This window comes from Cupressus sempervirens, chromosome 2, assembly GCF_028749045.1.
Source record: "Cupressus sempervirens isolate cs-2001-9-10 chromosome 2, ASM2874904v1, whole genome shotgun sequence".
Classification (NCBI taxonomy): Eukaryota; Viridiplantae; Streptophyta; class Pinopsida; order Cupressales; family Cupressaceae; genus Cupressus; species Cupressus sempervirens.
In genome coordinates this window covers 706,975,716-707,099,853 of record NC_143119.1, presented here as the reverse complement: position 1 = coordinate 707,099,853, position 124,138 = coordinate 706,975,716, and the positions used below count along the sequence as shown (strand labels likewise).

Here is a 124,138-nt window from a genome sequence, read left to right as displayed (position 1 = left end):
GAGGCTCTCTCCTCACTCTCTCATATAATATTCTCTTCTTTTTATTGTTATGTTGTCACTTTGCTTCTTGGAATCTTATTGTATCTCGGTGACTTTGGCATCTTAGGAGCTCTCATCTTGCATTTTGCATCCATGGTAGATCATCTTGATTTATGATATGGTGATATTGTTACTTTCTCATTTGATTTCTTAACAGTTGAAATCTTGCATTATCATTTAGCTTATATTTCTTTATCTTGCATCTCATCTTAGATTACTTTGCATTGCATCTTCATTTGAATCTCTCATTCTATGGTGCTCCTTGCAAGGGTATCCTATCTTAGTTTCATTTGAGAGCCACCATCACACTACTTAGTTTTTTGTACATCATGGATAGAGATCTATAAGTCACCATTGAAGACTTCATTTCCCTTGGATATTTTGTATATAAGGGTTTATAGAGTGTGTCACATTTTTGGCATACAACTAGACCACCTTTAATACCACCCAACCTTTTTGGTTTTCTCTAAACCTTTTGTTCCCATGTCTCTTATCAAAATTCCACAAAAAGGGTATGTACTTCACGCCCTCAATCTTTACCAAGCCACTCTTCTTATTGCCCAAATTTATTCCTAATCCTAGGAGGGATTTCTCTAAGATTTCACCAAAACCTCCTAAAGACTCCATGGGGGCAATGGTTTCAATGATAAACCTTATAATGGATTTACCTTCACCCAGTTACAATGGCCATGGAATAATCATGAAGTAATGTTTGTGTTGGTTATGTGTCAATTTTCTAGTTAGTGGAAGATTTCCCCCAGTAGAACCAAGATGCTCTCCATAAGCTTGTTGTCCACAAAATTGAACACTTTAGCAATCCTTATCCTTTTGCCCTGCTCGTAATGAGCTTTTTGTTGCTTAGTGCTAGCAAGGGTGAAGGAGATGTCCATCTCTTCACGAGTTGCAAAGAACTTCACCAAGAATAAAAGCTCACAACCAAATTTATTAGAGGCATTGAAATTGAATAGTCTTTTTCTTCATCATTTTGATCGCCAGTGGTTACTCGCTATTCACACCATAGACCTCACATCAAATAAATGGTTGTTATTCAAGGCCAAAAGAGGGATAAAATGATTACGATAGATTTCCCACATCCATCCTTAAAATTTAGAAATCCTCTAGGATGATTTCATGTGTGTTAAGAGTTAAAGCCTAATTTGACAATTCGTCAACCTCCTTATTACCTTGCCTACGCATATGTGTTATTATGAAATCCTCTAGTGTAGCTAGTTTTACAATAATTTGATCTATGTAGTTTTGCAGGTACCAAGCATCCACACCACATCTAATTATTGTATTGATAATAAATTTTGAGTCTCCTTCTACATGTAGTTTCTTGACACCTAACTTCTTAGCTACCCATATTGTAAGTAAAGCTACTTTTGATAAAGAACATTGTAAATTCCATCTAGTAAGCATTTGCCCCCAAAACCTCGAATAATAAATCCTGCACTTGAAGGTCTAGGGTTACCCTTTGAAGCACCATGAAAATTGCACTTCCATTGCCCTTTAATAGTTCTTTCCCAGACAACAACATGAACCACATCAACTGCTAAATTAGCCCATCCAACCCATTCACAAACATAATGATTTGTATCAATAGAAGTTTATAAAGTCTCATTTATAAATAATCTTAAATTCAAACCATTTAGGAATAATGATTTATAACTTGCTTACATTGGGATTAATGGGTTTGACTAAGTTTTCCCAGGACGAAATGCAACAATTACAAGTAGTAACTACTCAAACTGTATAATCAAAAGAATACTACTTCTGTCATTGTAATTTATAAATAACATTCCTCTTGAGGCGTATCTAATTATTTAAAAAAAGTGCCCCATTGAAATTATTTTCTCATGCACCTAGGTTGTAATTTACAAATCCACTTAAAGGATCTCTTTAGTTTTAGTCCATCATAAAAGTCAACATAGAAAGATATTAGTGATAAATAAATTAGATTTTAGTTGCCTAATTAAGATTTCTTTTAAAGAGATTAGATTTCCACAATCCATAATTAATAATCTAATGTGCTTTTGGATTCAAGTGTGCACAATTTTTTACAGTCGTCAATGGTAAGAAATCACTTAGAGTGGAACCCATAAGCAAAATAGATGATTAAAGTTAGTTTTTTTCTTACAATAAAATTTAAAATATTTCTCTTCAATTGTTAAGGCTCAAGGTATTTTGTAGGTACATCCTTCATAAATATAAAAATGATTTGAAGTACATGCAAATTCAATAGAGAACAACTACTAAATGATTAAGATATTTTATTTATTTTGTATTTTGGTTAATTTTTTATTTATCCACATTTAGAGTTGTGGTTGACACAAACCTACTTGTTATGACCATAAATGATCCACTAAGCTTTCATATCTTAAAAATAATAATTTATGAATAAATCGTGGTGATTTTCTCAGGGTTAAGAAGTATTCAAAATTTCAAAATGTTCCCACAACCCAATACTAGTCTTGTTCAAACAAGCATAATCATATAATTTTCCTTATAATTAAACGTGTCTCACTTGCTATTCTATGTATTAAACTTTCACAAAATTGTGCCTTAGAATTATCCAAACAAAAAATCTTTTTAAAATCGAATAAACATAAGCAAACTCTCATAAATCACTAGATATAAAATATAGATTAATTTTGAACAAATATCATATAATCATTAATTAAAAGAGGAAAATACAGACTTATCTAGCACAAAATTGACCTAGTTGAACTTTTTGCAAATAAACTTATTGAAAATTTTAAATTTATTGATAAATTGCCCAAAAAAAAAGGGTTGATTCTATTGGATATCCATTTACCAATCTTATGGCACATGCGTGTACAGCTATTCCTAAGGTGATGGTAAATAAATTATAAGGGATACGCATTGACATTGTTGTGTAACCTCCCGTTTAACCTAACTCGATCTGATGGAAAAAAATACAGACAAATTTGCTAGTCCAGTTGCAAAATTCCTTTCATTGAATTCAACCCAACAAAAAGCGGAGCTTCTGTTGACCAATTTGGATTCTTGCAAACTATTGCAATGATTTCTTCGCCTGCAACAGGTTCAAAGATAAAATGATTCAAAATCTCATGTTTTACCGCCTATTCCTGTACGATGAGATGGTCTGGGTCCGTAACCCTATTCCTGTAAATCCTGATCGTAACCCTTGATCAGCAGCGTGATGATGTTCAGGTAGCCATACGATGATCTAGGGGCTGAATGGACCTCTGTATGTTACAATTTAGGAGAGTGGGCTGGAAACTGCTATGGCTTATTCACAAATGTCCTTTAAGGACAGATTATTATCGAATGGCCTCATTGGTGGCTGCGGAGGCTTGGATTCCTTGGAGGCCTAACAGGTTTCTACTCACATTTGCAGGAGGCTAGCTAGAAATCACAAGAAATCGGTGTAGGTACCTTATTTGGGTTCCCAAAATTGTACGTGAATTAACGGAAATTTGAATTTTTGTCAGTGAACGGATCTTTAGTGCTTGATGTTTGATGGCAATGGGAGGAGGATCAGACGATGGGACAGTTGACGATAGCATCGGAAGTATAGTTTGGGTTAGGAGGAGAAACGGGTCTTGGTGGCCCGGAAGGATTTTGGCTGCCACTGAGCTCTCCCTTTCACATCTGATGTCTCCTCGATCTGGAACGCCTGTCAAGCTTCTTGGTAGAGAAGATGCCAGCGTGTGAGTATTCACCCTACCTGGTTGCGAGATAGCACGTCATGATGTATTCTTGGTTAAATTATTTGTTAGGATCAGTTGGTTCTAAACTGATGTAATATTGAGGGGTTTGGTCACTTGAGCTGCATTTTACATGATCCAAGTCTTTGGATTTTTGTGAAGTGAAAAACAATCTTAGAAAGAAGACGAGTATTACGTGTATGCAGTCTAATATTAAAATAAAGCTCTTTTTCATCCTTTCGTTCATGTGCATGAACTGAAGAAATTGACAGAAAAAGATAGTTTTCTCATATTCTTGTTTCATGTTATGGATAGTTAGTCTTATAGAAGTAATGTTGAGGGTAATTACCATCTTAAACAGTTATAATTTTTTTGATTCAATAATCAAGTCTTACATTATGAATATACACATTACATCTACTCTTGTATTCAGTTATGTGCTTAGCTCAAATTTTCTTATCCAAACTGTCATCTATTTAAAAATGTAAGTTAGCTCTTGTTATTGGAGCAATAAATGGTCAAAGTATACAATCTCATCTTAATTTTTTGTCTCTCGAGATGTCTTCCGAGTGCATCGAAATTTAAATGCACAGAAGATAATAAAACTCTCAAATCTAAAGACCTTGATCTCAAACAGTCCGTTGATCATTCATTATAACCATCCATCCGGCGCACACAAACTATTTCTATAACCTTTTTCTAGTACATATTTTATCTGCGGCAAAGCATATTTCAGTCTTTAGACAATAGCAATTATGAGATAATTTACCATCATATCAAACATATGGCTTTTTAAGAAACTCCAGTGAGCTCCTGCAGAAAAAGTAGTTGCACCAGATAACAAACAATGTAGCCTCTGGGAAGTGTAAGGTCAAAATCTGTCATTGCGACAAGGTATGGTCTCGGTTAGAGTTATTAATGCATGATAGGGACAATGTTGCCTCTGGCAAGAGGAAAGAAGCACTTGCCATGGTGGCATCATGTCTTGCATTTACCCCCATTGTTTCTTATGATAGTTAAAAGAAAGCAATGACATATTATTTATCATAACTTCCTTCTCTTTTTGTATATATTATTTGGAATTAATCTGTTCTCTGATTGCACCCAAGGGTTTTCTCCGTTCCCTCCAAACTTTATCAACTTACATACATTTGCAACTAATATGCAAATAAGCATTTATGATGCATGTAACTAAATCTTTAAATTATCTTTTTTACTCCAAATTTATTTTGGTCTTTTGGTTGGTCACGCTCTTAAATTTTTCCATATCCTAAGTCTTGGCTATTGCAATTGGGTCTACTGTCAACTCTCATTTACCTATTTTAACTAATTGTGGATATTATAATTAATATTTTCTTTTATTAATGTGCATGTTCTGTAATATATTTTTATTCTCCTCTAGTTTGTTTAGAGACCATAAGCTCAGAAACACCTTGTAGAGGCTTCTTTCATTCTGCTGTAGAACATGTTCTCACCAGAGTCATCTTTGCTTTACATTCTAAATCATAAACTTTAACAGACTATCCATTCTGGTTTGCAATATCCAATTTGTATTACTTGTTGATTGCTTCTTGGGTGCATGGATTTTCCTGTTCTAATTTTAAGTTGATCCTTTCCATATACCTTCCAGTCTAGCCCTCTTCCTGCAAGGTCCTATATCATGTCTTGAAACTGAACTACATCTGTATCAGACTTCGTGAAACATATGCTTTGCTGAATCTCTAGAATCCAACTTTTGGCAGAATCTGTCAACCATAGTTAGTGCATTTTCTGTACTTGATTATTTCTACAGGCAGTAAATTATATCTATTTTTTTGAAGTCTATACATCATGTTTCTAGTCCTCTCAGATAACAATAAAATCATATCTGATTATTGCAACAATAAAATCATATCTAACTATTGCAACAACTTTTAAATTGTCATGCAAGATGGCTTTTTCTGAACGGTTATAATTGTTTGTTTTAAACATTTTTATTTTCATTTCTGACTGCTCACTTATCTTCCGTTATGAAAATTTCTTATTTTCAATTGCAATATGCAACTTGGTTGCCATTGCTATTTGCTTAACTGTGCAAGAATTATATATCAGAATACTCAACATTTTGTAGATCTGTTATGTCTTGTCAATGGCTTCTGCATGTGCTTTAATTTACCAGTGGTGATAGCTGGAACTCTATTTGTTCTTGTACGGGAGTCAACATTGACTAGAAAGGATCCCTTTCTTGCATTATCACCTTAAAGATATGCACTTTTTTTATTCCCGTCCTCTCGTCCACTCACCCTGCCCCCCACCCTAATAATCCATCCATTTTTTTGTAACTGCAGTTGTCTGTGGAATCCCAAGTGAGGTAAGACGATATATTTCTGTTTTTGTGAATGTTTTGGTTTTTAAGATTTGATACATGTCAAATTGAAAAATACCTTTGGATTTGTTTTGTTTGTTTGACGTTGTTTGTGGAAATAAGCTCTTTGTTTGTGTCTTCAGTTGGTTTTCATGTATTGTCCATTTTTTCTCTCTGACTCTTTCCTCTAAACTCGGCATTGTCTGCTCTTTACTTCTGATTTTTTTGTGGAACCAGTTCTATATTTAATTTGTCTTTCCTTTTCTTTAAGTGGCCACTTCATTTGCTTCTTCATCGTTGACAAAAATATTGGGCCTCTTGTTATCATTTGTTTGGCGAAATTATGCTCATACGATAAGGACATTCTTGATATATGATTGCCAAGGCTGTGGAGAGGTTTGGACTGAAAAGTCTTTGTCCGAAACTCGATAGATTCATTCAGTCATGAGATTGTGATTTGGAGTCTGGTGTGGTAGTGGAATCGCCAAAATATGGCATTTGACTGCATTTGGCATAATCTTTTTGTTAAGACCAGTTGGAAACAATGAATGTCTTGATGCTGTTTGTATCTTAGCATAGTTTGTAATTATGGCTATATTTCTCTTTGGTAGTTCCTTGTTTTTTTCCCCCTTAAAATAGTCCCTCATTGTGACCTCTTTTAACTTATTTAGTGCCTTGGTTGCTCCCCTGCCTTCTACCCTGCCTTAGCTGGTCTAGATCTTGCTTGCACTTTAGAGCTTTGCAGACATTTTCAAACCTTGTGAAGCCCCTTTAGCAGAAGTTGACGCCTTGTTTGTTAGTTCCATGGTTTATGGAAGATCATACTTCAGAGCAATATCATCTTGCACCTGGACTATATTTGGAGATTACTTTCACTTTTGCTTAACGGAGTTTAATTTTTTATTTTTCTAACTGAGGTTAGGTTCTCTCTAGTGGTGGTTGACATATGTATTCAACCTTGGATAGTACCAGTGGAATTAGCTCTTGAGATTTTAGTCTCCTTGTCTTGTCCTTTCCTTGCCACTGGATCTCTTTAGGTCTTTGCAAAAAGTAATAACCTTCTGTTTTCAAGACCATCTTGAAGTTATTGGGTGCCTTGTTGGTCCGACCACAGAGGTGGTAGTCCAAAAGTGATTTTAATTCAACAGCATCATCATAGGCGAATCTCGATTTTATCTCAGATTAAACTGTTCAGTCACAGTGCCTTGCTATCTCTCTATGTGCAGAAACTAATATCTTTGGTATATATGGAATGAAAAAATCTCTGCACTTTATGTTTTGTTGTATGTAATGTTATAAACACACAGCTGAATGTGTAAGGCATACACCACATTTCTCTGGCATTTTTGCCAAAATTGTTCCACCATTGTGGTGCATGAAAAACAGATTTTATCAAGATTGATCATGTGCAATTTGGTCAGAATTTCATATCTAGGATTCTAGAGTGATCTTATATGTAACGTAGAGAATTTGGCAAAACACTTTGGACCCACATAGTTCAAAGGTGGATTTATTTGTGAAAAATCCTTCTTCTTGCTTGTCTATAAGCAGCTCTCCTGTTACTGTATGAAGCTTCTTCAGAGTGGGAAATAATTTGTCTATGCATGGAAATAGACCCAAAGTGACCTCTATAGCAGCTCCAAAGTAGGTGCTACAGAACAGTGATGGATTCAAAAAGTATCTAGCGACATGGAGGGGAATGCATTTTTTGATCCATTTGTTGTTGATTATATTCCACAATGGCATGCACTTGCCCTTGTTTTGTGTCTCTTCCCCAACCAGCAAAAAAAGTCTTCCATAATTGTACTACCTATTTGACTTGCAAGGTATACTCCATCCACATTTGTTTTAAATTCATTTTTTGTTGGCAAGGAGTCTGCAATTCAAGGAAGTGATCACTTGCCCAATACCTTTGCTAGTGATGTGATAGAAATGTGCATTAGCTCTAGTAATGTTGCCTTGTATTTTAAGCTCACAGAAATGTTATTCCATAGCTAAGTACCCTGTGAAGAAGTACAGTCGTTTGATATGATTTTTGTAGCAAATTGCTATTAAGGGACCTTATTAAAGTGACCTTTCACAATTTCTCTCAACAATTTGAAAGGCAACTGAATGAAATTGGTAGTACTCCCAACTGAGCTGTTATGCCCTCCATCTATGTTTCAATTTGAATTTGAATTTGATTTTCTAGATTCCCAGCATCCTCATCTTCACAAATGCTATGAGAAGTTGTTGTTAGAAAAGGTGCCTAGACCTGCCTCCTAATGTTCAGTATATGAACAATGCAATTGTTGGACTATGAAACACAAAAGCTCAATTTCTGGGCTAGGAACTTTGTTTTTAAGCAAAATAAAAATTCAAGGTGGTTTGGCATTACTTCTGGGGATGCCTATTGCACAGATCTTTTTGAGCTCTACATTAAAAAAGGGGCCCCAGCAGCCTCCCAGATCAAAAGTCAAAAGTTATGGTCTATGGAAGTTTGGCCTCCTAAACTGGAAATGTAAAATAATATTTAACTTGGAAAAGAGCTTAGACTTGTTGACCAAGTTATGATGTGCATTACACCACATTATAACTATAAGGATGGAGACAATGAAGCCAAAATGGAATGCCCAAGGAGTGGATTCTTTGTATTATCCCTTTATAAAGTTTTCTTATTTTGGCCCTAAATAAATATCCCGTACTCATGTTTAATTGTAACTATTATTTTATCCTTGTACTATAATTCTGATATATATTTCAGATTGACAATTTATTTTGAAAATATTAAAATTATTTTCCTCAATATCTGCTGTGTTCCTTTTACAGCTCGCAGCTATTTGGGAAGTTTGGCCTCCTAAATTAGAAATGTAAAATAATATTGTATGTGTGAAAGAGCTATAGGGGAGCTACACTTGTTGATCAACTTATGATGTGTGTTGCGGGACATCATAAGACATCTTTGAATGGACATAATGAAGCCAAAATGGAATGCCCAAGTTGGTGAGTGGATTGTGTGTAATATCCCTTTTAAGAATTTCCTGTTAAATAGATCTCCCATACTTATATTTAATCACAAATATTATTCTATCCCTGTACTATAATTTTTTTTAGATTGGTAATGGGCTGAAGCTGATATCAACACGGGGTTCGAGTCCTTCCAGATGAGAGGCTTGCAACTTATCATTGTGCTGTGAGGTGTTCACCCCGTGTGCTATAATTTTGATTTATTTTTCAGATTGACAATTTATTTTGAAAATGTAAAAATTGTTTTCTTGGATATCTACTGTTATGGAGATATTTTTTTCTACAAATGTCTTGAAATGTTTTCTGCTAAAGTTAGTAGTTTTTATCCTCGAGATTTCCGAATCTTTAATTCATATTTGATGTTGGAAACATAAGATAAATATATTGGCTGAGTTGCTCTTCTTCCTCTTGTTATATCCTCTTATATGCCCCTTTTCTTCAAGGGTCATAACCCTTTGGAATGCTCTTTGACTTTAGTCAATGATTATTTACTCTTTGTTTGAAATAAATCACAGATGCTAAGAGTAAGGGCACCACATTGCAAGGCAGTCATCTGTTTTAACAAAATTGTTTTATATTTTGAAAGAAATTACCATTTTTTGAGAGTTGGCTGCTATTGGTGGAGGGAGGTGTTAAGTATGTAACCAGATAATCTACAGGGCTGAATGTGCAGACTGCACTTGATCTTCTCACCTTAAATATCATACATATGGCATTAAGTTATATGCTCCTCTTGTGAGCCGGCGACTTCTTAAGGAGTTGTTTAATATTCATTACTAATCTAACACATTGTGTGTGTTAGTGATTAATGTTATTTGTCTTGCAGATCGCCGATTTCTAGGAGAGGTTATAGGCCGACTTAGGAAGGGACATGTCCCTTTGAGGGACATGTCATTTAGTGATGATATTTAGGGAGTTATTGTTGTAGTTTTGAGGACACACAAATACATTTCTAGTCTGCTCCCTCAAGCAACAATATCCAGTGAATATATTGCAGAGATACAACCATTTTCAGATCAGAATAAAGGTTGATCATTCCTCCATACATTATAGTTTAAGAAGTTCATTTTTCACCAACAAAGGATTGTATACAAGTCTGATTAAAAGGACGGAATTAACAGAAACTTTACATGGTATCAGAGCTCTGGTAGTCGAACCTAGGCTCTGCAAAATTCAGTAATCAGACTTTATATATATCTAGCAACTATCTCCTATCTTCAATGACATACACAATCAGACCCAAGGACAGTTTTGAGGGAAATAACACTTTGATGCCTGGAAATTCAGAATCATGATGATTCTTGAAGAGAATGATGTAAAACAATTTGTTGATAAAGCTTCCAAACAACCGCCAGCTGAACCTCATAAATCCATCTGGAGCAAAGGAAATAGGAAAGCAATTCAAATCATATTAGATGTAGTAAAGAATGACATTATACTTATGCTAACTAAACATCAAACTGCATTTGATATGATGAATGCATTACGAAATGCATATGAGGTCAACAATGCAACTAGGGTTCTAGCACTGAAAAGACAACCGAATCACATTCATATAAAGAAAGGAGAATCTATAAATTCTTACTTCCAAAGAGTTGTTGGCATTAGAGATGAATTCTCAAGTGTAGGAACCATTATTAGTGACACAAAATTAACACTAGTGGCTATAGATGGATTACCAAATTCATGGGAGACTTTTGCGCAAGGAATAAGTGCCAAAGATAATCTTCCTGACTTCAACAGACTTAAGAATGATTGTCTTCAAGAAGAATCCAAAAAATTAAAGAAAGGAGGGAAACTGAAAACAGAAGATGAAGAACTTCATGTTCTTAATACAAACTCCTATAAGGGCAAGAAGAAGCATTTGAAGAAGAAAAAAGACAAATCAAAAGAATGTCAAACCCAAGAAAGATCTATCCAAAATAAAGTGTTTCAAATACGAAAAGTTTGGACACTACAAATCTAATTGTCTTAAGAATTCTAAACAACAATCAAACTGTACAATTATTACTAGGGAAGAAGATACCTATCATCCTGAGAATTATGTATTGTACTCATCACTATCAAATGGGATTTCAAGTAAAGCATGGGTGATTGATAGTGGACCTTCTAGACATATAACGGGATACAAAGAAACACTAGACTCTTTATCAGAAAAGGTTAATGGTGAAGTTACCATTGGTGATAATTTAGTACATTCCGTTGAAGGAATTGGAAATTGCACCTTGAAACTAAAACCAGGAAATTCTCTTCTTCTCAAAGGTGTACTCACGTACCAGGAATAAAAAGAAATCTAATCTCAATTACAACACTTGAAGATGTTGGGCATAATGTTGCATTCGTGGACAACAAAGTATTAACTTGGGCAAAGAACTCCTCAATCAAGAAAGCAAAGTTGATTGGTCAAAGAAAAGGATATTTGTATAAATTGAATACAGAATCTAGTCGACCTATTCAAGCCTTAATTCGTGAAGCTATAGACATAAATGAAATATGGCACAGAAGATTAGGGCATCTAAATTTCAAAACCTTATCAACTATGGAGAAGATGGTTACTGGGTTACCTAAGCTAAATAAAGACCAGTCAAGCATATGCAAAGGGTGCGCTTTGGATAAGAACACCAGAAGTCCATTTCATGATAGCACTAGAAAAACAAATAATGTTTTAGAATTAATTAATTCAGATTTATGTGGACCTATGTTTGTTCCTTCTCTTGGAGGATTTTGGTATTATATTTTGTTCATAGATGACTTCTCTAGGAAAACATGGATTCACTTCTTAAAATGCAAAGAATCAGAAGAAATCCTAAAGAGATTTAAAGAATTCAAAACATTAACTGAAAACTTATTAGGACATAAACTTAAAACCCTTAGAATTGATAACTGAGGGGAATATACCTTAGACTTGTTTAAAAGGTTTTGTAAAGAATCAAGGATTAAGAGGGAGTACACCGTTCCTCATAATCCAGAACAAAACGGGGTAGTACACCATTCCTTATAATCCAGAACAAAACGGGGTAGTAGAAAGAAAGAATAGAACAATTATAGACGTTGCTAGAGCTATGATTTTTGATCAAAATCTAGAATATTATCTTTGGGCAGAAGCCTCTTGTACTGCTATCTATATTCAAAACAGAAGCTCTCACTCTTACCTTAGAGATAAAACTTCTGAAGAAGTATTTACTAAGGTTAAACCCAATATAAGTCATCTTAGGATTTTTGGGTGCTCCATATATATCCATATTCCAAAAGAAAAGAGAACCAAGTTGGAACCCTCTGGGAGGAAAGGTATTTTTGTAGGTTATAGCGAAACATCTAAGGCATATAGGATTTTCATATCTGTACAGAAAAGTATTGAACTTAGTAGGGATGTAATTTTAAAAAAAGATCTAACATTCAAAAGAGCTCTAAGTTCTGAAGAACCTTCTCCTTTATCTGGTTCTGAAAGAAATAGTGAATTTGGGTCCCAGAGGGAGAACTTAGAAGAAATTGAAGATGAAATTCAAAATCTAAATCTTGAAGAAACTCAAAATTCAAAGAAAAGACCACTTTCGCCCATTAAAATAGTTAAGGTAGCTCAAGACTTTGCTGCACCTTCAAGAACAGTCAGAGAAAGCAAAAGACCTAAAAGATTCTCTAGTTATACAACAAACATGAGTGATTTAGAACCAACAAATCCTTCTGATGCTACTAAACATACAACTTGGAAAGAAGCTATGACAGAAGAATACCAATCTATTATGAAGAATGATGTTTGGGAAATTGTTCCAAGACCTAAAGGAAAATCTGTTGTTTCTTCCAAGTGGATATTTAAAATAAAACATGCTGCTGACGGTAGCATTGAGAAGTATAAAGCTAGATTTGTAGCTAGAGGATTTTCTCAGAAAGAAGGGATTGATTATGAAGAGACCTTTGCTCCTGTTGCCAGATATACCTCCGTTAGAGCAGTCTTAGCAATTGCCGCATTGAAGGGATGGAAAGTATTCAGATGGATGTAAAAACAACATTCCTAAATGGAAATATTACAGAAGAAGCATATTTGGAGCAACCTGAAGGATTTGAAAGTCATGATCCTAACATTTTTGTTTGCAGGCTCAAGAGAGCTCTCTATGGGCTTAAACAGGCTCCAAGGGCTTGGTATGAAAGAATTGATAAGTATCTCATCGGCTTAGGATTCTCCAAGAATGAAGCCGATCCAAATTTATATTATGAAAGAGATAAAGATGATATGGTAATTTTGATACTGTATGTTGATGATTTATTAATAACAGATGATGATCATCTTATAGATCAATGCAAGAAAGATCTAATTAGAGAATTCGAGATGAAAGACTTGGGACTCCTTCATTACTTTTTAGGGTTAGAAGTACGACATAGTTCTGACAGTATCATACTTAATCAAGGGAAGTATACATCAGACATTTTGAAGAGATTTGCAATGTGGAATTGCAAATTTATGTCTTCTCCAATGGAGACTAATTTACACAAACTTAAAGAAGCAGCTGCAGAATCACCTTCTATAGATTCTACTCTCTACAAACACATGATTGGGTCCCTTATGTACTTAGTGAATACAAGACTTGATATTTGCTATGGTGTTAATGCCTTAAGCCAGTTTATGTGTGAGCCAAAGGAGATTCACCTAGTTGTAGTTAAACATATTATGAGATACTTACAAGGCACTCTTAATTTTGGACTTAAATACGAGAAGGTTGGCTTAGACTTACATGGATTCACTGATTTAGATTGGGGTGGAAGTGTTAAAGACAGGAAAAGTACTTTAGGATGCTGTTTCAGTTTAGGACCAGCAATGATATCTTGGATATGTAGAAAGCAATCTTCAGTAGCTCAAAGCTCCATAGAAGCCGAATACATTGCAGCTGCAATGGCCTCTCGAGAAACAATCTGGCTAAGGAAGTTACTTGTGGGATTATTTGGGCAAGCCATAAATCCTATGATTATTCATTGTGATAATCAGAGTTCCATCAAACTTTCAGTGAATCCGGTTTTTCATGATAGGTCCAGGCATATTCAAATTCCTTACCATTATGTAAGAGATATGGTAGACAGGAATTTTGTAAAATTAGAATACATTTGCACTGCAGATCAAACAACAGACATTCTCACCAAACCTCTATCTAGAGTAAAGATAGACCACTTCAGGAGAAGACTTGGTATGGTTGAATTGTAATCCATTTATATTCTTCAAATTATTAATAAAATAATTTTTTTGTTTGGCTATTGACTGTTATGGGCTTCACCATTTGTATTCATTATTTAAGAGGTGACGATCTCTGAGATAATGAACACTTGTATAAAGGGCATTATGAGAGATGACGATCTCTTAGATAATGTGCTAAATAGTAGAGTTCTACTGTAAGATCTAGATGAGTTCAAGATCATATTGTGATGTAGACATCGCTATGTCTATGAGTCACAATTTGGATAAAGGAAGAATTTTAGTATTCTCCAGGTTTATCCTGTTTTCTGGTAGATCTTAAACTCAGGATCATGTTGTGATATAGAAATACCAGTATCTATGAGTCACAACCTGGATAAATGAAGAAATTAAATTACTCTTCAGATTTATCCTGTATCTTATCACTAGTAGCAGTGATTTGTCATATCACAGGTTTAGTAATATGACATTGTATCATGTGTTCTATGATACCACATGCTAAGAAGATTCAGACAGATATAGAGTATTAATTCTCACTTATTCATCTTTATTGATGTTGCTAGATATGATATCTCTTTGTATGATTATCTAGTTAAGAGGGAGTGTTAAGTATGTAACCAAATAATCTACAGGTCTGAATGTGCAGACCGCACTTGATTTTCTCACCTTAAATATCATACATATGGCATTAAGTTATATACTCCTCTTGTGAGCCGACGACTTCTTAAGGAGTTGTTTAATATTCATTACTAATCTAACACATTGTGTTTGTTAGTGATTAATGTTATTTATCTTGCAGATTGCCGATTTCTAGGAGAGGTTATAGGTGCCGACTTAGGAAGGGACATGTCCCTTAAGAGGGACATGTCCTTTAGTGATGATATTTAGGAAGGTTATTGTTGTAGTTTTGAGGACACACAAATACATTTCCAGTCTGCTCCCTCAAGCAACAATATCCAGCGAATATATTACAAGGATACAACCATTTTCAGATCAGAATAAAGGTTGATCATTGCTCCATACATCAGAGTTTAAGAAGTTCATTTTTCACCAACAAAGGATTTTATACAAGTCTGATTAAAAGGACAGAATTAGCAGAAACTTTACAGGGGGGTGAGGTCAGCTGTCCTATTAATATGTCTTTCTGTTGGATACAATACTTTGAATTTGGGATATCTTAGGCAGGGGCATTACAGTCCACCCTTTCCAACCAAGATTTCCTGTTTTCAAGCAATAGGAGGTTAAGATGCCCAGAAAAAATTGTATCTTCCTAGAAGTATAATTCTAGTGCAATTAATTTCTGTTCATCATCTTGACTAAGGTTATCAGGATCACAAATCAATCTTGGAAATAAATTAAATCCTTTCAACGTTGTAGCATATTTTATTAACTATCTATCTATTTGTTTCTAAAACTAGCTAAACAGCTTTGCCTTTCTTGTCTTCAGATAGCCTTGCATGATGATTCATTTCTTGCAAGACTTATTGAATCATATCTGAGTCTACTGATCATTCTTTCCTTGCACTACTTGCATTCCTGAGAGTTTGTTCTTTATGAAGATCCATTTCATAATTGTGCTGCTCTGGTATTTTTACAAGTTGCAAAACTTGAACCAGGATATGTTTCTATCTTTGATTTAGGAGCGAATTATCCCAATAATTCTCAACAACATAACCCAGAGTTGGAATTTGCAAGGTCCAATGTTTAGGATTTCTCTCATCCTCAGAGAGAAGAAACAAAATGACATTACACAATATTATAATATGAAACCAAGTAAAGGAAACATCAATCCGAAGATCAATTTCTTTTTTGACACCAACTGTATCTGCAAAGAACTGATTTGGTTGGCCCAATCTTTGCACAGTTCCATGTTTATCTTTGAGTCACAGCAGGAGAGTGAGCTTTCCATATATTAAGCCGAAGCTAGATGCATGACACACATCTATGACCTTAAATGCAATGAACTTTTCTGGAATGGTTTTGTATTCTTTTCGTCCACAATTGAGGCTCTCACATTCTGTAACTAGTCCATTAAAAGAGTTTCCAGCAATGTCACTAAATTGGTCTTTCATTTTATGTGACAACTCAAGATAAACTATAACAATCATTGCTTGTTCTAGCAATCTTATTTGTTGTATTCTTGGATAATAAATATTGTTCTTTGAAACAATTTATTAATTACCCTGAGTTTCTGAAGTTGAGCCATCCTTTCCATCAGTCAACGTGTGAAGGGTCTCACCTCCATCAAATTCAGATTTTATACCGAACTGAACAGAGATTTTTCTATTGGGCTTTCAGCATTTGTATAGGCGTTAAATTGTATGCAAGATTTGATTCCCTTTCCCTAATTTCTCTTTGCATCTTTATGTATAGATATTGAATAGTATGACATTTGATGATTTATGATAAGATTAGTCTGAAGTATAGATTCCATTTGATTTTTATTGTCCCATATATATTTGGCATTTGATTTTTACCATCTCTAGCAACCTTGTAGGTGAATTTCAGATCAGCTATTGGGACTCTTCTGTGTAAAAATCAATTTGACGTCTTCTGCCAATGCTTGCCTTCCTTCCACTTATCCAAAATATAAACATATGAGCTTTACAGTTATGCACTTAGATGGTACTAGCTGTCTTGGAATAGCGGTGAAGACAATTTCTTCTTCTTCATTACCAATGATAATAGGAAGATTTCCACTCTGCAGTAGACTCTCTTCATAGATAGGTTGTAGGATATACTTCCCCTCCTCAGCAGAGTATATATAATCTGAAACAACCAACAAAAAAATGTCTTATTCAGAAGACATCGCAATATTTGAAGGCAGTGATTCCATCATTAAAACAGTGAGTGATTTTGTAATAAGTCCGAACGGCAATCCTAAGGTAGGGATGATAATAAGATTTAATTAAGGCAGCAATTTTAAAGAGTTAAGAATTAATTAAAGAACAACAATTAATTAAGTGAAGAGGCATGTGGATTAGACACAATTCCTTAGAGAGAAGGGTAACTGCCAAAGAGTCACAACTCTAACAAGATTGAGGTATATTTAAGAGGAAGAAAGGCATCAACCAAGGTCATCGAATTATCAACAAAACAATCGATCCATCGAAGAAGCATTGAACATCATAAACTGATTTTAGAATTAAATAACAGAAACTAGAAAACTTTAATAATTGCAAGGTGCTTGGAATACTTGTGTATATATAATGCATACTTACATGTACACACACACACATGTTGCTATATATTGCTGTTATTAAATGTGTGATTCTTGTTATTATGTTTCCGCTATAGATGCATAATCAGTTATATTAATAATGACCCTTTTAACACTTTGATCCCCCCAACCATCCCATTATGTGAAGGAATTCATTAAGAAGACAACAATGCTGGCATCCCCATCAAGTACATTAACTCCCAATGGTGGGGCTAGGAGGCCATTTGACTAAATGCTCATTCCGTGTTCTTGCTCTTGATTAGGAAGGATAAGCTCCAGGTGTCTTATATGATTCTTGGAGGGAATCCATAGTGCAGATTGGTTGGTAGAAAAATCCTTTAATTGAAAGTGGATAAACATGGATTGGCTTGTAGATACAAGCATGCCACTAGGTACACCAATTCATGATGTATGCCCAATGTGCTTGCCATTTGGGGCCAAGAGCGATGGTGTATCCTCTCTTGGGCTTAATGTAAAGGTTTCTCTGGGCGATCCTACCATGCTCCTTCATTCAAAATCTATTATATATGTGTATGCATGAATGTATGTATACGTATATATACCTCTATATATATATATATGTATACATACACACACACACACACACACACGTGTGTGTGTGTGTGTGTGTATAAGGGGAGTTTTAAATGGTAGAGTTTAACTATCTTTCATCTCTTGTTTGAATGAAATTTGTGATTTTGGGGCATGATTTAGCGTAATTCTAGAAGGGGACATTACAATTGGTAATAGAGCACTATTCTGCTAACCTCAAGGACAGAAGATAGTTGATTCAACTTAGTCAAAGAGCTCAAAGGGCCTTGGGAAGAGAAAGGAAGAAACCTGCATACTTCTTTAGCTCCACGCAAAACAATAAAATAAGTAAACAAATGGAAAAGTAATTGAGGACCTTTATGGAGCAAACAATTCAATCTCTCATAGAGCTAATGAGAGAATGACTGATCTACTTCTCTAAGCTATTCAAAATATGAACCACATAATCTGCGACCCAACCAAACCAATGGGAGGGATGCCAACTCTTATCATTCAAGAAATAACACCATTCCACCAAGGGTATCAAACCTTAGGCCAACATGATTGTCATTCATACCTAGGGAAGACCACATGGTAGAGGAAGAAACAAATAATCCACCTCTTGATAATTCGAAGCATACTCAAGACTAGATCCCAAAGTGAGGAGAAATATCTCCTTTTTAGATTGTTGTAATTCTAAAACTTGAACTATATAGAAAGGAGACAATTGTTGTTGGAAAAGTTTGCACCCATGCTTAGGGTATGATCCCCAAGCAACCTTGTGAAACATTGAGATAACCTCCCAAGTGTGGGACTTGCACATTCAAGGCTGAATCTCTAGAGAAAGTTGACTTCCTTCCACTTAGGGTGCACCTAAAACTAGCACATTGAGGGAAAGGGGAAGAAGGATTGTAGAAAGGAAAAGTGATGCACTAGATTGAAACTGTCGTTGCTCTCTGCCTGTGACTGCACAAAACATAAATAATGACCTCAACTTACACCGTTCTTAGTCCGATCGTACCTCAAGGACTTAACATGAGGGTTACACTAATGAGATACTGTAAGGAAAATTACTTGTCACAATACAACAACTACAAGAAGATTAAACACATCATACAAGCTGGAACAAAGAACAACATCCAATGCAAGGCAAGAAGCTTGCACAAGATAGCCAAATGGAAAGAAAAGGTAACAAAAGACAAAGTTAAGTTGCAGAACAAAGATTTCTAGAAAAGAACCAAAAGAAGAACCTAGAATATGTACACATGTTATAAAGAGATCAAGCATAACTTTGGTTACATCTTTAAGGTTTAAACCCAGAACTAACTCGAGTTAGGTCATAGAACAACAAGTTAATGCAAGTCAGATAAAATCTGATTTCTGTGTGTACATCTTGATCATGAAGTGACAAGAAACATGTAAAGGAAAATGCATCTGCAACAAGAAAGATGTTTTTGACGGAAGACAACCACTTGCAAATCACAAAAAGGCATGGGCTAGCAAGTGGGTGATGTGTACACAAGGATGGTGAAGTTATTAGCATTGAATTCAGTTGCTAAACATCAAATTGAGTTGTGAGTAAAAAATCCCGTCGGGTGTGAAAAAATACAACATTTTCAGCCAAAAAACATATGCTGAGAGATAGCAAAATGTTTTGCCAATAGCAAAAAACACAACATATTTGCAACTCTGCACATCCGCACAAGTTTTCTGAATTTTACCATGTCACGTGGGAATGTGATGTGCAAAAATACACTATGTTTTCACCAAACAAGCAACGCTCCAATGATTTCCTGTGTGCCTGCACAGTAATTTAAGCACAGTAATTTACGCCTTTCGTGAAAACACCACGGAGATGTGATATGCATAAAAGGCTCATTGTTTTCACCCTATCATGACCATTCCCTGCACATCCGTACACAAAGTTATGGCTTCTGCGAAAGCACTGCAAGAATGTGGGGGGCAGAAAACACACAATTTTTTCCACCAGCCTATCAAAACTAACATAAAAAACAATGCAACCATCTATGTGGAAAACATACTAAACTTACCACATAATAAGTATGAAGATCAAATTTCTGTGATGGGGCTAATGGTGGCCTTCAACATTCTATTGGGCATGGAGTCACCAACATTAAAACTATGGTGCATTTCTCACAAATGCGGACATGTTGAATTCACCATCATGTAATTAGATGAAAATTCTGCAACTCTGTAACCTGGGAAACATTAAGATTTTGCTATCTTTAGGAGGGAAATAGCTTGTGCTTGTGCATTTCTTGGAAAGTAAAAGAATCTAGTCTACTATGTACAAGGAATTATAAGGGAAAAGATCAAATAAAGCCATGAACTGGCTTGCCGAAGTACCTGCCTTTCTTAACTAGCTCCTTGTTCCTTTAATGCATATGGGAAACCAGCCGGGGCAGCAAGCATTACTGACATTTCTCATACTGCTGAATTGCCCTCCAAGTATCAAGAACAAACAATCTCTCCAACCAGCGTCCTTCACTGCAAGTCATATCTTTCACCTTTTCTACACGTTTAGAGTACTCTTTATGATGACAATAATGCTAAAAGGATATAATGAAAAGTAGATCCACACTATTTTCATCCTTTTCATGCTTTAAAGTGTATTTATAGGAATGACTTCAACACTTCTCTGCATCAATCATCAAATACCTTAATATAACTATCTCCATTTGTTCTTCGAGTATGTTGGGATCCATTGGCCTATGGTGTCCATGTTGGGGTCTCCTAGATTTGTTATGTTATGTGTGAACCTGACGTCTCTTTCTCATGAGTAAACTAACCCATCAATGAGTACACTGTTATCAGAGTTTTCTTGATAATCTTGCACTTCCTCCTCATGGGGGTCACTTTCAATTGAATCATATTTTACAATGGCATCAAATAGACCTATGTTTTTCATACATTGTTCAATTATTTCCGTATTAGAAAATTAGGTGAATGTTGTGCATTATCTACAATTATGGATGTATCTTCAACACTTAGTATCGGCTCTTCTTGTTCCTAGGATTTAGCAACTTCCCATAGTTCTGATTCTGATTTCTCTTCTGCTGTAATTAATGACTTTTTTGTAGCTTGCTCCCTGATCTCTTCAACTTTTTTTTGTCATGTATTCATGCAAACCTTGTTTGTCGGGATACTCATATTGAGTGCTTTCAAATACTCATTAGAGAGGATACACGCTTATAATTTTTTGACAGTTTGGGTGTTTTTCAATGATTATGAAGGTCTTAATTTTGTCCAATAACTCTTGAAGAGAATCCATGCTCTCTTTCTTTTGTAGACATTCAAAACTCTTTGAGTGGAAGGCATCCAGAATGTTAGTTGGGAGGATCACAACTCTGATACCATGTAATGTCCCTTTTTAAAATATCCTTATTTTTGCCATGAGTAAGTATCTGCCACTCAATTAATTATGAATAATGTCTAATCATTGTACTAAACTTGATATACATTTTAGATTTTTTACAATTTATAAAATTCTTCTGAAATTATAATAGTTATTATCTTGGATATCTGCTGTATTCTTTTTACAGTATGTAGCTATATCATTGTACAAATGTCTTGAAATTTTTCTTCATACAATTTGATATCTGAGTTGCTTTTTTTCCTCTTGATAAATCTCGTGTATCCTTTTTCTTCAAGGGTCATAGCCCTTCGGGATGCCCTTTGGCCTTTTGTTAATCATTATTTATTCTTTGTTTGAAAAAAACCACAGGTGTTAAAGAGTAAGGGCACTACATTATAAAAGGGTCGACTGTTTGAAGGAAACTCTATTTATTTGAAGAAAATTACTATTTTGGAGGGTTGCTTTCTTTGGGAGCTAGGCTGTACCACTAATATGTTCTGCCTGCAGCCACCTATTGATATGATGAGCAAAAATTGATGGATACAATATTTTAAATTTGAAATATCTTAGGTAGGGCTCAGGGGTATTGCATCTTATGCAATAATGATAGGTTGAAGGAATATGCTGTTTTTATCCTGTGAACCCATCTTTGGATTTTGTTTCTAACTAGGTATTTGGGTGCCACTTGTTTGGTGGTTTTAGCTCATGGTGTTGGATATAACATTTGATGGTCTTGTGTACTACTATTTATAGGATGCTTGAGATCTAGGTAGAGTATATTGAGTTTGTAGGTAGTGTTATGCTTGCGAAACCATTCATGATCTCTAGTTCTTGATACTCTTTTAAAGGTTAGCATTGCTAAGTATGTTGTAACTTTGTTTAACTAACTGAAGTTTACTGAACAATACATTGGGCTACTTTGGAGTTGGAGGTTTTCCTCCTGAAATGATTTTCCCCATGTAAATTGGTATAGTTTTATTTATATTTTATATGTATTTCTCTTTTTTGTAATTCCAAAGATCTCAACATTTGCACTATACGCTCCTCTAAGATTATTTTAGGAAGCATATCCATAGCTTTCTCTTCCTTTTAGCTATAACAACTCAAAATTTAGATTATAGTTTGACTTTACTACATATATTGCAAGGACTCAGGACAAAGGGGTTTCCTTATCTTTTTCTTACTTGATTGCATAATCTACAAAAGCAAAGGATACACAAAAAATTCTATTTTCATTCTTTCAACCTTGAGTTGTTTGTTTGATAACTGATTAGCTCAATAGAAAAATTTAAAAATAAATAAATTAATCAACTAGTTCTTCAAACAACTCTTTCATTTTTTTTCTTACTTTAGATTGAATGAAATACAATGTCAAAGGATACACAAAATATCCAATCCTTATTTGACTCTTTTAGTTGCAAAATAGAACAAAAAATTAAAACGTTTAAAAATTAAAAAACAAAAAGAAAAATCCAATAGGGGAGTTTATTTCTATTCTTATTTCAGATTGCATGATGTACAAAAGTAGAGGATAAACAAAGTTAACCTAGCTATGTATTTTCAAGTTATACAAGTAAACATTGAATTCTTTAAAAGACCTTAAAGTGACATGTATAAATTTGAAACTTTGAACCAATTTTTTTTCAAAAAACTCTGGAAATAGAAGAAGGGGTACATGAATTGTTCATTCTATATAATATATTTAAGTTATGTTTATTTGAATATTCTAATCTTCAACATAAAACTATGACTTCCATTTTTGGGAGCTTTGAGTGTGATGTTTAGTTTTGAATTTCCTTTGATGAATGATGATTGACGAAGACAATCAAAGTGGATGGCGACTCTTTACCTCTTCCTCTTGCTCAATGCAAATGCCAAATTGTTGTTGCCATTTTCAATTGAGGTTGGATTATCCTAATTTTGGGGTGTGCAACCTTGGTGGGCCTCCGTCATATGTTAAGGTGAGGGTTTGTACTTAAGAAAAATGGACTTTATTTGGGGCATGGGGACTTTGTTCCATCCTTGAGATAGTTGAGGGACATAGATGTATCCTACTAGGGAGAATTGTTCATGGGGAAGCCCTTGCAGGATGTCATGGTATAATTCCCTCCAACAAGTAGTGGTGGAGGAATGGTGACAAGGCATCTTTTCCTTTGTGGAAAATCCTAGGTAGGCTCCCCTCTGAAATACTCTAGTTTTTTGTTGGGGAGCAGGGGAACTGGACATGTCCCATGGAACTATAGATTATTTAGTGACCAAAAGCACTACGTTCAGATCTGCTTTGGCTTAAATTGTCATGTAATGAAATAAAATAATTAAAAGGTCATGAAAATGTGCATGAAACATACATTGATTATCAATGAATGCTTTGCGATTTGTGGCCAAAATACTTCTTGATTGTCTGCCTGAAACGGATGATGTTTCTGGATCTTTTGATATGTTCTAGCTGTATGAATCATAAAATTGTATAGGTCAATGAGATTTTTAAGCTTATAGTGTAGCCAGCTTGCAAATTTGGGCCTGTAAGACCCCTCTTGTTTGGTACAAATTTTTTCACCCAACCTTGTATTATATTGAATAAAGTTTGTATTCAGTGGCTTCAATTTTATGATAAAGTGTAACGCCCTGCGAAGGGATCCAAAAGAACTAACCTAAAGTTTTACTAAAAAAAAGGTTTGTCAAACTTAGTAGAACTTTAGGTTAGTTCTTTTGGATCCCTTGGTGGGGCATTACATAAAGCTCAGTACTAAGTCAGGCCTTGCCAATCAAAGAATATAAAGCAATTCTGGGATAGGCACTTTCAAATGTTTCTGTGAGCTATGAAACAACTCTAAAGAAACCTATGTTTAGCAATAGTGATACAGGATAGGGATATGTGCTTAACGTCCATGGTCGAGTAAAGTTTTCTATCATTCAAATGCATGAATCATGAATAATCTAAATCACAGAAATAAATCTTAACATGGCCCATGTTGACAAAACACCTGAAGGTCAAGCAAATACCTTGAAATATAGCTATTCAAGAATGACACAGAAGAATGCTAGACTTGTTGGATTCTCTGACATCTTTACTTTGTGGGGAAAGCTAGGTACAATTTCTATTGTCTTTGGCATGTTTATATAACATTAAGGCATGATTTGCCCACTGTCTAGATTTTTTTTGTCTAATTGTGTAATCGACCATGAATCTTAGTTTTTAAGGATTTAAACAAATTTCTAATACTACCTTCATCTTCTTGATAGTATTAATTGCATGCCAATCACTTTTACAATGCTGCATGGAACATTCAATTTCTGAGGTTTTTACTCTTTCAGGGATTGGTACAATTTGGAGAAGTCCAAGCGAGTAAAAGCTTTTCGTTGTGGGGAGTTCAATGACTGCATCATAAAGGCAGAATCTTGTGCTGGTGCTCCAACAAAGAAGAGAGAAAAATATGCTCGTCGTGAAGATGCTATTCTTCATGCCCTTGAACTCGAGAAACAGCAAGTTGAGAGAAGAAAAGGAGCCACATGTCCTGAAGTGGTTAGCTTAGATGAAAAGGAATGTGGTACTTTAGCTGAGCAATCAAAACATTGTGTTTTTGATCATAACAATGATAAGAGTCAGTATGCTTCTAATGATTGCATTTGCAGTGATTTTCTGGATGCTGAGAATTCTGGTCTATCAGGTGAGAACACAATTACAGAGTTTGGTTCTAGACAATTGTCCATCGAAAAAGTAAGACAGGGAAATGATATAAATGGGGAAGAAAAAGTAAGACAGGGAAATGAGATAAATGGGGAAGAAAAAGTAAGACAGGGGAATGAGATAAATGGGGAAGATGATGGAATTGAAGCCATGCCTAGAATGAGGGGGTTGCAGGACTTTGGATTGAGAATTGCCCAGACAAGGAAGAAGCCTGTTATAGCCATGGTTTCTGATGTTATGGAAAAAGTAGTCCCTGCTGAAAACTGTGCTTGTAGTGCTTCTTACATTGCTAGTTCCACAGAAAATGAGAGCTTTATGAGCAACAATAAAGGGCCCTTAAGCTATAAGAGGAAAAGATCTCATGTGGGGCATACAGAAGAGTTCATCAAGAGACGCCATCGACGCCGGCCACTTATGCAGGTTTTACAAAGTAGTCCAAAGTTACCAGTATCTTGTTCCTCTGATTGTGGTTGCAGTATGGATGAATTAGCTCAACAAGAGGGAAAGCAGAGAGGAATGCATCTTTTGCCACCAAAGCATGTCAATAACTCAAGCTTTTCTTCACTTCCTTATAATAATCCAGATTGCACAGAAATCTCTCCACAGATTTCATTTCAGGTTTCTCAATGTGTATCTCAAATCAAGGAGGAGCCTTCTAAATTTCACTCTTTGATGGCTGATAACAATTATGGTAATTTGCCAGAGCAGCACAATTCCATCTTTAGTGAAAAAAGTGATCTACATTCAGTTCATGAAGAGGGTGACACCACATTTACAGGTGAATGTTTGCTACATCTTTTTTGTCTGGCCTGTTTGAACATTTTTAGTTTTTTAGTTCAGTGCATGCAACGTTTATACAGCATTGGAAAAAGATTATCTGTTTTGTTCACTTACAATTTCTATTCGTTTACTGGAACTTTCTATGAGATATGATCAAAACTGTAAATATGTGTAATGTTTTTGGAGGGCCTCTTAATTATGGATAGATGTGTTCGGATTCAGAGTTTCGAATAAGGTTATTGCAATTTTATTGGTACAGTATGTTATATTCATCATATGGCAATAATTTAAAGGAACATAGATTGCAACAGAGTCTAATTCTGTAAAAATAAGTTCTGGTTTCTGGACAGTGATCCAGCTACTATCAGGAATTTAGCCCTTAACATGTTCATAATTGGCAGAAAAAGATATTGAAGAAGTAGAATTTTGATATTCTGAGAATGCAAGTGCTTTTACATTTTCAATTTCCAGCGACCAGGAAAGTTGGATGGGATTAGATTGTTCAGAGAAACTTGTTTGTGATGTAGGGAGTCTCTCCCTCTAAAACCACAGAAATTGCAAGCCCCTCAAATAACTTGACTTAAATCTGAAATTATCTCAGAAATAGGAAATTTGATTCTTACTTCCTTTGAAACTCCTGAAATTTGTTTACATAGCCAATCTGAAATCGTTTTACAACATTTCAGGCATGAATAACAATCTGAAATCTTGTATAAAATTGTTATAAATCAGTAAATATGCAAACAAGAACCACCAAGAAAATTATCTAACTTCACCCTGTCTTCTGTTACAATTTAGCTTCCCAAAGCTTCAGTCATTGTTTTTGTTCTGAATCAGATGAGTCCATGGGTTTCCTACAAACATCTCCAATCTGACATGAATCAGGAAAACGATTCTGAAATCAGTAAAATAGGCTAGAATGAACTAAAATGAATTCATTTAGAATTTGAGCTGCTGAACTTCAATCTCTGTCCTTCAACCTGCAAAACTGAACCTGCAACTATCAAACTGAATACTTTAACTCCTACCTTGAGTTCTTTGAAATGTGATGCTAGGAATAACCCCCTATTGTCACCATAGCCCCTCGTTTTCAACCCAACCAAATCCCATGCAGGAGTGAAATTCCCTCCAAAAGTCATTCAAATTTTGTATTATATGCTGTCACAATGCTACACAAGCCCAGCTCAATTTCCACCATGAAAATAAACATAAACTATCAATGTAAAATCAAATTCTCCAAATCCCACACCCAGATAAGGAGGCTACAAGAAAATAATGAAAAAGATATAGAATGCTCCATTTATGTTGCACATGGTCACCTCCATTAATAGCCAATTAAAAAGTTTAAACTCTGATAGCTCCATTGCTCCACAAGAATCTCTAGCTCAACTTCCACCTTTGAAAGTAAACCTAAACTATCAATGTCAGATCAAATTCTCCAAATCTCACACCCAGATAAGGAGGCCACAAGAGAATAATGAATAAGATATAAAATGTTGCATATATATTGCACACGGTCACCTCCATTAATAGCCAATTAAAAAGTTCAACTATGATAGCTTGATTGCTCCAAGTCCACAAGAATCTCCTCCATTAATAGACAATTAAAAAGTTCAACTATATAGCTCGATTGCTCCAAGTCCACAAGAATCTCTAGTATGACATGCATTGCCAAGTGTCCCTTGGGAGCCCACTTGTAAAGACATGCACTTATAAATGATAAATGTAATATTTAAAAAATATTTGCTATCTTGTAACCACCAGCACTCCCAACCAAAGTGGAAGATTCCAAGAATGTGTCACCACCGACATATATTAGTCTCGTATGCAAGCTAAAATCTTGGGGCTTGGTCAAATAACTCATAAACTAGTTAGGCCCCAAATACATCAAATTTTTCATCAGAATATTATTCAAGATATATGCATCTAAACTACAGGAAAATTAAATTAAATATTTTTGGTCGATTCATGATTGCTCTCACATTTCCGAATACTTTTGCATTGTGGTAGGAAAACTTTTGTGAATATGGATTTACAAAACGAAGTCGAGTGTCAGTACCACCCACTGTAAACTCCATCAGTGAAATTGGTATCTTTGATAATTTCTTCTGTCTTCTATTCTAGCACCTAACTGGAACATGCATTATTCTTTTACAACTCTGTTCTGAACCCAACTTTCTCATTGTGGAATCAACTCCACCATAAACTGAACACTTCCTCTAAATGCAATTCTCACTCTCCTCTAATCTTGTGGTATTCAACCCACAATAGTCTGAGCACTCCCACCAAAATGTATCTGAACTAAACTCTGCAATACCATACAAATTGGTCTTTGCACACCTATCATCTCTAGTAAAATCTATCTGAACCATCTCATCTGAATTCTGTAAATCATCCATCTCAACATGAAAATCATCATTAAGAATAAATTGCCTTCTCATCACTTGCTGCTACTCCCACTTTGTTCTCCTCTTTCATGCTTTTTGACAAGCAATGCAACTGTATCATGTCTTTGACCTGCATTCAATGTACTCCACTTAACTTCTACTGTTGCAATCCTTATTAGTAACTTATCTTTCTCAATTTCTTCTATTTCCTCTAAATAAATCTCTTTTTCTGCAACCTCACTATGCTCATATCCATTTTTATAGCAAGACTCAATTTTTTTTTTTAAAACCTTAGTATCAAATTTATCGACTTCTTCATATTCATCCTCTTCCTTTTTCAGTGCACATCCATGATACTCTACTGCATCTTATTTCTTTCTTGCAATCAGAACATCATTTGTAAAATTACCATCACCTCTTTTCTTTTTTACTTTTCTCTTTTTAATCTCTTCTCTCATTTCATCTATCTGCTGCTGTGTCTTTATGATTCCAATTCTGATTAACTCGCTTTCTCTTTCTCAAGTCTAGGAATCCTACGAATTCATCCAATGATAATGTCTTTTTCGCCTTTCACTTTCCCATCATCAAGGCTTCACAAAGCTTCAACAGAAACCTTTAAACCCTCATGTTCTGCACATGTAAACTGCCTTGTTTGGGGATTTGTTTATAAATCCTCTTAGCACATTCTCAGGTGCTATTACAAACTGCTTCTTGATAATCTGTTCACAACCTCGGGAACCTCACCTTCAAATCCTGTAAATAGTTTCTCTTGCAACTTGCGCATTCATCAGGAAGCAAAATTCACACATATTCCACCCTCTTGTCCCAGTGCTCATATATTAGCCTCACCTTGGGGGTCAGTTCACAAACTTACAAACACCTGCTCTGATACCAATGATGTAGGAAATCTCTCCCTCTTAAACCACACACATTGCAAGAAACTTAAATGACTTGACTTAAATCTAAAATTAGTGCAGACACAACAATGAAATTTCAAACAGGAAACTTGATTCTTACTTCCTATAAAAAAATGCCAAAGAGAAATTACATACCCAATCTGAAATTACAATGTATTACAGCATCATAGGTCTGAATAAAAATCCAAAATCTGATATCGACCTGATATAATTCTATGCATATGCCAATGTGACATCCCCTATCTGAAATAAGAATTTTGATGAATAAATATATAAATAAATTTCATTATCTATCAAAGAAAATAAATGTATTAAATATTGATCATTCATATTTTATAAATGAATTGTGCTATGAGTAAACATAACAAATACATTTGTGAATAAATAAATAAATTATGCTCATTAAAATAAACAAAAAAACATTTAATGAAATATTATATTAATAAGTAATCCACAATAATAAAAAAAGAGAAGAAGTTATCTCTAAATAGTCTGTGGCTAACTTCAAACGATTGACAAAGTCAATAAACACAAATATGACCGGGCAGGTATCGTGGATTAATATCCACAGTGGCAACTTAATTTATTAAACCAACTATATTCGGGCATTCCAGCTGTGTGCTGACTCAACACTATCCCATGAAATGCCACAACTCCATCATCGTGTCTCAAGGACTAGGGAAGGCAGGTATAAGGCTGGGAACGATGCGGGTTCATGAGGACATCGAAGAACATGAATAATACTTAGTACTTACAGTATTGACTGCAAGGGCATGCCCAGCCATTAATAGCAGAAGCAGATTATTATATTGATAAAGCACTAAGCAAGGTTATCGTTACCACAGGAGTAACAGTTCTGACTACAGAATAATATAAATATTTCCCTGGCCTGTAATTCATACACTATAGTTGGGACCACCCTTAATTAAATCCATATATTTCAACTGGTTATCAATTCTTAGCTAGTAAAGGATAAGTCAGAATGCAATAAGGGAGAGGCCAATTACCTTGGATGATGCGATAGAAACAACCCTGAATGTGGAAATATCAGCCTCTAACAACAAAAGCTCAAACGGTCATGTTAAATCATTCCAAAAGACAGACCACACCCCCTACAAGGCAACCCCATCATGGATGAATTAAAGAAGAAAAATTCATGTTTTAAATGCCAAGAGCCATTGGAAAGGGGTCATCAATCCCACAAGAAAGGGGTCAACCCATGTCGTAGATGCAAGGAAAGATGGCAGCCCAGCAACAAATGTAAAATTTAAGGCGACACAATTGAAGAAACTTCCAATGATGGGAATGAGGAAAAACCCAAAAAGAAAGCTAAGTATGAGGAGGAGGATGAAGATTAAGTGACCATAGCCACTATCACTTCTCAGAAGGCTAAATACCATCCTTCTTGTATGAAGGGCACCCTTAAAGGACAAAAAGTTATCACCTTCGTAGATAGTGGGGCCTCTCACAATTTTATAAGTGAATCCTTGGTGGCAAAATGGAAATTAGAAACTAAAGAGATCAAAGGATTTTCAGCTGCAACAACAATAGGAGCCCTAGTTAAATGTGTAAGGAAGGTTCCACAATTTGAAATGCTAATAGGAACACATCCTATTAGAGAAAAATATTATGTGGTACCATTGGATACATACATAATATTGGGTACCCCTTGGATATACTCATTGGGACGCTTTTTGTTTGACCCAACCTCTATTCATTTTCAACATAAAAGGAAGTAGCATTAAAAGGACTACCCAATGGGCCTTCGAAGGTAGTCCCTTGTAAGAAGATGGAAAAAATTATTAGAAAAGATCAAGGGGATCAGGCAGCACAATGCATGATCTTTGACAAATCCATCTCTTGAGGGAAATCAATTCACATCGATATAGAACCAATCCTAAGGAAGCATAAAAGGTTTTTGATGATATCCCTCTAGGACTACCACCCAAATGAGGATTTGAGCACATCGTAGAATTAGAAAAACGAACACAAGCAGTAATCACCACCCCCTATCGGCATCGAATTTCTTTTAAAGAGGATATTGAAAAAACCATAAATGACTATTGGAGATGGTCACATTCAACCAAGTTCTAGCCCATTTGCATCATCAGTTGTACCAATCAAGGAGGACGGGACTTGTAATGTTATAGCTTCAGTTGGATTGAATTGACCTAGAGATAATCCTTCTATGGTTATTGGTTAATCATCAATTAGACAAACCCTATATATATATATATATATATATATATATATATATATATATATATATATGTATATATATATATATATATATATATATATATATATGTATGTATGTATGTATGTAATATGTTAATGTTAATATTGTCTAATTGATGTTTAATTTATAAATTTTCATAGAGACATGCCTCTTCTATGCATATTTATATAACATTCAAATCTGCATTTGGAACACACAGAAATAATGACAGTGTTATTACATTTGTAGAAAGTAATCTTACAAAATTATCATGGTATCAGAGCGAGGCTGCAAATATAAGAAATGATTAAAAAGGACGGGAGTTGAACGGAAGGAGGATGGAGAACCGTATATTCCTCTGCTATTTAGTTATCAAGCATCTGACTCAGCAAGGAGAAAAGAATACGGTGATATAGTTTGGGGAAATATTTTCGTGCATAGCTCGAGGAACAAAACAGAGAATGTAATATATCTCCTCCAGAACACATGATTGCTCATTTTCATTACGTTCTATTGTTTTTGTGAAAGGGGTATAAAGCGAAAGATTCTACAGGCGTTAATCTGATCATTGACATCTCTCTGCAACTTCTCCAACTTCTTCATATGGTTTAAGACTAAATTGATTTGGATCAAGTGATGATGGAAATATATTTAGAACTCTTCTAAGATAATAGGGAATGATCAAATATAAAATGTATTCTTCTTCTATGACAACATTGTTAAGTAAATACTAACAGATGAATTATTTAAAATACTGGGAGCATTAAAGATTAGTGTTGTAGTGCCCCTCCTAGCTGGAAACATTATAGTAGAGGAAATTCAAATTCAACCATTATAGATGTTTATACTTGACAGGCCGTCAACAACAAACATCTGGTATTCAACATTCTAAAAATAAACAATTATCTAGTAAGAATTGTCTTCATCTCTGATGTGCCAAGACTGGGGAAAGTTCTACAAGTTCATTACATTCACTCAAATTACTATGGAATCAGACAAGTATAAGTGTGAACAAGAATCTGCTCCCATGAACAATGTTGTAATCATTGAATGAATAATCATATGCCTATGATGACAGGACCTATTACAATAGATTCCACTCTAATACATTCCGAAATACAATTACTCATCCAAATTGAAGTGTTGTTGCAAAAGGAATCGAGAGAGTATGCTCAGTTCTATGCACAATTTGGAACACAATGGACTAGATCCTAGTCCAATACTTTAATTAAGTATCTACAGGATGAATCAAGTGATTTGGAATAAGATCAAGAAGGAAGTTTGTACACTCTCAGAAGCAGCAACAAAGAAGGATGATTCGCTTGTCAATGGAGTCATTAGAGATAATTCGAACATATCATTACAAGGTAAGCATGTATTTGACCCTGATCATCGTCATATAAGTAGAGTGGATGATCATGTTGTTGCACTTGCAGTTGTTCCATAATTTCTTTAGACACTTTGGACTGATTGATATTTGAGGTTTAAATCGTTTGATTGTCGCTATAAATATGATCATGTTGTTGCACTTGCAGTTGTTCCATAATTTCTTTAGACACTTTGGACTGATTGATATTTGAGGTTTAAATCGTTTGATTGTCGCTTCAAATATAGAGGTTGATGACTTACAGAGTTAGAGGTTGATATCATTCATGCATGATTGTCTCTCATTTTGGCTTGACTGAAAACTCTATAAACAATGGAATAAGTGGGAATTTACATTGTGGGGGGAAGGAGGAATAGTAATAAATGTTCCATTCCCACTTGAACTATCTTTAGAAAGGAGATGTTCCATTCTCAAATGGTTATGGATTTTCATATGCAAATAAGTATTCTTATCTTTGACATTTATGTACTCATTGTAGTCTCTATACATACTATTAGAGCTATTTTCCTTGAGCTTTTCCTTTATGTTTGAGGATGTTCTTGTAGGAAAAGAAGGTTGGTACTTTACACATGCTACAAAATATTGTGTAGACTCAATCTTATGATAGTAGCTCCAAAGAAGCTGTGATCTAGAATTAATTAGTCATCTGATGATTAGGGTGGATAGAGTGAGGCTCTTGAAGCGAATATACTTGATGATTGATATTATGAGTATCCTTCTATAGAAAGAGGGAGTCTGACACTTAATCAGAGGCAACCTTGTATGAGGAGGTCAAAAAGTTGATATCAGATTAAGAGGGAGTTTGACATTCCATCTGAAGCAACCTTGAATGGAAAAAGTCAACAAATTGAGAGGGAGAAGTTTGAGGTGAAAGCCCTTGTTCCACCCTCTTGGAGCATCTAATCCACCCTCTGACTTGGTTCATGGTGGATATCATGAGAGTTACTATTTTGCATATGTGGATAAATGTCATGAAAGGTGACGATCTTAACAATGGCTTGACCTGTTATCATGAAGGACTACATTAAGTTGCTGTGCTGGAATGAGCTGGAGATCTTGATTGTTATGCGATAGATTACATTTAGTTGCTGTCCTAGAATGAGCCAAAGATCAGATAACACATATCCTTCTAGGAATAACATATTCACTTGGTAGGCATCATGAACTTGATGTCAATGCACATACCAAGAGAATATAATCATGATGAATATCATATGATTGATATTTCTTGTTGAATCATACTTCGGATGATATCGAAAGATAACATCTAATTTGATGCATATATATTGATATCCTTAAATATGCCATTCCAAGAATATCATATTGAGATAATATCTCTCTATATGCTTTGAAGCATAATGTGTTCTATAACTATTCTCCTTAGCTAAGAGGGAGTGTTAATGTTATAGCTTCAGTTGGATTGAATTGACCTAGAGATAATCCCTCTATGGTTATTGGTTAATCATCAATTAGACAAACCCTAATATATCTATATATATATACATATACATATACATATATATACATACATATATATATATATATATATATATATATATATATATATATATATATATATATATATATATATGTTGTTATTGTATAATTGATGATTAATTTATAAATTACCATAGAGACATGTCTCGTGCATAATATTTTGAAAATATTTGTGAAATTCTGCCCTACTCTAGCACATAACTCTATTTTAACCTAATTTTGCCTTCTGGTTAGCCCGCTCTTTGTTTTTGCCTAAGTTTTTAACCCTTGGTGAGTTACTTTTAGTATCATTGATCAGATTAAGATCGACGATTGTCGCTTTCTCTTTTTCTGAAGTTGCATGGAGTTTAGCAAAACATGTCTCTTCTATGCATATTTATATAACATTCAAATCTGCATTTGGAACACACAGAAATAATCGCAGTGTTACTACATTTGTAGAAAATGAACCTACAAAATGAACAAGGGCAATGAGAATGTGCATTGATTATAGAGCTTTGAATAAGAAAACAATATTAAATCGATAACCTATCCCTTGGGTGGATGAACTTATTGATGAACTCCATGGAGGTAAATATTTTTCAAAAATTGACCTAAGGTCTGGGTATCATCAAATAAGAACGAGAGAGGACATTCCAAAAATAATGTTTTGATGCCACTATGGGCATTTTGAATCATGCATGAATCATAGTTTAAGGAAGCAACTCAGAAAATTTTTATTCATAATTTTTGATGGTATCCTCATATACAATAACCTTAAGCTCATTGATAAAATATTGGAAATTCTTGAGCAAGAGTCACTATACGCCAAAGCTTCAAAACGTGAATTTGGTTTGAAAGAAATCTTATACTTGGGCCACAAAATCAGCGAGCAAGGAAAAGTGTTGATGAGGAAAAGATCAAAGCTATTAAGGAATGGCCTAGACCCAAAATGTTGACCCAACGAAGGGCCCTTGTTGGACTTTGCAGCTATTATCTAAGGGTCGTGAAAGGATTATCAAAACTAGAAGCACCCCTTACAGATTTGACCATGAAGGGAGTTTTTGGATGGAATGAACATGCTCAACAAGCTTTTGAAGACCTCAAAAAGATCATGAGTTCATGTCCTGTACTAGCATTCTTGATTTTTCTCAACCCTTAGAACTACAGTGTGATGCAGTAGGAGAAGGCATTGGTGCATTGCTCATGCAAAATAAACACCCAATTGCCTTTGAAAGAAGGAAACTCCATCCCACCAAAAGATCTTATTCGATCTATGACAAGGAGATGCTGGCAATCATGCATGCATTGGCAAATTCAGGCAATACTTGGTTTGTGGGTTTTTTGGTCAAAACAGATCATGACGGTCTACAGTTCTTCTTAAAGAAAAAAGATCATAATGGCTGTCAACAGAAATGGGTAAGCAAATTACAAGCTTACAATTTTGACATAGAATATGTGAAGGGCAAAAATAATATTGTAGCTTATCCAAAAGACGCCACTAACTTGCCGCACAATAGTATAGAAGCACTCCATCATCGCAGAATATACTAAAGACTCTCATGCAATGATATCATGGAAGAAAATATACAATCCGAAGATTAGTGGAAGGAATCATCTTATATAAAAATCAAATATATCTTACCCCTAGTTTGAAAATGAAAATATCAATTATCAAAGAGTTTCATGATAGCTTCCTATCAAGACATCAAGGGTATTACAAAAGATACAGACAAGTAAGAGCAAAGTATTCCTGGAAAGGACTCAAAAAGGACACTCAAGAACGTTCAGGAATGTATGGCATGCCAAAGAAATAAAGCAAAACAAGCACATTCATCAAGGCTACTCCAAACGCTATACCCCTATTGATACTCGACCAAATATGGGAAAGTATCTCCATGGATTTTATAGCAGGTCTCCTTAAAGTACAAGGGAAGGACTGTATATATGTGATGTTGGACCGATTGACCAAATATGCACACTTCATGGCCATATCTATTGAATATAGAGCACCAAGTTGTAGAAGTTTTCTTTAAAGAAGTATTTAGGCTACATGGAATACCTAAAAACATTGATAGCGAGGACAAGCAAATTTAGGAGGGGTGGACTGTGACATCCCCCATCTGAAATAAGAATTTTGATGAATAAGTAAATAAATAAATTTTATTATTTGTCAATTAAAATAAATTTATTGAATATTGATCATTCATATTTAATAAATAAATTAGTAAAAGCATGAGTGCTAATTGGCTTTGGGGCCTAGCTTGATTGGCGAGAGTTTCATATGGTAAAGCACAAGGTTATGAGGTATAGTCACCCCCCAGTCTATGTGGTACTGGAGGATGTATTGCGCCAGTGTCACTGGTGATATTACAAAGTTTACCCCGCACACTGCAGTTTATAGGGGGTGCTATCCCTGATTCCTGCAGTCTAAAAATGCATGACTGTGACTGCATAATATGCACTCAATTTTTGATATATATATAAAGTGCGAGTTGTGGTAGTTTAAAAAAAATCTTCTCCCTTTATCCTATTTCATTTCCCTACGGAGTGTTATATCCCAGGCTCATAAAAAACTCGGGAACCCAAAATCTTAACTTGGACTCGAGCTTAGCAAAAATCAACATACTAAATCTTGTTCAAATTCATAAAATAAGTAACACAGCAAATACTGTTAAAAGCAAGTAAAACTACATTAGAATGTATTTTTATATTTGCTCTTTTATTTCTAAATTTCTAGACCAAAAAGGAGTACCATGCACATTCTAAAAATTTATGTCATGATGATTGATCATCATCATAGAAAACTACAAAACCAGATAATATTTTCCATATTTGTCCTCAAATAGAAGCTCCATGTTGACTGCAGTTTTGAATTGGATGATGAAGATTCATTAATAAGAACAAAGTCATCTTTTAAGCTTGTCCCATCTAATACTGCCCAAAATTAATCATCTACAGAATAAACATGGTTGTTGCTTCCTCGGCAAGCCAAATATGGGTAGGTGTCGTCCAAGTCAATCACATCAGGAATCTCCTCTCCCTCCACTTTTTTTTGGCACAAATACAAAGTTGTAATGCAAAAAATGAATTCATTATGGTGCTTTTGGGTCAACCAGTTGTGCTTCAGTTCATGTGAATGACTAAAAAATGCTCCAGTTGTGCTTGCAAAGAGAAGCATTATAGGACCGACACAGTGTAGATTGCTAGGATTTGAAGATTTAGTTTTTTTGCACAATAGTCTTCCCATGGAAAATTCGCTAAGATGGCCTTTATATCTTTATTAAGAAAACTAGACTTAACACTTATCAAAGAAATTTAGTATTATGTGAAGCTTTGATTGAACTTTTGAAGGACTGAATTTTTTTTGCATAGCGGTGAAGAAACAGCCTTCTTCCACACCTTTGTACATCTTTAACCTGTCAAGAATAGTTGATAACGTCAAGTTCCTAATTGTTAAGTGAAAAGTTACCTTGAGGATATTGTATGTGCTTTTGGTGGTTACAGCATCAAAAAGAGTCTTCACAACCGTTAGTGAGGCTACAGTGTAATAATGTGGTGGGTGGCATTGTGCAACTCCTAATGGTCAAGCTCCTTTGATGGGATCAATCCCAAAGGAAAACTGGGGATAAAGAACAACGGGTGATCGAGTTCAATTGTTTGTGGAATTAATTATTGACTCCAGAGTAATGATAATATGGAGAAGACTTAATTGTCTTGAGCAGAAATAATTAAGGTAAAGGAACCCTTGTTCTGAAGTGAAAGACAAGTAACTCCCATTTGATTTGATGTTCAAAGGTAGATTTGAAGCTGAACAGTGACAAATATTTTTTTTCCCCTAAAAAATGTAAATTTATATTTCAAATGCCTCCCACATTATCCGGAAGATGTGAAAGCATTAACATAATTTGATAAAGTCACCCACTCATTGGGACTTATTTAATGATGCTTCTTGCTTCTTCAATCATGGTATTCACCCATCCCAGTGTGCCCATGTCCTCAATTAGGGATAAATGCAATGAGCAGGAGAAAGGTTCAAAAAAATGGTGGAGTGCTTTTTTGCCAAGAAGCCTTCCTATTACTACTTGTGTTCCTACATTGTCAATCTCAACTTGGATGACATTCTTATCACTAACTTCTTTGGTCATTTTCTCTGAAATATTGCACAAAGTCTTTAACATTTTTAGTTTTATTGGAGGCTTCTACGAACTTAAAATACTGGTGTGATGTCCCTTCTCGAAATATAATATAATAATAAATAAAATAAAACAAAATGAATGAATAAAAAATAATTGAACAGAACGTGTTTATTACATAATATATCTGAATTCTGCATCTTGTATTCAACACCCTGAAATTTACATATACACCCATGAGCCAAAGAAAGATTAATACAAAAACTAGTTAAGTTTACAAAATAATAAAGACCTCATAAAAGGTGCAAAACGGTGATAAGGGGTAAAGCAATGATACAATTATCATAACCAGGGGCATCCACTAATATGAGTGCCACATTAATCTTTACCAAATTAGTAAGTGGGATATCGTTTCTGGAAAATAACTCAGGAACTGTTTCAACAAGGATACATGGATAAGGAATCGACTAATTGTTCAATCAATCAATTGATGATGTGAAAGAAACTCAGAACAGTATGATAATTATGCCCACAGTGATGAAGAATGTAAGTTGTAGAGTATTCCGATGAGGACAATCTATGCGTGACCAAGTAACAACTATAAATATGATGCTTGCGAATTGTGGCAGCCATAACTAGTTATTAATGACAATTAGAAAATGCTGAGAATAATAACTAAGTCATAAAGAATATAAAGAGATTGTAGGCATTAGTAAGTGTGACTCTGGATTATTAGTGCACCAGCATAGAAGCAATATCAAGTAGTTATACAGCAATTATTAGTGTAGACAGCAGCTACTCAGCGATCAAGTAAATGGGCAATTGCAATACAGAAAAGATGCTATTAAACTCATAACAATATACAAAAGCTTGGTGAAGTGTATTTCGAGAGGGGTAGGGGAGAATATATAGAACAAATTGGTAAATGGAATCCTTATATATGGCTGGCAACAGTCAACTAGCTGATGCCAATGATGATATTATACTAGAATGATATAAATGGCTAATATATACGGTTAGCATATATATATATTTGTGTAGTAATATCAGTCATAATGATAAGATCATAAATGTGGCAGGATTTGGAGACATTATCTCTTCGGGACATAGTTTATAACTTTATTGTGAAGACAAACGTCTCCTCAACTTATTTCAAGTCTCAGGCTAAGTTAAGACCGGAGCAAGCCGGGTGGCAGGAGTTCCTGACAAAATTTGACTTTGAGATCCTTTACAATCCAAAAAAGAAAAATGTGGTGGCAGATGCTCTAAGTTGAAAAGGTCAGTTAGTTGTAGTGGAAGAGGATTGCTGGGCTTAGCAAGCGGTGAGTTAATTGACATTATCCAATCAAGTTTTGGAGGCGATCAAAGAAGGATATTAGATGGGTCCTCAGGTAGGGAAATTGTTTAAGCAAGCATTAGAGGGTAGAACTTGCAAGTTCAGTATCAAGGATGGGTTGCTGGTCTTCACCCAGGATCATAAATGTCTCAGGGCTTGGAGACATTATCTCTTGGGGACATAGTTTATTTGTGAAGACAAACGTCTCAACATATTTCAAGACTCGAGCTAAGTTAAGATCAAAGCATGCTAGGTGGCAGGAGTTCCTAGCAGAACTTGACTTTGAGATCCTTTACAATCCAAGAAAGAAAAATGTGGTGGCAAATGCAAAGTTGAAAGGGTTGGTTAGTTGCAGTGGAAGAGGATCGCTAGGCTTAGCAAGGGGTGGAATGATTGACATTATCCAATCAAGTCCTAGAGGCGACCAAAGAAGGATATTAGACGGGTCCTCAGGCAATGAAACTGTTTAAACAAGCATCAAAGGGTAGAACTTGCAAGTTAACTATCAAGTATGGGTTGTTGGTCTTCACCCAAGATTGTGTCTACCTTCCAAAGTGGTGGAATGTGAGGAAGGAAGTTCTCCATGAATGTCATCATACTGTCAAGAGTTCTCACCATTTGAGTTGGCAACATGCCAACAACTATGGACTCATATTGTTTTGAGTGGATACATGGGAGAATGTCTAGATGCAAGGAAAAGGTTGCAATAGTGACATGACCAAGTTGATCTTGCGAGGCATAACTTGGTTAAGGTTGTAGATCGAAGGAAGCACTATGCAGACTAAGGGAGAAGTAATATGGAATTCAAATTTGGTGACATGGTCTTTTTGAAGATGGATCCGATTCAGTTCAAACCACCTATGGGGATGAGTGCAGCATTGGGTCGTCGCTTCGAAGGTCCATTCTTAGTGACTGAAAAGATTGGGAAAGTTGCATACAAGCTGAAATTACCAACCCACATGAGAGTTCACAATGTGTTCCATGTTAGCCAACTTTGTCCATATCATGAGGTTAAGGGGGACGACAATAGGAATGTCCTAACTTGCGGACCTGCATTTGTCAAGGACAAACTAGGTTTGGAGGTGGAAGAGGTGATTGTTGCTAGAGATCAAGGATATGGTAATAGAAAGTGGAGGGAATTCTTAGTTCAATGGCAAGGGCATACGAGGGCAAAAGTGTCATGAGAGCAAGCTAAGAACATGTGGAAGTATTTAGTCAAGGTTTTGGAGTTCTTGGGGACTCTACTCAACCTCTTTAAACATCTAGTGGGGCGCTGGGTACCTTGGCAACATTGTATGCTCAATGTTGCCAACATCAAGAACATTGCTTGTTTTAGAGTGGGGGAGGATGTAAGGGGTTGCTGATCCGTAAAGGGGGAGGCTACACCCGGACTCAATATCTGGGCTCAAGATGCGAGGATTGAGCATTTAAGGAGGATGTCAAGTACTGGTTGCTTTCTTTTGTAGTCTCAGATTCATGCCAAAAACTACTATGGGTGAATAAGAGTAACCCAATCATTCAAAGATGAACGTTCTACATTGTTTCTTTTGTTCACAGGCGAAGTGTCATGGTGGAGAAAAACTCCGTCTAGCAGAGGCTTGTGAGTTAGCTTATTATGGGGTCTTGTAGGCTGATAGGGTTGGATAGAGACCCAATATGGTTATACAGTGTTGGGATTTTGGTGTTCTGGCACTTGTTGTTCAGTTTGGAGACGTTCCTTGTTTTAAGGAGGCAATTCCTAAAATTATGGGGGTTATTCCTACTTTTTAGGAGGGATGATCATGCCCAGGGTTGGACCTCCATGAGATGATTTCTTGAGTTCAGTTTCAGAGGAATAGGTTTTGAATCCTAAGTTTTAGGAGCATCCCTAGATTTTAGGGATGAGATTGCTAGTGGATCCTTGATTTCCGACTTCAGTCACAGATAGGTGACAGGATGATTTCATGGTTTGTGATGTCATTGGGGCATTTTGTACTTGGGTTATATTTTTAATATTTCCTAAGTTAGCATTTAATAATTAAATAAGGCTAAGTTATAGCCATTTTGGAGTAATAAGGGGTTTTTTGGCCTCATTTGATGCATATGCCTTGGCGTAATAGCTTGTTGGAAAGGTCTTGAACTTTTCTAAATATTTCTCTTTTGGCTCAGAGCATTTCGGTGAATGGATTTCTTTCTATTGGGAAAAGGTCATTTTCTGGATACTTGACCACTTAAAAAATGAGAAATATATTATTTTATAACCAAACACCACATGGAGACACTTTTAGGGTTCGAGTTTAGTATGATGGGTTATAAGGAGGTAAAGACAAAGCTCTAAGGCAATATTGACATATTATATCTTGGATTTGTGATTTGGGCTCTAATTGAGCTTTCAGCACTTGGGACGCCAACCCCACTTGCTTTGCCTGTTTGGGATGTAGCCCCCAAAACAGTGGTTTGGATTTGTTGCAGTTAGAAGCATCTTGGAGATTGTGCATTGTTTCTTCTGGGGAACGCAGTATTGAGTCTAAGTTTTAGTTGGGGTTTGGACATTCTATCCATGTGTGGGCACTTGCAGCTGTACGGCAGCACTTGGCAGCCATATTCTTTCCCACGTGCAACATTTGAGAGCCGGAATCTGGCCGTAGCTTCCTTCTGGGCTCATATTTTTCCTTCATGCCTTCACGTTGGGTTTATCCTTGGTTGTAATCATTTGGATATTGTTGTAAATCTTCATCTGGTTACAAAATAGGTTTTATATTCAAAAATCTGCTTGAAGAGGAATTGCTTTGGTTGTATTTGGAATACATTTTCAGAAAGGTTCATGTTATTGTACTTTTGTTATTACTTATTGCAAAATCACCAAAAACATAAAATAATCAAACCCTTCTGCAACTTCCGTCTAGCTCTGCAAGAAAATTTTAATAAACAAGGAAAACAAATTTAAAATAAATAAAATTATAGTAGATCAGCAAAAGAGATCCATCAGGGATCTTTCAGTGGCATCAGAGTCTTGCTTCTTCCCAACTTGTTGGGTTAAACAGATTTTATTTCTATGCATTTGGGAAGAGCTGATGTAAACAGATTTTATACACGCAGAGGAGCTTAGAACGAGCGTGAGTTTGGAATAGACCAGGAACCTATTATGGCAGAAGAATAGGTGGACGGTAGAGGGAATTAGGATGATGAAGAGAGAGAGATGGTGCGGACCCTAATCACTACTCAATCCAAGATCGCCCAGGCTTTAGACAGATAGCAAGATACCTTGGAGCATTTGAAGATGGGTGGACATAGAGGCAGGCGAAGTAGATCAGTTTCAGTGGTTGGTAGTCAGCGTAGCCATCAGTCCCATTCTTTAGTTGGGAGCTCCCTTCATTCCTCTAGGCAGCATCACCATCGTACACCTACTACAAATAGACCATTGCTTCCTCAGTTCATACCAGGTGAATAGCCAACGCAGGTGGAACCACTAGAGATGGGGTTCCAGGAGTCAGTTTCGGAAACCACAGCTGAGTGGAGAGCTCTACCCCTTGAGGTTAGGGACGTCTTCCCTCTTCCCCAGTATTGTGCACAACATAGAGGTACAACTAGGTTTAGGGGAGATCGTGGTTATAGACCACCACAACAACAACAGAACTATGACCTCAATTGAGCTACTGGGAAGATCACATTGACTACATATAATGGCTCAAGAGATACGAGTGCACGAGCTTGGGTTCACAAGTTGGACATATCTTTCATTGCGGCCCATGCCTGAGCGTGAGACTATTTAGTTTGCTGTGTTGCATCTAGAGGGGATTGCTTATGATTGGTGGCACCATGGATTGGTCACCCAGGATCACGCCTTAGTGCATTCCTATGTTGAGTTCACTGAGCGACTCATTACACGGTTTGATCGTGAGGATATAGAACTTTACTATAGAGAGTTGGCTCATCTGAGACAAATTGGTCATGCAGAAGATTATATTAATGAGTTCCAGCATATTGCGGTTATGGTACTTGATATGCCCCAAAAGCGTAGTGTAATGCTATTCATCGAGGGATTGCAGGACAGGGTTAAGGGATTGGTTTGTGCTTTCTAGCCGGCCACTCTTAAGGATGCTATTGATGTGACATTGAGATTGGACACCACTCCTACTTATCCATCGGATAAAAGGCCATTCAGAGATTCACGACCTCCACAGAAGGCCAACACCTCACAACTTAGGGATGGTCAGTTAGCTAGACCTCCTAGGATGGACCCAGAGACACAAAATGATTTGAGGAGGAAGAAACTATGCTTCTCATGCAAAGAACCTTGGGAGCCAGGGCACTGTTGCATGGGTAAAGGAAAGGTTCATTTGATTGAGGTGACTTTTGAGTTAGGAGATGAGGATGTTATCGACATTGATGTTGAGGATAGTACGAAGGATGTTGAGCAGGTACAGACACAATTGGAGTTAGATACCCTTGAGCCCATGGCATCAGCCAAAGTAGCTATGGCTAACCTCTCTAGCTATCCTAAGTTTCATGCCTTCGGGTTGAGAGGTACACTAAAGGGCGAGCGGGTCACAAGCTTGGTAGACACAGGTGCTACGCATAACTTTATTGATCAGAAGTTGGTTGAGAGGCGTGGGTTATAATATGAGGAGTTTGGTGGTTTCGGAGTGAAGGTGGTAGATGGTGCAGTTTTGGGTTGCACCAAACGGATTCCATAGCTTAGTATTTTGATTGGGGATTATACTCTAACCGATGATTTTTATGTGCTTCCTATAGAGGATTATGATGTGGTTTTGTGCATGCAGTGGTTATAGGGGATTGGGCGTTACATTAATGATCACCACCATATGCAGTTAGAGTTCCTTTCTAGGGGGAAGAAGATTATTTTGAGGGCAGCTTTAGATGGTGGACCTAGAGAGGTGACTTCTCGTAGGATGGAGACTATCCTTAGACATAATGATGTGCTTTGGGCTATGCATTGTTTGGTTAAGTCTAAAACACCCACACCTCAGGATGATCGTGTATTTCATGTTGACATTCAGTCAGTTATGGATCGTCATAGGAGAGTTTTCAGTGACATACCTCCTGGAGTGCCTCCAGATAGAGGTTTTGAGCATGGTATAGAGTTGGAGGATGGAGCAAAGCCAGTAATGACTACACCATATTGTCATCCTAGAGCCTATAAGGATGAAATTGAGAAGACTATTCATGAATTGTTGGATATGGGTTTCATTTGACCAAGTTCTAGCTCCTTTGCTTCTTCAGTAGTGCTTGTTAAGAAGAAGGATGGGACTCTACGAGTGTGTGTAGATTATAGAGCGTTGAACAAAAGGACAATCAAGAACAGATATCCTATTCCACGCATTGATGAGTTGTTTGATGAGCTTTATGGAGCTATTTACTTCTTTAAGATTGATCTTTGCTTAGGGTACCATTAGATATGTGTACGAGCAGAGGATGTACACAAGACTGCCTTCCTTTGTCACTATGGACACTACGAGTTTTTGGTAATGCCCTTTGGCCTTACCAACGCACCAACTACTTTCCAGTCCTGTATGAGGCATATCTTCAACAAGCAGTTGAGGAAGTCAGTTCTAGTATTTTTTGACGACATATTGATTTACAGTCATACTTGGGAGCATCATATCGGACATGTTGAGGAGGTACTTAGCATAATGGAGAGTCAATCTCTATTTGCTAAGCTATCCAAATGTGAGTTTGGATTGAGGTAGGTATTATATTTGGGCCATGTGACCAGTGCTGATGGGGTGAAGCTGCATGAGGAGAAGATTCAGGTGATTCAGAATTGGCCAAGCCCTCATAACATTACTGAGTTACGTGGATTCCTTGGTTTGTGTGCTTATTACAGAAGATTTGTGAAAGGTTCTCTCAGTTGGCAACACCTTTGACAGATCTCACAAAGAAAGGGGTGTTCAGATGGACAGAACTAGCACAGGGGGTTTTTGATAGACGCAAGGAGGTTGAGTACTTGTCCCGTTTTGGCACTACCTGATTTCTCGCAGCCATTTGTCCTAGAGTGTGATGCTTCGGGCTTGGGTATAGGAGCAGTGTTGATGCATAATAGACACCCCATTGCCTATGAGAGTAGGAAGTTGCAAAACAATGAAAAGTTGTACTCTACCAATGATAAGGAAATGTTGGCTATTATGCATGCGTTAGCCAAGTTTAGACAGTATCTCATTGACAACAAATTTGTGGTAAGAACTAACCATAATAGTCTGAAATATTTCCTAAATAAAACTGAGCTCAATGATCGACAACAAAAATGGGTTAGCAAAATTCAGGCTTATGACTTCAATATCGAATTCATAAAGGGGAAGAATAATACTGTGGCTGATGCACTCTCTAGGAAACCCTCATTGGCTGCCTTATGTTCATTGAGCAAGATTTCAGCAGATTGGAAGGCTCAACTTTTAGTTGAGTACTCCAAGAATCAACATGCTTGTGAGATCATGGAGGGTTTGATAGTGGATAACAGCTATAGTGTGGTAGATCATATTATCTACTAGAAGGGCAGGGTTTATCTTGTTCTGGGTTCTCAGTTGAAGGAACAAATTTTGCATACTCTCCATGATACTCCTACAGCAGGACATCTAGGATATGGTAAGACTTATAGGGAGGTTTGTGAGAGATTCTCTTGGAAGGGTCTCAAAGACGATGTTTTACGCCATGTTTGTGAGTGTATGACTTGTCAGCACAACAAGTTGGAGCATACCTACCCAGCGAGTTTATTACAACCCTTACCTATACCAGAACAGAAGTGGATAGGGATCTCTATGGATTTCATTACAGGTCTTTCTCAGGTTTAGGGGAAAGATTGTATTTATGTTGTTGTGGATAGGCTAACCAAGTATGCCCACTTCTTTCCCATTGCATTAAATTTTACAGCATCACAGGTGGCTGAGTTATTTTTTAGGGAGGTGTTTAGACTCCATGGTCTTCTCAAGACCATTGTGAGTGACATGGACAATAGGTTCATGAGTTCCTTTTGGCAGGAACTTCTTAGGCTAACAGGCACTGCGTTGACACCTAGTACTAGTTACCACGGTCAAACTGATGGATAGACCGAAATAGGCAACAAGTGGGTTGAGGGATATTTGCATAACTATGTGTCAAGGCAGCAAAAAGCATGGGTACGTTGGTTGTATTTGGGTGAGTATTGTTATAATACCACGCACCATATGTCCATTGGCATGATGCCTTTTAGAGCTCTCTATGGATATGAGGCATTATCTTTTATTGATTTGGCACTTAGTGACAGTAGATTACCCTTGGCTCAAGCTTGGTTATAGAAGAACCAGGATATCATGAGATATCTTAGGGAGAATTTACAGCAAGCTCAAAATCAGCAAAAGATATACGCTAACAGACATAGGATTGAGGTGGATGATATGGTCTTTTTGCGCTTACAACCATATCGACAAAGCACCCTGAAAAGGGGGAGAGCTGAAAAGCTCCAACCATGTTTTTATGGTTCATATCGGGTCATCAGGCGAGTGGGGGAGGTTGCATATAAGGTTGAGTTACCTCCTGGCAATAGAATTCATAATGTATTCCATGTATCTTGCCTGAAAAAGGCCCTTGGACCACATATTACAGTTTCACCTGAGTTACCTCCCATGGATGAGGAAGGTAAATTGATTTTGGTTCCTAATGAGATTCTGGAGGTAAGGGACCGACGGTTGAGAAGCAGGGTGATTCGAGAGTATTTGGTACGATGGAGAGATCTTCCCCTAGAGGATGCCACTTGGGAGGGTGAGAGCATTTTACAGCATCCAACATTACAATTGCTTGTGGGCAAGCATCTCCGAGAGGGGAGGACTGTCGTGTCCCCTCTTTAACTCCATCTAGCAGAGACTTGTGAGTCAACTTATTATGGGGTCTTGTAGGTTGACAGGGTTGGATAGAGATCGAGTATGGTTATACAATGTTGGGAATTTGGTGTTCTGGCAGTTGTTCAGTTTTGAGACGTTTCTTGTTTTTAGGAGGCAGTTCTTAAAATTATGGGATTATTCCTACTTTTAGGAGGGATGATCATGCCTAGGGTTGAACCTCCATCAGATGATTCCTTGAGTTCAGTTTTAGAGGAACAGGGTTTGTTTCTTGAGTTTTAGGAGCATCTCTAGATTTTAGGGATGAGATTGCTAGTGGATCCTTGATTTCAGACTTCAGTCACAGACAGGTGACAAGATGATTTCATGGCTTATAGTGTCATTGGGGCATTTTGTAGCTACTTGGGTTATATTTTTAATATTTCCTAAGTTAGCGTTTAATAATTAAATAAGACTAAGTTATAGCCATTTTGGAGTAATAAGGGGTTTTTTTTGCCTCATCTGGATGCATATCCATTGGTGTAATAGCTTGTTGGAAAGGTCTTGAACTTTTCTAAATATTTCTCTTTTGGCTCAGAGCATTTCGGTGAACGAATTTCTTTCTATTGGGAAAAAGGTCATTTTTTGGATACTCGACCACTTAAAAAAGAAGAAATATATTATTTTATAACCCAACACCACATGGAGACACTTTTAGGGTTTGAGCTAAGTATGATGGGTTATAAGGAGGTAAAGACAAAGTTCCAAGGCATTATTGACATATTACATCTTGAATTTGTGATTTGGGCTTTGATTGAGCTTTCAGCACTTGGGACGCCAACCCCACTTGCTTTGCCTGTTTGGGATGTAGCCCCCAAAACAGTGGTTTGGATTCATTGCAGTTAGAAGCATTTTGGAGATTGTGCATTGTTTCTTCTGGGGAATACAGTATTGAGTAAGAGTTTTAGCTGGGGTTTGGGCATTCTATCCATGTGTGGGCACTTGTAGTTGTACGGCAGCACCTGGCAGCCATATTCTTTCCCATGCGCAGCATTTGAGAGCTGGAATCTGACCGTAGCTTCCTTTTGGGCTCATATTTCTCCTTCATGCCTTCAGGTTGGGTTTATCCTTGGTTGTAATCATTTGGATATTGTTGTAAATCTTCACCTGGTTACAAAATAGGTTTTATATTCAAAAATCTGTTTAAAGCGAAATTGCTTTGGTTGTATTTGGAATACATTTTCAGAATTGGTTCATGTTATTGTACTTCTATTATTACTTATTGCAAAATCACCAAAAACATAAAATAATCAAACCCTTCTACAACTTCGTCTAGCTTTGCAAGAAAATTTTAATAAACAGGGAAAACAAATTTAAAAATAATAAAATTACAGCAGATCAGCAGAAGAGATCCATCAGGGATCTTTCAAGAAATCCAAGGAGGCACAAAACAACATTCAACGAGCAGGGAGTTCAGAGTAGTGCAAAGCAATGCGAAGTGGAGCAGCAGTAGTGATTGTGGAGGTGTGAAGCAATGTGACTCGAAGTCCCTGATCAGGGAGGGGGACTAGGTCTTGTCTGAGTAAGACAACTCAACTCCAGAGAGTTGGAGTTGCGCTGATGAGTTCCAACAACATAGAGTGTTGGGGTTGTGGAATCTACGTGTTGAGCTACAACCAAGGGGGTGAAGTGTAGTTGGTGTGTTGGTGTTCTAAGAGCGCATGCATATCCAGGGGTGGGACCTTGTACAGAGTGCTTGGGTAGTGATCAACAACATAGTTGAAAGTGATGTAACCGGGCTAGGGGCCATCTGTTGAAATCAATAAAGCTACTTATTTGCCCCAATTATTGTGTTCATTGTTGTGTTGAATTGTTCCATTGTACAAAGAAGATATTGTGATTGCATTAACAAGTGTGCAAGTGTTTGAGCTTGGATCTCTAGTGGAAGGCATAGTATGGGATCGTTCGGTGCTGCACGGGGGTAAAATGATATTATAGTAGTAATATCAGTTATAATGATAAGATCATATGTGTAAATACACAGACACATATATATTAATATTCCATATAATTATTAATAATAATAAAACCAAAAAATATATGTATGTATGTAATACATAAGATAGTACCATAATCACTCAACTAATAAGGATTATAATCAAACTTATATATATATATATATATATATATATATATATATATATATATATAAGGATTATAATATTCCATATAATTATTAATAATAATAAAACCAAAAAATATATGTATGTATGTAATACATAAGATAGTACCATAATCACTCAACTAATAAGGATTATAATCAAACTTATATATATATATATGGAGAGAGAGAGGGGGGGAGGGGGGAGGGATGGTAATGATAAGATCTTTGTTGTTACTTTAGTGATTAAGAAGGAAGGCTGAAGCAACTCAAGGAATGGTGGTCGAAATCCCAAAATGATAGTTCCCAAGATAGGGTGGGGATCAACAACCCTCTAATCCTTGAGGGCAAAAGTCCTAAGGGACGGCTTGGATCTGTGTAAAATTTTAGGGAATCTATCAAGTGGTCTCTAAGCACCTTGGATTATTATCAGACCTCTTTCCATAAACAAAGTAATAGAGGATCAAGCTTAGCAACATGAAATATAGATAGCATATGAAATTAAATTACTTATGTAATACAATGGATGATTTAAAAGGAACAAAGAAGCCCTCTGAATGCAACGGGATACAACCCTTCCCATTCGATGTGCCCCACATGTGTTGGGCCTACTTGAATAAGGGGGAGAATTTATTGCAGTTTCAGTTGTCCATACTGTAATTATTTTCTATATTTTTCTCCTCGCTAAAGAAATTAATATGTGGTCATGGATAGTGAAGCCAGATCTGTTATTGGTACTCTCTATTTTTCTTGGAACTAAAATTTCTATGAATCCACTTTCTCCATCTCTCAGGTATGATGGTGAAGATATCTAGGAATTTTCCATTGTTTGAGGTCAGTGAATATATTATATAGTTTCATGTTTTTTTTCTCTGAAAATCTCAGTGAAGAATTGAATGATAAACAATACTTTGATATCTTTTTGGAAGATTATATTAACCTGTTAATTAATTTCATCATGACTATGAATAGATGTGGGCACATAGTATCTTCTAGCCTTAGCCCACAATAACAAGAAAGAATTCTCAGTCATGCCTTATGGAGCAATAGTTTAGTTAAGAGTGAAAAGACAAGTGTTGCTCCTGCTGTTTTCAGGATCAGTAACCAGCTGTATCTGTTAAAGCCTTGATATGACAAGTTTGATAATGATCTGTTTTTTCTTGCTTCTATGAAGAGTGGCTTATCTCTTGCATGACAATGGTGTCATCTGTTAACCTTTGCTGAATCACAAATTCAGATTGATGCAAGACAATGCCAGGCAAAAGTGAAAGAAACTATCATGCTATGAGCTTTAAACTGTTTTGATAAGTTATGTTGCACAGATTGGTCTGTAATGAGTTATGGTTGGATATTATTGTTGATTTTGGATTTAGTACTGATCTAAGATCTCAAAGTATAGTGCTTAGCGTTCCCTGTTACTTCTTATAGCCATTGCCTAGTTTGATTCGTTGAATTGGGTTTATTATTATAATATTATAAACCTGATTGAGAATTGATTTGCTGAATAATTCTGTTGATGAATCTATTTTTTGATCCAGATTATTGCATCGTAGTGGTGATGCCAAAAGCATTCTTCTCTTCCATGCAACTGTGAAAGGTCGGCAAGGACAGCCTATTATTGGGCTGCTTTTGAGCTGGGAAATCTTGGCTCATGGATTCGGAGGAAAATATTCCTAAATCCTTGCCTATTCCACTCAATTTTTATTTTCAGATGCTGTAATTTTTCCATGAAGTTAAACATGGCATAGATTTCTAAAATCCTCCAGTTCCCTCATTTATATAAAAATGTGTTTGTGGCAATCACACATTTTCAATTGAGGTACAGTCTCACATCATCTGCTTTCTGTATACATGCAAACTGCTTTCTGTATACAAGCAAATTCAATGTACTTCATTCAAACCACATCCCTAGAGAAAGTATATGAGAAAGACTTATCAGCTTGTAAACCTCATACCTGCATGTAGAGACATCTTTTTTGGACAGGCATACAAGATAAATTTCTTTTCATGAGAGGAAATTTTCAGTTGCCTTTGCTTAACTTGGTCCTTTCTTTATTTCAACCATACAGATAAACCGTAAAACACCCACAGATAAGTATACTTCATAATAATTTTTTTAAAGAAGAATACATTTTAGAATAAACATCGCTGTCTTATGCATGGAAATGTCTGGAGCGTAGGATCAAGTGCTTCTATTGGTTTAGTAGGTATCTTCAGAAGAAACTCATTTTGCTAGAGCAGCTTGATTTTCCATTTCTAAAAATTGCAATTACAAGTATCTTGCCCTTCTCACTTGTCATTTGAGGCATAATTAAAGCTAATTCCTTTACATGAATCGCAGTTGCGTTGCACTATTTTTAAAGATTGAAAAATCTTTTCTGTATATATTTGAATGTTTATGTCCATTCAAACAATATCACATTTTAGGAACTATTTATTTGTTTTGTATGCCAAGTAAAGAGCTTTAAACCCATCGGGGAAGACTGGAAATGAGTTCAACATTGGGATAGGGTCGAAATGTGATTTTTAACAGAGATGGATGTTTTGTTGGATTTGTAACACAAAATCCTTTTTTCCCAAAATTTGTATGGTATATATGCCTAAGGAAACCATTAGCTTAATTTCTTGACAGCATAGTCATCTAGAGATGTAGGGGTATCTGCACAGGGAAACTGTTGCAGATGATTTTATATAGATATAAATATGTTCACTAGAAGGTTTGGTGCACAGCTATGGATATAGTTCTCGTCCTACACTGAAGTCCTGATGAGTAGACTTTGATGGTTTGGTCACAATTCCAATCATGTGATATAATAACTTAAATGCATAGAGATCTTCAGATTAGTTTGTGAATTTTATCTGGCAAGATTTTCTCCAGAATGTTATGCTGCTGTCAAAGGAAATAACCAAAACATTTGTCAGCTGCACTTAATAGTTTGGCTCAGAACTGGCGTGCATGTCTCAAATGCTTAGAATTTTTTACTATAGTTGTGGGTGCATGTAAGGAATATAACAATTTTCAAGTTTAACATAAAATCAACATCTATGGTCTCTCCTTGTGACAAATAGGAGCTAAGGTAAATTTAAGGCCATTGTGCTATTTTTCTTCAAGTCATCCCCAAATATCTAAATTGTTTCTTTGTTAATACTTGTTTTCTCAGATTCTCGGGTTCTATCTATTCCAATATCAAGGAATCTTGCACATGAGCTAGATGGAAGGCATTACGATGATCCCATTGAAGGCCATACAAGTATGATTAACAAAATTGAACTTGATCAGGCCGATTTCTCTAGTTCTTTTCCAAGGCATAAGTCTGCTGAGAAGAATATATGTGCTATTGCTGATGCGGGTGTTTCCAAGTGGCAGTTGAAAGGAAAACGTAATGCAAGACATGTGAATAAGAGGAAATCATATAATACCAGCGAGAGGACTTCGGTTGAGGTGGACAATAAATGCACAGTGGTTATTTCTGCAAAATCTTCTGAAGACAAACTTTTTGTAAATGGGGAACCTAAAACAGAGACTGTCGCTGGGACTGCTAAAGTGGAACCGGAAGCCTCCTCTAAGATTGAGAGGCAGTTGGGCAATTTTTCTATTCCTGAATGCCATCAAATATATGATTCTGCTAAAAGCGATAGTATGGACCTTGCTGATGAAAGACAACAAAGAACACGAAGTTCACCAACAAGGAAAAAGGCAGAGGTGAAGAGTCTTTTAAGTCAAGAAAATTTTAAAGATCCTACTCAGGAAACAAAATCTTTAGGCATTTCACATCAAAATTCTCAATTTCTTTTGCCACCATCATGGGAAATTAGAAAACAGGAGTGTTTACATTTTGATGAATTGCTGCAAAACCAGCAGCTACATCAGACAGGCAGCACACAGACTCTCTGGGAAACAAATTTAGAAGACTCTGATTCTAAAACTTTTCCAAGGCCATTGTGTGAAGCACTTAAATCTCTAGATCAAATACAATTCAGACAATCTGATTCCTTAGGGGTCCCCAGGTTCTGGCAATTATCAGAACAGATTTCTACAAAATCCAGTTTGTTTGATGTGCAGATTGATGTGCGAGCAAGCTATAAAGGGGAACATGTTCCTTTAGTTTCTTTCATGAGTAAATTAAATGGGAAGGCCATTATAGGGCATCCTGTTGCAGTGGAGACTCTGGAAGATGGTTACTCTGATTTGATTCTTGCAGAGGATGGCTACTTAAACCATTCTTTTTCCAAGTTCCGACCAGATGGTGTTGATAAAGTTAAAGGTGGAGCACTTCAACCCGTGTGGCGAACTGCCAGAAGAACTTCAATGCAGCGTAACCGTCGACCTTGTTCCTTGCTGAATGACAATTCCAATTCATCACAGTATCTAACCCATGGAAATAGACAGCCACTGGGGAAAGTTTATCCAGGCATTCTTAAACATAAAATTCGATATATCAGGAAGAAAATGCATTATTCTACATTAGATAAGAAACTACCAAAGAGATTCTTGAAAAATGTTGATTTGCCATCACGGAAGACGAGAACATTGTCTTCTATAACTGTTGAACATAATTTAACAAATGAGACTAATGGATCAGCCCACCCAATTAAAATGCCTGAAGTTTCTCCAGTTAGTTGTATTCCAATTAAGCTTGTATTTAGTAGGATAAAGGAAGTAGTTGGCAGTACGTCAAAATCAGGGAGTCATAGGTTGTCATGCACCAGTTTAGCTGTAGAGAAACCAAAATAGTCACTTTGGTTAGAGAAGTATAAGATGAACCAATTTATTGTGAGACCCCGGTGCCTTATTTTTGCAGCTTTCAGATAGATTATATTCTATGCGGGGTAAGTGGGAAGCATCTCACTCTAATTGTACCAGATAGTCAAGAAAACATGTTATTCTGTCTACTTTGATAGTAGATGTGAAAAAACAGCTCTATCAGTTCTAGATTCATACAATTGCATGAATGGATTTGATTTGCATAAAAATGAGATCCGTAGTCTAGAAAATTCTATTTCCATTATATCAATGTGAAATTATGAAGATTGCACAGGCTTCATCCTGCATTTTATGTTGCAGTCTGATGGTATGCTCGATCTTATGAATGTAACTTTCTGTATGATATTGAGATCTTCTATTTCTTGTTGCATCAAATGATTGCATCTCAATGTATCTTTTCATCATGCATTGAGATTTAAAAGTAGTAGCATGACATCATCAGTTGGCTACAAAGACATTTAAGCGTAATTTTCCTGTAACTAAGAAAATGATATGGTGGAATACATATTCTGTTCAGTGCTTTAATTGTCAACAAATAAATAAATTTGTCAGAGAACTCATTAACTCACTCAATTCAGTTGATGGAACTTAATATGTACACAGCGACTCTTTCTTTCTTGATGGGAGATTATACGCAATATGAACAGTTCGAATATGCAAGCACTTTTATGATGCCTTCATTTGGTCAATTGGTTGGTTTGTATTTTATTTTGAATATCGAAGTACCAAATAGTCAATCATTGTGAGTTCTTTACGTTCACTGTATTTACTCATTGGTTGCAAGAACATTTTTTGTTTCAGTGTTGCACAATATGTACAGTGGTATCATAAGATTGAGCATCATTTTTTGTTCTAGTATGATAGTTTGAGGTGTTAATTTATCTGAATGCTTTTTAATTGCTGAAATCTAGTTGTTTAGAACTGTGCACATGTGCCCTTTAAACTCTGGTTGATTGAGTTTTCTGTGATGATCCTGTTTGGAATGTTCTATCACAAGAAAGATAGTGCATCCTTGACTTGCAAAGCAGGAAAAAAAACAAATCACATTTCTACTTAGATGACATTCCAGGGTTCAATTTATCCATAGTTTATCTAGAATTTTTTTGCACATCAAGTCCATTCCTTATGCAACATAACCATGGCATAAAAACCAATTTTATAGGATACAGAACAAAGAGATGAGATGTTTTGATTGTCTAATCTTATCTTTAAAGCACTATTAGTGTACATTGAACTGAGATGATTCTCAAAGATATTTGAAGCATAGGTTAATTTGATTGCAGTCAAATTATAAACCATTTATTTAATGAAGGCAATTCAGAATCCCAGAGGGCACTGCACTTTCAAACCCATCATATTCAGTCACAATTACCATCTTTAAGATGTAGTCATATGCAGTATACAGTCAAATGGCGAGAATGATGATTTTTGGGTTTCTAATAATCTGAAAACTGTGGTCAACTGCATGAGAACCGATTCTATTGGCATGTATGATTTGGATGAAGCCAAATGTGGTCTCTGTCGAGTACATGAAATTGTGTGCATAAAGATTCCTTTTCCACTATGTTCAGTTCTCCAGTTGGAGGCCCACTGCTTGCTCCAAAATGGCTCAGGAGGGGGAGTAACAACAAGAGTGCTTTAGGAGTACCTCAGGCATTGCCATAGGTGCCAACATGTCATGGGCACAAAAGCAATAAAATAAAAATTAAAAAATAGAAACCCTAAAATGCAAGATATAATTAAACTTCAGCCCTTTTCAACTTCTTTTCTCCAACACAACTGATTCTAGTATTAAGTGACAAAATTGTGAAAAAGGAATGTGTTGTTCACAATAGAGGGGTGTTGGCCCTCAATCCCCTTAAAAGATCTCCACTCCTAGTACCCCTTGGTTATTGGGATCTCTTGTCACTTATAAACCTTTTACACTGAGGATGTATTGTTGTGAAGACCGAAATTAACAGCTTATACATAATCTGTATGACTATTGGAAGCATCTAACTATGAAAGATCAAACGAAGCATGCATGCGTTCTCTCTCTCTATCACACACACCCATAACTAGTTGCATGCGCTCTCCCTCTCACACACATAACTAGTTACATGCTCTCTCTCCCCCTCTCTCTCTCTCACACACACCCAGTTAGTTGTACCCACCAACAGCAAGGAATAATTTCTTTTTGCATACTTGACCCGGTACTAGATTCAACAACTTAATTTATTCATAAGCTGAAATTGAATGTGCTAGTGGCATCATCATAATTGAGCTATAGTTCAACCTTTTTTAATGCAAAGCAACTATACCCCTTCTGAATTTTTTAACATCCTAGAGCAAATATTTTGTAATATCTAATCATGTTTAATTATTAATTTCCATGTAATAATTTGTACTTCGTAAACAATATATTTTTTCAATTATTATTTGTTAATTAGTCAAATTTGCACAATTAAATATCTCCTTAAAAGATAACAATCAGATTGTTGGCTTTTGACCCTCTCTTCTTGATCTATATTGTTGGGTGTCTATTTCTTCGAGACCTTTGATCTTAGGTAACATCAAGCTATTCCCCTTTGCTAAGGATTCTTTTATTGTTGTTTTTACTTCTTCTAATGAATGTGATTTGGTGTTGAGCAAGTTGTGGGTGTGGGGGAATCATTCCCTCTTGACTAAACCTTGGATAACCTCCTTTAACCCTCTTATTGAATTGCTTAGTGTGTGTCCTATGTGGGTAGGTCTTCCTAATCTCCCATACATTTTTGGGAAAATGCTTGCTTCAAGGCCATTGGTAATTTTCTTCGGTGTTTTAAAAGGTGGATGAGGCTACGATTCCAATGGGCATCTATCTTTTCTTGCATTCTAGTTGACATTTGCATCTGTACACGCCTTCTTGGGGAGGTAGTTCTCATGATAGAAGATTGGCCAAGCCCAACCAGTGGATTACAAGGGCCTCCCTTTTTAGTGTCAGTGGTGCTTCTTTATTGATCATTGGCTACGAATTGTTCTCTTGCATGTCAAAGAGGTACAACTTGGTGGAGGGACACAATTGATGATCATTTGACTATCTGTGCATTTGACTCTTCCTTTGATGACTCTTCACAAGTTAATGATGATTCCCCATAGGGTGATGCTTGTAGTGAGATAGCCCCCTTTGATCTAGTGGATCCAACCCCAACTCTATTGTGGATGCAACCCCCTCCGGCCATGTAGAGCCTTTTTGACTATTGTTACTCCTATCTCACACCAATTGTTGGTTTTTGAGTTGGAACATTGTCAATACTCTATTCTTCTTGTTGATCCTATTTAAAGAGGGTTCCACTACTTTCCCCTTGTGGTGGAAATGACCTTACAAAAAGTATTGCTTGGATGGTTGTCCGTAGGCAAAGAAAAAACACTGCTAACTTTCACTCTCCTCCTTAGGTGGTGTACAAGTTGTCTTTCCATTGTTAAGATGATTTATAAGTTGTTTTGCTAGTCTACTATTAAAGGTCTTTTTTGACCTTTTTGTAAATATTTGTTTTGGACAACCCTTGGGTCATATATAGAAAGGGTCAACCCCCATACTAGGTTGCTTAAATAACAAAAAGCAATCAATTTAACTCATAAATAAGACTAACTTGGAATTGTAATATTGTTCACTAAAACATTGATCAACTTAGCACGATGGCGGTTTCTATGTGAAATCATTCCTGGCAAATTGTGGATTTTCGTCTTATTCTTCTCATGTGGGTTCTGGCTTCAATTTAAGCATGGCAGTTCCATTCTTCAAAGGAGTAATAACCATATAATAAAAGATGTATTCATCATATGGTGGTAACTTACCCTTATTTGATGTCTCTTATATATCTTTTTCCTTTGATAGCCATAATCTTTCACATCCCTCTTGAACTTTGAGAAATTAAACGCACACACACACTTGGAGAAAATTAAATGCATGCACACACTTTGAGAAAATCAGATGCATGCGTGCTTCACATTTGATTAGGTTATTGTGCAAGACTATGTCCATGTTATATAACAAGATATTGATAATAACCAATAAAAAATGTTTTTTTTTCTATGTTGGGTGTCTCGACTTTATATTAGCACAATGGTTGATTATTGGGATTAACTAATTATCTATACCCTTCAAAAATATTTTAGAAGACCAAAATGAAATTACAACATTTTTACTAACATCAAAGATTGGCAAGATGGAATGCAACCAATAGAGTTGTAATAAGATTCTTATTCTCCTTTTTTGTCATTTCTATAGATGGTGTTGATCTATTAGTGAGATTTATCTAATTTAAATTTGGGGCTAGCAAAACATGTGCCCAAACATCAACACACATATAAAGTTTAGAAGCAAATTAACTCTTATATTTAAGAAGAATTTAGGGCTACGAACTAAATGGATAATCTTCTAGATATTTTGGTTCCAAAAGTAGAGGCATATATCATAATAAATTGTTGTGATGTGGAGCCTAATTAGATTTTGAGGTTTATTCAACGCAAATTTCTCCCCATATTATTTCTACAGGGGTTTGGGGGTAGCGCCTCCAAGATGGGGTCAAGGGGTAGCACCCTTGTGGGGTCCTGGAGTAGCGCCCTAGGTGCGCTTCCTATTGCAGTATAGGGTGGGGTCAAGGGACCCTTGAAGCCAAAAAATGACCTTATATTGTAAAAGGTGTCAGCTACTATTTTTCTATTATTCTAGCCCTAATTTTGTAAGCGGCAAAAAGCTTGTATAAAAAGGCTTAGGGTTAGGGATTTTCATTATGTGTGATGTGAAAATTGGTTCTTGTGGTGGTATTGAGTTGTAATGGATTGTGGATTGTAATCAGGTTGTAATCACTGGATAATAATCATATTGGACTTGCTTTTGGTGGATGTAGCTCAGGGATTGGGTGAACCACATTAAATCTTGGTGTCTTGTAATCTCTTTTATGCGATCTATTATTTTTCGATATTGGTTATATTTGTATGTAACTCTTATTTCTGTCTGAGGTTAATCCTAACAAGTGGTATTAAAGGCAGATGATCACCATTTTTTTTAGCCATACCGTTGTCCTTCTTTTAGCGATCCTTTACAAGAAGGTCTCACAGTTGAGTGGGAGTGACGACAGATGAGGGTAAGTTGAGGGTTGACAAGTTTAATGGGTAGAACTTTCAGTTATGAAAGATGCAAATGGAGGACTATCTCTATCTGAAGGATTTATGGAAGTCGTTGGAAGGAAAAACTAAAAACTAAGGAATTGTGGCAAATGAGGAATGAGAGATTTTAGATAGAAAGACACTTGGAAGTATTTGATTATGCTTGGCACCATTAGTGGCATTTAACATTACAAAAGCGAAGACGACGAAAGAGCTGATGGAAACCCTAGCGAAATTGTATGAAAAGCCCTTTGCTTCAAATAAGGTATTTCTCATGAAGCATTTATTTAATATGAAAATGACACAAGGTGGACCTATTGCAGATCATTTAAAGGAGTTGAATACTATTACTAGTTAGTTATCTTTTGTGGGTATTAATTTTGATGAAGAAATTAGGCCTCTCTTGATTTTGTGTTCTTTGCCTAAAAGCTGGTATGGCTTGATAATGACTATGAGTAATTTTGTTTCTGGATCTAATACCCTAAAATATGATGATGTGATTAGTGTCATTTTGAGTGAGGAAACTCGTAGGAAAACCTCAGGTGGATCTACATCAGGAAGTGCATTGAACACACAAAGCAGAGGCAGAACAACTGAGAGTAAATAATTCTGAAAATCATGGGAAATCAAGAGGAAAGTCAAAGGGGAAGAGGTCTCCATCCAAAGGACTGAGAGATTGCTGGTATTGTGGTAAAACATGGCATAAGAACAAAGATTGCTGGATTGGAAAGAACAATGAAGGAGATAAACTCGAAAGGAACAAGGAGGCAAATGTGGTAACAAATTTGAAGAGGATGCTTTGCTTTTGTCTTTAGAAAGTGTTGATGATTCACGGGCTTTAGATTCTGGTGCTTCATTTCATGTTACATCTCATAGAGGTTATTTTACCGATTATGTCCAAAGGGATTTTGAGCTTGTTTATTTGGGGGATAATGATCCCTATCAGATTGTTGGAAAGGGAAAAGTTAAGATTAAGTTGCAGAATGAGAATCATTGGCTAATACATGAGGTAAGACATGTTCCAAGGCTGAGTAGGAATTTAATTTCAGTAGGGCAACTCGGTGATGAGGGTTGTGTAGTTAATTTTAATTATAAAAATTGGAAGGTTTCAAAAGATTCCCTTGTAGTAGCAAAAGGTGTGAAAGTAGGCAACTTATATTTTTGTACTGGTCATAGTGTTCCTTCTACTTTGATTGTTTCAAAGAGAAAATGAATGTTCAGGAACAATTGTTGTAGTTGAGCAGGGAGAACAAATAACTGTTGTAGATTCTGGTATAGCACTTTGACACAACAAACTTGGGCACATGAGTGAGAAAGGTATGAAAGTACTTCATTCAAAGCGAGTTTTACCAGGTCTGAAATGTGTCAATATGAATTTTTGTGAAAGTTGTGTGTATGAAAAACAAAAAGAGAGTGAGTTTCGTGAAGACTAGGAAGGAAAATAAAAGCGAGAAATTAGAGCTTGTGCATATAGATGTATGAGGACCAACCCAGGTATCTTCCCTTGGTGGCTTTCATTATTATCTTACATTTATTGATGATGCAACTAGGAAAGTATGGGTTTATTTCCTTAGACAGAAATATGATGTATCTCAAACTTTTAAGAAATGAAAATGCTTGGTTAAAAATGAGACTGGTAAGAAATTAAAATATCTTAGATCTGATAATGGTGGTGAGTGTTGCAACCATGAATTTGAAGATTATTGCTCCACTAATGGTATTCGTAGACAGGAAATTGTTCAAATGACTCCACAGGAAAATGGAGTGGCTGAATGCATGAACAAGACATTAATGGAGTGTGCAAGAAGCATGAGGTTGCATGTAGGGTTGCCCTTAAACATGTGAGCGAAGGCTGTTAATACTATTGTATATTTGATTAATAGAGGTCCCTCTACTCCTTTGGGTTGTGGTATTCTAGAGGAAGCATGGGTTGGTAAGAAGGTGAGTTATTCTTTTCTCGAAACCTTCGATTATGAAACATTTTCTCGTATAGGTTTTGAAAAATAGAACCAAGCTGGAAGCTAAGTCAAATAAATGTGTATTTGTTGGATATGACATTAATGAATTTGGTTATAGGCTTAGAAATTTTGAAAATCATAAAATTGTAAGAAACAAGGATGTCATATTTAACGAGAAAGTGTTGTACAAAGATCTGTTGTAGCAATATGAGAAGAAAAAAGATCATTATGTAGTGCTGGATGATACTCCAAAAGTTGATGTTCCAATAATTCCTCATGATCCACAACAACTGCAACAACAAATGCCGCACACCCCAGTGAATGTTAGACAATCTACAAGGCTAAGTAGACCTCCACAAATATTTCCTCCTTCTTTGTATTCTATTTTACTTATTGATGTTGATGAACCTGAAGGTTATGATGAAGCTATGCAGGTGGATACAAAGATTCAATAAGACTCTATAATGAAATAAGAAATGGACTCTTTGCTAAAAAATAAGACATGAGATTTATGCAAGTTGCCTGTAGGTAAAAAGGCTTTACAGAATAAATGAGTTTACAGGTTAAAAGAAGAGGATGTAGGTAAGAAAAGATTTAAAGTCAGGTTAGTTGTAAAAGGATTTGCACAGAAAAAAGACATTGATTTTGATGAGATATTCTCTCTTGTTGTTAAAATGACTTCTATTCGCACTGCTTTAAGTATTGTGGCTATTGAAGATTTGCATTTGGAGCAACTTGATGTTAAAACAACCTTCATTTATGGTGATTTTAATGAGGAGATATATATGGCACAACCATAAGGATTTGAGGTTAAAGGTAAGGAGAATTACGTGTGCAGATTGAAAAAAAGTTTATATGGTTTGAAGCAAGCACTTCGACAATGGTATCTAAAATTTGACAGGTTTATGCATGAGCACAGATATAGTAGGTGTCGTTCAGATCATTGTGTTTATTTTAGGAGGTGAGATGATGACAACTACATTATTTTATGTTTATATGTTGATGATATGCTTACAACCATGTCTAACATGGATCACATTAAGGGGCTGAAACACTAGTTAGCACATGCATTTGCTATGAAGGATTTGGGGGCAACAAAACAAATCTTTGGTATGAAGATTTGCAGAGATAGGAAGAACAAGAAATTAACATTATCTTAGGTTGATTATATTGCGAAGGTGTTGCAACATTTCTCTATGGAGAATGCTAAATCTGTCAGCACAACTTTACCTAGTCATTTGAAATTGACTAAGGAGATATGTCCCAAGACACAAGAAGAGGAGGATAAGATGTCTAAGGTTCCTTATGATTCAGCTGTAGGAAGCTTGATGTATGTTATGGTATGTACGATTCCAAATATTGCACATGTAGTGGGAGTCGTTAGCAGGTATATGAGTCATCCAGGAATTGAGCATTGGAATGCAGTCAAATGGATTCTTAGATATTTGAGTGGAACATCCGGTAAGTGTTTATTCTTTGGGGGCTCTACTACTAATTTATAGGGATAAGTTGACTCAGATTTGGTAGGGGATATTGATACCAGAAAAAGTACTACAAGTTATGTATTCACTATTGGTGGGGCTGTCATGAGCTGGGTTTCTAGGTTACATAAGGTTAATGATTTATCCACTACAAAGGCAGAGTATGTTGCTCCTATAGAGGTAACCAAGGAGATAATATGACTTCAATTCTTCATGGAAGAGTTGGGACATCCACAGATGGATAATTATTTGTTCATAGATAGATAGAGTGCTATTCATCTTGCAAAGAATTCAGCTTTGCATTCAAAGACTAAGCACATATAGTTGTAGTACCATTTCATTTGATCAATTTTGGATGATGAATAGTTAAAGATGGAGAAGATACATACAGATGACAATCCAACAGATATGTTTACCAAGGTAGTCATAAGGGAGAAGTTGAACTCTTCTTCAGCTTCAGTTGGTTTTCTAAATTGAACAAAATAAAAGAACAACATAGTCCAGGGTGGTTTGATACTCCAATAGGAGCTACATGTTTACCAGTTCTCTGATTAGTCTCCAAGTGGGAGGTTATTGTTGTGGAGCTTGATTAGTCTCCAAGTGGGAGATTGTTGTGATGTGGAGCCTAATAAGATTTGGAGGTTTATTCAGTGTAGTTTTCTCCCCATATTATTTCTATGGGAGTTTGGGTGCAGTGCCCCTGTGGGGTCCAGGTGTGCTCCCTATCGCAGTACAGGGTGGGATCGAGGGGCAACACCCTCGTAGGGGTTTTCAAGGCAGCATCCTTGAAGCCAAAAATGACCTTATATTGTAAAAGGTATCAGCTGCTATTTTTCTATTATTCTAGCCCTAGTTTTGTAAGCGAAAAAAAACTTGTATAAAAAGGCTTAGGGTTAGGGATTTTCATTATGTGTGATGCAAAAATTGGTTCTTGTAGCGGTATTTAGCTGTAAGGGATTTCAGATTGTAACCAGGTTGTAATCACTGGATAATAATAAGATTGAACTTGTTGTTGGTGGATGTAGCCCAGGGATTGGATGAACCACGTTAAATCTTTGTGTCTTGTGTTCTCTTTTATGCGATCTATTATTTTCTAATACTGGTTATATTTGCATGTAACTGTTATTTCTGTCTGAAGTTAATCCTAACATATATATAAACAATTTAGATTGAGTGTTGTTTCTATAGTGTATCAAATCATGTAATATTTTATCATATTTAATTGTAGAGTTTTTAAACAATTTTTATGTATCACATTTCATAGTCAGAGGTTGCATCATATATCTACCAAAAGTGTTAATTGGATTATTTATGATTAGAGGGTTATCTTAAACCATCATTCATAAAATATGGGTTAACAACTATTGACTAAAAAATTAGACAATAATTCTCAATAAAATATCATATAATCATAAATTGTAGAAGTTTTGGTCGAGCACTAGGAGAAACAAGCCATTTGCTGCTGACATACGCATAATTGCCATGTTAACTATTACCTTTACCCCCCATTGACCACCCTAAAAAACTCCCGATACCTACACACAAACATGCCAAAAGAAATCAACATGACACCAATGCCCGTTACATTTTGCACTAATACATACTCACTAAACATTTGCAATTATTGATACAAACATGTTTAAAATTAGCACATCGTTGCACAAAAAAAGTGTCATTTGTATTAATAAAAAATATATTGTTGCATATAAAGGTATATTTACATGATTGGTTTCAAAATACAAAGTGATTGTATATATGTTCACTTTGGATTGCATTCAAGTGCACACATGCATAGTTATAGGTACATTAGAAATTTTGTTACATACAAATATGCACAACTATTGGTGTATAACCAATTATTTTTACATTCCCTTCTCCACTTCGACCAAAAAAAATGTGACAACTTCTTGCATTTAACCCAACTTCAATTGGTACCTGCATGCACACCTAATGGTGCAAAGCTCACTAGTTCAATTAAATTAAACAAATGCAAGGACAAAAAAGTAAATTAATTAAACAAATGGATGCATAAAAAAGAAGAAGACATAAATAATATAAATTTGAATCCCAGAAGCCATTGCATGAAGCGAACACTAAATGCAACTCATTGTATGAAATGACCGATCACTTCCCACCACAATTCAAAATTTAAAACAACAAACCATTCCTTCTATGACAAAATTCCTATAAGAAAAATGAAATGCCACATTAATAACTTTGTAAATTCCTTGTATGAGCGCTCATGATTTATTCTTTGCAGTCTGCAAATTCTTTGTGCTTGTTCAGGTTGCTAACACATTGTTCAATTCATGTTTATTTGCTACTTTAGTGGTTCAAATGCACTTTAATTAGTAGTTTTATTTCCTATTTGTGTGTTTTGAATGCACGTTGAGTTTCATTTCCTATTATAGTGGTTGGAATGCACGTTTTTTTATAGTTTAAGAAACATTGTTCAATTCATTTTTTATTTCTTTTTTTAATGGTTGGAATGGACTTTAATTACAAGTTTTATTTCCTATTTGTGTGTTTCGAATGCACATTGTTTTCCAAGTTCTATTTCCTATTAAAGTCATTGGAATGCACATTTTTTTCCATGCCTTAGTGCTTGTTTTGCATCATTTCTAACAATTTTGATTGCTTCAAAATCACTTTTTAATCTACATTTACTGGCAAATTGACCGTGTAACTCTCCACTAGGACCCAAAAGAAATTAACCTAAAGTTTCACTAAGTTTGTCAATTTTTTTTTGAAAGATGATAACATCAACAGATAATATAGCGGAAGCAATAACTCACATACATACAACCATCATAAATAGATTACATCTCTTAAGGGTTCCATGGCATTGAATCACATTTAAGTTTATTAATATTAAATCAAACACATACCCAAAATCCACATCATGGAATAATCACAAGTACAGATCCATTTAAATAATATACAATTATAAGATGCCATTTGGCAATAATCAAAATGCATAATCATCTACTATACAAGTCATAGGGTATGAAAAACTTAAAGAATATAAATCATCAATAAAATACATCATCTCATAAGATCTCTGATAATAATGCAAGATTAGAAAGAAAGGATCATCTTCACAAGGACATCCAACTATCGGATATCAATGTCATAAGAAACGTGCACTACCACCCAACCTCGTGGAATCTAAATGGCCCACTCCCGCCATGCTGAGGAGATAGTCTCAAGTCCCAAACAGATAAAAAAACACAAGTCATTACCAACATCTAGGTCAAAGAAATCCTAATAGCAATCTATCTCAAAGGTACTAAGACACAAGTAACATCTAATCCCATAGGCAACAAAGAAATGTAGAAAATCTACTATGTAAGTGGACAAGTGTCATTGCATGAGCCAACTCTAAGGTTACCCTGGTAGTCTCTCTAGACTCTAGCCCTTAGTATCTCTATACAGCACCAATATCGTTTCATACATAAAAGACATACTAATGAAGCAAGGTCACAACCAAGCATGCTCTCTACTCCCATCCTAGCCTGTACTAGCACTCAAGGCATGGGTGAGAAAAAAAAAATGAATCTTATTAATTCATTTTACTCTCATTTAATGAAATGTTATCACTTATTAAGACTACTTACAATGGGTTACCCATGCAACCACTTAGGGCACCAACCTCCATTGTAAGCCACTTCCCAACATACACATAGATTACCTACCCTAGGATCATAAAAAGTATAAATCATAGAATCACATTTTTCACCTCAGTTGTTTGTAAGCAACTAGAAAACACCTATAGATAAAACACAATATTCACCTCAATCCTTTACAAGCAACTGGAAAACACCTAAAGACCAATCTCAATCACCTCAGTCCTATACAAGCAATTGGAAAGCACCAAGACAAAACACAATAATCATCTAAATATTATACAAGCAACTGGAAAGCATCAAAAGATAACTGATTGAAGGCTCAAAGGTTATACTAGAAAAGTCACACTATTCACCTCATTTCTACACAAGAAACTAAAAAGCATCACAAACATTTGAACAAACTCATCATAGAAAATAAATGACTATATCACAATGGTCGGGTACAAAAGATTGTGACCAAAATACTAACCATAACATCATCATAGAACAAAAACCCCCAAGCCTCTGGTAACATCTTGATTTGGTCAAAGAACTAAGTCAAACTTGAACTCCAATACAAAAGAAAACATACATCATAGTAGTATAGGTTCATAGATTTTTGTTTAGTTTTGAAAAACAAATTATTTTGATTAAACAACAAGGTTAAAGTTTTGTACTCCATGTAAAATGCATCCCTAAAAGTTCATAATGTTCATTTAGATAAATCAACATTAGATTCAAAATACATAGTTCAATTATACCCGGTTGATTTAACACTAAAAACCCCATATTCTGAAACTTGTAATTCATTAAATAAAAATATTTTAATTAAATATGATTATTAATTAAATAACAACTTGGATTAATATTAATAATTATTAAATATTAAACATAATAATGAACATTTAATATCAAATTTATTAATAAATACCTAATAATAAATATATTGTAAAAAAATAATTAATAAAAATAATTAATATTAAAAATAATGAAAAAGAACAAAATCCATATACCGTTTTAGGTCCGCGACTTTGTTGCCTTTGAGCAGCACTCCTACTTAGGTAGACTTGGCTGTCATAGTGGTTGTGGCTATTGCTGGTAGCCCTAGCTGCCTTTGCAGTTGACGATCGAAGGTTTACGCGAAGGTGGGATGGGGAAGTCGCGACCCTGATCCCTAAAAAACATGAAAACAATTGCCCCACCCATAAAAGCAAATATGATTTCCAACAAATAATATGTGATAAAAATTATCACAGTAAATTATTTACTATGGTAATTTTTATTAACATATTTTTTAAATATATATTTTGTAATAGATTTGATAGGGAAACACGAACAACCAATCAAATTTTGCATATCAAATTTTGATATCTTTTCCAAACCCTACATGAATCAATAGTACGAATCTCTAAACTTACAAAACAAGGGTTTGAAATCTTCAATTCATTTACTGAGGTTTCCGAATGAGGAACAATTAAATTCACAAACAAGGGTTTGAACCCAATTAAATTATGAAAACCATTCCATTCAAACATGAAGAAGACATATATTTTCGATGAAAGAACTATTGTACAAAACTCACAAGATCCTACCTAGATTTGATGCTAAATAATGGATACATGGAGCTCACAAGCAAATTCTTTTTCTTTTGAAAACCCTCTTCTCTGAAATTGGCTCCTCCAAACTTGTGTGCGAAGAAACGAGCTCTAATTCCTTAATAAATAGCTTTCTCCAATTAGGGCTTTGGTTTTGCAATCATACGAAACATTTTTCTTAATTATTTTGTTATATTTTAATTTTTATGTGCAACCTTTTTGCAAGTTAATATAAATAACTTTATTAAATCAATTCTCTCTCTCTCTCTCTCTCTCTCTCTCATTAATTCATGAGACGTTTTTAATAAAATATTTATTAATCTAACTAATAATAATATTTAGAGTTTATTATAAAAATGAAACTCCTAAACATATTATTATTAAATTAAATAAATATGATTACACCAAATTTAGAATTTTAATTATATCTTTAAATTTAATTATTTTCTCAATTAATTAAATAAAAATAAATCAATGTTTCTTTATAAAAATTTCATTAAATTAAATCATTAAATTATCTTTTAATTTGATTTAATTATAATTGAAAATCACAACATACCCACAAAACTAAAATTAAATTAAATCATTAAATTATCTTTTAATTCGATTTAATTATAATTGAAAATCACAACATACCCACAAAACTAAACATGAAAACCCATAATAAAGTACAAAATACTAGATCAAACTCAGTGGTCAAAATCACAAATTCACATCACTAGATGAATTCAGAAGGGTAAGCAACTTAGATACTTGTCATACTTTCTAGGACAATTGGCTTAGGGTTAGAATTTGGACTCAAGAATTATCTCCCCTCTTTTGCCATTGAGATACTGCGTAGGGCACACTCATCCTAGCAATTCAGGGAAGTTGATGCTTGGTACCTACAATCTGCATAAAATCCAAGCATGTACATACACATAATCTAAACTAAACATGTGATGGCAAAGAGTGGCACATCGTGTAGATCCCGACTAGCAAGTGACTACAAGTGACTACAACCCCCTCCCTTAACTACATCAGAAACATCAATCATAAAGTAAAACATACAAATACACCATACACATGCAAGTATGCAATACATAACCATAGAAATTGCATATAAATCATCTATCTAGCTATCATCATGAAATAATTGAAATTACTATATGAACATATATGTATCATAATCAGAAGAATAATCATGAACACCTGAAGTAACCATGTTTCAAGTAGCTCATCAAATATCTCAACTAAATATGAAATAACATCTAATCAAATATGGTAACCAAGTGCTGCTAATCATAAAAAATATTCATAAAAGTGGCCTAAAAGAATTTGACAATCCAACATCAAAAGTAAACTAGGGGTATGCATTAGATCCACCCCTAGACTTAGGCTTACTCCTAGAAGCCTACAAGAAATATAAAGAATCTAGCACTCAATGTGTGGGTCCCATTGAACCCTTTCCCCTTGTAGGAGGATAAGACTCCCCTCAAAACACCCTCTGCGATCTAATCATATCCCCAACCATGGGTTATGATGCTGTAGGTCTCCATCGAAACTCCTCTGTAGTCTAGGTGCAATAGATTGTTGAAAACTATCCCTACTAGCATAAGGAGTACTCTGCAATAGTCTCTGCAATAGTTGGTGATACTGGTTGTGCTTATTGCATTGAGAGTATTGAGAATCCCTAAACTGTGATCCACTGCCACCACTTTGTGTTGGTGGATAAGATCCTCCCTACTACTACTGATTACCTCAAGAAGAAGAAGGCTTCCTAGTACTACCTGCTCCCTAATTACCTTTGGACCTTAATGTTGCAGGTGCTCCCACAAAACCACCATGTCTCAAGGTGATGTTTTTCTCTACAAGGATAGCCTGATGTACCACATCCTTGAGGGTTTTAGGTTGGAAAACCTTTACACTCCCAATGAGAAGGTTGTTCAAACCCCAAATGAAGTGCTGAACCATTAGTGGTGAACTGCCACTGGTTCCTGCATAAGGCATGAGCTCATATAATTTCCGCTCATACTCTACCATGGTCATGGTACACTACCTTAGACTATGAAACTCATTGAACCTCTACTAGTGCCATTCCTCTGGTAGGAAGCATTCACGATGGTTCTCAAGGAATAACTCCCATGTAACAGTGTTCATGTTCACACCCAATTTCTTCTCCTCACTATTCCACCATGTAGCCCCAAAGAGCTTTACGTGGGTGATGGAAAACCTTGCTTTGACATTAGAGTCAAAGTCCTACATCACAAAACATCTATCTAAAGAAATTTATCACTGCTCTACCACATATCCTATACCAACCCTATTGAAGGGTTTGATCTTGGACCTCTATAGGTCCTTCACTTGAGCAACGTTAACTGACCTCTATTTGTCACCATGAAGGTCTCTCTGAGGACTCCTAGACCTATGCCTCTTCTCATTCCTTACATGATGTGACCCCTTGTGATCAAAACCCCAAAAAGGAGGTAGGCCCCCCATAATGGTCCTCATCATATTCCTCAGGTCAACCTCTCGTGAATCATCCCATTGCTCTCCATGGTGTTCCTCCATGTTCCCCTCTTGAACATGACTCTCATGGCCAAACTCATGTACATTGATGTCCCTACCTTGCCCATGACCTCAACCATGGCTTGAGCTGCAACCTCTCATTGAAGATCTCATGCTAGATACTATCCTCCTACAACACTCAAGTAAGAACAAAAAAATGCTTACAAAGTCAACAAAGGCATACCACCTTAAGGCACAATCATAAGAAAATATGTTTGAAATCCAACTCAAGAGTAATTCAAGTTTTGCCCTTTCTTTTTTAATGTTTCAAGTATTCAAGTTTGAAGTTTTCCAAGTGTTCAACTTGTAATAGATACATATAAAAATTTAAGTTTTATTTCATTTAACTAGTTGACAACTAGTGGCATTACAATATACCCAGAGCTCCTAATGTAGAAACTAGGGCTCTGATACCAAATATAACACCCCACCAGGGAACCCAAAAGAAATTAACCTAAAGTTTCACTAAGTTTTTCAAATAGTTTTTTTTGAAAGATAAGAACATCAACATATAATATAGCGGAAGCAATAACTCACATACATACAACCATCATAAACAAATTACATCTCTTAAGGGTTCCATAACGTTGAATCACATTTAAGTTTATTAATATTAAATTGAACACATAACCAAAATACATATCATGGAATAATCACAAGTACAAATCCATTTAAATAATATATAATGGCAAGATGTCATTTGGCAATAATCAGAATGCATAATGATTTGCTGTGCAAGTCACATGGTATGAAAAGCTCAAAGAATATACATCATCAATAAAATACATCATCTCATAAGATCTCTAGTAATCAAGTAAAGTACAATAGAATAATACTATCCAACAGAATACAAGATCAGAAAGAAAGGATCATATGTACAAGGACATCCAACAACGACATCCACCTGTTGGATCTCAATGTTATAAGGAAAGTGCACTACCACCCGATGTCATGGAAACTAAATGGCCTACTCCCACCATGATGAGAAGTTAGTCTCAAGTCAAGGAAATCCTGATGACAATCTATCTCAAAGGTACCAAGACACAAATAACATCTAATCCTAGAGGCAACAAAGACACTTAGGAAATCTACTATGTAAGTGGGCAAGTGTCATCACATGAGCCAAATCTAAGGTTACCCTGGCAACCTCTCTAGACTCCGAACCTCTAGTGTCTCTATGCAACATTAGTATCCTTTCGTACAAACAAGACATACTAATGAAGTAAGGTTACAACCAAGCATCCTTTCTACTCCCACCCTAGCCTATATTAGCACTCAAGGAATGGGCAAAGATAAAAATGACTCTTATTACTTCATAATACTCTCACTTAATGAAATGTTATGACTTATTAAAACTACTTACAATTGGGTTACCAGGCAACCACTTAGGACTTCGACCTCCATTGCAAGCCACTTTCCAACGTACACATAGATTACCTACCCTAGGCTCATAAAAAGTATAAATCATAGAATCAAAATTTTCACCCTAGTCCTTTGCAAGAAATTGAAAAGCACCTATAGATAAAACACAATATTCATCTCAGTCCTTTACAAGCAACTATAAAGCACCTAAAGACCAATCTCAATATCACCTCAGTCCTATACAAGCAACTAGAAAGCAACAAAAGACAAAACACAATAATTACCTCATTCCTAAATAAGCAACTGGAAAGTATCAAAATAAAACTAATTGAAGACTCAAAGGTTACACCAGAAAAGTCACACCATTTACTTTAGTTCTACATAAAAAACTGGAAAGCACCACAAACATTTGGACAAACTCGTCATAGAAAATATGTGATTATATCACAATAATCAGGTGCAAAAGATCGTGACCAAAATACTAACCATAACATCATCATAGAACCAAAACCCCCAAGCCTCTGGTAACATCCTAATTTGGTCAAAGAACTAAGTTAAACTTGAACTCCAACACAAAATAAAACATACATCATAGTAGTGTATTTCATAGATTTTTGTTTAGTTTTGAAAAACAAATGATTTTGATTAAACAACAAGGTTCAAGTTTTGTACTCCGTTTAAAATGTATCCCTAAAAATTCATCATTTTCATTTAGATAAATCAACATTAGATTCAAAATAAATAGTTCAATTATACACAGTTGATTTAACATTAAAAACCCAATTTTCCAAAACTTGTAATTCATTAAATAAAAATGTTTTAATTAAGTATGACTATTAACTAAATAATAACTTAGATTAATATTACAATAATAATTAAACCATATAAAACAAGTTATTATTAATTAATGATAGTATTTTAACATTAAACATTTTAATAATGATTTAATATTAAACATTTAATATTAAACTTATTAATAAATATCTAATAATAAATATATTGTAAAAAATTAATTAATAAATTTTACTATTAATAAAAATAAAAAATAAAAAAAATCCTTATACCATTTTAGGCCTGTCAGCCTTGTTGCCTTTTAGCAACGCTACTGGTTAGGCATGCATGGCTGCTGTAACAATTATGGGTGCTACCGATAGTCCTGACTGCCTTCATAGCTAACAACCAAAGATTTACTGGAAGGGGGGACATGGAAGTCATGACCTCGGTCCCCTCTTTTCTATATATATATTGTTTTTTTTTAAACATGGAAAAAATTACCCCCCCCCCCCCCGATAAAAACAAATATAATTTCTAGCAAATAATATGTGGTAAAAATTATCACAATAAATTATTTATTGTGGAAATTTTTATTAACATATTTTATTTTATATAATTTTTGTAATAGATTTGTTAGGAAAAATAGGAACAACCAATTGAATTTGCATTTCAAATTTTGATCTTTTTCTTGAACCCTACCTGAATCAATGATACAAATCTCTAAACTTACAAAACAAGGGTTTCAAATCTTCAATTCATTTACAAAGGTTTCGAAACAAAGAACAATTAAATTCACAAACAAAGGTTTCAACCCAATTAAATTATGAAAACCATTCCATTTAGACACAAAAATGACATATATTTTCGATGAAAGAACTATTGTGCAAAACTCACAAGATCCTACTTAGATCTGATGCTAAACAACAGATGCATGAAGCTCGCAAGTGAAATCTTTTTCTTTCGAAAACCCTCTTCTCCAGAATTGGCTCCTTCAAACCTATGTGTGAAGAAATGAGCTCTAATTCCTTAATAAAGAGCTTTCTCTAATTTTGAATAAAACATTTATTAATCTAACTAATAATAATATTTAGAGTTTATTATAAAAATGAAACTCCTAAACATATTATTATTAAATTAAATAAATATGATTACACCAAAATTAGAACTTTGACTATATTTTTAAATTTAATTAATTTCTTGATTAATTAAATATAATTAAATATCAAATTTTCTTTATAAATTCTTCATTAAATTAAATCATTAAATCATCTTTTAATTTGATTTAATTATAACTAAAAATCACAATAGATCCACAAGACTAAATACAAAAATTCATAATAAAGTACATAATACTAGATCAAACTCAAGGATCAAAATCACAAATTCATGTCACTAGATAATTTCAAAAGGCTAAACAACTCAGATACTTGTCCTACTTTCTAGGACAATTAGCTTGGGTTAGAATTTGGACTCAAGAATTATCTCCCCTCTTTTATCATTGAGATACTGTGATAGGGCACACTCATCCTGGTAATTCAGGGAAGTCAATGCTCAGTACTTGTAATATGTATAAAATCCAAGCCTGTACATACACATAAAATCTAAACTAAATATTTAATGGTAGGGAGTGGTGCATTGTGTAAATCTCAACTAGCAGGTGACTATGACGTCCTCCGTCAACCACATCGTAAACGTCAATCATAAAGTAAAACATACAAGTAGACCATACACATGCAAGTATGGGATAAGTAACCATATAAATTGCATATAAATCATCTATCTAACTATCATCATGAAATAACTGAAATCATTGTATGAATATATATGTATCATCATCGGAAGAATAATCATGAACACTTGAAGTAACCATGTATCAAGTAGCTCATCAAATATCTCAACTGAATATGAAATAACATCTAATCAAATCTAGTAACCAAGTATCACTAATCATAAAACATAATCATAAAATTGGCCTAAAAGAAGCTGACAATCCAACATCAAAAATAAATTAGGGGTAGGCATTACAGATCGCTTGTAAAAACTAATTTTAATCCAATTTTACAAATTTTACTGCTTCTTAAAAACATACATTATAGAATTTTACTAATTTGATTGCTTCTCAAAAACTTAGTTTAATCAATTTTACTACTTTGACTGCTAAGTGATTGGTACATGGTCATTATTAACATTTTTTTCTTTTGTTTAGTTCACCTTTTTCCCTATTATTGTATGCAAAACATACTCTACCATAAAATTAAATGCAAGTTATTTTTCCATTTTATTAGCTTCTATTGCACGAATATTTTAAAGTTTTTCTACTTTCACTAGTTACTAATGTGTCACCAAGTACATTTCATAACTTTTGTCATTTGCAACTACATAACATCATTGGAGTTGCATTAAGGTTTACTACATTTCTAAGTTGTCAATGAGTAGAATAGTACACATAATCTGCATAATTCACGTTTTGTTTTGTAATGTATATTAATTCTCTAGTTATTAAAATGAATACCCAACTATTCCATGTCAATTTGTATAACATCCAATTAGTTAGCTAATGTTTTCAATAATCAAATATAGTTGACCAATTCTACAACATGTACATTTAGTTTTCTAATGTATTCACATTGCTACCAATGAATACATTACAAAACTAACCTACATAGTGCAGACTAAGTAATCTAATGTCATCAATGAATTCATGAAATTGTTAGTCTACTTGAGTTGTGATCATTGTACTTCGTGATTTTATATCACTGTCTACCTTTTTTCATGTTCTTAATGAATATCCAACAATCCCCTCTTCATTTGACAATGTTGTCAATGAATACATTACACATCTATCATACCAATTTCCTCAATTGAATTTTGTCATGGTCTACACATATACATTACAAAAATAATTTAGCTAATTGCGATCAAAGATATCCAATGTATTCATCGAAAGAGAATACTGGATAAATGAGCTAAATATATCCAATTAGCAATTGCTTTTGTGTCAATGAATGTTCACTTTATAATGTGAGCCCGCCCACTGGATAGAAAAGGTGACCATGTGATCATTTTAATTAGGACACATTATCCCTAGTACAATTTAAAATGCCATGGTATGACACCCCACCGTGACCCTAATTTAACCACAACTGACCTTATTACCTTGCGCACTAACACATATTACCATTGACATAGTGCAAGGTAGGAAAGATCCCCAGAGGAGATGTCCTCGCCCCCAGCTATACAACCACATAGTGGAAACACAACAACAAGAAACAATAACACAAGATCTAATACCAACTCACAATAATTTATTCATAGATATAACTGATTACATGCAATATGCTTGTTTGTAAGGCCTTTCAAGTTAGGGACAAATACATACAACAATTATAAAATCAGTTTTGGAAGATCTCTCAAGATCCAACCAACAAACTATCCTAGCTAGCCTAGATATGCAACATAACAACAATTTGGAAGAAAACCACCAAGGAAATATAAACTTGTACTCGCAAACAATTTCCTCATTTTCTAGCCGCAGCCCTAGCTCTGCTCCAACTTCATCCAAGATCCAAGTGTAGACTACCTCACATTCAACGCTTTGTCCACACATTCACAATTCATCATAGTCCTACTGTAAGCTGCCTCACATTTGACAATCTACTCACAAACTCAGGAAAACTCGCCCATCAGCTACTCCCATATGAATCATTCCATGAATCCCTTGACTAAAGAATCCACCACAACCCATAATTATACCAATCTAAGTCTCAAGTAGGCCCAAACACAAATTAAATACAAATACATAAATAAAATGCCACAAGTCAGCTTGCAACAATAATTATGCCCAAAATTGGATATCTGAGTAAAATCATGATATCTTATAGCTCCGATTGAATTAGAACTTTCACTTCAAACTGTAAGTATTAATCTAGGTCCTCTAGAAACCCTTAGATGCACAAAGGCTGATTCCTTAAAAAAAAGTGCACATCCATCCTGAAAGTCATGCACAGAAACCTATCACACAGTCCACTAGAAATTGATACCATAGGAGAATTGCCATATCTCCTAGCCTATAAAGAGTTAGAACTTGCACACTAGATAAAAGGAAGTAATCTAGGCCTTATTTAGTTCTTGAAGTGCATAGATTCTCATTCATTAAGGATAATTAGTTACATGCTCTGCAACAGGCACCTAGAAACTAGAAAAATGCAGTTCCAGCAACAAGGTAAAAACTGTTCAAACTTCAACTCAATCCATCCAATTTCTATCCAATCATAAGGAAAGGTTCTACAATGTGTCTCCAAACAAATACCTAACCATGAAAATCATCACACCACCAAAATCCAATCTTGATGCTCCTACATCAGACTCTCTAGGTAAATAGAAAAGTGTGTCTAACACTTTGATGCCTAAAGAAAGATCTGCAACCAACTTCATCTTTACCAAATGCTTCCAATTCATCAAAGTCAATAGAAAAAATCTAAAACAACCATCTATGCTCCATCCACTAAAACATCAGAATCAAATGCATATCAACAACCCAATTAGCACGGTCACACCCAAGAACAAATTGAACATAATTCTTCATCAACAAATCCTCCATCCACATCAGCAACTAGTGAATCCACACCAGCATGAAAAAACTCCACATCAGTAGCAAAAAAATCCATATTAGTAGAAATATATAACTCCTTAGAAACATATGCTAAACTCTCAACTACAACAATCTCATTTCTCACAACAAGATGCTCTGCAACACATAGCTCATCACCAATAGCAACCAGATCATCCATGACCAAGTGCTTTGCAATTTCCATGTTAGATCCAACCAACTAATCATGAAAACCAACCTCCATCTCCACATTAACAAGGTTAGGAATATCTTCAACAATAATCTCCATCTGCTCTACAGGTTTTGTATCAGACTCCACAAACTGATCAACAAAACCAACCTCTTCCACCTCAACCTTGCTATGTCATCTTCTCTCTTGAACAAGTCTCTTAACCAGTCAAACAACTCTCTTTCAAGTTGGTAGACTCTAGCTCCATAAACATCTATAGAATTCCTTCCTCATCCTATCCTTATCTTGACTAGATGAACTCATTTCAAACCAAGAAACCACCTTCTTAGCTCGATCAACCAAACTAGCTTCAAACCGAGCAAACATCTTAGAAAAATTACTCTCCACCACATCATGAAGATTCACAATCATCTCAGGCTCCAAACCTCTTGGAGCCATCTCCCAAGATCTTCATAAACCCTTTGCAGTAAATCCTTCCCACACTCCTTGTGACAACCTTGAATTGTTTGTAAGTCAGATCACAACCTGCCACCTCACATGAACAATTATGAACCACATCACAAGTCCAAGACCATGGATCTGCAATCCACAAACTCTTTATGGTCATGCCTCAAAAAAATCAGTCTTCCATCTTCACATCCATGGATCCATTTGCAAGCCCTCTACAATTGCAAGTCAGAACCACAATTTTTTGCCTCACAACCAAGAGATCTAGGAGTCTAGAAAGAACAATACACCACCAGATCAAGATCAATTTAGATCAACTTCTCCAACTCAAGTCCTAGTGCAAACTGCCACAATTTTGGTGATTTGTCTACACACTCAGGAACAACCTTCACTTTGATACCATCTGATGCAGTGCAGGGTAGGAAAGATCCCCAGAGGAGATGTCCTAGCCCCCAGCTATACAACCACATAGTGGAAACACAACAACAAGAAATAATAACACAAGATTTGATACCAACTGACAATAATTTATTCATAGATGTAATTGATTACATGCAATATGTTTGATTGTAAGGCCTTTCAGGTTAAGGCCAAATACATACAATAATTACAAAATTAGTTCTGCAAGATCTCTCAAGATCCAACCAACACACTATCCTAGCTAACCCAGATTCATAACATAACAACAATCTAGAAGAAAACCACCAAGGAAATATAAACTTGTGCTTGCAAGCAATATCCTTGTTTTCTAGCCATAGCCTTAGCTCTGCTCTAACTTCATCTAAGGTCCAAGTGTAGACTACCTCACATTCGATACTCTATCCACACATTCACAATTCATCACAATCTTGCTGTAAGCTGCCTCACATTCGGTGATCTTCTCACAAACTCAGGAAAACTCGCCCATCAGCTGCTCCCACATGAATCATTCCATGAACCCCTTGAATAAAGACTCCAACACAACCCATAATTATACCAATCTAAGCCTCAAGTCAGCCCAGAACATAAATTAAATACAAATACATAAATAAAATGCCACAAGTTAGCCTGCAACAACAATTAAATGCCCATAAATTGACATCCGAGTAAAATTGTGATATCTTATAGCTCTGATTGAATTAGAACTCATTCTTTGAACCATAGGTAGTACTATAGGTCCTCTAAAAACCATTAAATTCACAAAAGGCTGATTCCTTAATAAAAAGTGCACATCCATCCTAAAAGTCACGCACAGAAACTTTTCATGCAGTCTACCAGAAATCGATACCATAGGAGAATTGGCATATCTCCCAACCTATAAAGAGTTAGAACTCATACACTTGACACAAGGAATTAATCTAGGCCCTATTCAATCCAAAAAGTTTGAAGCTTCTCATTCATTAAGGATAATTAGTTACATGCTCTACAATGGGCACCTAGAAACCAAAAAAATGTAGTTCTAGCAACAAGGTAAAAACTGTTCAAACTTCAACTCAATCCATCCAATATCTATCCAATCATGAGGAAAGGTTCTCCAATGCATATCCAACACATCCCTAACCATGAAAAGCATCACACCACCAAAATCCAATCTCGATGCTCCTGCATCAACCATTCACCAATTTCCACATTAACGCCAATAGTTAACCCATTTACTAAGGTAAATTTATGCTAAATCAATTCATTTTCATCATGTAGAAGTCACTTGCAAAACTCTTGCCAATGATTCCCCCTACTTCCATCTCTCCCATTTTTCTCAACCTGCTTATTCTTATGCATTTGAGGAGAGAAATCACAAAATAATGATATTTTGCTATTATTTATCATTCATTTAGTGTTTCCATGATTATCCTATAGTTTCATTGTGAAATGATTGCATATATTGTGAGAGAAATTAATTATTTGAGAATAGGGTAAAAATATACTATATAATGGAAATAAAATCATAGAATATATATAACTATAAGATATAGTGTAGTATGTTGCAGGTTTTAGAAGCTTTATGAGGTTTTCTATGTGTTTACTCTTGCTCTTATTTATCATTCGTTTAGTTTTTCCATGATTATCTTTCACTTTCCTTTTTATAGCTTTGGGGTTTCATCATGAAATGATTGCATGCAATGTAAAAGAATGTAGTAATTTAGGAAAACAGTAAAGAAAATGTGTACATGTCTAATAATAATTTGAAGTATCTTGCAGGTTTTGGGTGAAATATGAGGTCTTGTATGCGTTTATAATGATTGAAGAGTTTTTATTTAGTGACTACTTGGAGGGATTTCAATCATTCTTTTCTGTTGAGTAATTTGTGAAATTTTCAAATGATTCTTCAAAAGGTTTACTGATATCATCGTTTATTACTGCTAGAATTTCAAATTTGAAAGGGTTTTCTTCCACATTTAATTGAAATGTACTAAATATTTAAAGGAAAAGGGGAATGATAAACATGGGTTTTAATACTTTCAAATTATATAGATGAAATGAAAAAGAGAATCTTTGAAATGTGATATGATTTTCGGTTAAGTGTTTGTAATGATTTTAGGGTTTCAATTTTTTTAATTGTAATGAAGGGTTTCAAATCAACAAATAAGTAGTGTACAATGTCAACAAAATCATTTCTTGTTTTTGTGTTCTTTTGGAATATTTGAAATACATTGCAAGTTTCGGTAGAACTTTAGGGTTTTCTCTTTCTTAACTAATATTTTCTAGCAACTAAAAATATACGATATGTGTTAGAAATAAATAATTACTTGCTCTTGTACTATTTTTGTATCTCCATAGTTTCTCCCACTCTTCGTATTAAGTATGGGAATTTATCTGTGTTCATCATTGTCTTTCTCATATTGTTATTCTAAATACTTGAACACTCTATCATGTTTCCCACCACCCTCATTTGGAATACTTACCTTGCCTATGACCTTCCTTATTTTGTCATTCATTTGTTGCCCACCCTCACTATACTCATTTGCATACATCTATTCAAGTGCATTGCCTCATGCAAGTACTATGTGCATTGTTTAGTTGTCATTGATAGTGTGCATTGTTAAGTTGACATTGCCTAATTCAAATCTAAAGTTTTTTTTGACTATATGCCTTATAAAGTTGACATCACTTGTATGATCTAGCTATATGCTTTTCTCTGGTTTTACATTGTTTGCAATGAACTCGAATTCATGGAATGTAAAAAGTAGTTAAAGGATACAAGTATAGAAAATGATAAAAGTACATCAAGGGATAGATGTAGACCAAAATGATCAAGGATGTCAAGGGGATCATCTGCTAGTGTTAGTTTGATAGATGCAAAAACCATTCATGCTAGTCTTGAATGTCTAGAATTATTAGATCTTGCTACACTTGTACATGTGGCAGAAGCTACTACTACCGACAATGGAGCACATGATGATAGTGATGTAATTCAATAAAACATTGGAACTGATCTTCCAAGTACCAAGAAATCATGGACCTAGGAGGAAATGGAAGAAGGAATTCCTAGCTCAGAGAAAGGAAAGAGCTCAACTCGGGCTGCTACAAAGAAGTGGGGAATACTTCCTTCTAGTTTGAGGGCGTGGTTGTATGACACTATTGTAATAAAGGTGAGGGAGCCCAAAATAGTGCTAAACGAGGAAGAGGAATTGGATGTTGTTTAGTGGTGTAAACAAATGTCTAAAGTGGGTACGAGAGTGCAGGTTGTGGACTTGCAACAAAATGTATCCCAAATCACAACAAGGAGGGTTAACCCTTCACAAATAGAATGCAATATAGATAACAGTGGCTTGGACTTAAATGCTAGAAAAAGGAATTGGTCATTAGAACAACGACGGGGGTGAACATAGGCAGGGCCATTATGCTTCATCCTGATATGGTAAAATGCTTCTATGAAAACCTAGAAAGGATGTACAACTAGTACAACTATAGATCTAGTTTTTGGAATTGTGATGAGACAAGAGTGCAAGAAGGTTGTAACAGTGGAATAAGAGTTATTTTAGAGTTAGGGGCCAAAAATGTCACACATGTCATAGCAAAAAGTTGTGAATGGATCACTATGCTTTCATGTTGTAATTAGTGCATTCCCAATTTTTATTTGTTCAAGGCCAAGAGTCACATCAAAAACTACATTGTCAATTGTGAGCTCGAGGCTTGCATGGCAGTCTAGGAACATGCATGGATGATGAAATAATTATTCTTGAATTGGTTGTCTTTTTTGTTGGAATTGTTGCCCTATCCTACAAGGCTACCTGTCAATTAAACAATTGTTGAAACAACATATAGAGGTGAGTGACATTAAATGTAATGTAATAAAAGCATTTCAAATTACTCAATAAAATTATGATTTCTAAAAATATATGGAGTGTTCATAAACACAGTTAAGTACTATTGAGATGATAGTGTTGAGAAACACAAGTACATGGACCTTTAACAATTAGCAAGCCATGCTAAAGTCCTCGCTACCTCACATACCTACTATATTGTGCAACAAGAGGAGAAAGTAACAATTCTAACTAGAATTTATCATTCATCTAGTGTATGCATGACAATCTTATAATTCCATTTATGTTTACACATTAATCTAAACAAACCAAGTAGAATACATATACAAGTATGAAGAGGTAATGCTATAAGGCTCACCAATAAAACTAATATTAACATAGTGTAATGTTACATGTATACATCCATGTGAACCCATACACATATAAAAACTCATAAGAATTGCAAAGTTTAATTGCACGCATACATACATACATAAATATGCATCCATGCATAACACACAATGTACATATATACACACATAAAGAAATAAAAAGTTCAATTGCACACATATATACATACATACATACATACATATATACGCATCCCCATGAATACACACACACACACATACATAATTGGAAAGTTTAATTGCATGCATATATACATACATACATAAATGTACAACCACATTCACACATACAAACATGTATAGACACACTCATTTTCATTATATCCTTTGTGAAGTTTGAATTTATTGTGTGCATTACAAAGTTGACATTGACTGTATGCATTAACCAAATTGCATTCAGAAAACATGAGTAAAGCATATAAATCTACAACATTATATAATTGTAAATTTTTTAATTATATAATAGTGAACTGAAGTTAGTTGTTGGACATACAATTGAAATATAAAACATTAAGTACTGCAACAGTAAAGTCCACTAATATTTTGTACATCGAGCATTTAAAAAATTGACATATACAAGATGTTAGTTTTCACTATCACATCTCTCTTCCTTAACAATAGCCCATCCCTCTTTTGTAACACTTTGATTAATCTTGTATATCAAACATTTGCAGTTCACATGTGCAAGATTGTGAAATTGGACATCACATAGGAGATATTTAACTGAATCTATAATGCTAATGAGACTTTTCTAAAATTTTTGATTCATTATGATACATGCTTTTGAAATATAGTATTAACATCCTCTTCCTCAACATCCACTATATAGTCCATTACAGTTGTCACTATTAATCTCATCTCATTGTTGTCCTTTAACATCAACTGTGATGCAATACCAGCCACATAAGCCTCCCCACTATAAAGGTTATTTGACCTCATGGCATACTCCAAAGTATTCCCCTCAAGGAGTGAATTGTCAACACAATTATCTGCAATGAGTTGCAAACAAGAATTTGAATACAACAAGTCCACACACTATGATAGAAAGATTGAAACTATTCACAATGAATAAATGGTCATCCTTTGGCCGTGAATGAGTTTTGGCCCAATTATTTCACCAATACAATTTTGCACTTGTAGACAAGAGTGGTATTGGAAGAATTACATCATAGAATCCTTAGACATAATGCAATCCAAAGGAGGGTCCCCTGGTGGAATTCAAAAATCATATATGGTAGTTTCTTGGTGTACATAGTGGTATTCATGAGACCTTAATGCAAAGTGCAATCTAAATAACAATGAACTAATCTAGACCCAAGAATTCACTGTTAAACAAAGACTCCATGAACATCTCATGTTTCCCTAACTACAACCGCTAAAATTGATCTTAGACCAACATCTTAGTGATAGTTCTAGAACAAGAGTATGCTATGAATGCAGATCTATCAAAGTCTATGCTAGATCTATATGAAAATGTAGATTATGTGAAGATAATAATCTCTCTATATGAAAATGCAGATTATGTGAGGATAATAACTCTAGAATCCTAGAATCATGTGATGCCTAAGCCTAAATGATATTAAATGATACTAAATAAATGCTAAAATGATACCAAATTCCATGAATTCTCTATAATAAAAATGCTAAAAGGGATGATAACTCTAAATGTGCCTATAGTGCAAATGCCTAGAACTTGGGTCCTCTTGCTCTTGAATTCCCCTCCTATTTATAGGATTTTGAAAAGGGGTTGGGTTAAGGATCATGATTTTGCTTTTCACTGGAGGATAATGTTGAAACTATAAATATCTCATAAGGCACGAAGAGGAAGAGTCCATTAGACTTGGTTTGTGAGGATAAATGAGGATTTTCAATTCTTTTAATTGCAAAAAGGAGGATTTTAACTTTTAAGAGGATAAATTGATTTTTTTGTTTTCTTAAATGTTCCATTTATTTTCAACTTTTATCTTTTCATTTTCCTTTTTTTATTTCCTGTTATGATTTTATGAATTGCTTTTCCTCTTTGAAAAGTGATTTAGGTCCTTTTTGATTTGATAGGTAATTGCTTGATTAATGAATTGATGTTACCATTAATTTAAAGTCCGTTGTTTTCCTGATTTTGTCCTTAATTTGCATTGTTTGATCAAAATTTGTGTTGTTTTAGGTCTTTGCCAATTTTAGGGTGTCTACAAATGCCCATCTTTGAGCTAATATGTGAAGCATATTAGTTCAAAGATTGTCTTGATTTTTTTATTTTTAGCTAATTTTTTTGTTTGAGTGCATAATCAAAAGATGTTTCTTGATTCGAGGTTGGTGTGATGCCTAATTGCTAATAATTTGATGTCTTATTGTTGATGATTTGATGTCTGATTGTTGATGATTTGATGTCTAATTGTTAATGATTTGATGTTTGATTGTTGATGATTTGATGTTTGATTCAATATTGTGATGCTTTATAATCCTTTATTTAAAATATCTTGCTTGGATGCCCCAGTTTGATTTGATGTTAAAATTTTGGTTGGGGTAGAACGTTTTTGATATTGGAAATTTTTATGGCCTGGTTTGATATGGGTATACTGCCCCTTCATAAATGAAATTGGAAAAAAAAAAAGTGATCGAAAAAAATAGGGATATTCCAATTTTATTTCTGTAAATGTTGTTGAGAACGATTGATAGTAATGTGAGGTAGATGTAGGTGCTCGAGGTATTTTGGAACAATACCTAGTTCGAGAAAATGGGTCAAAGGCATTAATTTGGTCCGATAGGGTTAAAAATGTCATAAATTTCATTGAGGGAGGGTTAAATAGGTCAAAAGACCTTTTACCCTTGTCATTTTTACACTCCCCTTTTACTTTTTATGTTTTGGAGCTCCGAGCTAGTGAGGATGGTTATCCCATTATGAGAGCATACATTTGAGAGGGGTCATAGATATGAGCTTCCGACTGACTACAATTCCCCAGTGAGTCATCAAAATCCTCTATTGTTTAAAATTTTAAAATGTTTGCATGGATTTTTTGATTTTTGTACAAATTTGCTTCATAAATATGTAATTTCAACATTTTAGCGAATTTTATGTTTCTTTTAGCGTATTTAATATACTTTAGCACATCCAAGACCACAAGTAGTGCATTTGTGAGGCAGAATAACACATTTGAAGCCCTAGTAAAATAGTGAAATGATACATACGCGAAAGCTATGGCACATCCTTAGGGTTCTATAGTGTGTTTGAATCTTTTAGTACATAAGAGGTTTGTTTTAGCGCATATGCAGCATGAAATAGTGCATTTGAAAAATAGGGTTTAATATATCAAAATGACAAGAAATGTCAAGTCACATCTATGAGTTGTAGTGCATATGTTAGTTTTCTTAGCACTTTTGTTGATTATAGTGCATTAAATTAGTTGGATAGTGCATACAATGAATATGGAAGCTCAATTATAGCCTATATTGCATTCAATCAATGGAATAACATATATGTGGTGGTGAATAGTGCTTATGAAATTTACAATGCATCCGTGTGATGGAGAAGTGCATGAGATTTGTACAATAGTGCATTGGAATCTTGTAGTGTTTATGTGCATTCTAATAGTGCATACGATTAGTTAAATAATGAAAAACACTTGTGTAGCACATTTGGTGCTTCAGATAGTGCATATGGCTAGTTTACAGTGTGTCTTGTTAGAAATTTCTAAATAGGTGAGTTTGATTGTGTGTAGCATTGTTCAGATCATAGAATAGGATCCTAATGTTAAATTGATGAATCTAGAATCAACCTAGATACTTGTTCGCATAATGAATCAAACAATAGTGAATTTGTGATTACAAAATGATGTGTAAAATCAATCAGGTGATATTGGATAGGTAGAAAATAGTGCCCCCCTTAAGATATAGAGCAGGGAAAACTAACATGTCCATCTCAGGATACAAAGTAGGACAAATAACTGGTCCAAGATAGAACCATTAGCTGAATAGCTAGATGTTGATATTTGATTGATGTAGGATGATCACTTGTGATAAAAATTGACATCATTTTTTGACTGTTTGATGAAATGATGAAGGGCCTCTCCACTATTACCAATTTACAACAAAAAATACAACAATATGGAGACAAAGAGAAGATAAAATGCTTCATAAAGCATCCATTGATACTTGAAATTCATTACAATATTCTCCAAATGAGAGAACTCCAAATTCTTACAATATGAGAGTGCTTCCAAAAAGAAATCTTCCAAACCAAGAGCTTCCAACTAGCTTGCACACCAAGAGCTTCTACAAGAAGTGCTTACAACCAAAGATCTTGAACCCAAAGGATTCACCAAGAACAACTTCCCAACTAAGATCTTACATATTAAGATCCTTCAACTCCAAAACTTCTATACAAGAAAATATCACACCTTGAGAGCTTATACTACAAGAGCTTACACTTGGAGAGCTTATACTCCAAAAGCTTCATTACAAATGATCATAAGCCTTGCTTATATAGGCACTTACCACCCAAGATATTAAAAACACAACCAATGTGGGATAAAAGGTAAATGGAGCTACCTTAAAACAAATATTAAACTCCCACCCAATACAACTAAGCACCACCATGTGGCCTAATTAGAAAATTACATATCTTTTATGGATCACAACAAATATTAAATGCATGACTTAAGGAACTTTCTACAAACTTCTAAGATCCACCTACACACCTTGATAAATGGAATGAAAATTATTTTTCTTATTTTTCTATTTACGCCACCTATGCACCTTGAAAATAAAAATTCCTCTTTCTCCTCTTTTTTTCCCCTTTTTATTTTATTTTAATTTATTTTTCTCTAATTTTTGTCACTTTTTCTCTCTTCCACATTTTTTTTAAATTATAATTTTGATCACACCCCTTTTTCATGATGCAAGATGTCCCTGCATCATGGAACAGGTACTTGGGCGGAAGCTCATGGTTCAGGGATTGTACATGTGAGCCTTAGAATTGAAAGGTAGATTGTTTGCACCAGAGCAATAGGTGATCGAAAGATGTGGATTTACCTATCTATTACAGATGCCTCATTTTTGAGTGAACAAAGGATTATTGATAGCTATGGTATAGCGGTTGTACTAAGACCACAACACCTTCCATATGCCACTTGGGGAGATGATTACCAAAGGATGTATATAGGATTCTCAAGATCCTGACAATGGGGGGATCTGGTTTATTATGATCAGGCTACTGATGGGACAACATTAAAAGATGTATTTGGGGACAACGATATTGTAGATGTTAGTGTGACCTAGTTTTATATGCTATTGTATGATCCATTGCCTACAGTGTTAGCTGGATTGATAGGGGGATTTATTCTACCAGATAGGCAATGACACAGATGTCCTATGGGATGGGGCCATATTATTTAGGATATGATTGATCAACCACAAAGATTTTCATGGGGGAGCAAAATACTAGCCCACCTCTATCATGATTTGCATCAAGTGGTGTATTCAGAGGCGACTTCATTATCAACAAGGGTGGTATTATTATAGATATAGACATGGGAGAATCTTCCCATTACCTGAATGATATGTGTACATCATCAGCTATAGGATATGTTCCTTATATATACACATTCAGGTGTGATCATTCAACCCCATCTAGGCACGACAGAGTATTGGTAGTGGATGTTGGATGACCTTGATGAGGTCGTATGGAGGCCATACAAGGTTACAAAAGCATGAGTCGAGGATGATGAGGAGATGGTATATTTATTTTCTCTATAATATCTACTAGGCCAGGTGCCTGCAGTGATAGAGATATTTTGTTTCAGGAGGGTGGTCAGATAGTTTGGATGACAACAGTGCATGCCATAGGGATTAGTACACTATGCTTGGGTATAGTTAGAGAGGCTAGAATGGGGGCTAACATTAGAGTACGAGGCATGCCATGAGACATTCATTCATATGGTAGTGATAATTTAGATATGGTCTTTGAGGGATGGAGAAGAAGATGCATGGATAGAGGGGGATTATGCATGGTGGTTCAGAGAGCATCCATTTCCTAGATACATAGATATGATAGAGTTGGTACTTGACATTGAGGAGGAGTTGAATGAAGGGGAGGATGCTGATGATGAGGGTAGGCAAGGGAGAGGTAGGGGTAGGCACTGAGCCAAAGGCAGGGCCAGAAGCAAAGCTAGAGTGTGGGGGAGATATGGAGGTTGAGGTCAGGCAATAGTGTTGCCACAATGAAGGATCATTCTATAGGGCCCATTGTAGAGTTTAGAGATGTTGGAGCAAATGGACCTAGAGAGGTCCATGGGCAAGGTGGGATGGTAATGAGAGGAGGCACATGTAGCAGTGCTTGATTGATTTGATGAGTAGATGATATGGGTCATTGTAGGACCAAGCAGCCTAGGGCCATATTAATAGAGTGCAATTTATTAGGCTATAGAGGCCATGCATACAGGTCTCGATCATGGGTCTATAGGGTTTACAGCAATAGGGGAAGCCATAGATACAACCAAAGGTACAACTACCACTAGATAGATCAAGTGGGTCATCAAAGGTGGAGACTCAGGTTAGTGCCATGGAGGTATAGATGAGAGTGATGGGAACACAAATTACCTAGTTGACCAGTACTTTACAAACATTTATAGCTTCAATAGTACTGAGGCTTCCATCGCCACCACCATCGCCAAGGGAAAATGGGGCTACTATGAGTCATATGGCCACATCTATTCCTATGACATTGGTGAAAAATGTGATAGAGAAGGATAATCGAGATGAGAGGAGTGCCCTAAGCGAGCAAGGACCTCTAGATTAGAGACATACAGATGATGCAGGTGTTGAGACATAGGGTTGATTTGTGTATAATTTTATATTGCATTTTATTGGCTTATCATGTATATCATTTATGATGAGGACCTTTTGATGTTGACGATTCAATCTTTTTGATATATGAGCATTCAAGATTTTTGATATTTTAACTTTAGCACTTGTATCATGGACTTTGTATATTTGATGTTATGGATGGATGTATGTGAGGTTGTGATTTAATTTATGTGATAGTCATAGATGTTGATGTAATGTGGATGATTAATGTAGTGATGCATACAATTAATGTAGTGTACAGAGGCTTAATGTAATAACATGATATGTGGATAATGATTGTAGAAATGAAGGAAATGTATGAATGTGATGTAATAAAATAACATGAAAAATAGAATAATGGAATAGATGATAATGAAAGTGGTTTAATAAAATGATGTCATGAAAATAAACTAAGAATGATGAGAAAAAATAATATGTGATGAAAGACATGATTATGATGTAAAATGAATAAGTGAGGAAGAATGAAATGATAATGGAAAGGAGAATGAAGATGATTAAAAATATGAAACTGTAATGAAATAAGATGGGTTAATGAGAGAAAAATAATATGATGATAATGAAATGGGATGAAAACTAAAGATAAAATAAATAAAAAGATTGAAAAATGGTTCTAGTGAATTGAAAGTGAAAAATGGAAGGAAATGATAAAAATAAAGAGCAAAGATTTAATGTTTGATATGTGATGAAGATGGAATGAATAATGAAATGAATAATAAAAGAAGAAAGTGAAAATAAAAAATGAAAATGAACTAAGGAAAAGTATATGGAATGATATAAAAAGAAACAAAAATGAAGATGGAATGAATAAGAATAAACAAGAAATGCAAATGAGTAATCACAATGGATGAAATGAGGATGCAATGAGAGATATCATAAAAAATGATACTAGGGGGTGAAATGATATGAAGAGATGTAACTCAACATTTGAGATTCAAAAGCCACAAAGAACTTTGAGGCCTCAAAGATGAGTTTAAAATAGGGAATGCATAGAATATGGATGATAATGACTCAAAAAGAAGTGTGAGATGAGGAAATACTGACCCAAAATTTTGAGATTTGAAGGTCACACAGTGTGACATATGATATGAAAGGTGCAAGGTAATGAGGGAAATAGTGAGTGACCAAAACTTTTGAGATTTGAAGGTGACATAATGCAATAGTAGAATGGATATTATGGGATAATGAAGTGTGATGCATGGTGATGGTGTTGTGATGAGATAAAGTACACAATAGTTGAGTGTTAAAATCTCACAATGATGTTGATGTTGTTTTCTATCTTTTGATAACTGTACCTAAATTGTGTTGCCAATTTGTTGAACGATGTTGTGTAGGCCTGCTTGTGTAATCTTGATTTATGTGCCAACTATTTGTTTTGAAGGTACCCAAGATGAAATGCAAGCTAGATGAAGGCAGCTAATTGTCACATTTTGTAAAGAGATGCAAATTAAATGTCATCATTGAGCATCTAAATAAAAAGTGACATAATAAAACCACCGTTGGCTCATCTATGGTAATATGAATACTATATCATGCTGATAACTATGAATAAAAATAAAAACATACATGCAGAACATGAGAAGCTTTAAGAAAAAAAGTTATTGCTGCAGTAGATGAAAATAAACATGCAAATAAGCACATGTTAGATAAAGAATCTCACCTAAGATATCATGCAAGACTGGTCAAGGTACACATGGCCTTCCAAATGAGAGGAGACACTTACAAGTGGACACTAGTAATGCATCACATCAAAGGATCATGGGGGAAAAATAGTGAAAACCAAAGGAAAATAAAAGATCATGGCATCATCCAAGTACCTGTAGTCAAATACATCATTGAGGTACTAGAAGCTCATAACAATAGAAAAACCATTATTTGTAGACTAGTAGTGTGACAGTTATGTGCAATATATTTAAAGTTTTTTCAATTCTCTTTGGATGAAACCATTATAGGATTTTGGTAAGAAGTCACGTGGTGTGTCAGCAACAATTTTGCAACATAATGCATGGTGATTGCATTAGAAGATATTTATCGATGGGGATCAGGGCATCAGAATATCAGAGGAGAGTAGCAAGTGTACTTGGTACTCATACAATGGGTTGCATAGAGTGAATGTGTAGCAAGGCTAGTGAAGTGTAGTGTGTAGTGAGTAATGTCCATAAATAGATGAGTAATGCACATACAAAAGGAAGCATGATGAAGAGATAGATAGAGTAGTTGTTTAGCTGTTCAGGAAGCCAAGTAAGTGTGCATTTTGAAAGCATATCAGGTTCACCAAATCAATCACATCATGAGGGTGATGTTAGCTAGGGAGGATGGGTGAGGGAAGGATGAAGGGAAAAGAACATCTGACATATATTCAATGAACTGGTGTATCAACCTAAGCTCCAAGCATTAGTTCATGTGCAGGGTGAGTCAGGTCATGTAGTGCTAGTGCAAGCACAACCTGGGGGTTTAGGAGTCAAGGTAGAAGATTCCTTTGTCAATGCTGATGATGTTATTAGGGAGTGCAGTGCAATAGGCTTTGCAAGTGGAACTAGGTGATAACTTGATATAGGAAGAGAGTAGTCCTCCTAGGGTGATGAAAAGCATGTCAAAAGAAATGACAAAGGCAATGAAGATGGACTTTCTAGGGAAGACTGTGGGAAGAGCTCAAAGAGTGGCAAAGGATGTTAGTGTGGGTGAGATGAAGAGTATAGAAAGTCACTTGATTAATCTTCAAATCTTGGGACAAAGGTCAACGAAATAGGAGATGGGTGCATTGAGCATGGTGCAACCACAACCAAAGGTAAAGGGTGGAGTGCAAGCAAAAACAAAAAAAGTGGAGGATTTACAAAAAATGTTGGCCGCAAAGAGAGTTTGGGCATAAAATGCAAAATGAGAAGACACATTTTTTTAGGGTTGATGGAGAAAGCTTTTGAGGATGGAGCACAAATAGAAGCAAGATGACTCCAAGTGGTGGTGAATACAAAATGAGATCAAGTGTAGTCATTAGAAGTAGAGCTGTAGGTGGAAAAGTCATGAGTAGAGGGAAATGGTACAAAGGTCCAAGCTGAGCGAGTGTGAGCACAAAGGATACATGAGTTATTGAGGATGACACAGACAGGTTTGGAAAGTGCATAGAATGAACTGGTGTTGTTGCAAGAGCAGTCAAAGTATTTTAGGGATGCAGTGTAAAAAATGAACACCATGTCATTGTATTTGCAAGAGCAGTTAGCAGTTGGTGAGTCAAAGGTGAGACAATTGTAATAATATTTGAATGAAGAAAAAAATGGATGTGGAGTGCTGGAGAATGGTGACCCATCAAATGCAACAAGAGAAGGATGAGGCTCAATGAGAAATCATTGTGTCGGGTATAAATAAGTTGGTGGATAATCTATTTGTGGATACACAACATAATGCAAAAGTACACTGGGAAGACACCTATTGTATGTGGCTTTCTTATTGGTCGATCCCATTGGAGTGGTGATGAGAGTATTAGTTTGTGGATAGATAACTTACATAACTATTGAATGTGCAACTATACAGTGGGAGGTTAGCGATACCAATGGATATTGTTTGGCTACAAGGGGGATCTACACCAGGTGCCTCATCTTCTGGGACTGGGCTGGGGAAAATGCCCCTAGCCAGACATCCTATCCTACCACCCCCATAAGGGAGGCCATAATAAGTGATCTGCTAGAGTTGGCGTTGAATGTAATATCACTGTTGCTGCCATAATAGAATAAAAAAGTGCATCATTTGTATGGAAAGCAAGAGGGTGGTCAATACTCATTTCATGTTAATGAACAATGTAATTAAAAGCATTTGATATTTATTTTCATTTCTATTTTTGATATTTTGTTATAATGTTTCAAATGTTTTTGGTATTTGTGGAGATATTTGAATGTTTTTAGGATGTGTGCAAGTATTTGAATCTTTTTAGAATTTTTGCAAATTTTTGGATGTTTTTAGAATCTTTGCAAATGTTTGGAACATTGTCAATATCCATAAAAGTGGGAATGATGGGATATTTAGAGGAAGATTAACCTTCACTTATGTGTGGTATTTGAATGTCAATGTGGGATCTCAATGAAAGATGAGTGCAAAATTGTGTAACTTTTTGAGAGTCGCAATGCACAAGGTAGAAAAAGAAGGAAGTGCTAAACCATGAATTATAAGGCACATTTTTGTATATATTGATAACTTTTACAAACAAGATATGAGCGAAAGTTGGGATTTTTCTCTAGGTGTGTGTCAAGACAGATACTCATGGTGCCAATGAAAAGGTGTTTGGGATTATATAAGGCTCTGATGACTGCAAAAGATGCTAGAGGGGCCTTGAAAAAGATGTTTGTCTTGAAAAGGTGAAACAAGCCCTTGAAAAAGGCATCTGGGCCTAAAAAGGAAAAATGAGGCCTTGAAAAAGGTGTTTGGGCCTCAAAAAGGCATTTAAGTGTAAAAAGGTGTTTGAAGGCCTAAAAAGGCACTATGGGGCCCTCAAAAAGGTGTTTGGGCTTAAAAAGGCACTATGGGGCCCTAAAAAAGGTATTTGAAGGCGTTAAAAGATTGGGGGGGTGCATTGTAGTCTCTCAAACACACACTTATTTATTCTGTGCCACTATTGAGTGGTGATGAAAGAGTGTGGTGCATATCTGTGGCAATCTAGATGGTGTCTAGATTACTATCATGTCCTTAAACTATAATGATGAATATGAGATCATAAGGACATTTCAGGATAACATTGATATATTTGTTGAAGGGTGCTAGATCAATTGTGGTCTCTGCAACTTCAATAAGGTTGGAAAACATATTTAGTATTGTTGTGAGAGAACCAAAGGAAATAATGCTTTGACAATCCATGTTGTACCAAATTTTCCAAAGCCCTGAGATATGTTTCAAGACATAACAATGTTGCTTCTTAATCAAATGATGCACTTGTTTATTGTAGGGGGACCTCACCATTGATTTCATATAAAACTGGTTGAGGTACGTAAACCTATCCTAAAGGAGCAACAATTATAGATGGATATCAGCTTGACATGAAATCAATGGATCATCGGATTGAAAAATATAAAAATAAATTATGTTAGATGGAAGACAATATTTGTGGCATGTGTGTGATTGTTCATTTCAATTTTTTTGTGATTATGTTTGTGGATTTTTGACTATTTTTATTTACAATTTTTGAATTTTTTTGACTATTTTTTTAATGATTTTTTAATATTTTTTGACTTTTTTAAAATGATTTTTGATTTGGTGGAGTAAAAAATAGAGGACGGGAGTGAGATTTGTTGAAATATAAGATCACTAGGGCTATTTTTAGAGAACATAAAGAGATAAGGAGATCAAAGGTGGGTTTTGAAGGCTAAGAGAGAGCTCAGAGAATTATATTTAGGATAGTGGAGGCAAAAATGGATTTTTGGGACTTCAAATGGATTTTATGAAGGCTAAAAAGGATGTTGGGAGATAGTGGCGGTGACATATATTTGGGATGTGCATTGATTTTCCTATAGTTCATGCCTATGATATCTTAGAACATAATTAGACTCCATGTTTCCTCTAAGTTTCCTTACTTCCCTTTGTTTCTATTTTGCTAGCTATTGCTACTACAAATTGTTTCTAATGCCAAGAAACCACTGAAATGTAACCCACAAGTGTTTCTCAATTGGGTATGTGTAAAATTAACTCATTTGTGCCATGCAATGTGGAGATATGAAATAAAAAGACCACAAACAAGCAAAGTTTGGCTTAGAGACTATTGTTTGAGCCATGTCTTGTTGTATTTTCACATTGAAGGACTTGTGTTATTGAGGAAAGTCCAAAGGTGTTATCTCTCACTCCTTTCAAATCAAAGGTAGTATCTCTCAATTCTCTTATACCAAATTCCTTTTTTTTTGGAAATAGTTTCTTATATTTTTGATATTTTTTATTTTTGCAATAATCAAGTGCTTCATCAAAGATTTTAGACATAACTATTGAGATGGATACTACTAATGGGTTCTACTAGTTCCTCTCCGTCACAATTTGAAAGTTTGTAAGTATTGGTCCCAAAGGATCCATGATAATGCAAGGACCAATCCAATTGGCCTCCCATTTTCCTTTCTTTTCTTTGGCTTCTTGATTCTTAGGGTTTTCCTGGAGGACTAAGTCTCCAATTTGAAAGACCCGAGGTTTGACCTTTTTGTTGTAGTGTCTGGACAACCTATTCTGATACACTTTAAGTTGTCTGTGCACTATGCACTGATGTTCTTCTAGGAATTCCAACTATTCTAAATGGGCTACTCTATCATCTTCATCTGATAACATATCATAGAGGGTGACTCTCAAAGATGGGATCAACCTCTAAAGGAAGAATTGCTTCACTGCCATACACCAAAGAGAAAGGAGTGGCACCCGTAGGTGTTCAAACACTTGTCCTATAGGCCCATAAGGCAAGATACAACTATAAATGCCAATCTCTACCAGTATTATTGATGGTTATTTTAAGGATTTTTATGATTTTTTTATTGGTGGCATCTACTTGGCCATTGCCTTGGGGATAGTAAATGGATGATGAATGGTAGATAATGTGAAACTTTTCATATAGCTCATCAACTATCTAATTTTTGAAATACAAGGTGTTATCTGTTAAGATGACATTAGGTATGTTAAACTGATGAATGACATGGTTTATGATGAATGAGGAGGTTTTTTTACTAGTGTAGTATATGATCAGTGTTGCTTCAACCCATTTGGTAAAATATTTAGTTGCTATAATAATCCATTTATGTCCATTAGAGGATGGTGGGTGGATTGTGCCAATCAAATCAAAACTCCTCTAATAAAAAGGCCATGGTGTGGCCAATGGGTTGAGTTCTTGTGCTAGTGCATGAATAAGGTTGTCATGGATTTGACACCTTTTACAAGTTTTAACATAGTCGATAGAATCCTTTTCCATGGTGGGCCAAAAATAACCCATTCTAAGAATTTTCTTTACCAATGTGAATCTACTAGAGTGTGAACCAAAAATACTCATTTGAACTTCTTGCAGGGAAACCCTAGACTCATCATTTTCAAGACATCTAAATAAAGTATCATTGAGACCTTTCCTATATAACTAATCAACCAACAATCTGTAATGCGAGGTCTATTGAATGAAGCTCCACTTATGGTTTCATCAGAGGTTAGAAGGGATAACGTTATCATGGAGGCAGGTGGTAATGGAGTCATACCAAGAGGAGTTAGGGCTATCTAAGTGGAAAATAATGTAGGATTTGGGTTGAGTAAACACGAGCTGAACCACCTCCTCTACTAAGAACTCATATTACTCATGTTGATTAGGTAGCTAAGGCAAGGAGGCTAGGGTAGCCATGGCATCTGGTACCCTATTATTTTCTCTAGGAATTTTTTCAAAAGTAATGTGAACAAAACATGCCTTAAGTGTATCAACCATGGGCTTGTAAGGTAACAATTTATTATCTTTGGTTTGATACATGTTTGTAACTTGATTGATGACTAGTTGAGAATGTCCATAGACTTCAAGTGCTATTAACTTCCATTCCAAGCTACTGTGAGACCCAAAACTATTGCTTCATATTCTGCCATATTGTTTGTGCATGAGAAGAGTAGTTTGTAAGACTTGGGGATAGTGACGCCTAGATATGTGATGAATAGTATGCTGGTACATGAACCACGATGTGTGTACAAACCATTGAAGTAGAACTTCCATGTGACCAACTCTATCTTGAGGATGTGCATGTCCACAAATTCTGCTAAGATAGGGTTTGAACTCTCTATGGTTGCATCTACCAATTGATTTGTAATGGTATGTCATTTTATAGCTTTTCGATCAATGTACTCAATGTCAAACTCACTCAGGATCATCACCCATTTGGATAATCTACCTGTTAATGCTATTTTGCTAAGAAGATATTTGAGAGTGTCAATAATGGATACAAACTTAACTTTATGTTTCAGGAGATAGTGATATAGCTTTTTTAAAGAAGAAATTACTAACAAACAAGCCTTTCCAATGAAAGTATAATTTAGATCATAATTGACTAAGGTATGACTAATGTAGTAGATAGCTCTTTCCTTGCCTTGATCATATTATTGTGCCAAGAGCATTCCTAAAGACTTATCTATCAGAGAGATATAGAGAAATAAGGGTTTATATGATATTTGGGACACCATAATAGGTGGATTCATCAGGTAGTTCTTGAGAAGATCAAAATCCATTTGACACTAACTATCCCATTTAAAAATTATATCCCCATAAAGAAGATGAGTAAAAGGCACACACTTTTCTACTAGCTGAGATATGAATTGGAGAATTAACTAAAGCCTCTCCTAGAGGGAGCATAAATGGCTTAGGTTCTTAGGGGGTTGCATGTTGACAATAGCTTGCACCTTTTCGAGATCAACCTTGATTCTTTTGCTAGAGACAATATAACCTAGGATATTTCTAGATTATACATCAAAGGTTTATTTCTTAGGATTTAGCCTGACCTTGAAGGCTTCCAAGTGAGTGAATATCTTATCCAAAATTGGCAGATGATCTTGACATGTATGAGATTTGGTCAGAAGGTTATCTACATAGTCCTCCATAAAGGTATGCATCATGTCATGAAAAATGGTAGTCATAACACTTTGATATGTAGCCCCTGCATTCTTAAGACCAAAAGGCATACCATTCCAACAAAACATTCCCCATGCACAAATGAACACTATCTTCTCTTGGTTTTCGGGTGCTATCTTTATTTGGTTATAACCCAAAATACCATCCATGAGTGAGAACATAGAATACCCTACTGTTAGGTCCACAATTGTGTCAATTTTTGGGAGAGGGAAGTCATCTTAGGGGCATGCTTTTTTGACATCACAAAAGTCAATGCAGATCCATATGCTTTTATCTTTCTTTGAGATGGGTACAATGTTTGAGATCCATGATGCATAAACTGTTAGAGTAAATAATTAATAATTAATAATTTATTCTATTACTCAAGCTTACTTAGGTTAATGCATTTATTTAATACTTTTATATTTAATGCATGTAGTGGTTAGTGATTGACAACACAGGAGTTTGTTCCCTTCTTGTTGTCAATCTTATCTTCTACCACCTTCCAGCTTGTTCTACAAGCTTCCATGAGCTCTTTATAAGTGGGCTCCCTCATTGTATTTTCATATCTCATTTGTGCATATTGTAAATAAATTTCTTATTGTGTTTGCATAATTGTCTCTCATGTCCGTTTAGGGTTTTGCCCTTGCTCCATGCTCTTCCCCTTCTTGGCTTTTCTTTGACAGGTCTCGCATGCAGGTGATCTTGGGCATCTTCAGAGTTGGCTTTCCTCGACTCTAACATGGTATCAGAGCCTTCCTACTGCTGCTTCATTGAAGAATTTTGAAGCCGTGATTTGAAGTCACAAACCCTAGTTTGTTTGTGCATTTTTTCTTCAAATCAAGAGATCAACAAATTTTTGGAGCACTTTGGGCCCAAACTGTTAGGATAAACCACGGATAGAAATAAAAACTACATGCAAATATAACCAATAACAAAAATAATAGAACACACAGAAATGAACACAAGGCACCAAGATTTAACGTGGTTCACCCAATCCCTGGGCTACGTCCACCAAACAACAAGTTCGATCTTATTACAATCCAGTGATTACAACCTGATTACAATCCGTAATCCCTTATAGCTCAATACCGCCGCAAGAACCAATTTCGTATCACCACACATAAAAAATACCCAACCCTAAGACCTTTTTATACAAGTATTAAACCACTTTAGGGTTATAACATATCGGCCATATGTTGGACATAATATGTCAGCTACCATGTCGGCTACTTCCAAAATTTTTTTTTTTGGGGCGATGCCCCGAACCCCACTATTTATGAAGTATGTACAGTACTTTCCTGATCAGTCACCACAATCTAACAATCTCCCACTTGGGGACTGATCAGGCTCCACACTAAACAACAATCTCCCACTTGGAGACTGATCCTGTAGCAATACAACTACCGCTTGGGGCTCCCACTGGATCAAACCACCCTGGACTCTACTGTTCTTTTATTCACATTTTAGTCTAAAAGACCAACTAAAGCTAAAGAGGAGTTCAACTTCTCCCTTGTGACAACCTTTGTCAACATATCTGCTGGATTTTCATTGGTATGTATCTTCTCCAGCTTTAACTATCCATCCTCCAAAACTGACCGAATGAAATGGTACCGCAACTGTATGTGTTTGGTCTTAGAATGCAGAGCTAAATTCTTAGCAAGATGAATGGCACTCTGACTATCTGTGAACAAATAATTATCCTTCTGAGCATGTCCCAATTCTTCCAAGAAGAATTGAAGCCATATCATCTCTTTGGCTGCCTCTGTAGCAGCAACATACTCTGCCTCTGTAGTGGAGAGAGCATTAATCTTCTGTAGCCTAGAAACCCAGCTCACGGCTGCCCCACCAACAGTAAAGACATAACCTGTAGTACTTCGCCTGGTATCAATATCCCCAACCAAATCTGAGTCAACATAGCCCTATAAATCAGTAGTAGAGCCCCCAAAGTGTAAACACTTATTGGATGTTCCTCTCAAATATCTGAGAATCCACTTGACAGCATTCCAATGCTCAAAACCTGGATGACTCATATACCTGCTAACGACTCCCACTGCATGTGCAATATCTGGCCTAGTGCATACCATAGCATACATCAAACTTCCTATAGCTGAAGCATAGGGTACCTTGGACATCTTATCCTCCTCTTCCTGTGTCTTGGGACACATCTCCTTAGTCAATTTCAAATGACTAGGTAAAGGTGTACTGACAGCTTTAGCATTCTCCATAGAGAAACGTTGCAACACCTTCTCAACATAATCAGCTTGAGATAGCGTCAATGTTTTGTTCTTCCTATCTCTGCAAATCTTCATACCAAGGATTTGTTTTGCTGCCCCCAAATCCTTCATAGCAAATGCATGTGCTAACTGGCATTTTAGCCCCTTAATATGATGCATGTTAGACCCAGCTATAAGCATATCATCAACATATAGACATAAAATAATGTAGCTATCATCATCCAACCTCTTAAAATAAACATAGTAATATGAATGACACCTGTTATATCCATGCTCATGCATAAAACTGTCAAATTTCAGATACCATTGCCGAGGTGCTTGCTTCAGGCCATATAAACTTTTCTTCAATTTGCACACTAAGTTCTCCTTACCTTTGACCTCAAAACCCTATGGCTGAGCCATATATATTTCTTCATCCAAATCACCATGAAGAAAGGCTGTTTTAACATCCATCTGCTCTAAATGCAAATCTTCAGTAGCCACAAGACTTAAAACAGTACGAATAGAAGTCATTTTAACAACAGGAGAAAATATCTCATCAAAATCAATTCCCTTTTTCTATGCAAATCCTTTTACAACTAACCTGGCCTTAAATATTTTCTTACCTCCTTCCTCTTCTTTCAACCTGTAAACCCATTTATTCTATAAAGCCTTTTTACCTGCAGGCAACTTCCACAAATCCCATGTCTTATTTTTCAGCAAACAGTCCATTTCATCTTTCATTGCAGACTCCCACTGAATCTTAGTATCCACCTGCACAACTTCATCATAACTTTCAGGTTCACCAGCATCAGTAAGTAAAATAGAATACAAAGAGGGAGAAAACCTTTGTGGAGGTCTAATTGGCCTTGTTGACCGTCTAACATTCACTGTTGTGTGTGGTATTTGTTGTTGCAGTTGTTGCACATCATGAGGAATGGCTGGAACATCAGCTTTTGGAGTATCATCCAGCACTACATAATCATCTTCTTTCTTCTCATGTTGCTGCAACAGATCTTTGTACAACACTTTTTCATTGAATATGACATCCCGACTTCTTATAATTTTATGATTTTCAAAATCCCAAAGCCTATAGCCAAATTCATTAATGCCATATCCAACAAAGACACATTTCTTTGATTTCGCTTCTAGCTTGGTTCTATTTTCAGAGTCTATATGAGCAAAAGCTTCACAACCGAAGGTCTTGAGAAAAGAATAACTCACCTTCTTACCAGTCCATGCTTCCTCTGGAATACCACAACCCAAAGGAGTAGAGGGACCTCTATTAATCAAATATACTGCAGTATTGACAGCCTCCACCCACATGTGTAAGGGCAACCCAACATGCAACCTCATGCTCCTTGCGCGGTCCATTATAGTCCTGTTCATGCATTCAGCCACTCCATTTTCCTGTGGAGTCTTTGGAACAGTTTTTTGTCTATGAATACCATTAGTGGAGAAATAATCTTCAAATTCATGACTGCAATACTCACCACCATTATCAGATCTGAGACATTTTAATTTCTTACCAGTCTCATTTTCAACCAAGCATTTCCATTTCTTAAAAGTTTGAAATACATCAGATTTCTATCTAAGGAAATAAACCCATACTTTTCTAGTTGCGTCATCAATAAATGTAACATAATAATGAGAGCCACCAAGGGAAGATACCTGAGCCGGTCCCCATACATCTGTATGCACAAGCTCTAATTTCTCCTTTTTGTTTTCCTTCCCTGTCTTTACAAAACTCACTCTCTTTTGTTTTCCATACACACAAATTTCACAGAAATCCATATTCACACATTTTAGACCTGGTAAAACTTTCCTTGAATGAAGTACTTTCATACCTTTCTCACTCATGTGCCCAAGTCTATTGTGCCACAGCGCTGTATCAGAATCTACAGCAGCTATTTGTTCTCCCTGCTCAACTGCAGTAATTGTTCCTGAATATTCATTTTTCTCTGAAACAATCAAAGTAGAAGGAACAATATGACTTGTACAAAGATATAAGGTGCCTACTTTCACACCTTTTGCTACTACAAGGGAACCTTTTGAAACCTTCCAATTTTTATCATTAAAAGTAATTACACAACCCTCATCACCGAGTTGCCCTGTTGAAATTAAACTCCTACTCAGCTTTGGAACATGTCTTACCTCATGTAGTAGCCAATGATTCCCATTCTGCAACTTAATCTTAATTTTTCCCTTTCCAACAATCTGACAGGGTTCATTATCCCCCAAATAAACAAGCCCAAAATCCCCTTGGACATAATCAATGAAATAACCTCTATGAGGTGTAGCATGAAAAGAAGCACCAGAATCTAAAACCCATGAATCATCAACACTCTCTAAAGACAGAAGCAAAGCATCCTCTTCAGATTTATTACTTACCACATTTGTCTCTTTGTCTCCATCTGATTTATCTCCTTCATTTTTCTTTCGAGTCCAGCAATCTTTCTTTTTGTGCCCTGGTTTCCCATAGTACCAGCAATCATTTGGTCCTCTCGATTGAGACCTCCTCCCCTTTGACTTTCCTCTTGATTTCCCACGATTTCCAGAGTTACTTCCTCTTTCAGTCATTCTGCCCCTGCTTTGTGCATTTAAAGCACTTCCTAATGTAGATCCACCTGAGGATTTTCTACGAGTTTCCTCACTTAAAATAACACCGATCACATCATCATATTTTAGGGTACTTGATCCAAGAACAGAATTACTCACCGCCATTACCAAGCCATTCCAGCTTTTAGGCAAAGAACACAAAATCAAGAGAGCCCTAATTTCTTCATCAAAATTGATACCCACAGAAGATAATTGACTAGTAATAGTATTAAACTCATTTAAATGATCTGCAACAGATCCACCTTCTGTCATTTTCATATTAAATAAACGCTTCATGAGAAATACCTTATTTGAAGTGGAGGGCTTTTCATACAATGTCGCTAGGGTTTTCATCAAATCTTCTGTCGTCTTTGCTTTTGTAATATTAAATGCCACCGATGGTGTCAAGCATAACCGAATGCTTCCGAGTGCCTTTCTTTCCAAAAGATCCCATTCAGCCTCTGACATAGTTCCCTGATTCTTGGCTTTTCCTTCCAACGGCTTCCATAAATCCTTCTGATATAAATAGTCTTCCATTTGCATCTTCTATAACTGGAAGTTCTGCCCATTAAACCTATCAAACCTCAGCTTACCATCATCTGCCATTGCTCCCACTCAACTGTGAGACTCCCACTTAACCGTGAGACTTTCCTGCAAAGGATAAATGAGAAACAACTAGGCTCTGATACCACTTGTTAGGATAAACCATGGACAGAAATAAAAACTATATGCAAATATAACCAATAAAAAAAATAATAGAACACACAGAAATGAACACAAGGCACCAAGATTTAACGTGGTTCACCCAATCCCTGGGCTACGTCCACCAAACAACAAGTTTGATCTTATTACAATCCAGTGATTACAACCTGATTACAATCCGTAATCCCTTACAACTCAATACCGCCGCAAGAACCAATTTCGTATCACCACACATAAAAAATACCCAACCCTAAGCCCTTTTTATACAAGTATTAAACCGCTTTAGGGTTATAACATGTCGGCCATATGTCGGCCATAATATGTCGGCCACCATGTCGGCTACTTCCAAAATTTTTACTTTCCTGATCAGTCACCACAATTTAACACAAACAGACATCACCATTGGATCCAGGAGGCCGTTTGCAGTCAGGATTCATATAAAGCTTTTCAATTTTGGAGACAGAGCTTCGGGAGGCAATTTTTTTTTGCTTGCAGGGGTCTGCCGTATGGTCGTATGGACGCGCAGTGAAAAAAATAAAAAAAATAAATTCGAGCGCACCGCCAGCGCGCCATCGCCGCGCAACCAGCGCTTAGCCCGCCGATCGCCACCACCAGCTGCGCTGCCATCCCACCACCGTGGCCCGGCCGCCGCCCGACTGCAGACCTCCGCCGGCGGCTCAACCTAATACTGCCGCCCTTGCTGCCACCTCCGCCTGCCAACCTTTGCCTCCAGCTCTGCTCCACCAGGTTTACAGTTCAGTGCTTGGCACAGTCAACACCCTGTGCCCAATCAGCAGTGACTAAGCGTGACACGTGGCAGGTGTGCCACGTGGCCCCTGCCACATCATCATTTGTACCTACAATGTGGTGATGCCACATGGCATCTTTTTGTGGTGATAGCCTCCAAGCCGTCAAACTTAATCGCGTGACTTGCTGACATTAGTGCGATGTCATTAGCCTTGCTTGCACCTCTCCTAATTTGGTTTTGGACCTACTTGTGGTTTTTTGGCCATAATTTTTGCATACGAAGGTACTTTTCTGATCCGAAAGAAGCGCCAGAAAGATGGTTCCGAGACAAAGACTTTGGTGTAGGTATTTTTAGGTTTTGATGCTTTTTTATTGCCTATTTTTTCTGTTGAAGTCCAAAGTCCTATTTTTAACTCCGACATGCATATCTTTTGCGTCCCATGTCAGTTTTTTGAAAACTTTATATTTTTGGAACGCTGGTTTTCTCATCTTTTCAAAAATGTAGTCTTTTTCCTTAGTTTTTGGGCCTCTGCTCTTTCTATCATAATTTTGGCATTTTTGCTATATGGTGGATATTTTGAATGTTTTAGGCTCGAGGATCATTTTCCTGGCATGGACTCTCTTGTTTTTTGCTGTACTTTCCTTTGTTGCAGCTCTTTTTTAGTTCTGATCATTGTAGCTATCATTTTGAAGCACTTTTTTGTTTCGCACTGAGATAAAGTGTCACTTTTGCATTCCGAGAATCATGAACGTTGTTTTGAGTCAGTTGTACTTGCACTATTTTCATAAAGCACCATGGGGGGATTATTTGTTTGCTGTTTTAGGCATTCTCCCTTTTATCAAGTGAGTGTCCCTTCCATGACATTAGCCCCATGCAGAGTTAGTTTGACCGTGTCTTTATCGGTGTCTGTACCTCTTTCCCTCTCTCTTCGTTCTTGGTTTGTCTGCAAGAGACTTTGGCCCACTTTCTCAGTTGCCTGTCATCACACCCCGTCTGCATTAAGGGGGGTTATGCTATTGTTCTAATGCATCCATGGTTCGATGGTTCGATAGTGTGAACTATGTATTTAGTGGTTGATCCTATATACAAGGCGATTGCAGTGGCTGGCTACCTATGCATTTTGGTGAGATGGATCATCTACCATATAGACATGCTCGGTTTGTGCCTTCTTCTTCCATGGAGGTTCTTCAGATTAGCAGTTTGGCAGATTTTGCGGTTCTTCATGCTTCAGTGATGCTTCTTCATGATCACTTCTTGTTCCTATTTTAGGGGACAATTTCCCTAGTTGGAGGCTTCTTCAGTTCTTCACTAGGTTCTTACCTCTTTTTGGGGGAGGGTTTTTCCCACGTGGTTTTCTCTCTTTCCCCATTTATAGAGGTTGCATCTTCTTGCATTGTACTTGGGTCCCTAACATGGCCTCGTTGCCGAGACCCATTATGCATTCATCTTAGTTTTGTGAGCTTAAGGCATTTCCCTAAGTTGCACTTAAGGGGGGGTGTTAGAGTAAATAATTAATAATTAATTATTTATTCTATTACTTAAGCTTACTTAGGTTAATGCATTTATTTAATACTTTTATATTTAATGCATTTAGTGGTTAGTTGTTGACAACACGGGAGTTTGTTCCCTTCTTGTTGTCAATCTTATCTTCTACCACCTTCTAGCTTGTTCTACAAGCTTCCATGAGCTCTTTATAAGCAGGCTCCCTCATTGTATTTTCATATCTCATTTGTGCATATTGTAAATACATTTCTTATTGTATTTGCATAATTGTCTCTCATGTCCATTTAGGGTTTTTCCCTTGCTCCATGCTCTTCCCCTTCTGGGCTTTTCTTTGACAGGTCTCACATGCAGGTGATCTTGGGCGTCTTCAGAGTTGGCTTTCCTCGACTCTAACATAAACTAATGGATTGATGAAGTTGGTATGAAGCAATTTATCTAATTCTATTTTGACTAATAATGCTATATGTGGATGCATTTTCTTGAGTTTTTGTTTGATTGGCTTGACATCCGTAGAAATGTTGAGATGATGAAGGATTAAATTTGGATCTAACCCTAGCATGTCAACATAGGACCACACAAAACTTATTTGCCTATCTTTGAAGAAGAGAATAAATTCACTTCTTTCCTCTGGAGTTAATGATTATGCCAAATGAATTATTTTGGGTTCTTGCTCTGTCCCAATGTTAACCTTTTGAGTTGGTTCAATTAGGATTGGTGACCTTTCCTCTAAATACTCGGGTAAGGGATAAATCATCTCATCTTTGGGGACCACAATTGAGTTTTCCCAAATGTTATAAAACCTATAACAAGTTATATCTACACAAAAAAATAGAGAAATACATAGATCTACAAGAAAAATCAAAGATTAGAAAGAAAAGTTAAAGATCAAAGAGACTGTAAAAAAAAATCCCCATGTTGGGCACCGATTTGTACACGAAAGAATTATGTATTCATGAGACCTTAGTGCAGAGTGTAATAGAAATAACAATGAACTAATCTAGACCCAAGAAATCACTATTAAACAAAGACTCCACAAACATCTCATGTTTCCCTAACTACAATTGCTAAAATTGCTCTTAGACCAACATCTTAGTGACAGTTCTAGAACAAGAGTATGCTATGAATTGTAATGCCCACCCACAGTTTGTTTTTACATTATATTTATCAAACTTATTTATGCCTATTTCATGAATGTGTTAGTTTAGTTTCAAGGATATTATTTTATAACTTGGAATAAAGGTATATCAACGATGATTACTTAGTTGACTATATTTCATGTGTTGTTTAATGATTATGGTTACTGGTGCATAAATGATGCTTTAATGATTCATAGTTAATAAATGTGATTTCTTTCATAGCAATATCAGATGATGCTTTAATGATGATTACTTCATATTCATAATGATCCATTATTTTATCTAAGAATTTGATGTTTGACTTATAATTATTATGGTATATGGTACTTACCCCATACTTGCACGTGTCTATTTTTTCTTTCTGTTTGTTCTGTTTGATGTGGTTAAGGGAGGGAGTTGTAGTCACTTGCTAGTCGAGATCTACATGATGTACGACTCCCTATCATTGCCTATTTAGTATAGATATATTTATATACATGTCCATTCTTTCCATTTATGCCGAATGTAGGTACTGGGCATCGACTTCCCTGAATTTTCAAGATGAGCTTGCCCTATCAGAATAACTCAATGGTAAAAATGGGAAGATTATATTCAGATCTATTCCCAACCATAGCTTAAATAGTTTTCTTGCAAGGAGGACTCATAACTAAATTTTCACCCTTTTTAAAACCCATGAGTTTATCTTTGTCTATGTTGTTTGATTTTGAGATTTGGTCTGTTTTGGTAATGTTGCTTTTATGTAGATTTTGCTATGTGATTTATTTGGTAAATGATTTAATTATAATATTTGGGTTGATTATAATATTGAGAATTATTAATTTTTTTGATGAATAGTCCTTTTCTATTAATAATTAATATACTAAGATTACAATTCACAAAAAAGGGCAGAGAGATACAAGATCACCCCGCAAAAGTTCACACGGTCGCAGCCAGAATCAAACACTATTCATAAAAAAAAAACATAAATAGCAACCTTAGGTAGCCAAAGGAGTGCTTGCTAAGGGTGGTGGTTCAGCACGATCACGAAAACCCCAAATATCTTTGGGATTGGGAGGCGAGCTCGGGATAGTCCAATCATCATTAGCAACAACAACAATAGGATTAGTGGCATCCTCTACATCTTTTGTCTCTGGCCACGACGGAGAAATTGCTAGATCCAGGCAAGACCATTTCCTAAAAAGTACCCACTAAGCACTGGGAGGAAGAGCCAGGGACTAGCTAGAGCCACCATGGGGTGGGGAAGTTGAGTGGTGCCTCCATCCACCATTACCACCACTAGGAGAGTGGTGGCGAGAAGCTTGGGAGCACTAGGCGTGCGAGTGGCGACTTGAGGAATGACATCGTAAATGACAGCCTTGAGCCGTTGAGGTATCAACCAAAGCATCTAGAGGAACTCTAGAAATAGTGCAAGGGGCATTGCCCCAGTGGTTTAGTAGCTCTTGTAGGTGAGCCACCTCCAAGGCCACTTTTTTAGCTTGAACTTGAATCTGCATAGTTACATTATTACAAATGCAAACCTTAGTGCACATAGAAATATTAATATCAAGAAAACTGAGTGAAAATAACAACATTCCTATCTTTCCACAGGTTGAACAAAATCTCCATCCTAAAGGTATGCCAGATCTGGGTGAATTTCTGAGGGATTATGTGGGAATTACCCAATATAACTATGTGCCAAGAAAAGGGTTCAAGCCTGAATGGCTTGAAGAAGTCATGAATCCAATGCCAATAATTTTGAGCATGCCTACAAAACCATAAAGTATGCATAAAAGACTCTAGTTGTCCAAAAAAAGTGCATCTAAGATTAAGAACCCCAATATGCTTGAGCTGAGGCCCAAGGGAAAGACCTTGAAAGGCCAAACACCAAGCAAAATGGGCAATCTTGAGCTCTGTAATAACAATCCATATAGTGTCAAAGTGTTTGCTCCATTGAGAAAGAGAAGAATGAAAATTCCATCTCTAATTAAGCATATCCACCATCAATAGATGAGAAGAAAGCCATCTATAACCCAGACTTGGCTTGTAATTGGAAAAAGGAGTGGCAGGATACCACTTTGAATCATGCCACCAAGGTCTAATAGATTGAATACCCACTTTAGGATAAAGTGAACTAGAATTAAAGAGAGCAATAAGTCAAAAGTCTATCGATCTGAATGGATAAGAAGGTACTAGACTTGCATATCTTCCCAAAATTTGAAACTCATGGAAACCCTAGAGAAAAGATCTTTGGGAGTTTTGATGCCTTGTTTGAAAAAATACAAAGCACTAGCACCTTGAGTCTTGGCAAGGGGAGTACCCTAAATGGAAAATAGGGGAGACCACCAAATGTTCAGTTGATTCAAGGAGAGGCCATTGTGGAACTCATCACCAAACTAGTGAAGCCAAGGCTTGATAGCTTCCCAAGCCTTCCATATGCTCTTGATAACAAAAGAACCCTCTATGATCACTAGCTTGAGCATGAATAGAAGGGTGTGGAAACCAATCCCTTTCCAAGCAGGCCTGTTGACAAAAAAGCTAGAAGAGATGTAATGCCGAACCAAAATCTTCTAGGCTTCATCTCTAGTGATGGCATTAATAATCCATTTAGCACAAAGAGAAAGGCCTTGTTTCTATGTGGAAAGTAGGCCAAGGCCACCAGATTCTTTTGGGAGACAACAAAAATTCCAAGCAACTCTGTGAAAGCCATGATGATTGAAACCAGAAGCCTAGAGAAAATCCCTGAACAATCTTCCCAATTTCTGCTAAGAGGCTTTAGAGGAGCCCAACAAGAAGAATAATAGACATGAGTGGCTGCAAGAACATTCAAACAAATCTAGAATTTTCCTGCAAGGGAGTGTGGTTTTGTAATCCAATAATCAAGCTTCTTGGTGATCTTGGCAAGCACAACATTCCATAGTTCAATAGGAAAAGCCTAAAAAGTGAAAGGAATGCTAAGAAAGCATAAAATCTCCTTGTGAGTGACCCATTTCCATTCAAACTAGCTAAGCCAAGGTGGAGCTAGTAAGAATGATTGTCGATAGCAGAGCATATTATTCCATTGAATAGAAGATCTAGATGCTTGACAAAAAGTGTCTAGGCAAATTAAGACATTTTTGATGTTTTCTTCATCCTCCAAAAGAGCGAGGAAGGAATCATCAATAAAATAACCATTTACTAATTGGGAAGATTATTTTGGCAAAGAAATGCCACGAACCAGTCCAAAGGATACAGAGTGGGCTAGAAAATAGCCAAATCCTTCAGTAACAAGGACATAAAATGCTAGTGCTAGAGGACAATCTTGCCTGGTGGAATGAAAAAGACCAAAAGCCTTAGATTGAGAATTATTGATGGTAATGCAAGAATTAGCATCGCCAAAGAGTATTTCAATAAACTACATGAAATTGGGACCAAAACCAAGAGCCTAGAGCATAGCCAAGATAAAAGGCCATTCAATGCGATCATAGGCTTTAGAAAAATAAATTTTTGAAAAAAAATCCATTTGTTTGGACTTGTGAGCCCATTCCATTCCTTCCTAGACAATAATAATGTTGTCAAGAATATATCTAGACTTAACGAATCTAGTTTTCTTAGGGTGCACAATTAAAGGCAACAGGTGCTAGATTTTGAGAGAAATTGCCTTGGCAATAATCTTATAAGATACATTTAGAAGGTTAATGAGCCTCCAATTGAAAATATCCTTAGGATCTTTGGCTTTAAGTATGAATTTAATATTTCCTTTATTTATAATGTCTCTTCAAGATAAACTTTGTGTAGGATCAGGACCTATATGCTTCTAAAGGTGTTTGTAAAATTCACAGGGAAACCCATGACACCCAAGGGATTTATTAGTAGCCATGGAGTAAATTAACTCCTTAAGGTCTTGGAGGGTAAGAAGTTTCTCATAGAAAGCACGTTGCTCAACTACTAGGCAATTTGGAGTAACAAAGATACACTTTCTGAAAGCTTCGTCCTGAGCAATCAAATTTCCCTTCCAAGCAAAAACATTCTCATAATGATGAAAAAATGCTTGAAGGATGTCAAGGAGATTGGAGAGAACATAAGTGCCTTGTTTTATTTTTTAATCCCAGTATTAGTATGACAGGCTCAAAGAGCCTAGAAGAACTCCTTCGAAGCCTTATCACCAATCTACAACCAGTGGAGACAAGCTTTGATTTGGGCTCCTCAAGTGGCATAGTTATCATCAACTTGTTTATCATGGAAAAGTTTGGCAAGATGGATTTACAAATCCACATCAAAGGGATTAAGGGTGAGAGCCTTAGAGGCTTTTTTAATCGCAATCGTAGTGGCTTCATAAGACCGCTTTCTAAAAATTGCCAATTGTTACCCATAGTTGCACATAAAGTGAGTAGTTCTAGTAATGACATTATTCCACCATTGGATCCACCCTATTAGAGAATGTAGACTTGGCTCCAGATTCCAAACATGTGGAATGTGTGTAATTGTGGAAGCATGTGCCAACACAAATGTGTTGAGGAAGAATTACGACTTGACAAATTTTTGGGCAACTGTTTGCCATGAAATAACAAAATAAATGGGATAGTGGTTAGATAATATCACATCTAGTAGGGGAATGATAGGTAAATCATGATCCTCAGAAAAGGAGAAAAATGATTGTGCAGTAGTCACAACACAATTGAGATGCTTTAAAATGCGATCAGAGCCACCTTGAAAGTTGGACCAAGTGTGCCAAACCCCACTATGCTGGCAGCAATTAGTATTGGGATAAAAAAGGCCCAATTTATTGCACATAAAAATTAATTACTCCAAAAGAATGATTGTTAATGGAAAGCAACAACCAAATAATTCTATGCATGGTGTCAAAACTGTATGAAATAATAGCAGAATGAAGACAAGGTGACAAGAGAGTAACTACACCACCTCTGCCAGCTTCATGTTGAGAGGAAAACATAATGCCATCCTTCCATATGATACAACATGTAGAGGAAAGCATGAAACCAGAAATCTTAACTTCTTGCATACAGAGAAAATCTAAATTACCAAGTCTATGGTGGGTGTCCTAGACATAGTACTTTCTAGAGAGGTCTATAAGACCTCGTACATTCCATGATAAAAAATTTATGAAAATTCTTTGATATCTTCCTCATCCTCAAGAGAGGAGTATCTATTCTATAAGAAGGTAGAAACCTGGTGAAAGTCAGAAGGAAAATCTTTTGGACTTATAGCCTATCATTTCACCTCTGGTTTCTTAGTACATTTAGGACTGCGAGAATGTCGCGTCACCTGTGGTACTATGGAAGAAGCAACAAGAGGTGTACAAACTATAGACGAGGCAGTAGCCCTAGTAGCTGCCTTAATCCCTTGCTAACTAGTAGGGTTTGAAACTTGCAAGACACACATAATAGGTTATGAAGAAATTGCGTGCGTCCTTAAGCTGGTGAGGGTTTGCACTCCTGTTGGAATAGGAGGAACTATGGTGACCACTGCATATCACTATTTATGATCCAAAGGAGTCAAGGAAACCTTTCCCTTGCACCCAATGGTAATCCATTCTTCTTTTTTCCCTTCGGCTTTCTTGGTAGGAGCTTCTTTAGGCAGGGGTTTAAGCCTAGGTGTAGCTAAAGGGCAATCCCTAATCTTGTGTTCCGTTGATTGGCACCTATTGCAGGTGTTGGGAAGGTTCAAATAGAGCACTTTTTGAGAGAAGGTTTGAGCCTCAATTTAGATTTCTAGAGAATCCTTAAGATCCTTGGAAAGATCAACCTTGATGCAAATGCATCTCTATGGGTGAGTGTAAAAAAATGTCTCATGCTCTTTAGTGATAAATTTGTTAAGGGCATTGGCAATGGACCCAATAAAAGGCCAACATGGCAAGGGTAGACCTGGGAACTTGACCCACATAGGAACCCTAAGCTTTTTATCATCAGAGACTGTGAAGTCTCATGACCATTTTATAAAAACAAGCAAAGACAAACACACAGATTAGGGGTCATTGTTAAAAATCATGTCTGCTTGCGACAAGTTAGCAAAGAAAAAAAAAAAACTTTTGCTAAGGTTTTGTATAGCATCAAGGTGGACTCCATGAGGAGTCCAGCTCTTGTTAGCCTATTATCGGAGCATACCTTTAGGAGGAGTCCTAGCCACAATATATCCTATTAAGGTATGCTGCCAATCACATGCAACATCAAATTCTTGTAAAGGAAGCATAATATCAAGATTACCTTGTGAAAAAACTTTGGGACAAATTTGTGAGGACTTTTATTTTGGGGAGATGCCATGGCTATTTGAAGCAGCAATGTGAACACCAGTAACAACTGGGTCACCATTGGCCAGGGCCATTATAACCTAGCCTAAAAGCTCCCACTGTAAATGCAGTGTGACAAGTGGAAACAACAAAAGGAGAGCTTAGACAAAGAGCCATACGCAATAAAACTGAAAGTTTATATGAAACAATAGTAGAGTGAAAATATCTTCGCAAGAATATTTTGGTTTGATCTTAAATATTATTTGAATAAAAAAGAAATATTAAAGTATGATAATATTTAATTAAATAAAAAAGTAATTAAATATGTGCTTTAATTTAGAAGTCTAAATTTAAAAAATTGGTTAAAGAGAAATTAGAATATGATGATATTTAATTAATTATAAATTAATTAAATATGTACTTTAGTTTAAAAGATTTAATTTAAAAGTCTAATTCAAGAAGTTGGACAAAAAGATAATTAAAATATTAAAGTATTAAAGATTTAATATTGTTTTATTATAATTATTAATTTAATAATAATTAAATTAGAGTTGCATTTAAACAATGAGCTTTGATTATTATTATTAATTTAAATAATAAACCATGCTTTAATTAGTGCTTGTACTAATTAATAAATTGGAGAAAATAAAATATAAAATAATTAAATTTAAAGATAAAGTTATAGTTCTAATTGTGGCATAATTATATTTATTTAATTTAATGATAATTATTTCAAAGATTTATTTTAATAATTATCTCTAAATAATGCTATTAATTAAATTAATAAATATATTAGTAAAAACACTTTGAAAATTAATTAAAAAGAGAAAGCTAATTATTTAAATTAAGATATTTTGTAATTAAATATCTAAAAGAGTTGTGCATGAAAAGGTAAAAGGTAATAAAGTAATAAACATTAATTGATCAGTGATTTCCCTCTCGTGATTGCACAATCAGAACCCCAATTTAGGGGAGAACTCTTTATCAGAGATGTAGAGCTCATTTTGCAATTACACAGGTTTTGGGGAGCAAAAACTTCATAATTGGATCAAAAGAATTGTTGAAAGTTTCAAAGGGCATTCATAGATTGTCTCAGATTTTAGCTGTGGTGTTGAGGTAGGGTTTGAAAACCCATTGTAGAATTTTATTGAAAGATCTATCTACATTATGTCTTCTTGGGTGTTTGCATATTTTTTATTAATTTACTGTAGTGATTGTTGAATAAGGAATTATGTTGTAGATTTTGGAAAAAGAAAAAATGTTAATCAACAAAACTTGACTGAGGAAAACCATAGAAAAATTGTAGAAAATTATTGTGACCGTATTCTTATAAACCCCTTTCTAATATAACAAAAAATTGATTATTAAAATTTGGAAGAAAATAATAAATTGAACAGTTAGGGTTTCAACTTTAAATTTGTCATTAGAACCATGTGATTATCATGAATTTCTAAATAAGGATAAATATTATTCTTATATCTAAAATAATTCAACTGCAATATTTATTGGAAAAGAAAAAGATTAATTGATAGGAAAGCATGTTGTTACTAAACATATACATGCATGTGAAAACAAACATGCTAAAAATAGAAACTAAGTATAGTATGGTTGCATCCATGTGAAAATAAATATACTAATAATAGAATATAAGTATAGTATGGTTATTCATTAAATAAATATTATTCATTTAGTTAAAGTGGATGTTAGCATTAGTGATTATTTAAGTCTAATTAAACTCTTAGTTGCATATAAATGATTTTATATTTATTAATGCAATAGGGAGGTTAATAAATAAATATCTAAAATTTTATTATGCTTTAAGAGAAGTTGTGGTAGAGTTCACTTTGTAATAGTTTAGTTAATAACTATTTGACTTTATGAGAGAAATTATAAATAATTAACTTAAATTTATAATTTTGTCTCCATTTGCATTATGAAATAAAGAAAAATTAAATGTTAATATTGGACTTAAATAAAAGTCAAATTAATATTTTAGAAATGAAATTGGTATTAGTATTTAATCTAGTAATATATTTATGTTATTAATTAAAAATATTATTTAAATTAATAACATGATATTTTATATGCACAAAAAGATTGGATATTTAAATACTTATTGTTTTAAATAAGTATATTAGCATAACAATTTATATTAACATATAAATTCTTACTTTATTTCTAAACACATCCTTATGACCCAAACTAAACAAGAGAAAACAACGTAACTAAATTATTTGGTTGAACACTATGTGTTTTCTAATATTCTAGTTATATTCTTGTGATGTTTATTTTCATGATGGTTTTTTTTTGCAAGTTGTTTAGTTGGCCAAGTTAGGATGTGCACTAGAGGTGTTTTTGAGATTTCTTTTATGATTATTTGACTAGTTGTCATGATGAACTTTATGATATGAATTGGGATTTATGTTTTATGATCTTTATGCTATTGAGCATTTATGAGAACTTGGGTTTTGAGAACCAATGTTATTTTTTGGGTTGCTTGTTAAGGAACCAAATTCGATCAATATTATTCTTATGGTATGGGACACTATTGTGGTTTGTGATTTTTGGGAATGTAGTCTAGGTGCATGTCTATGGGAGTGGCTTGCAATAGGGGCTGAGGCCCAAAGTGGCTACCAGGGTAACTCATTGTAAGTTGTGTAACAAGTGATAACATAGTAATTAAAATATCTTGCCTAGCCCTTTTTCTTGAGATACATTAAAAAGAGAAGTTAGAGATTTTTCTTGTCTATGCCTTGAGTGCTTGTATAAACTAAGAATGAGATGGAGATGATACCTTGAGAGGTATGACTAGTATCCTTGTCATCATGAGAGGATATTTTGGTTTTGCATAGAGTCACTAGGGGGTCGGGGTCTTAAGAGACTACTAGGGTAACCTTAGAGTTGGCTCATGTGATGACACTCCATAGCATGTAGCCTGTGTCTCCTTCATGGTTTTTTTATGTTTGCCTCTAGTGGTGTACTTGTTGAATATTTCTTTTGATGGTGTATTTATTGTGAGTTGTTACTTATTGATTGGATGTCTTTTATTGTTGACAATTGACTTTTATTAATGAATGATCAGTTATTCATTAATGGTGTTTTTATTGTTGGAGTTAGTGATTGGTAGTTTACTTTTACTGATGACAGTTGTTATCTATTGGTCATTGTGCTTCTAACACTTGACATTGATTTCGAAGTGGTTGTATATTTTTAGTCTTGGTATTTGTATGTTGACTTGGTATGTGGTGTTGGTATTGGATGAGTGTCTTTTGATTTTGATTATCTCTTCTTCTTGAGTAGTTTGTGTTACCTTTGAGGTAGTTTTGGCTATCAAGATTTCTTATCAGTTGTACTTATGCATTTTCTTATATGACTATGTATGTATTTATTCATATTATGGAAATTGTAATTGAGAGCTTTCATATTATCAGTTGTACTTATGCATTTGCTTATATGACTATGTATGTGTTTATTCATATTATGGACATTGTAATTGAGACTTAAACTTATTAATAAAACTTTATTAAATGTGACTCAGCGTGAAGGAACCCTTGAGAAATTGAAACTATATTTGTAATTGATTATGTGTTCTTGATGTGTATATATATATTGCTTCTACATTGTTGTTACTTTGATGTTGTTAAAACTTAAAAAAAAAAAAATAGTTCAGCAAACTTTGTAACATTTTAGGTTTATTTCTTTTGGGTTCCCAAGCAGGGCATTACATGAATGAAAATCTATCAAAATCTATGCTAGATCTATATGAAAATGCAGATTATGTGAAGATAATAACACTAGAATGCTAGAATCATGTACATTTGTAAGCCTAAATGATACTAAATAAATGCTAAAATGGTACCAAAATGACATAAATTCTCTATAATAACAATGCTAAAAGGGATGATAACTCTAAATGTGCCTATAGTATAGATGCCTAGAACTTGGGTCCTCTTGCTCTTGAATTCCTCTCTTATTTATAGGATTTTGGAAGGGGGTTGGGATAAGGATCAATATTTTACTTTTCACTAGAGGCAATGGTGAAATTGTAAATATCTCATCAGGCACCAAGAGTAAGAGTCCAACAAATTTGGTTTGTGAGGATAAAGACGAACTTTCAATTCTTTTAATTGCAAAAAAGAGGGTTTTCACGTTTAAAAGGATAAATGGATTTTGTTAATTTATTAAATGTTACATTTATTTTCAAATTTTGTCTTTTCCTTTTTCCCTTTCTAATTTCATTTTATAGTTTTATGGATTACTTTTCCTCTTTTTAAAGTAATTTAGGTCCTTTTTGATTTGATAGGTGATTGATTGATTAATGACTTGATGTTACCATTGATTTGAAAGTCTATTGTTTTCTTCTATTATTTGACTTTGTCCTTAATTTGTGTTGTTTGATCAAAATTTTCATTTTTTTTAGGTCTTTGCCAATTTTAGAGTGTCTGCACTCAATGTTAATTCCATCGATGAACACTATTCCCTAACATAATTGCATAGATGTTATGTCAACATAAGTTTCCCAAATGAATACATCTAATATTAGTGGTAGAATAAGTTAGAGAATAACATACAATAAATGTCATGCACATGCTATCAATGTTAGCCTACTAAGTAATACAATAAATGAATTCTTCATAAAGGACTACATTGCAATTAAGAGATCATTTAACATTCATGAAAATAGTAAGTGAATGATAAACAACAACAAGATATTTTTTCTCTATGAGTACTCAACTCAAATGTAGAAGAAGTACAATGTTGTGCAAAATGGCAAAGAAAAAAGCAGGTGGAAGCATTGGTGGGAGTTCTGCGAGTGACTTCTAGATGATGAAAATGAACAAGTTTAGAGTAAATTTGCCTTAGTAAATAGGTCAACTTCTGGTGGTAATGTGATATTTTGTGAATGGTAATACATGTCACCATGCTAGGTAATCATGTGTGTCATTGTGTTGGATAATCGGGCCGACCATGCTTAAGTTAGGGTCATGGTGGGCTACAATAATACACGGATTTGATTTCTGCTAGATACAATGTGTTTTAATTAAAGTGACCCCATCACCACCTTTTCTACCCAGTGGGATGGTGCACTTTTTAATATAGGCCAATTTGCTTTTATAATGTATATGTCTATGCAATTACAAATTAATTGATGAAAATGGTATGATAGATGTCTAATGTATTCATTGACATCAATGTAAAAATGAAGAGGGATTTGTTGGATATTCATTGAGAACATGAAAAAAAAAGTGTAATTAGAAACTACAATGGTCACAAGTTAGGTATATTAAAAAGTTCATGAATTCATTGCTAACATTAGATTACTAATTATGCATTATGTAGAGCCACATGTTATACCCAATGGACAAGTTCACATTATAAAGTGAACATTCATTAATAGAAAAACAATTACTAAATGGACACATTCCACTTATTTATCCAACATTCTATTACAATGAATATATTGGATACCTATGATACCATTTGGCCACACTACCATTGAAATGTATTTCTGTAGACAACTACAAATTAATTTAAACAACATATTTTTTGAGTATATTATAAAACAAAGACAAAAGTGTGCAAATCTAGTTTTGTAAGGTATGCATAGATTAGATTACAAATCTAAGATTGCACACCATTGTCTTAGTCTTGTACTCTATTCAATGAATACATTGCAAAAGCTAACTTAGCATTCTGAATCTTTTGTAACATCTAAATAATGTTATATATTAGAAAAATAAGAAGTATGGTGTCTTGATCTAGACTATTAAATGTGAACATGAGCAATGTAAGATTGGGCAATACTGAACCACGTGCACAATTAAATTAGACAATCCTTACAAAAAATTACAAATATCCAATGTAACTAAAAAGTTATTAAGCATGATTTGTTGTAGACAATGATGTCTACACATCTATAAAATATTTCACAAAAGGGATATTCCATAGAAGTAGTCTTGAATTACATATTTTTCCTAGTAGGTGAAAAAATTCTCATGCCTTGCTATGAACATTGAAAAGTAACTATAATCATCCTTAAGACATGACATTATGAACATCTCCTAAGCTTCGATCATAAGATCTTGAGAGCCCTATCTTTGAAAATAAAAGATATATGCAAGTTTTCCAATGTTTTCATTAGGATCAATACTATTAATCCCCACAACAACTTTTCCATGGTTTGATAGAACCACAACTTGGGTGAAAAAGTAAAACACTTAGTCAATTCTACTTGTAACATCAAGAAGAGCAGAAAAGACAAGCTCAAAGATGACTCCATCATGGAGATAGAAAATAGAATTACCTATTTTAGTCACACAAGATAGACAAGAGCATTAGGTATGTCTTCATGTGGCACAACAAATAATTAGAAGCATTGGTCTTGCAATGATTCCTGATGAGAGACCTAATAGGAAATACCAAAAGTGTGGTCCATAAAAACACCTAAAATAAAGAAAGAAACACAAACCATTTTTTTAAATATCATTGAGTTAGAGAAATTATACAAGAATCTTAAATAAAATTAATTAGAAGTAGTCAAAACCACTATAAATAATGCATAACAAGCACTAAGACTTGGAAAAGATCGTCCATTTGAACCACTATAATAGGAAATGAAACATGGAAAAAAACGTGCATTCAAAACACACTAGGAAATACAATTGGTAATTAAAGTGCATTTGAACCACTAAAATAGGAAATAAACATGAATTGAACAATGTGTTACCAAACTGAGCAAGCACATAGAACTTACAGACTGCAGAAAATAAATTGGGAGTGCTCAGACAAGGAATTTACAAAGTTATTAACGTGGCATTGTATTGTTGTTATAGGAAATTTTTCATAGAAGGAATGGTTTGTCAATTTGAATTTTGAATTGTGGTGGGAAGTGATCAGTCATTTGATACAATGAATTTTATTTAATGGTCACTTCATGCAAATACTTCCTGGAATCAAATTAATATTATTTGTGCCTTTTTTTCTCTACATCCATCTATTTAATTAATTTCATTTGATTTATTTGAATATATTTAATTCAATTCAATTGGTGAGCCTTACAACATTAGCAGATCATACAAGTGATATCAACTTTAGAGGGAACACAATTAAAACAAACTTTAGATTTGAAATAGTCAATTTCAACTTAACAATACACACATCCAATGCCAACTAAACAATGCATACATTGATGACAATCTAACAATGCACATAGTTACTTGCATGCGGTAGTGTAGTGGAATAGATGTATGCAAATTACTATATTGAGGAATGCCATCTAATGCATGACAAAGTAAGAAATATCTCAAGAAAGGTAAGTAATCCAAATGAGGGTGGTGGCAAGCATAAGTGGGTGCTGAAATTTTTATAATAACAATATGAGGAAGACAATGAAGAATACTACAAAATACCCGCACTTTATATGAAGAGTGGGAGAAACTGTGGAGATACACAAATAGTACAACAACAAGTGATAAATAAATTGACAATGTACAATATTTCTTTACAATTTCTTCTATTTTTTCCTTCTTATCAATGGACATGAAATGATTATTGCATAAATAGATACATTGCATATGTTGGTGTATAAATGTTTACATTGAACAAATAGATACTATGCAAAAATAGTTATATATGTTCGATACTGCAATGCAATGAGAGACATGACAATATGCATTGCTTTACTTATATTGGACTACATTGCCTACAAGCATTGTCATGTTGTTATTTTTGACAATAATAAATTAGATTGTTAAAATAAATTTTGACTGTATTCATTGTTTCAAAGTAGACATTAACTATTTTCTAATAGCAACACACCATGAACAACAATCAAACCATTACCACAATGGTAGTAAATTTAAATAAAAAAAGTTGAAATGGTATAGTTTACATAAATAGAATGGTTGTCTTCAAATAGATGTATGTAAACAAGTATAGTGAGGGTGGACAACAAATGAGTGACAAAATAAGAAAGGTCACATGAAATGTAAGTATTCCAAAAATGAGGGTGGCACAGAGTGGGTGCTGAAGTATTTAGAATAAAAGTATGAGGAAGACAATGATGAACACATTCAAATCCCCATACTTTATATGAAGAGTGGGAGAAACTATGGAGGTTCATAAATTATACAACAAGAAGTAATGATTTAATCAATAATGTATGCAATTTCTTTACCATTCCTCCTAATTATTTATTTTTGACACATCATATATTGTTAGCTGCTAGAAAATATTAGTTAACAAAGAGAAAACCTCAATATTCTACTGAAACTTGCAATGTACTTCAAACACTCCAAAATAGCACAACAACAAACAATGAATTTGTCAACATTGTACTCTACCTATTTCTTGATTCAAAATGTAATGCCCCGCCAAGGGATCCAAAAGAATTAACCTAAAGTTTTACTAAGTTTTCCAAACAATTTTTTTTTTTTTTGAACAAGACGAATAACATATGCATCAAACACACAGTAGCGGAAGTAATAACATATAATCAACTATAAGCATATATAACAGGTTACATTTCTTAAGGATCCCATGATGTTGAGTCACATTTATATTTAATTAATACTAAGTCTAACAAATACCACATCCACATGAAAGAACAATTAAAAGTCCAATGTCCATTTAAATAATATAAATTTGTTCCGAATGCCACTTGTTAATAAAATTTGGAATGCTCAATCATCCACTATACATGTCACAGGGTATGAAAGTCTAAAATAATATACATAAATAAAAATAGAAATACGTCATCTTCCTCGGATCCATGATACAGAGTACAATAAAATAAATGAAACCATCCACCATACATGATATATCCATCCATTATAAAATATATAAACACCCATCATAATGATACATAGATAGAATGAAAGGAAAAGCAGATAAGGAAGCTTCAATCATGGTGACTACGGACGGATCTCAATGGTAAGAGTGAAAAAAGCACTACCACTTGACCGTGTGGAACCTAAATGGCCCACTCCCACTATGCTGAGGAGATAGTCTCAAGTCCCAAATAGGATATCAATCCAAATATCAAAAATACTCTCTAAGTCTAGGAAATCCTAAAGGTATTCTAACTCAAGGGTTGCAAGATAGGTCGACATCTAAACCTTGAGGCACACAAGACACATAGGAGACCTACTACTCAAGTAGGCAAGTGTCATTGCACGAATCACACTAGAGTTACTCTAGCAGTCTCTCAGGGTCCTGACCCCCTAGTGATCCCTATGCGGCCACTAGTATCCTCTTGTACTGACAAGGTGTACTACAGATGCAAGGTCACAACCAAGAATTCTCTCTACTCCCATCCTAGTCTGTACTAACATTTGAGGCATGGGCGAGAATATACATATACTCTTATTAGGTTCATTTTATTCCCATTTAGTCTAGTGTTTTCACTTATTAAATAACTTATAATGGGTTACCTTGGGAACCACTTAGGGCCCTGACCCCCATTGCAAGTCACTTCCTGGAATTACAAGTAGATAACCTACTCTAGGCTCATAAAAGCACAAATTAATAATCATATAAAATCACCTCAGTCCTATACAAGTGACTGGAAAACATCAAAAGATAATTCACAATAATCACATCAATTCTCTACGAGCAACTAGAAAGCATCCCAAAATAATACTGATCGAAGACTCAAAATGGTTAAGTCAAATATGTCATAACATGACATCACCAAAAAAATTCATACCAAACATCTTAGTCCTATAAAATTGATTCAAAATCAATCTATATATGACTGATCGAAGACTAAAAATGGTTAAGTCAAGTAGGTCATATATTCACCTCAACATCACACAAGAACACTGGAAAGCAATAACAATCAATAGATCAACATACATCATAGAGCATACCAGACACATTACCATGGTTGGGTATAAAAAGATCAAGATTAAAACATCAACATGACATCAAAAACACATAACTCTCGAGCCTCTGGTAACATCCAAAGACTGGTCAAAGCTAGGACAACCTGGACCCAAAACACAAACCTAAAGCAGATAACACAGTAGTTCATAGTTTGGTTTGATTTTGAAACACATTGCTAAATGAAAAGTAAGGTTTTAGTTTCTAGTTTAATGTATGTTTTCAAGTAAATAAGTTTCAGAGTTAACCCTTACAATTAACTCGTTCTTATATTTAAATAGTTTGAGCAATTACCCCTATTTGATTTAAATAAAATTTTCCAAAATAATCAAAGGTAATTATTTATTTAAATTAATAAATAATACATATCAATTTTCAAATAAAATAAGTTACAATTTATTAAAATCAATATTATTGATAATTAAATAAATTAAAACTCCATTGAAAAACTTTACTTATTAATTAAACTTAATTAAATAATATTTTAATTAAATCAATTAATAATTATCAACAAAACTATACACAAATGTTTATCAATTATTTATTAAATTTACAATTATTAATAAAACTATTAATAATTAATAAATTCAATACTTAATTATCTATTAAATTTTTTATAGAAATTATTTAATAAAATTAATAATATTTATAAATTTAATAACTAACATTTATAAAAAATATTTAATAACATTAATAGTAATTATAAATTTAATAATTAATATTTATAAATTTTAAAAATAAATTTAATAATAATAATAATTTAATGTTTAATATTTATTAAATTACACATAAAATAAAATAAATTAAACTTAAAAGAAAAAGGACAAACTTTAGTCACCTAAACTTAAGGCGTTTAGGGCCCTATCTATTCTATGGGGGGCCTACAATAATCTTAAGGGGAGTCAAGGGAGCTAGCCCCTAGGATGGATGGAGCCCATCCATTTGATTGAGGAGCC

At 35.2% G+C, this 124,138-nt stretch overlaps 1 protein-coding gene across 1 annotated transcript; it reads left to right on the top strand.

The window, feature by feature from the left end:
- Positions 1 to 2,891: 2,891 nt before the first annotated feature.
- On the top strand, positions 2,892 to 54,715 carry LOC149575334 (uncharacterized). Its single transcript, XM_089815106.1, has 3 exons — positions 2,892 to 3,734; positions 24,703 to 25,853; positions 52,825 to 54,715. The coding sequence occupies exons 1-3, from the start codon at positions 3,544 to 3,546 to the stop codon at positions 54,396 to 54,398; spliced, it is 2,916 nt and encodes a 971-aa protein (XP_089671232.1). The 5' UTR covers positions 2,892 to 3,543; the 3' UTR covers positions 54,399 to 54,715.
- Positions 54,716 to 124,138: the final 69,423 nt, after the last annotated feature.

Excerpts from the sequence above, each read along its gene's own strand:
- LOC149575334 (XM_089815106.1), top strand. The coding sequence starts at position 3,544 with ATGGCAATGGGAGGAGGATCAGACGATGGGACAGTTGACGATAGCATC. Across the intron at positions 3,735-24,702 it reads GGTAGAGAAGATGCCAGCGT|GGATTGGTACAATTTGGAGA; the intron begins GTGAGTATTCAC and ends TTACTCTTTCAG. Across the intron at positions 25,854-52,824 it reads GGGTGACACCACATTTACAG|ATTCTCGGGTTCTATCTATT; the intron begins GTGAATGTTTGC and ends TTGTTTTCTCAG.